The sequence below is a fragment of the Lampris incognitus genome, chromosome 20 (genome assembly GCF_029633865.1).
Source record: "Lampris incognitus isolate fLamInc1 chromosome 20, fLamInc1.hap2, whole genome shotgun sequence".
Taxonomy (NCBI): domain Eukaryota; kingdom Metazoa; phylum Chordata; class Actinopteri; order Lampriformes; family Lampridae; genus Lampris; species Lampris incognitus.
Genome location: NC_079230.1, coordinates 13940843 through 14084849, shown reverse-complemented (window position 1 = coordinate 14084849; position 144007 = coordinate 13940843). Strand labels below are relative to the sequence as shown.

General features: G+C 44.7%; 4 protein-coding genes and 1 non-coding gene across 6 annotated transcripts in view; 2 read left to right on the top strand and 3 right to left on the bottom strand.

Annotated features, from left to right (window-relative positions):
- LOC130131019 (astrocytic phosphoprotein PEA-15) overlaps positions 1 to 10510 on the bottom strand; it is a 71241-nt gene extending 60731 nt beyond the window's left edge. For both annotated transcript variants that reach the window (XM_056300879.1, XM_056300880.1), the window contains exon 1: positions 10087 to 10510. The gene's annotated coding sequence lies outside the window, so the exon portion shown is untranslated. The remainder of the gene's footprint in view (positions 1 to 10086) is intronic.
- A 1842-nt stretch (positions 10511 to 12352) lies between these two features.
- On the bottom strand, positions 12353 to 12435 carry trnal-uaa (transfer RNA leucine (anticodon UAA)). Its single transcript has one exon. It is a non-coding gene; the product is annotated as a tRNA-Leu (tRNA).
- Positions 12436 to 63279: 50844 nt separating this feature from the next.
- casq1b (calsequestrin 1b) lies at positions 63280 to 108425 on the top strand. The gene is made up of 11 exons (XM_056300876.1): positions 63280 to 63670; positions 94104 to 94197; positions 98087 to 98187; positions 99024 to 99135; positions 99633 to 99706; positions 99985 to 100115; positions 100269 to 100314; positions 100466 to 100520; positions 100661 to 100761; positions 101624 to 101698; positions 107487 to 108425. Exons 1-11 carry the CDS (start codon positions 63434 to 63436, stop codon positions 107760 to 107762), a joined length of 1302 nt encoding a protein of 433 aa, XP_056156851.1. The 5' UTR covers positions 63280 to 63433; the 3' UTR covers positions 107763 to 108425.
- A 2406-nt stretch (positions 108426 to 110831) lies between these two features.
- LOC130131018 (pyrin-like) lies at positions 110832 to 120411 on the top strand. Its single transcript, XM_056300878.1, has 5 exons — positions 110832 to 110860; positions 111988 to 112003; positions 112466 to 112504; positions 118030 to 118050; positions 119029 to 120411. The coding sequence occupies exon 5, from the start codon at positions 119073 to 119075 to the stop codon at positions 119574 to 119576; it is 504 nt and encodes a 167-aa protein (XP_056156853.1). The 5' UTR covers positions 110832 to 110860; positions 111988 to 112003; positions 112466 to 112504; positions 118030 to 118050; positions 119029 to 119072; the 3' UTR covers positions 119577 to 120411.
- A 5420-nt stretch (positions 120412 to 125831) lies between these two features.
- Positions 125832 to 130949, bottom strand: LOC130131007 (butyrophilin subfamily 1 member A1-like). Its single transcript, XM_056300867.1, has 9 exons — positions 130934 to 130949; positions 130499 to 130626; positions 130293 to 130375; positions 129526 to 129864; positions 129073 to 129360; positions 128372 to 128482; positions 127915 to 127956; positions 127566 to 127607; positions 125832 to 126621 (listed from the first exon to the last, which is right to left on the bottom strand). The coding sequence occupies exons 3-9, from the start codon at positions 130366 to 130368 to the stop codon at positions 126047 to 126049; spliced, it is 1473 nt and encodes a 490-aa protein (XP_056156842.1). The 5' UTR covers positions 130369 to 130375; positions 130499 to 130626; positions 130934 to 130949; the 3' UTR covers positions 125832 to 126046.
- Between the last annotated feature and the right edge of the window lie 13058 nt (positions 130950 to 144007).

The window sequence follows — 144007 nt, the reverse complement described above, 5'->3', positions numbered from 1 at the left end:
GGGGGCAAGGATGTGGGGTGGGGGTGGGGGGTTGCATTTCCTGATCGTGTTATGGACCAACAGGTTTGTCTTCATCTTTGAGTTTCCTGAAATGGCTGCCGTCTGCCTGACACCCATTAACCTCCTCATCCAACAAGACAGACAGACAGACAGACAGACAGACAGACAGACAGGGACATAGTCCTGTCAGCATTACTGCCAGCTGCAGGATTTTTAAATTTTTGGGGGGGGGGTGCCCAGGGGGGGGGGTGCCCATATAAATTTGTGCTATTTAAATATTTTTTTTTCTAAATGGTATGCATCAATGTTGGAACAGTGAGGGCCCCCCCCTCCTTTTCTCCCCAATTGTACTTTGCCAATTACCCCTCTCTTCCAAGCCGCCCCGGTCGCTGCTCCACCCCCTCTGCCGATCCGGGGAGGGCTGCAGACTGCCACATGCCTCCTCCGATACATGTGGAGTCGCCAGCCGCTTCTTTTCACCTGACAGTGAGGAGTTTCACCAGGGGGACGTAGCGTGTGGGAGAATCACGCTATTCCCCCCCTCCCTCACCACAAACAGGTTCCCCGACCGACCAGAGGAGGCGCTAGCACAGCGACCAGGACACATACCTACATCCGGCTTCCCACCCGCAGACACAGCCAGTTGTGTCTGTAGGGACTGTGTCTGTAGGGACACCCGACCAAGCCGGAGGGCAACACGGGGATTCGAACCGGCGATCCCCGTGTTGGCAGGCAACGGATTAGACCGCTACGCTACCCGGACACCTCTCATCTGAAGTATTTGTACAGTACAGAGACTCAATGTGAAGACTGTATCTGTGTTTAGATTAGAGTTGAAATTCGTTTCACAGCCGGGTCTGGGCTCATGCTGTGATATGTTTGGTCAGAGAAACTCTCAGCCGACCAATCAGGATCACCGCACTTCACATTTCACACGTGCGCCAGCGCAGCTACGTCGACACTCCCCGACCTCGAGCCAAGCGTGTGGCTGTACTTTTAGTCACTTTGGATGAAGGGCATCAGCAGAACGTCAGTGGAGGGAGGGGGGGGGGGGCGCACGTGGTCAGTGTTCTTTCAAGGACACGCCAACAGGACATCCCGCCGCTGTGGGGATCGAACCTGCTAACTTTTTAAAGCGATGGGACGGTCCCCGTGACCACGTGGGCAGCCTGCAGCTCTAACGTGGCGCTCAGAAGATCGTCTTTCTCTCCGTCGGAGAGAAAGGAGAAGGAAAAAGAGAGGGAAGATGTCCCCGGGGGAGAAGGGGGTTGGAGTGGGGGTGGGGCAGTCTGAGTCATCGTCAGTCACAAGTCATCGTTTGAAAGGAGGCAGAGGACACACACACAAACACACACACACACACACACACACACACAAGGAGAGGAAGCAATCGTTAATAGCAGAATCCCCTTCTCACTGACAGGGACATGGTGTCAGATATGATGTCAAGTGGTTGACACTGTGGGGTACAGCTGTCTATACTGGAGCCAGTGGCTCGTGTCTCACTCACACACACACACACACACACACACACACACACGCACACGCGCGCGCACACACACACACACACACACACTTTGCGTCTGTGCTGTATATAAAAAGGTCTGAGCTCCTGCCTTGAAAAATCCATTAGAGATTAAATAAATTATTCGCTCTCAATGCCAAGCTCAGTATGACTCAAGATTTCTCCTTATCCTACATATTTCCTCTCTCTCTCATTCTCTCTCTTTCTCTCTCATTCTCTCTCTTTCTCTCTCATTCTCCCTAGTCCGCCGTGTGTGCAGTGGATTCAGCGCGGCGGTAGCATGACGGAAGACTGGCTGTAATTTGGAGGAAATGACACTCGCTCCATCATCTGGCATACTTTCCTTGCCGGCCCCGACTGTCTCTCCATTTCACGCCTCGTATGGCTCTTCATGAAGGCTCATAGCGACAGACGGCAGCTATGCCCCGTTCCCCCGCTACACCTTGCGGAGGCAATAACTCACAGATAAAGGGTGCTCCCGCCTGCAAAACACCGGTTTACCCCAAGACATCAAAAACGTCGGGGCAGTTTTCTTCCTCGCTTGCTTGAAGTGGGGTATATTTTTTACGTTGGCTGGTTTTGAAACCCCCGTGCCCTTTTCTCAATACCCAGTGAGCAATTAAAAGAGTAGTTCTGTTTGCCTTTTCACCATTTTTCGGGAGTTTGCTCTAAGCTGTTACACATGCGTGAGAATAAAGCCAGGAAACAAGACCAAGTCTCAGTCATTAGCCCTGTTACACTGTAACCAACACAGCATGAACCAGTGCGGCACGGCGGCGCAGGTAGCGCGGTCGCCTCACAGCAAGAAGGTCCTGAGTTGGAAACCCCGGGGCTGTCCAACTTTGGACAGTCCGAAGACATGTAGGTCAGGTGAATCGGCTGTACTAAACTGTCCCTAGGTGTGAATGTGTGTGTGTCAGCCCTGTGATGGACTGGCGGCCTGTCCAGGGTGTCTCCCCGCCTGCCGCCCAATGACTGCTGGGATAGGCTCCGGCATTCCGTGACCCCAATTGGGATAAGCGGCTTGGATGGATGGACAGCATAAAGCGAGCTGGCCAGACTTTGTGGGAGTTTTTAGTACAGTTGGAAAACGGTAAGTAAACAACTCAATCTAATGTCTCCATTTGCTAGGATAAACTGTATTATAGTCCTCCTGACTGCATGTGCTGTGTGAGATCTTTCATAACAGCATTTCAAAAGGATTCTTCTAGCAAATACCTCCCATACGTCCCATCCTGAGCACTGCCTCGCCAGAAACACTGAAGGTAAATTGACTTGTCTGGTAGCTAGTCCTTCGTGTGTGCATAGTGCCTTTCACAAAAGACCCAGCAATAGCATCTCTGTGAGAATGCAGAACGGGAAGATGGCGGCGTGAGCTCACGTTTGCGGCGGCGTCACCCAGTACCGACCATGGATTGGCTTTGTCCACGTCTGTGTCTAAGTTTTCTTCGTTTGCTGCATCTGTCCTGTGGGCCCAGGGACCACGGCCCTGCCTGGAGCTGTGCCCGAAGAGGAAGAACCGAGGGCGGTATGACAGGACGCGGAAGCGGGGCAGGCTAAGCTAACTGCTAGCCCATGCAGACCGGCAGTTCCAACAGTCATCCTGGCTGGCGTCCGCTCTCTTGGACAGACTGGATATATGTGTTCTTGTAGTTTGGATATGTGTTTTTGTCTTTGTGTTGCACTGCTGTGGGCTGGCATTTCAAATGACAAATAAATGTTCCTGATTCCTGAACTGCAGTGATCCGTGAATAAACAGGCACATGGACGCTGTAACTGGGGGATGACGAGTTCATGTAAACAAATAGACCATTACTGCATCACCTCAGACCATGTTAATCACCAAATACAGCACACACACACACACACCTAACACAGGTTCTTAAAGGTGGGTGTGTGGCAGTTGTCCTCTGCTTAGGCACCGGTGTCTGTTATCATACCCACGAGGAGCAAATAACACGTGTTGCATCTCCAATTTCTATGAAAGAGACACACCATGTACATGCTTTCGCCTCTTCAACCCACATCATTCACAAGGCACACATGCAGACGACTGGACCGATTCAGCCCTCTGACAATACACGAGACGTGCAACGGGTAGCACTGTTTACTGTTTGGAGGTGGCGGATTGGGCATGTTTCACTACATTTTGGACAGTCATGGAGGGCCAGATACGCTCCAGGGCCCCTTCCAGATTGAGTTTCTGCGCACGTTCCGAGAAGAGCCATTACATAAAAGCCTCTGGCTGCCACTTGTGAAGCGGTGCAATGCATTAACGCAAGAAGAAATCCCTCAAGCTCTGGGTCGGTAGAAAACATCCCCTCCCCGCAGGGTTACGTAAACAACAGCCATGACAGCCCGCATCACGTTTGCAACCTGTGTGTGTGTGTGTGTGTGTTTTCCTTGTCATAAATGTTTTCTATAAATTTCACATCTCTGTGGCAGAGGTGTTGACCCCATGCCTGAGGCTGAATCAATACAGCTTAATCGATACCACGCCACCTAGCCAACACACACACACACACACACACACACACACACACACACACACACACACACACACACACACACTCGTTTCACTATCCTTATGAGGGCCCCTCATTGACTACATTCATTTCCTAACCCTTACCCTAACCCTAATTCTAACCGTAACCCTAAAACCGAGTCCTAACCCTAAAATATACCCTTATCCTTGTGAGGACCTCTGAAATGTCCACACAAGGTAGGTGCTCTCAGGTTTTTCTATCCTAATGAGGACATTTGGTCCACACAAGGATAGCCAAACACACACACACACACAGGAGAGGAAGTAGTCCAGGGCGTTTAGGCAGGTGGGGAGACGCCGCTTCAGAGGACACTTCCTCTTTCCAAGACACAGATGGACGCCCATCCCGGAGATGACTCCGCGGTCCCGGACAACACATTATGGGTTGGCAGCGGCCGCTACGAACAGGCTCTGGCCACAGAGAGAGCGTGTCTGAAACCGACACGTGGCTCGCTGGCCCGTTAACGCGGCTTGCTCTACTGACGGGCGGTTTGACGCGGCGGCTCGCTCTACTGACGGGCGGCTCCGTCACGTTTAACAGCGTGGCCGCTGGCCTGGTTTAAACGGCTTCTAATGAGCCGCGGGCAACATCTGGTCACTTTCTCCAATCTATTCGCGGCAGCGCGGAACAGCCTCCAAAACCAGAGTCGCTCATCACAGCAACCGTTACAGCACTACTACTTTTCGCGCACACGCACACACGCAGAGCTTCACCATCACGCAGAGAACAGATGAAGGGGCACGACGAGAGCAGGACCCCCCGATGGGCACCGCCAGATTCTCTAAGGCGCCACAGAATGAATCCCAATCTCTCATACGGCGTAAACAAGAAGTGTCCCCGAAGTCAGCGAGCTGTGCTGCAAAACCCCGCAGTGAAGAATAACAACTGAACTGGTGGGGGAAGATGGCGGCGCAAACTCACGCTGGCGGTGTGGCTCCAAGCCGGCAGCGGCAATCGGGACAACACACTAACATGCAGAAGCACATGAGAGGACGCCATAAGCCGATCCCAAAGTAGAACTGCGAGCATCCGTCCATCCATTCATCCATCCATCCATCCATCCATCCATCCTCCATCCATCATCCAAACCGCTTATCCTGCTCTCAGGGTCGCGGGGATTCTGCAGCCTATCTCAGCAGTCATTGGGTGGCAGGCGGGGAATACACCCTGGACAGGCCACCAGGCCCACACACACACACACACACACACACACACACACGAACGAGAGAGGGAGACCGACAGATGGACAGAGTTGATGTAGTGCTTTTTCACAGCGTATCTCTAGCATTAAGATTATGAAACATAAGTGTGTATACACACACACACACACAACCATGCAGATGCTCCTTCCCTCTCTGCTCCAATCAACTCTTATCAAATCCAGTCAGATCCACTGAAGCGTCTCATCTGAACCAGAGAGGAAGAGTAGACTATGCACATGGTCTAACAGGAAGAGACTGACGGACACTGTGTGTGTGTGTGTGGGTGTGTGTGTGTGTGTGTGTGTGTGTGTGTGTGTGTGTGTGTGTGTGTGTGTCAAAAAAAAAGGGGGGGGGGATGGACCGGGACACGGGGAAATGAGAGCGAGAGAGACGGCGTAAACGTGGGCTTGTGTGTGCATGCATGTGCGGGGTCAAATTGTGCGGCAAATCGGCAAAAGAGATGGACACACACACACACACACACAAGGAGAAAAGGGTTAACTGATTGTACAGCATTGATGCAAGTACAATGGGCCATCTATGTCAATGGTACACACACACACACACACACACACACACACACACACACACACACACACACACACACACACCATACAAACAGCATCAAAAGAGGAAGCGAGACATGAAGTGGTAGCAGGACACTGTAGCGTAGCAACTAACCCACCAACCAAGTAAGCAGTAGCTGCCAGGATTAAGCCGAGGTCCGTGTCCGTGTGGCTTCGGCTTGAGAGAGAAAGGCTTAACCTCCTCTGCCACTGGCTGGCTGGCTCATCTCTGGATGACTGAGCTGCCATGCAAACCCATGCAGAAATGTCATGGATCGATGCCCACACGTGCCAAACAATGGGGAATTTATAACTTAGCCTTTTGCACTGGGCATTATATAATGTTCGAGAACCTGGCAGGCTTCGTGTACGACGTACTCCACCGATACAGATGTTTCTTCACTAAATAGTGACACATGTAAATATGGTGCACAAACAATTAACATCATGAAAATGACAAGTTTGCGTTCTGCTGGCTATCGTGGGTGGATTTCAGGGGCGGCGATCACTATGTGGGGTAATCTCGACAAAAAGTACCTCATCTCCAAGAGTCGGGAGAAAAACCTTTGACCTGACTGACTGAGAACACAAGCGCCAACTTCCCCTTTAAGACGTCACTTCCTGTTGGGCTGCACGGTGCAGGGTGTCCAGTCCGCTGTACAACACAATACACAGCATTTCCCCCTCCACATGTTGGATGGCAGTGGGGGAGGTAACTTTGGCCTCGGATCGGATGCCCGGTCCACTCCTGGCCTCGGCCCTTTCGCTCCCGTTCCCAGTATTATGGGCCTCGAAAGGTTTGAAAACGGCCCCTTTACACATTTATTCTTTATTTCCTTCTCTTCGGCAAACAGTGAGGCCATCTGAGGATTTCTTTGGCATGGTTTTAGTTCATCCAAGTGTTCCCATTTTGGCAATCAATTGTTCAATCTATCAATCTGTCAGTTTATCATCTATTTATCATATTCATGATAAATATTATATTTATCACTGATCTATCCTTCCATCCATCCATCTAGCTATCTATGCAACTGTCTGTCTGTTGTGTATCTACCTACCTATCTATATCAGTTTCTCTCTTTTTTTTTACCCCTCCTTTTTCTGCCCAGTTATATCCGGCCAATTACCCCACTTTTCCAAGCCGTCCCGGTCATTGCTCCACCCCCTCTGCAGAGCTGGTGGGGAGGGGGTGGGGCTGCAGACTACCACATGCTTCCTCCGATACATGCGGAGTCGCCAGCTGCTTGTTTTCACCTGACAGTGAGGAGTTTCACCAGGGGGACGTAGCATGTGAGAGGATCACGCTATCCCCCTCCCCAGTTCCCCCTCCCTCCTGAGCAGGTGCCCCGACCGACCAGAGGAGGCGCTAGCGCAGCGACCAGGAGACACACCCACATCCAGCTTCCCACCCGCAGACACGGCCAATTGCGTCTGTAGGGACGCCTGACCAAGCTGGAGGTAACACCGGGATTCGAACCGGCGATCCGCATGCTGGTAGGCAACGGAATAGACCAGTATGCAACCCGGAGGCCTCTCTCTTTCTTAACTATCCCCTGGTGCAAAGTTGTATGTGGCGGAGACAACTTTTGGATACCTTCATCGTGTTCTGCAAAGCGAACAGAATTCGGGTAACTGAAGACACAGCTGCTGCAGGCGACAGCCGTCACAGAAGCGCGGCGCGGCGTGAGGCAGGGCTCGCTTTCCCCACCTGGGATAGCGGGGCCTTTCAAAAGCAGTATAATCTGTAAACCTAAAATAGAAATGGGGGGGGGGGGCAAAGTATGTGTGTGGCAGTGGACGACTATGTAAGCAAACAGATGTACCACAGATTACCGCCGGTGATGCAACAGAACATAATGACTCTGACCCCTTTGTAAGACTTAGCTTCCCGAAAAAAAAAGAGAAAAAAAAAGAATAAAAACTCAGCAGGGGGAGAGAGAGAGAGAGAGAGAGATAGGAAACAAAAGACAGGGATGCACTGACACGGAAATATCCCTTTCCTCTTTGTACCAGGAGAGGAGGCTAGAGGATATGCGGGGATAGGACAGGACTGCCAAGAGAGGCCTTTGCATTTGACACCTTGTCACCAGGGCACGAAACAGCGACAGAAACTGTCCGAAGCGCTCAGACGAACCGAATCAATTCCATCCTGTAGACCGACTCTTAAAAAGTTGGATTTTTGTTGCTGTTTTCTTGTGCGTTTGTGTGTGCAGACTTGCTACTGAGTCTGTTACATGACACTAGCCTGACTGAAGCACTCGGCGTGTGTCATAGCAGAAAAGACGTATCAGAAGTTGTTTTCCGGGTATCAAATTCCACTGGTTTAACACGGGGCCCTTCCCGAAAACTGTGTTTGACTCAGTGCCTGCAAACAGTCAACCACAAACATTCCCCGAGCGGTAGGGACAACTGACAACCGACACCGGCCACAGACACAGACGGGAAGTGAAGCCGTGAGGGGAAGCTGGTTTCTGCTGCGCTGACCAGTTTTGTGTCTCTCGCTAACCAGAGAGATCGATGGATATCACGCCGGCGAGGGGAACAGCTCCCGAAAAGCTGAGTCAAAGGCACGTGTACACCCTACTGTGTGTGTGTGTGCAAACTCACCCACACACCCACATTATAGAGGGGCAAAGCATCCATCAATGTTGCTGCTAACGCTTCACTGAACAATATTCAAGAACAAATCAGTGCACCTTCTTTGTACTGCAAAACAACTTCATTACCCTTAGAGTCGCATACCCGACAACACAACCAGAACGCTACAAAGACAAATATCTCCTCTTTTATAATGGGGTTGTGTAACGTCAGTGCGAGTGTAATGTTTGGAATGAAGCCCAATTCAAAATGCATTGCCGCAAGTGTGGAAAATGGGGATAACGTACTTGTGCATTTAGCTACAATAAGTACGACGGTGCAGAATCGTTACTAAGTGCAAAACAATACTCTGGTTCTGGCTGAGACCAGGGTCCATAACTCTACCCAAGCCGAGACAAGTCAATTTTATTATACCACATCCTGTACTTACACCCTCGCATCTACGCACTTACCATTACAGCATGTGGTGTACAGCATATCCATAAAGTGTACAGCATATATATATATATATAAATATATATATATAAATATATATATATATATATATATATATATATATAATTTAATCACATTGGCAGCTGATGAGTGTGTGATGCATGAAATAAGCTTGTACTGAAATGCATTTAAGTTTTTCCCCTACATCTATCTTAATATATATATATATATATATATATATATATAGAGAGAGAGAGAGAGAGAGAGAGAGAGAGAGCTATATATAGATATAAAGAAGCTGGGATTTTCCTGCAGTCATTGATTTTCAAACCATTAAAACATCTCAGTGCACAAAGTTCTCCATTCATTTATCCCTCCCTTCACCTCCCTTCATGCGCATTGACTGTAACGGTGGTGGGTGTACTCATACCCCCCCCCCCCACACACACACACACCACCACCTCGTCCATTCAAACGCACTTGCCCCTTCTGGTGACAACGTCGAATCACGGTCACAGGTGGCCGGTTTGCCCCTGACGTCGTGCTTCGTTAGTAGGAAAGAGGAACATTCGAGAAAGGCGAGCCCGTTTCTTGCGACCGCGGCGGTTTTTCCCTTTCCCTTGGGGCTGGTCGGGGTGACTGGATTGGAGAAAATGCCTCCACGAAAAGACGTGGTACACGCCGCCGAGCCAACGTTGAAATCAATGACGAAATCGATGAGATTGCCCCCTGGAGGAAATAACGCCGCCGTCAAGCTCATTGTGGCGAATCCGGTCAAGGCTGCGAGCTTATTAAAAGAAAAAAAAAAGAAAAAAAAAGAAAAAGTGGACCGGACCATGAATGTCACGATCCCTCCACTTCGTCGCAACGGCCTCTTCCCCAACCAAAAACAAACGAGCCCTTAACGAGCACCGACCGCGGCGGCGCATAAAACCAAACGGAGCTAAACAAAGTGCAGCGGGGCGACGCTGCGCAGCCGTCGTGTAACGGTATGCGGGGATGTTTGGCCGCGTCTATGAATGGAGGTTGGACTGACTCCCAAACACGGTCGACTTAGATAAACCGCTCATCTAAATCACCTGTGGCAGACATGACGGACCAGACGCATCGAGGAAACAAGATGCACCGTAACACACACACACACACACACACACACACAGCATGGGACCAGCGGCCGAGACGACATGAGTTCGCAAAAGAGGAATGTTACTTACCCCGGGTGCAGAAAAACGAGTCAGCTGTAGAGGGAGAGAGATGCGCCGAGTCGAGTATGGGTGGTATCTGTATCTTCAAAAACAGTATTTTTGAAAGTAGATTTGATCAACAAAAAAAAGGGAGGGCAGTCGTGTTGCAAAAAACAAAAAAACAAAAACAAAAACCCCACAACAACAAAAAGTGTGCTGGCTGAAGTCTTGGTGTGAGTTTCTAGAGCTCGGCGGCTGCCGGGAGTAACGCGACCGGGGATGATGGGTTTGGTGTCATCCACATCCAAAGTCAAACGCAAATGAGAAATGGATTAAACTCAGTTTTCCAGATCCTGCGCTGAAGACGCCGCTTCGCTAAACTGCTCCTCTGCGTGCCGACTGTCTCGCCGGGTCGTGGATGGAAACGCCTTTTCCTCGCTCTCTCTCTCTCTCTCGCCCCTCTCTCCCTCTCTCTCTCTCTCTCTCTCCCTCTGTTTTCGGCGGGCGGTCGCACGCGCTGTCTGCTTCCGCCGCTTCGCACACATTTTTCGAAGCTGATGTCACCGCGCTATCCGGTCCGCAAACCCCTCCCCCTTTTCTCTTTCGCTCCCTTGCCCCCCACCCCCCCAACAACCCCCCCCCACCACCACCACCACCCCAACCCCATTCTTTTAGACGTGACACTCGGCCAGCATTTCGTTGATTTCATACATGAGATATCCCTTATCTCTAGAGGAGACTCTCAAAGCTCCAGGTTGTTTTTGTTTTGTTTTGTTTTGTTTCGTTATTTTGTTTTTTACAGACGTTTCTGAAACGAGAGATTCAGCCATACTGGGATAGATATGACCGTATCTGCATATCTATGGAATAAAACAAAACACGTCCGTTTCAACTTTAGATGTTGTGTATGTATCACTACATTTACTGTGCCTCAGTTCTCTGTTCAATACCTGTCCAGGACTTTCAGCTGAAGGTAGACCAACTCATCCTACCGCTGCTGTTGTTGTTGCTGCTGTTGTTGGTGGGCCTTAATATGAGAAGCAAAGCAAAACGCACAGCTGCTCTATCTGTTACGAAACCTTTAAACCCCCGGATGTGCTGCATTCACAGGTGTCCCGAAGTAGTGTTGTGGACGGAAGGGGCCGCAACCACACAGGAAGACAGAGACAGGAATGATTTGTCTGGCGATGGCGGGTTAATGACCTCTAATGGTTTCAGAAGCCCCATGCGCGTGCGCGTGCGTGTACCAGGTTTTTCCTATCCAAATGGGGACCAATAGAATAGAAAAACCCGAAACCACCTTCCTTGTGGGGACATTTTATGGATTCCCGTGAGGAAAAGGGTCTATTTAGGGTTAGGACTTGGGTTCAGGGTTCAGGGTTAGAATTAGCATTAGGTTAAGGTGAGGGTAAGGGTTAAGGTTAGAATTAGCATTAGGTTAAGGTGAGGGTAAGGGTTAAGGTGAGGGTAAAGGTTAGCATTAGGTTAAGGTGAGGATAAGGGTTAAGGTTAAGGGGCTAGGGAATGAACGTAGTCAATGAAGGGTCCCCACAAGTATAGGGGGACATGGTGTGGTTTCCTGGTTTGTCCAATGCACACTGTCCAACTCCTGATCTATACCATACGGCAGTATAACAAAATCCAAAGGTAACATAGAAGATATTTCCAGTGTGCGTTTTATTCAGACATGCATTTGATTATGTTCCTTTGTTATTTCACGAAGTCCCGTCGATGAATCACCGCTGACGTGGGATGAGCAAGGTTAGGAAGGGGTTCAGGAGGAAACTGCGTCTTGGAAATTACTCAAGCTCTGCAGTTAGTCTCATGACTGCAGGCTTGAAATCTGTGATGGTTCTGGCCATAGAAAAACAGCGTTGTGATGTTGGCTGTTGGTCTCTAACCCATGGTTGTTCAGGCTCACCCTTGTATCTCTGGACATGAATCAGACTTTTGTTGCTTAGTTTGTTTTCCCCAAGGAAGCGAATGCCCTCGTTTTGGTTTTTTTTTTAAGTCTACACTTGTGTACACACACACACACATGCAAAAAAAAAAAAAAAAAGATAATTTCTCACAGGCAACCCACGCACAACCCCCCCCCCCCACAGCAAACTTTCTCAGGATGCTACAGCCCGTCACTTCACCACTTGTTGTTTCTCGCATTGTTTACACTTTACCCCAAGACGACTTACGTAACCGTGACCTATTTAAGCGCTACTCCGATTCCAACCTCTCCTAAGTATTAGGCAGAGCCTCAATAATTCACTCTTGCCGACGACCAAAGGTAAACAAACAGCATTACCAGGAGTGGGGTTTGAACCCACGTGGGCATACGCCCATTGGATCTTAAGTCCAACGCCTTAACCACTCGGCCATCCTGGTTCACATCAGGCGTTCACCGAGCACGATTTCGGAGCCTTGTCTACCTCCGCGTCGAAACGTCCTTTCCTCACTCGTCTGCATCCTACTAAACGCAGCCCTATCGCCAGCTGGTCTCAGTCAGACAATAGACGCGTTGTTTTCCCCCCACATGCAAATAAGCCCGCTATCATTTGCATGGCAGCAACAGAAAATGCCTTTACACTTGGACCGACACCGACTGTGCAGTCATGCGGGGAGGGAGGGGAGGGACACGCCGCCGTTGTCAAACCCAAAGGCAGGCGGGCGCGCGCCATTCACTTCCTCCTCGCGGCCGGCTCTCGCGCTTTCACGTGATATCTTTAATTCTGAATATAATTGTCCTTTTTTGTGTGACAGAAAACACCCGTTTCGCATCAGACACGGCGTTAGCTGATGGTTTAAACAGAAAGTCTGCCATTTTCAAGCTTCGGACATGATCCGCTTTAAAAAGCGGCGCGAGGGACCGTCACCTCCTAAGTCCCATAGTTTCCGTGCGAGGCTGCACGTCCATCATTTTGCAATTTTGCCAAGAGTTATGGCTCCGTTTGGCGCATGACAGACAGGCCGTGCGTTATGCCAACAGCGCCATGTGAATGTGTAAACACAGCGGAGAGCTTATTAACCTACTACATACTTACTTAATTACTTAATTACGCACACGCACTCTCTCTCTCTCTGTGTTCACGCAGAAAACAACGCAGAGATGATACAGAACAATGTTTACTTCTAAACGCGTCCAAACAAATCAGTCAAATTAACTTCCACACCTCCGTCCAGACGCCAAAGCACCGTGCCGCACGTATTGTGACTGAAGGTGTGAGTGCAGTCCTCCATAGGAGGCTGAGCTTCACAGTGATGTTAAAATGGCAAGAGACCTTGCACGGCGAGGGGCGATATCAGAATGGCAGTAACCCGCCGTTATAATCTTGCAACAACAAAAAAGCAGAAGTGCGTGTTCAATAGCACTTTTATATGTCTAATGAACAATAATTTGAGAACGAGTGAGAGGCAATTTAGGCCCTCCTACGAATCTAAGCAACTCAGGAGAGAAAAGCTGAACCCTCCAGCTTCTTGGATATGCTTTTTTTTCTTTCTTGCCAATGTTTAACTGCAGCCGAACTTTATGGGGTTTTTTTTGCTCATGCAAAAACTACATCAATCTGACAAGTATCTATCTATCTATCTATCTATCTATCTATCTATCTATCTATCTATCTATCTATCTATCTATCTATCTATCTATCTATCTATCTATCTATCTGTCTATCTGTCTATCTGTCTATCTGTCTGTCTGTCTGTCTGTCTGTCTATCTATCTATCTATCTATCTATCTATCTATCTATCTATCTATCTATCTATCGATCTATCTATCTATCTATCTGTCTATCTGTCTGTCTGTCTGTCTGTCTGTGTGTCTATCCATCTATCTATCTATCTGTCTGTCTGTTTGCTCATGCAAGACAGTGCCAAAGCAGCATGGCACTGTGGTTATTGAAGCTGTCTGTACTTTAAAATTTATGGAAATAAAATCCAAAGTGTTTCTTACCACCTCACAAACCTGCTGCCTCCACCCACTTGTTCTCCTTTTGGAAATGCTTCAAGTGTAATAGCTCCGAGAGAAGGCTTCGATAGTGGTCGCCTTGATGCTAGCAGGTTAGTTGTACACCTACAGTGCATGTAACTGCAAAATGCAAAACCGGACGTATTCCCTAGATGTAATGCATCCATAAAGGAGTTTCACGATTCCTCCATTATATACATTATATACAGCATCAAACACAAGAAACATAAGAAACAATTCACCGAAAGATGTGGTGGCTTGGTGAGCAACACTGATGCATCGACGCAAGAGGGTCCTGGGTCCATGTGGATTTTGCATGTTGTCATCTCACTTGGCCCCGAAAAGGAGATATATGATTAAGGACACTACATGGATGGATGCACTTTAGACATAACATTCATTGTTGTAAGAGTTAATGACAAGGACTCTCACACCTTATCAGAAAGAAGCGTTTTATCCACTGGGCAAAGCAAAGAAAGAAAGTGGCCTTTTGTCATCTTATTCCATCATTTATAAACGTGAAATATGAGCTGTTTCCTCAGAATAACATATCAGGACACATGCTTTTCCTTTTTATCAGAAATGTCCCTGCTGTTGATGCTCACCAGGATGTTAAGGTGTTGGGACTGATCAGCCAAAACATTAAAACCACTGACAGGTAAGTGAGTAACACTGATTATCTCATTACAGTGGCACCTGTCAAGGGGTGGGGTATATTGGGCAGCAAGTGAACCGTCCGTTCTTGAAGTTGATGTGTTGGAAGCAGGAAAAATGGGCAAGTGTAAGGATCTGAGCCACGCTGACGAGGGCCAAACGGTGGTGGCTAGACGACTGGGTCAGAACATCTCCAAAACAGCAGGTCTTGTGGGGTGTTCCCGGTATGCAGTGGTCAGTACCTACTAATAGTGGTCCAAGAAAGCATGACCGGTGAACAACAGGGTCATGGGCGCCCAAGACTCATTGATGTGCATGGGGAGTGAAAGCTAGCCCGTCTGGTCCAAACCCACAGAAGAGCTGCTGTAGCTCAAATTGCTGAAAAAGTGAACGCTGGCTATGATAGACAGGTGTCAGAGCACACAGTGCATCACAGCTTGCTGTGTATGGAGCTGCATAGCTGCAGACCAGTCAGAGTGCCCATGATGACCCCTGTCCACCACCGAAAGCACCAATAATGGGCATATGAGCATCAGAACTGGACCATGGAGCAATGGAAGAAGGTGTCCTGGTCTGATGGATCACGTTTTCTTTTACGTCATGTGGGCGGCCGGGTGCGTGTGGGTCGTTTACCCAGGGAAGAGATGGCACCAGGATGCACTGGGGCAAGAAGGCAAGCCAGCGGAGGCAGTGTGATGTTCTGGGCAATGTTCTGCTGGGGAACCTTGGGTCCTGGTGTTCATGTGGATGTTACTTTGACACGTACCACCTGCCTAAACATCACTGCAGACCAGCTACACCCCTTCATGGCAACGGTATTCCCTGGTGGCAGTGACCTCGGGTGGCTTTAATGTTTTGGCTGGTCGGTCGGTGTATCAGAAGGCACACACACACACACACACACACACACACACACACACACACACACACACACACACACACACACACACACAGATTTTCAACCATGTTAGGACCAGAAGCAGTTGATGTGCAGTGGATACTGTGCTTGTGCACAGAATTGAAACACCCTTGTGTATGGCTGTGTGTGTGTGTGTGCGTGTGTGTGCGTGTGTGTGTGTGCCTGCATGTACACGCACACGTGTTTTTGTAAGCCCTCACATTGCTGTGACGGCCTTTTTGTTTGAGCCGGATCCTGTTTGTCGGGGAGGAGTGGCACTGACACATCCCCAGGATGCAAACACACACACACACACACACACACCAACTTTTTACACCACAGTCACTTTACAACAGAGAACAGAGATTGGAAGAAAGAAACCCTGTTTGTGTTGTTTGTATGTGTGTGTGTGTGCGTGTGTGTGTTGCGTGCATGTGTGCGTGCATGTGTGCATGTCCCCAGACAGCTCTACGGTACTAAGCAGCACATTGGTTTGAAAAAAAAATGCTGAAGACTCTCCATTTGTACACCTGAAAGTAGGCCTTGTGTCGAGCTTTCTTATCTTGTCAACCTGCGCTTGTGTGTGTGTGTGTGTGTGTGTGTGTGTGTGTGTGTGTGTGTGTGTGTGTGTGTGTGTGTGTTTGCCCAGGGAGGGGTTCAGATAGGGAGGTTCTTGTTTCTCATCACAAGACCAGCTTCTTTTGTGGACGGGAGAAGAGCAAGACCCAGAGTGAGGAAGAGCTTCCACCACAACAACTGTGAGGATTCAGCCGAGGACACCGGAGGAAGCAGGGAGGGAGCGAGGGAAGGAAGAACGGAGGGGAGAGAAAATAGTTAGGATAGTAAATGACAGACTGACTGTGGGAAACAGAAAGGAAGAAAGAAAGAAAGAAAGAAAGAAAGAGAGGAAGAAAGAAGCTGACAAACTGACAGACAGACAGACAGACAGACAGACAGACAGACAGGTAGATAGATAGACAGGTAGATAGATAGATAGATAGATAGATAGATAGATAGATAGATAGATAGATAGATAGATAGATAGATAGATAGATAGATAGATAGATAGATAGATAGAACATTTCAAAAGCAAGCCCAATTTTCACAATTTTTTAGAGAAAGAAAAAGCGAGGTAGAGAGACAGAGGGGGAGAGAGAGACAGACAGACAGACAGACAGAGGGAGAGAGAGGGAGAGAGAGAGAGAGAGAGAGAGAGAGAGAGAGAGAGAGAGAGAGAGAGAGAGAGAGAGAGAGGAGAATGGGTGCTCTCAGCACTGTGTGAATGGTGTGCTTATGGAGAGATGAGTCAATGGAAAATGGAAACAATGAAATTGCAGAGTCATTGCACCCCTCTTATTCACATCTCTCAGGCTACCGCTGTACCTCTCTCCACCTCCCTCCCTCTCTCTCTATCTCCACCACTCTCTCTCTCTCTCCCTCTCCCCAATTCTTTCAGTCAGTGTTTTTATTCAGGGTAACACTGACTAGCACCTCCTCTTGGCACATCCCGAGTCTGGTGGCTCTCTCTCTCTTTCACTCCCTGAGCTTTCCACCCATTCAGCATGTCCGTGTCCCGCCGATGTCTGTCCCAAACCAAAGACTCTGCTTTTGCACACCTGAACGTGCCCATTACCATCATGCTTTATTCTGCTGTTCCACGGCCTGTCAGACTACCCTCTTCCCCACACACACGTCCTCATATCACACATCACGTATAACATCTAACCTCGTCCATTTTACAGCTTTTTTCAGCCTGACATTTAGCTGCATGCAGAGAGCACGTGTCAAGCTCTAATATGTGCCCCTCTAACGCTCCCTCTGACCGGACACAGCCCTCTATTTCTCTGGCACAGCCTGGTCCTCTCCCAGGCCGTCCTATCTCTGTCATAATTAACAACAGACTGCCAAAACATGGCAAACATGGTCAGTCTGCTCTTAATACAAACAACCTCTCTCAGCTCGCCATCAGGAGTTCACTCCCAGTAAAGCCTTTCACTCCAACAGTGTTTCTGTTGCGTAACATTAGATCTCTGTTAAAAAATACTTTTATTCTTAACAATCTCGTTTTTTTTTGGCTGTCCGGGTGGCGTAGCGGTCTATTCTGTTACCTACCAACACGGGGATCTCTGGTTCGAATCCCCGTGTAACCTCCGGCTTGGTCGAGCGTCCCTACAGACACAATTGGCCGTGTCTGCGGGTGGGAAGCCGGATGTGGGTATGTGTCCTGGTCGCTGCACTAGCGCCTCCTCTGGTCGGTTAGAGCACCTGTTAGGGAAGGAGGGAGAACTGGGGGGAATAGCGTGATCCTCCCACACGCTATGTCCCTGTGGTGAAACTCCTCACTGTCAGGTGAAAAGAAGCGGCTGGTGACTCCACATGTATCGGAGGAGACATGTGGTAGTCTGCAGCCCTTGGCAGAGGGGGTGGAGTAGTGACCAGGACAGCTTGGAGAGTGGGGTAATTGGCCGGGTACAATTGGGGAGATAAACGAGGGGAACAGTCTCATTTTATCTCACAGTTTGGATTTCGTCCTTTTAACCGAGACCTGGCTTAAAACCGAGGACTGCTGCCCTCTAATAGAGCTCTGTCCTCCTGATTACAAGACCCTCAATCTCCCTAGGCTCAATGGTCATGGTGGGGGTATTGCAGTTATTTTTCAGAATAATTTTACTTGTAATCAGATTACATGGGGTACTTTTCTTTTAAAATTGATTGTGAAATCCCAGTATGTTGCTTGGTTGTGTACCGACCACCCAAACCTAACAATTATTTTTTCAATGAACTCTCTCAGCTGTTAACTTCAGTGGTTGTCAGATATGATAGAGTTATTATGGCTGGCGATTTAAATGTGCACATTGACAAAGTCTCCACTTCTCTTGCAACCAACTTCTTAAATATTACCAACTCTTTTAACCTGCGGTCCACATACTATAGGCAGAGCATGGGTGTGTTATGGGTTCCCCAGTCTCGTATAGTTTCACCTGTAGTGGCCAACTTGTATATGGAGGAAGTGGAAAAGAGGGATCTGATGTCCTATCCAGGGACACCACCTAGATCTTGGGATGTGCCACATTTCACCGACCACATTAACTCTGTGGACAACCACATCAACTTCACCAGGGAGGATGTGAAAAATGACAGGTTAGCCTTCTTAGACTGTGAAATTGCCATTGGTGATGGGGGACATTTGATCATTGGTGTTTACTGTAAACCAACACATACTGATCAGTACTTAAGGTTTGACTCTCATCATCCACTGGAGCACAAACTAGGAGTTATCAGGGCACTGTACCACCAAGCTGACAAAATCCCCACTGACACAGCGGCCGGGGAAGGGGAGAAAATCCACATTAAACGGGTCTTGGCTAAGTGTGGTTATCCGAACTGGGCATTTGTCAAAGCCAGGAAGACGCCCAAACAATGGACCAGCCAATCGAAGACAGGAGAAGGACAACAGCTGCCTAAGCATAAACCAGTGGTGATTCCATATGTGGTGGGTGTGTTGGAAAAGCTGAGACACATATTTTCCAAACACCATATCTCAGTTGCTTTCAAACCCCAAAACCCGCTGCGCCAGAACTTGGTGCACCCAAGGATCAGGTCCCTCGACACAAACAGAGCAATACAGTGCACACTGTTAAGTGCCAGAAGGAATGACATGACTTATACATTGGAGAAACTAAACAGACACTGGCCAAGAGGATGGTACAACACAGAAGAGCTAACACAACACATCAGGCCAGGACTCCACCATCACCCATCTACAGCCCAGTGGCCACCAGTGTTAATTTTGTCAACAAAAATTTTGACGACCTTTTATTTCATGACTTAATTGTAATGACAATGAAAATAAAAAACATTTTACAATACAAATGACGACGAAATCTTAAATCATTGTGCACTGACCAAAAAAAAACCCAGATGAAATCTCATGCCCTCTTTCAGCAGACGAGAGAACCTAGATTACGCTGTACAGTTCAAAACATTGGTTGTTTTTCTTGTTAACCAATCACTTGCACGAATGAATTTGCAAGTCCAAGTGCAAATTCTCGTTGCCTTCAGGCATCCTTCTCATTAGATGGTTTGTCCCTGCTCAGTTCATGCCCGCGCAAATGCTCGGTTATGAGAGAATCTGGAGAATCTGAGCGTAAACTGTTATACTGTCTATGGCGTAAACGGCATGGTAAACTGGCTCTGGCTGCGTTATGAGTTGCTCAACACAAGCGAGTGGGACCACCAGCCAGGTTGGAAGAAAGAAGGGAGAGGACCTATGGGTACATATCACCTACTGTCATATTGAAAAAAAGACCAAGTACGCTGTTCCCAAAGAGAATGGAGAGCTGTGTGGCTATACCATGAGTGGAGAAAATACCACCGACCTCAAGCTTCATTTGAGGACACGCCACCCTGCAGTATCTGCCAGCTCTGCTTACTTCTAAAAGGAATTTCTACAGCTAGAATGTCCTTCAGCAAAATCAGTACCGTACAGTATCATGATAATTATGACTAAAACATTGACTAAAATTAGACTACAATTAAAACAGAGGTCCACTGACGAAATCTTGACTAAAACAAAGCAAAATAAAAAGACTAAAATGTGACTTTAAACCTACTACAATTTCCTGTAAGCAACTAAAACTTAATTTAAAATTTTTGTCAAAATTAACACTGGTGGCCACTCTTTCAAGGATGAGGATGTGCACTCCTTGACAGAGAGGAATGCTGGTTTGAACGGGGAGTCAAAGAGGCCATCTACGACCATCCCTGAAATGGGGGGGGGGGGGCTAAGAGTACATCTGTCGCCATCTTACAATTCTGTGATTGCAAACATTCCCAAATCCTCTGTGAATAGTACACATGGCCATCGAAACTCTAGTTAATGGTCACACCCACATATGCATATGAAACTGGTCATTGGTTTCGGTCGTTATGCAACTGTGTTGTTTATAAGGGTGGGGACACCTGCAGTCAGTTGAGACTGAAGAGGTCACTTACTTGAGTGATGAAACATAGCTGTCAATAAACGTGTCCAGATGAACCGATTCAACGTTCTTGGATCTTTTAACCTTGTTCAACATTTTTCCAGCTGTACACATGGTCATGGTCACTCTCTTGACCTTGTTTTAACCCTTACTCTGACCTTGAACTCTTTTTCCATGTTTGATTTAGTTTCTGACCACAAATGCGTTGTTTTTGACACCTAGTCTTTTGCTAAACCGCAGAAGCGCACATTACATTCTTGCTGCTTCAATGCCAACTCTGCAGCTACTTTTTCATCCCGTTTCTTTGAGTCTTATACCCCCCCCCAACCTGACTCCTCCAATATTAATGATCTTGTAACCTGGTTCAATGATCAGTGTGCTTCTGTGCTAGATGCCACAGCTCCCTACACTATCAGGTCATTTTTCGTCAGCTAACTCTTGCCCCTGGATTAATGACAACATTCGTCATCTGAAAAGGGAAGTCAGAAGAGTGGCGCATAGGTGGAAGAAATCCAAGCTCAGGGCCCATCTCCTATATCTGAAAAAAACTGCTGTTCATGCTCAACCAAAACATCAAAAAGGCCAGAGTTGTCTACTTTGCAGGCCTAATTATTGACAAAAAGCACAATCCGAGGTTCCTGTTTAAAGTCAGGGTAAACCCTGCCCATCCTGCTGCATCTGCCTTCTCCCCAGTAGACTGTGAAAACTTCTGTCTTCCTTTGTTGACAAAATCAATAACATTCGATCTAATTTTAACACTGCTAATATTTCCTGTGATTCATCAGTTTACTGTCCTACTCTCTTGTCTGATTTCTCCCCGATCTCTCTCCACAGTCTGATTGACACTGTATCCCATAAGCGCCTGTCCTCTTGTCCTTTAGATGTACCCCCCCATCCCCAATAAAGGTCCTGCCATCCTGGGTCCCAGCCTGCTCTCCATTATCAATCTTTCTCTCACCTAAGGCTGTGTTCCTGATGGTTTTAAGATGGCGAACGTCCAACCTATAAAAAAAAAAAAAGCTGCCCTTGATCCAACACCACTAAAAACTACAGACCTATTTCAAAACTACCATTCATCTCCACAATTCTTGAAAAAAATTAGTGCACAGCAGCTCCTTGAGGTCACTGAAGGACACAATATTTTCAATAAATTCCAACCCGGCTTTTTGCCACCAACATAGTACAGAAACAGTACTACTAAGAGTGACAAGGCAAGGCAGATTTATATATTTAGCACATTTCAGCAACAAGACAATTCAAAGTGCTTTAATAAAACATAAAAGGCATTAAGAGAAGCAAATTAAGGCAATAAAAAGACATTTAAAAACAAATAAATAGACAGTAAAAGTTACAGTGCAATGTAAAATGAAAATCAAAGCTTAAAGTTTATTTAATAAAAGGCAGCAACAAAGGAAAGTCTTCAGCCTAGATTTAAAAGAACTGAGAGTTGAAAAAGATCTGCAGTTTTCCGGGAGTTGGTTCCAGATATGTGGCACATGAAAACTGAAAGCTGCCCCTCCATGTTTTTTTTTTTTTTTTTTGGAGTTTCTCCCTTTTTCTCCCCAACTGTTTTTGGCCGATTACCCTATTTTCAGAGCTGCCCCGGATGCTGCTCCACCCCCTCTGCCGATCCAGGAGGGCTGCAGATGACCACATGCCTCCTCCAATACATGTGGAGTAGCCAGCTGCTTCTTTTCACCTGACAGTGAGGAGTTTCGCCAGGGGGACATGGTGCGTAGGAGATCACGCTATTCCCCCCAGTTTCCCCTCCCCCCTGAACAGGCGACCGACCGACCAGAGGAGGCGCTAGTGCAGTGACCAAGACACACCCACATCCGGCTTCCCACCTGCAGACACGACCAATTGTGTCTGTAGGGACGCCCAACCAAGCCGGAGGTAACACGGGGATTCAAACCAACGAGCCATGTGTTGGTAGGCAACGAAATTGCCTCTCCGTGTTTAATTTTGACTCTGGGGACAGAAAGCAGACCTGGCTCAGACGATCTTAACGATCTGGTACATAGTGTAGCAGTAGATCAGAAATGTATTTTGACCCTAAACCATTCAGTGCTTTATAAACCAACGGCAGAGTTTTAAAATCAATTCTTTGATGGGCAGGAAGCCAATGCAGTGACCCCAGGACTGGAGTAATGTGAGCCACTCTTTCGGTCTTAGTAAGGAATTGAGCAGCAGCGTTCTGAATCAGCTGCAGCTGTTTGATTGATTTTTTAGAAAGACCTGCAAAGACACCATTACAGTAGTTGAGCTGACTGACGATAAATGCATGGACAAGTTTTTTCAAATCCTACTGAGACATAAATCCTTTAATTCTTAATATATTCCCTAGGTGATAGTAGGCTGACTTTGCAATTGTCTTAATTTGACTATCTAAATTCTAAATTCAGGTCTGAGTCCATGACGACACCAAGATTTCTGGCTTGGTTCGTGGTTTTTAACATTACTGATTGTAGCTGAGTGCTTTTAATCATTCTTCCTTGGCTCCAAAGACAATTACCTCAGTTTTATCTTTGTTTAAATGAAAATAAAAATTCCGAGGCATCCAATCATTAATTTGTTCAGTGCACTTACTCAGTGCTTGTATGGGATTATAGTCCCCTGGTGATATGGTTATGTAAATTTGTGTGACGTCTGCATAGTTAAGGTAACATGTTTTGTTGTTTTCCATAAAATGGACTAGAGGGAGCATAAAAATGTTAAACAGAAGTGGTCGCAGAATGGAGCCTTGGGGAACTCCACAGGACATTTTTGTATGCTCAGATTTGTAATTACCTATAGACACAAAGTTGTCCCTGTACTTTAAGTAGGATTCAAACTGTTTAGTGCTGTGCCAGAAAGTCCCACCCAGTTATCCAATCGGTATTGTAATAGTAATATTTTGTAGTCAACTGTGTCAAATGCACTGAAATCCAATAATACCAGGACTGAGATTCTGCCACTGTCTGTGTTTAAGCAGATGTCATTAAAGACATTAACAAGAGCAGTCTCAGTGCTGTGGTAAATCCTGACTGGAAGACATCAAAACTGTTGCTTAGTGCCAAAAAGTTGTCGAGCTGCTGGAAAACAGCTTTTTCAAGTATCTTCCTTAAAAATATGAGGTTTGATATGGGCATATAACTGTTCCTTAGTGAAGTGTCTAGATTATTCTTTTTCAAGAGTGGCTTGAGGACTGCAGTTTTCAGGGCCTGTGGGAAGAGACCCGAGAGAAGAGAAACATTAGAAACATTTTTTAAAAAGCTTGTTGGCAGAATGAGGAGGATTTCTACTGTCCCCCAAGTTTTTATGGTTAATGGGATCAAATTGTAACATGCTATTTGCATTGATTTTAGGCGGACTGAGGAACAACACATGCCCTGTACCTAGTATAGAGACACTGGCTGCCTGTCTAATTTTCTGAATATTGTCATTAAAGAAGAAGGCAAATTCATTGCAGGCCCTAGTAGATAGACATTCAGAGGCTACAGCCACTGGGGAGATTTTAGCCTGACGACAGTAGCAAACAAGACACATACATTAGAATTAAGACAAAGTGTCATTTTTTTCAGGTACTAGTACTTTTATGGGTATATTTTTCAAGTCTGTAATTTTACTCTTACTCAAGTATACATTATGCTATTTAATTTACTTTGCTACTTTTAAAATCACAATTTGTTACTGGCCTACAATTTGAATTTTATCCAAACCTTTCATCTGCATTTTTGTAGCCAATAAGGCTATCAATCGATTGCAAACAGGCTAATGAAAACCACGAAATATGGACGAAAAAGACAACAACCATGCTGCACCAGGTACAGGTTTAGAGATGTGTCCACTGACCAGAACGGTTTAGGAGTTGGGAGTAATTTAGGAATTGAAGATTTGGAGAACCAGAAGCCAAATGGGACAGAGGCCAACAACATTGAAAACAGTGAAAACGATGAAGAAAAGACAGAAGATGAGTGCCCATGGCGGCACCTCAAAGAATTCTTCACATACAGGGGGACCAAAGGAGCCAGCGTGGAAGTGCAATGCAGACTTTGTTTGCTGCATACGGCGATATCAGTTTACAAGAATTCAGCCTTTGAGCTCAAATAAACATGTTGAGTTAAGAACATTTACGGATATGTTATTGTTTTAACCATCTTTGATATTGTAACGTGCATGGATAAGTAGACACGTTGGTCCTTGAGTAACGGGTCGGATCCTTCAGTCGACTGATTAATGTTGTCGCTTGCTGAGCAGGAGACACGGGTTCGCGCTGTGGCGACGGTTCCCGGGCTGCCCCCCGAATTCGCTATATTGGTGTCAGAAGTGGGATGATGAAACCGTGAAGTCAGCGGAAGCGCGTGCGCCCAGAGGCGTGAGGGAGCCGATATGCAGAAGCGCTTCCTGAAGAAGCGGGGTAGTGTAGCGTGCATGGATAAGTAGACACGTTGGTCCTTGACTAACGGGTCGGACCCTTTAGTCGCCTGGTTAACGTTGTCGCTTGCGGAGCGGGAAACACGGATTCGCGTCCCGACTGTGGCGGTTCCCGGGCTGCCCCCCGAATTCGCTACAATGTGTTTAACATAAAGCCAGCCAACATAACACTACACTAGTGTCATCGGTTAGCCTGGAATTTGCATAGGACAGAGCGAGCTAACAGGTGCGCGCATGCATGCTTACATGATTAAGCTACAATTCTCAAAAATGTTATCGCAAAATATTAGGACAACCACTTTCATTACAACAGGTTAAATCATCAGTTATTTAACCAAATTTACCACACATTCACATCATGCTAAACAATCAATGATTGGCTTAAATAATTACTCTGGTTGAATGATTTTACTCAGTTTTTCCTTTGGTGTTAATAGCAGTAATATGATGAGGTTATGTTTGAACATAAACTGAGATAATATTTATCTTTACAGAGGAAACATCCATCAAAAATTGATCAGTACCACGTGACAGCAGCACGTCGACTAAAGACCACAGCCACACCAAACAAGCTCTCAGCAAGTAAACAAGCCAAGTTACCAGATGTGATGTTGGCAGCTGCAAGCAAACTTGCCCCACAAGCAACAGTTGACAAGCTTGTCATCAATTTCATATGTGAAAGTCTACAGCCATTTGCAGTTGTAGAACAGCCAGCTTTTAAAGAAATAGTTGCCACATTGCAAACTCAAGCCAAAGTCATCTCCAGACCCACTCTCCGTACTAGAATCTGTGAAGCCACTGATCACATGAAGAAGACGATGATTGCAGACTTGGGTAAACAAAAAAAACACTTTATTTATCATTTTGTCATTGAATTCTTAGAACAAATTTGTTCGCTGCATCTAACCCATCCTATTGTATAGGAGCAGTGGGCAGCTGCAGTTGGAGGGACCAACTCCAGTTCTTCTTTCTATTGCCTTGGTCAGGGGCACAGGTAGGGAGTATTAACCCTAACATACATGTCTTTTTTTGATGGTGGGAGGAAACCGGAGCACCTTGAGGAAAGCCACACAGACACAGGGAAAACATGCAAACTCCACACAGAAAGGACCTGGGATGGCCTGGGGTTTGAATCCAGGACCTTCTTGCTGTGAGGCCGCAGTGCTAAACACTGGGCCACCGTGCTGCCCCAAATTTGTTGCCATCATCACTGACTGTTGGTCAGCTCATCAGAAAAGTTACCTTGGTGTTGCATGCCATTAGATAGAGGAAGAGTCCCCGGAATGAAGATCTGCAGCACGAGCTCGCAAAAGATCGAGAGGGTCTCACACATTTGACAAGCTTACTGGTGCTCTTGATGATGCCCATTGTCAATAAAAGATTAGAGAAAAAGTTTCTTTATGCAATAATCCAGGTAAGAAAATCAAAGAAAGTTGAATCAGTTTATCTGAGTACAGCATTTATTGACAGAAACATTTCATCACTCGAGTGAGTAATAAAGGCAAAGTTGTAAGAACCACAACTGATAGTGGATCAAACTTCACCAAAGCTTTCCATGTGTTTGGGGTACAGAATGATGCTGTGGTGCATGAAGATGAAGCAGACCCAAATGCTCTTGACCTGAGTGACCATATTGAATACCTTGACGCAAGTGTGATCTTTGACGAAGACTCTGGTCTGGGCAATCAACTACCCCCCATCAACGATGTGCATGTCACCTGCTAAATTTTGTGGCACAACAGATGCTGTCCTGGCAGAGGGCATGAATGACTCCTACAAGAGGCTTTCCTGTGCAACCTTTGCTAAAGTCTGATCTACAGCTCATTTGCCCCAATGCAACATGATGGAATTCAATTTATACATTGAAAGGATAATATGCATTATCATTGAGAAGGGGGAAGATGCCATCAGGAGGGTGTGTGAGGAGTTCAAGGTGAAAATGTGAGTAAAATTAGATACCTACCATGTATGCGGTCTATCACTATTGTAGTCGTGATGGTTTTAGTTCTTGTATGTCATATACAAGTTGTATCTTACAGGTTGAGTCCCGCAGGAGTTGGATTCCTCAGGGAGTATTGTACCACCATGAACCCACTGGTGAAAGCATCAGACATACTCCAGTCAGAGTCGAGCTCCTACATGGGATGGCTGCTGCCAGTAATCCACCAGCTTCTATCCAAACTTACCTGGCTGGAGACGTAAAGCAAGACTTGCATGCCACTCATCTGAGCCCTGCAAAATGGTCTGTAGCAGTGTTTTGGACAGATGATGGAGGATCCAGAGTTGGCTGCAGTTGCAGTTCTTTTACCCAAGTTCAAGATCTCCTGGACTAACAGAGCAGATGTCATAGAGGCTGTTTAGGTCACATTTTGTGAAAGATTCACATGATTCCATTTGTGTGTGTGTTGCTATGTGTACACACATGTATAAATATGTATACTTTCTAACTCCTCAGGCATGGCAAACCTATGGGTTGTTACTTATTGATGAGCTCCCCATAATACAAAAGTATCCTTTTTTGTGATTTAGCTGATTTAATTGTGTGTGTGTGTGTGTGTGTGTGTGTGTGTTCAGGAATATTCACTGAAATTGAAATAACATTTGCTAAAGCACCAAAATTGTGTTGTCTACTTGTAATTACAGGCTTGACGTATGTAAAACAACTTCTTGAAATGATGGAGCATGAGAGTGAGCAAAAGCAAAGTGAGTCATCAGATGATGACGAATTCTTCTCTAGACCAACCCTCAGAAAGTCACGAAGTCCAACTGAGTCTGACGGTGATCTTGTTTGTGCCAGAAACAGCATGGAGCTGCTTCACTCCTTTGCAGCCATTAAGAAGCTCAAGCTGAACACAGTTCTGCCTGCTTCTGCTGCATGTGAACAGCTTTTTAACTACGCTGGTCAACTCTTCACATCCAAACGAAGCTGAATAGACTAGGTTAACTTGGAACATCAGCTCCTGCTGAAACTGAACAAAAGGTTCAGAACGTGAACTGTGCAAGATATGCTAGCACACCCAGGAGTTCTGACACTCCCATTAGGCCTTGCCTGGCTGTTTGTTTGCAGTGCAGTGGCAGAAGTTTATACTAAATATATGTGTTCTACACTGGTTCAAAACCATTTTTAGCATGCTTTTAAGACAAATTTCCTGCTTTATTTGTATATTTGCTTAGAAAATTACCTTAGTTCGATCCATTCATATCTTTATCATTAATCAAAGATACGTGCTTTGTTGAAAGTAGATATTTTCTACACGGATCTCCCCTTTTGATTGAATGCCTGCTATTGATAATGCAGTAAACATCACCTTTTAAAAAGATGACAATAAACAGAGGCCAAGTGCTTTGTGATTCATTACTTTCGTTCTGCTGCCTGCCTACTGTTTTCGACTGCATATTTTACTGGGTATTTTCCTCCGGGGATATTTTACTGCATATTTTACTGCACATTTTCCTCTGGGGGCTCTGGTTTCCTCCCACAGTCCAAAGACATATAGGTCAGGTGAATTGGCCATACTAAATTGTCCCAAGGTATGAATGTGTGTGTGTGTGTCAGCCCTGTGTGATGGCCTGGAGGCCTGTCCAGTGACTGTTGGGATAGGCTCCAGCATCTCCGCGACCCTGAGAGCAGGATAAGCGATTCAGATAATGGATGGATGGATGGATGGACTTTACTGGGTGCTTCAATATGCTTTCAGTTTAAATTCTGCAGTGTAACTTTTTTGCCAACATTTTGGTTGAGACCTTGCATAGACTATCATTACTGTAGGTTAGTATTTCAGCTGACTGTAAATGTAAACTTCCTTCTTATTCAGCGGTACAGTATTTTCAATTGAGTCACAAGACTAAATAGTGCCATCTAGTAATATAATGATAATAATAATGCATTTTATTTGTGGGCGCCTTTCAGAGCACTCTGGGACACCTTCAGAACACAGTAAAAAACAAGCAGCACTGTATCAGACAGCATAAAATCAAAACAAAGCAGGGTAGACAATAAAAAGTTAATACAACAGATAAGTATGAAATCATCATCTGCACAAAACTCAGTGAAGCGTGGATCAGACTGAATATGGCAGTTTGAAAAGGTACATTTTGAGATGGGATTTGAAGGTTGAAAGGGAGTCAATGTTGGGAGTGTCTTGTGGGAGAGAGGTCCATAGGCGGGGGGCAGTATGTGAAGAATTCTTTGAGGTGCCGCCATGGGCACTCATCCTCTGTCTTTTCTTCATTGTTTTCACTGTTTTCAATGTTGTTGTCCTCTGTCCCATTTGGCTTCCGTTTCTCCAAATCTTCAATTCCTAAATTACTCCCAACTCCTAAACCGTTCTGGTCAGTATGACTGAAGGCTCTAGTCCCCATGGTAGTCAAGCGGGCCAATGGTGTAGTGACTTGGAGAGCAGAAGAGGATCTGAGAGTGTGGGAGGGTGTGTGGATATGAAGGAGTTCAGAAAGATATGAAGGAGCTAGGTTATTAAGGGCCTTAAAGGTGAGGAGCAGGATCTTGAAGTCAATATGGTATTTAACAGGGAGCCAATCTAGTGGCCTTAGTTAAAATGCAGTGTATTTGTCCAACAAAATTACATTGTATAAGTTGCTTTGGAATATAAGTCAGAACCAGCCAGACGTGTAAAAAAAAAAAAAAAAAAACTGATTTATAGTCCGGAAAATACGGTGTTTTGGTTTTTTTTTTTGGTCAAAGAATAATTCTGAATGACTATATGCATGCATTATCTTTTTAAGGGTCTAACCTGTCTTCTGTTTTCTGATCCTCCCACGCGCTACGTCCCCCTGGCGAAACTCTTCACTGGCAGGTGAAAAGAAGCGGCTGGTGACTCCACATATATTGGGGGGGGCATGTGGTAGTCTGCAGCCCTACCCGGCTCAGCAGAGGGGGAGGAGCAGCAACTGGGATGGCTCGGAAGAGTGGGGTAACTGGCCGGATGCAACTGGGGAGAAAAAGGAGGAAAAATCCCAATAAATAAATAAATAAATGACATGCACGCACATGCTCACGCTGTCACTCAAATAACTATCCAACCTCTGTAATAGTGTAAGACCTACATGAGGAGAATGCAGTACTGAAACCTCTTTTAAGTCACTTTGGATAAAAGCATCTGCTAAATGAGAAAATGTAAATGCACTATTGATATATCGATATTGTAAATGTACTTTTGATAATCAAATCAAACATATTGTTCAGTCATGCTTTCTCCAGCTCAAGCTAATCTCCAAAATTGAGTAATTTTTATCAATTGCCGATCTGCAAAAAGTTGTACATGCTTTTATCTATTGTTGGCTTGACTATTGTAATTCACTTTATTCTGGTATCAGCAAGGGCTCCCTCCACCTTCTGCAGCTGGTGCAAAACGCCGCTGCTCGGCTCATTACCGGGACAAAGACTTATGATCACTCCTGTGCTTGCCTCCCTACACTGGCTCCCTGTTATATCGTGTATTGATTTTAAATGTTATTGCTCACTTTTAAGGCTTTAAATGGTCTTGCTCCTACATACATTTCTGATTTATTGACCTGGTGTGCACCCTCTCAACCATGACGATCCACAGATGGAGCCCTGCTGGTTCCTAGGTCTCAGTTTGTTACAAAGGCTGATCAGACTTATTATTATTATCATTATTATTTTGCTGTTAGAGCCCCCACACTATGGAACTCTCTTCCTATTGAACTAAGTGAAAACCAAGTCTCTAGCTTCTTTTAAATCTTGGCTTAAAACTTTTATTTTTATGAAAGCGTTTACAAATGTTTGATATTTGTTTTTATTTTATTGGCCATGTCTGCAAATGGGAAGGCTGATGTAGGTATTTGTTCTGGTCGCTGCACTAGCACCTCCTCTGGTCGGTCGGGGTGCCCCCCGGATCGGCAGAGAAGGGGTGGAGCAGCGACCAGGATGGCTCAAAAAGAGCGGGGTAATTGGCCAGCTATAATTGTGGGGGGGGGGGGGGGATTGAAAAAAAATTGGCAGTACCAAAATGGCTTGTAAAATCAGAAAAAGAATGCAGAAATTATAGCAAAACGTGGCAGTATCAAGGTTTGACATTTTCCTGTCTCCGAGATGAAGTGCTCCTGCACTTATTTACAGGAGGGCAAGGGAAAAGCAGTTTGTTAGAATAGAACTTCTTTAAGATATTATTCATTTGTTATCTATAAATGAAATTTTGAACTACTGTCATTTTTGCAATACTTTGTTTGATAGAGAAAACAAACTTTCAAATATTTGCTGATTGAGTGATTAACTTCCTCTTCTTTCAAGGCCAGTTTTCTAATTGAACTGTTTGTTTTGGCTCAGTCATTTTTAAATTGCTGTCCTAAAAGGTTCAGCATTGATAGAAGACATTTTCTAAATGACATTCGCTCCTTGGGTTTTTGAAGACTGGATAGACCGAGAGACAAAGGTGAGCTATGTATTATTTTATGATTATAGGTTGTTATTAACACATCTTAATGTTTTGGATAAATGCAAGGGGGGATTACACAGAATCAGTTTTTGTTAATTTGGTTTTAGTAAAAGAGGAGTGTGCTTTTTAAAGGCAGCAGCTGCATATTCTGAGTAAGCAATTACACTTCAATGACAGAATTTGAAAATTGTTCGCACCGCTATGTCAACTTTCACATGAAATGGATTATTTTTCTCTTTTTTAGGCCAAGACACAGAAACTGGACTATCAAATGCTTGGGTTCAAATTAATCTTTAGCAAATTTTTGGTATACGTTTGGGTTTGGAAGTTTTTACCCATTTTGTTTTATTTTTTCTATGTTTTTGTGCTCACGGTGTGGACGGCATACATATGAGAAAGGTAAGATTATCAGTGTATCCTTGAGACATTACAAAAAACTATTTAAAATCAATGTGTCGCAGTCAATGTCCTATAGCGTTATTTGTATGAAGCAAATTTTACAGTTAACATTTTTTTTCTTGTGTCATTGGCTTCCGGACCAGACATAATTGTACTTTTTTTTCTCCTCATTTGAGACTCTCTGAAGTTGCATGTAAGACAAAAATCAAGTCTACATTCAATAAAGCATATTAGCAATTAACACATTTAAGATGTTCAAAGAAGGTTGAATCAGTTCATCTGGATACATCTTCTTCGATGGATTACTGAGCACGCATCAAGACACATTTAAGGTGTGTTTTCACAAGGAGAAATTGATTTGTTTTTTTACTTAAAGAATCTTAATGTTTGGGATTATATGAATACTATCTCTTTTGCAGTGCAAAAACACCAAGACCAGAAAACAGAAACCCTTCCAGGTACTTTCACTCATTCACACAAACCAAGATGATTTAGTCTGAAATAAATAAGTTTTTTTTTCTTATCATCATTCATTTCATTTGAACTTTATTTAAAACAGAGACACAAAGAAGAACAGAGATCCCGTTTCTTAAAAGTCATATATTTTCCAAGTTTTCCGCAATTGTATGTAACTCCTAGTGGCCTGTAGATAATGTTATTTACATTTTATCATAGCAAAGAAATCTAAATCGGATTTCGAGAATTTACTATCCTGTACCTCTTTGCCCTGTTGAATTTAACAAGCTTTTTTTTTGTTACAGTACATTCTTTCCACATTTTTTTATTCACTGCCCTGATTGGTAACCTGATCAGTGAGTGTCTTGATACATGCTCAATAATCCATGTAAGAAATTCAAAGAAGGTTGAATCAGTTCATTTGGATACAACGTTTATTGACAGATACGTTTTATCACTCGACTAAGTGACCTCTTCAGTCTAAACTGACTGCAGGTATCCTCACCCCTTATAAACAATACAGTACAACACAGTTGCCCAACGACTGCAACCAACAACCAGTTTCATATGCAAATATGGATGTGACCTTTAATTAGAACTTCAAAGGCCATGTGTACTATTCCCAGAGGATTAGGGAATGTTGCAATCACAGTATTGTCGCCATTTTACAATGATGTACAACGTCTGCATTAGTGCTGATGTTGCACCAATCTGCCTGTCAATCTCCCACTCCCCTACCCTCACTCGTGAACAAGACCCCGAGATACTTGAACTCCTTCACTTGAGGCAACAACTCATCCCCAACCCAGAGACAGCAATTCACCATTTTCTGGTAGAGAACCATGGCCTCAGATTTGGAGGTACTGACTCTCATCCCGACCCTTTCACACTCAGCTGCACACCGCCCCAGTGCGCACTGGTGGTCACGGTCTGATGAAGCCAACAAAACCACATCATCTGCGAAGAGCAGAGATGCGATTCTGGGTTCCCAAAACGGTTACACTCATCACCTTGGCTGCACCTTGAGATCCTGTCCATGAATATCACAAACAGAATCAGAGACAAGGGACAACCTTGGCGGAGTCCAACACCCACCAAAAACGTTTTTGACTTTGTGCTGAGAATGTGGACTCAGCTCTTACTTTGGTTATACAAGGACCAGATGGCTTGTAGCAACTGCCCCAGTACCTCATACTCCCACAGTACCCCCCACACAGAATGTCCCAGGGTACATGGTCAAACGCCTTCTCCAAGTCCGCAAAACACATCTAGACTGTCTGGTCAAACTCCCATGCCGCCCTCAACACTTCCGCAAGGGTAAAGAGTTGATCCGTTGTTCCACGACCAGGATGGGATTCACACTGTTCCTCCTGTATCTGAGGTTCGACAATCAGTCAGAGCCTCCTTTCCAGCGCCCTAGAATAATATGTAGTAGAGTAAGAGTAACATTTCAGTAATGTAACAGTACTTCTACTTCAGTACAGATTTTCGTACTCTTTCCACCACTGGTTATATGTTGATATACAATATACAGATTTTTTTGGATAATGGATGGATGGATGAATAGATAACGGATATATGAATAGCAGGAACAACAGGAAGTCAAAGGTCTTTTGTTATATGCCATTACTGTGCTGAGACTATAGTGTGGCCTCTGCGTGCCATGCTGTGTCGGTGTTAGATGTTAGAACGTGCTGGTGTTAGATGTTAGGTGGTAGAACGTTCCGACTTCCCCTGCAGACTGACTCCCCTTTGTGTGAGGCTAGGTTAAGTTAGGCTAACCCTAACCTCTAACCCTAAACTTCCTAACCGTAACTGTAACCCGTTCACACCAAAGGGAGTCAGATTCTGCAGAGGAGTCAGAAAATTCTGTAACATCAGCAAGGTGTCTGCGTAAGATTATCATTTGTGTTTCCATTAGCGTTGGAGCTGAAATTAGGACTTGGTAGACCCACAGAAAAACTCCAATGATGGTAACAAATGACGCCTTGCTGCATAGTCCGTCTATGTAATGCACATGCGATGCTAGTGTCACCATCTCCTCCACTGATCACGACGGGGATTCGGACATTTTTTTTTTGTCTTGTGATTGACAAAGACAAACACCTGCTCACTGAGATGTGCAAGCTGTAGCATCAGTGCAGGATGTTCAAATGAAGCAGTAGGATATCAACACTATATCAGTTGTGATGTTGCTGGATGTGACGTGAATGTAGATCAAATCATTGAATAGTGACATCATTAAGCCCTCCCACTGGCAAGAATCGATCCAGTGTAATGAGCAACGTTTGGAATCATACCATGGCAAATTGTTTGCTAATGGAAATGTCATTGAAATGTTATTTTCTGTGCTCACAACTGTTCGGCCTTGCTGTTAAAAAGCACCAAAACTAAAAATGACTTGTGGGTTATGGAGATGGGGTTACTCTGGTAATAGCAAAGGGCTGGGTGTACGTGGGTCGTCCTCTGTGTGGAGTTTGCATGTTCTCCCCATGTCGGCACAGGTTTCCTCCTGGTGCTCTGGTTTCCTCCCACAGTCCAAAGACATGTAGGTCAGGCAAATCGGCCGTACTAAATTGTCCCTAGGTGTGAATGTGTGTGTGTGTCAGCCCTGTGATGGCCTGGTGGCCTGTCCAGGGTGTCTCCCCCCCTGGCGCCCAATGACTGCTGGGATAGGCTCCAGCATCCCTGCGAACCTGACAGCAGGATAAGCGGTTTGGGTAATGGATGCTCTTTGAACACAATATTTATATTTATTCAAAAACTGTGTACAGTGTATATGTATATATGTATATATATGTATATATATATGTATATGTATATATATATATATATATATATATATATATATATATATATATATATAAGGTGCACTTTATACACAATACATCCATTTGTCAAACTCCGTTTGTCATAGTGTTCCATTCAGTTACCAGTCTGATGTTGAAACACATTTTTCTGGTTTTTACGCACATCTAAAACAGCTTAAGAGGTCAAGGAAACATAATAATGATCTAACGTATGATGCAGCACATGACAGATACTGCTAGACAATTCAAAAATCATAGCTACATGAAAGCAAAATAGCACAATTTTGTTGTTAGGGAAAGTGCAAAACAGATTGATGTAAATCTTGAGCAATACGTTGATGTGCTTTTCGTTCCTCTCCCCCGAACCCAAATCTGACCTGAGATGCCCTCTGAGGACCACACTTATAAAGTAACCATCATCTGGGACACTTACATCTGCACGTAGATAAGTTAGCAGCCAGTGGCCAGTTTAGTCTATTTACCCCGTTGATGGAACATTCAAGTCATAAAAAGCATGCTCATCTTGAAAGTTTGTTGGACATTGCAAAATTTCTCCAGATCCCACCTCCTTTAGTTACTGTTGCTAACATCTGATTTTCACATAACCTCAACCCCCTCTGGTACAGTATCCATTTTCAAACATATTCCCCCTCTTCGGAGTTAAATCCTTCCTCTATGTTTCCATCTGTGTACTGTGGATCTTCACAGAATTTGTGCTTGCCATGTTGAACTTCATGCATAACAGGAACCACAAAGTTCCCATCTGGCGGGCTTGAGTCATACAAGAGTATTACTTTTTCCTCTCCCCTGACCCAAATAATAATCCATATAATCCAGGCAACGCTAAATATAACATGATGTTGTGAAGACGGTGGTGACCTGAGGTTTGTTTAGTGATGCGGTTTCATCTTAATGATTATCTCTGGCGCTGTGGTGAGCTGTGCTGAATGCAGCATTCATTTTGGCATCATGTTACATAAATGAGATTCCAGATGATCTGACATGCTACATTGTAAACATTACAATAAGCATCCATTCCGGTTTGGCAGGAGAGGGATGACCCCGGGATGGTGAGGAGGGATCCAAATATGTCCTGATGTGTCCCAACTGCGGCCTTCTAGGGGACAGCCAGCCAACCCTCCTCTTCTGAATAGAAACCCCAAAAAGACTCAGGATATACTTCTGAATGAATTAGGTTAAGGCGATTCAATTTAAAGATTCTCAATTCACATCTTCTCTCATTTCCAACAAGAAAGATATCAGTGCAGTGAGAGCTCTCGGACAGGTTATTTTGTTTATTTATTTTATTATTATTTGTTTACTTTTTGGGGGATTTCCCCCCCTTTTTCTTCCAATTGTACTTGCCCAATTACCCCACTCTTCCGAGCCATCTCGGTCGCTGCTCCACTCCTTCTGCTGTTATTCCCAATTACAGAGTAAACACTTGCTCTGTGTACTGAATGATTTTAGCTGCTGTCCCACAGGCCTTTCATTTGACTGTTTGCAGGCTATGACGGGGCCAATATTCTGATCATCTCTCTGAGCTTGACAGATAGCTGCTCTTGAAAAGGATTTAGATGTGCCGAGGATCCCTGAAAGTTGTCTCTACCCAACCTGCATATGGCATGTTCTCCCCATTTGCTGCCACTATGTCCAGAGTCTTTGTTATGTCCAGAATTTCTGAAATGTCTCTTAGCCTTGTGTCTGGTAAGTGCACTTCTTCCCATAGCGCATCAATTATTGTCACTTGGGAACCTGAGTCTCACAACCCCTGGACACTTTGACCCAGGATGAAACAATCAATTGGGTACCTTTCCCCTACTAATGCAGCCATTTTAGCTTGTTTTTGTCTTTTCGGGGTAGTGTTCGTAGTCATACATATGGGTGGTACTGGAGCACATTCTTTTTGGTGCACAGTCCAATGATCAGTTTGAAATGGCCTACAGTAGAGCACTTTCTTATATGATGCACATCGTTTCAGTCTAACCCCTTTGCCCTGTTGTCCACAGTGAGCACAGTGCTGGGACCTTGCTGTATAACTGGTCACTCCCTGTCCCGTGCAAGTGACCCTTCGTCGTTTAAAGGCTCACCTCCAAACTGTCTCTGTCCTCTCGCTCGACACCCAGCCAGGAAGTGCTCGCTGCTGCCACACCTGTAACAGTGTGTGCAGTAATCTTCAGCTCCACTCTGTTGACAGCTGAAACATTTCCTCATGCGCCGACGGTTTGATGGAAGAAAGCTGCGCTGAGGGGCAAACCTTTGCTGATATTGGGCGGTCCCTCCTCAGTGTCTGGGGCCAGGAATGAACCAGTATCCCTGTGGCAGCTCCTGCATCTGCTGACTTGGAAACCGTGGGACTGATGTGCCATCTGGTCCCCCTGCTGGTGGGTGCTGTCTGGGTGTGTACTGGGGCTGTTGCATGGCCCCCCTAATTTGAGACACTTCAGCTTATGATCGTTTAGCAGAGCCATTTCAGACCTCAATTCTTCAAGCTGAGAGAGTAAAATAGGAGGGATTTTACCAGGGTTTGTTGAGCAGGGGTTTTTTCTTTCTTTTCCACAGGTGCGTCACTCGACTAGGCTGAGTGGATAGTGACAAGCCATTGTCCTACCATTTTTTCTCTTTTATTTTGCCTTTTTGCCTTACAGGCACATACTATGATCATTCACTCAAGTAACAGTTCATCAAAGATGTCAGTTTGCTCCAAATAAGGCTGGAGGTGGTCATGTTTGATGTTGTCACGCTGCAGGCCAGTTAACACAGTGTAAAGGAACATTTTCTGCAACAACCCGGGGTCATATTGGAGACCGACTCTGACCGGACTCTGATTCCTGCGAAGCGAATAAGATCTTTTGTCTCAGGTCGAAAGCACGAATAAGGAAGTTTGGGGGGTTTCTTTTAGGCCCTGCACCTCTGAGGCCAGCTGCTTATATAGATCGGTAGCACTTTTCTCCTAGTAATGAGAACGGAGTTTTCGTCTTAATGTGGGTAAGGTCAAGTTGGCTTTCCCCTCAAGATAGCTACGAAGTTGCACGGCAGGGGATATTGCTCTTATCACTGCATCTGCGAGCTCAAGTTCAGGGAACGCCTTGCTTAGGCCATGTTTGATTTGACGAGCTAAGCTTGAGAAGGTTATTTGGTCTTTCTGACCGGGCTCATCGATTTGGCTGGATATCTTAAGGCCTTTATGCCATAGAGGAGGTGGAAAACTGGAAGCTGTGCTCTGTACTAGCATCCTGCTAGGAACCATGTTTTTAATTTCTCTGTTCTCTTGCTTGCCTTTCCCATTCTGTTTCTGTGTGGCTGTCAACTGAAGTTGCAAGGCCTCAATTTCCTTGATTATTTTTTCTTCATGTTCATCCTGTTTTTTCTGTTCCTCATCTGCCTATTTTAGTATACCAGTTTTACGAGCTGCCTGGAGCTCAGAAATTTTGTCTTGAAGTAGGGCTGCAACTAACGACTATTTTGATAGTCGAATAATCTATCGATTATTGAAACGAATAATCGACTATTCGGATTATGAATCGCGCAATTACTCAATGGCTCTTATTTAGCTATCAGCTTTTAAATTTAGCTTGAGGTTGTTTTAGGCATGTGATAACTAACAATAAAGACAATAAAGATGAATACTTCATTCAAAAATACATCTTTTAATGAACTTTCCTGCTGATACAAAAGATAAATAAAAATTCATTTCCAATATCCATTTTTTCTGTCAAAATTTAAAACCAAAGTAGCAGCAATAAAATATAACAAAACTACAGCAGTTTTCCCTTAATCAAATAAATCAAACAATCCATCTAAATCTAAAAGAAATAAACAAGAGGGCGTAAATGTCTACCTGGGCCATGCTTCATCACGGATATGATAAAGCTACTATAATCCCGATTTTGTGATAAACGGCAGAATTTTCAATTTCAAGAAACGAATTAATAGTCTTTAGGTTTATGATTTAATTCGCCTCTCATCCAAGAGGCTTCCTCAGTTCGTGCCTTTCTGACTAGACCAAGCTAGTCTGACTGGCTGGTGATGAGACTCAGAATTTATCCTCTAGGAGTCGTTGTCAGAGCTACTGATATGCGTGGCTCTTTGTGATCAGATGTTTACCAACGCCCGTCGCTACCAGAGCCATAGATATGCGTGGCTCTTTTGTGTACCAATGTTATGGCTGCGCCCGTTGTTATCGGAGCTATTGATATGTGTGGCTCTCCTGTGCTCCGATGTCCAGCCGCGCCAGTCGCCATCGGAGCTGTTGATTTGCATTTGTTTAGCAGCGACGGTCGTTAGGGGTGTTAGTTTCGACTTCATTGTTCCTGGATAACATACAACACGCGGTGAAATCACACACAGAATTTAACAAAACGAACCATTGTAAGACTGGCATTTAGGAAGGAACACGTTTTTAGCATTTAAGAGACCGACAAGACCCATTAAGTCAGTGGATCTCAGACTCGGACCTGGGGGCTCCCTGCGTATGTTGGCTTTGGTTCCAACCACAATTGGCTATCCGATCTTTTTAACAATCAATATGTGTGGTCGAAACGTTAACTGAGCTTATGACTGAATAGCTTGCCGTTATATTTTTGGAGCATTGTTAAGCGAGTGCGCGAGTCTTTACCCTTTAATATGGTTAGGGCACATTTGGAATGTGAACAGGATCGTTTTGAATAATATGTTATTATATGCTAGCTACTATGTATGTTCAATGCCATTAGCAATTCATTGATCAAGAGAAAATGTATTTTAAAATAGAAAACGTTACAGCTCATAACGTGAAGTAACATGGCTTTTAACATTAACATTAGCTAGCTAGTTAACTAGCTAACTAACTTACCGAGACGAGTCTTCATCGCACAGAGAGCAAACGTGCCTCCTCTTCAGATGCTCCAGCATAATGGATGTGCTCCCATGCCAGGCAAGGTCAACTTTGCAAATGTTGCAGTTTACAACCTTTTTAGCTGAGTTGAGAGTGAAATGCTCCCACACTTTGGATGTTTTTGGTCGCGAAGGTGTTGCCATTGCTCCATTGTTCAATTAAGTCCAGTAAGCGGTAATGCCTGCATCATGTCAGAGCATTCTGAGTCAGTGCAAAAAAACACGCGCGATGACGTCACCCAACTAACCGACAATTAAATTCGTTGGCAACTAATTTGGTCATCGATTTTTGTCGACTACGTCGATTATTCGTTGCACCCCTATCTTGAAGATACCTTTTAATCTTTGGGGAGTGGTAGCAGCTCTTCTAGTATGTACACATACCTCAGATAACATGAACTCAGCTCTCAGACTGTTGGGAACCCACTGTAGCCGATTCACCACTTGCTCTCGATGTCTGGGTTGTTTAAAAGGACTGCGTGACGGCTTGGGACATCTCTTGTAGACGCTGACCTACGCTGCACACAATCCCAGTGGTGCCTCCAAATGTTACGCCCCTGTAAAGGGGAATATGAAAGGAATAAATACAGAGATGATGTTGCTGCTTCAAGTCCATGAGTTGTAATGAAAAAAAAAATCCAAATATGTACACTTTACATGTTCACCAAATTCCTCAATAAACATTGTATTGTCCCTTTCAGAAACTATACATTTGGAAAAGAAGAGTATTGTCTCTTTAAGAAACTTCACAATAAGAAAAATCCCGATATGAATCAATATTAATGCCTTTCGTCACATTAAATTACACAAAGAAAACACATTGGAACTACTACTACTAATTTCGGCTGCTCCCGTTAGGGGTCGCCACAGCGGATCATCCGTTTCACCACATCCATAAACCTTCTCTTTAGCCTTCCTCTTTTCCTCTTCCCTGGCAGCTCCATATTCAGCATCCTTCTACCAATATACCCAGCATCTCTCCTCCACACATGTCCAAGCCATCTCAATCTTGCCTCTCTTGCTTTGTCTCCAAACTGTCCAACTTGAGCAGTCCCTCTAATATAATCATTCCCAATCCTGTCCTTCGTCACGCCCAATAAAAATCTTAGCATCTTCAAACTCTGCCACCTCCAGCTCCGCCTCCTGGCTTTTCATCAGTGCCACTGTCTCCAAAGAATATAACATAGCTGGTCTCACAACCATCTTGTAAACCTTCCCTTTAACTCTTGTTGGTACCCTTCTGTCGCAAATCACTCCTGACCCTCTTTTCCACCCACTCCACCCTGCCTGCACTCACTTCTTCACCTCTCTTCTGCACTTCCCATTACTTTGGACAGTTGACCCCAACTATTTAAACCCATATGCCTTTGTCACCTCTACTCCTTGCATCCTCACCATTTCGCTGTCCTCACTCTCATTCACACATAGGTATTCCATTTTGCTCCTACTGACTTTCATTCCTCTTCTCTCCAGTGCATACCTCCATCTCTCCAGGCTCTCCTCAACCTGCACTCTACTCTTGCTATAGATCACAATGTCATACACAAACATCCTCATCCACAGAGACTCCTGCCTGATCTCGCTGTCAACCTGTGCATCACCATCGCAAACAAGAAAGGGCTCAGAGCCGACCCTTGATGTAATCCCACCTTCATCTTGAACCCATCTGTCATTCCAACCGCACACCTCACAATTGTCCCACTTCCCCTCAAACATATCCTGCACCACTCCTACATACTTCTCTACAACTCCCGACTTCCTCATACAATACCACACCTCCTCTCTCGGCACCCTGTCATATGCTTTCTCTAAATCTACAAAGACACAATGTAACTAGACACAATACTTCTCAATCAACATTCTCAAAGCAAACATCGCATCTGTGGGACTCTTTTGTGGCATGAAACCATACTGCTGCTCGCTAATTGTCACCTCTCCTCTTAACCTAGCTTCTATTACTCTTTCCCATATCTTCATGCTGTGGCTGATCAACTTTATACCTCTGTAGTTGCTACAGTTCTGCACATCGCCCTTGTTCTTGAAAATTGGTACCAGTATGCTTCTTCTCCACTCCTCAGGTATCCTCTCACTTTCCAAGTTTGTGTTAAACAATCTAGTTAAAAACCCCACCGCCATCTCTCCTAAACATCTCCATGCCTCCACAGGTATGTCATCAGGACCGACTGCCTTTCCACACTTCATCCGCTTCATAGCTTCCCTCACTTCCTCCTTGCTAATCCACTGCACTTCCGGATTCACTATCCCCACATCATCCAACCTTCTCTCTCTCTAATTTTCTTCATTCATCAGTCCCTCAAAGCACTCCTTCCACCTTCTCAGCACACTCTCCTCGCTTCTCAGCACATTTCCATCTCTATCCTTGATCACCCTATCTTGCTGCACATCCTTCCCAGCTCAGTCCCTCTGTTTAGCCAGTCGGTACAAGTCCTTTCCTCCTTCCTTAGTGTCTAATCTGTCATACAACTCACCATAAGCCTTTTCCTTTGCCACCTCTCTCTTCGCTTTACGCTACATCTCCTTGTACTCCTGTCTACTTTCTTCATCTCTCTGGCTACCCCACTTCTTCGTTGCCAACCTCTTCCTCTGTATAATTTGCTGTACTTCCTCGTTCCACCACCACATCTCCTTGTCTTCCTGCCTCTGTCCTGATGACACACCAAGTACCTTCCTAGCTGTCTCCCTCACTATTTCTGCAGTGCCTGCCCAGCCATACAGCAACTCTTCACTACCACCCAGCACCTGTCTTAACTCCTCCCTGAACTACACACAACAGTCTCCCTTCTTTAACTTCCACCGTTTGATCTTCGGCTCTGCCTTCACTCGCTTCCTCTTCTTGGTCTCCAAAGTCATCCTACAGACCACCATCCGATACTGCCTAGCTACTTTCTCCCCCGTCACCACCTTGCAGTCTCCAATCCCTTTTAGATTGTGCCTTCTACATAAGATATAATCAACCTGTGTGCACTTTCCTCCACTCTTGTACGTCACCCTGTGTTCCTCCCTCTTCTTGAAATATGTATTCACCACAGCCATTTCCATCTTTTTCGCAAAGTTCACCACCATCTGTCCTTCCGCATTTCTCTCCTTGACACCACACCTACCCACACCTTCTCATCACCTCTGTTCCCTTCACCAACATGTCCACTGAAGTCCGCTCCAATCACCACTCTCTCCTCCTTGGATACACTCTCCACCACATCATCCAACTCACGCCAGAATTCTTCTTTCTCTTCCATCTCACACCCAACTTGCGGGGCATATGCGCTCATAACATTCAGCAATACACCGTCGATTTCCAGCTTCATACTCATCACTCTGTCTGACACTCTCTTCACCTCCAACACACTCTTGACATACTCTTCCTTCAGAATCACCCCTACCCCATTTCTCCTCCCATTCACACCATGGTAGAAGAGTTTGCACCCACTTCTGATACTCCTGGCCTTACTCCCCTTCCACCTGGTCTCTTGCACACACAGTATGCCTACCTTTCTTCTTTCCATCACATCAGCCAGCTCTCTCCCTCTACCAGTCATAGTGCCAACATTCAAAGTTCCGACTCTCACCACCACACTCCTACCCTTCCTACTCTCTCACTGCCTCTGGACATGCCTTCCCCCTCTCCTTCTCCTTGGCCCAAAAGTAGCATAGTTTCCATCGGCACCCTGCTGGTTAACAGTACCGGTGGCAGTCGTTGGTAACCCTGGCCTCGACCGATCCGGTATGTAAATCTTATTTATGATCCGCATATTTGATTTGGCAAAGATTTTACGCCGGATGCCCTTACTGACACAACCCTCCCCATTTGTCCGGGTTTGGGACTGGCACTAAGAATGCACTGGCTTGTGCATCCTCAGTGGCAAACGTCAGAAAATATCTGTATTGTACCTTTAACTGAATTACGAAATTGTCAGGAAAATACCGGCATTGCACCTTTAAATAGACTAAACAAGACATCAGGAAAATGCCTGCATTGCACGTTTAAACAAAATTAGCAAAATACTTTTACAGTTCCTTTAAACAGAATTACAAAATACCTTTACAGCACCTTTAACCAGACTGCATAGTCTAACCAGACTGCATTCAACTAACAGTGATATACTTCTTAAACTGGAACACACTGGCATCCCTTTTTCAACCGTACAATATAAAATGAATACACACCAAACATGCTGTCTCACGAAATGGCGGCCATGACGTTTCTACCGCTCTCTCGCCTACGTAACGCCGGCTAGCAAGCATGCTACAGTCGAGCAACATTTTCATGGTTAGCCGAACTAGAATCACTTGCTAAAACTACTCTAGAAACAGATATTTTACCCTCCACGTGTTCCACATAGCATAGAAAACATATATACATGGTTCGTTCTTACCTGAAAGGGGGAATATGAAAGGAATGAATACAGAGACGACGCTGCTGCTTCAAGTCCGTGAATTGTGATGAAGGAGCCGCAAGCAACACGTTTCCCTCGCAGGCAGAGCTAGGCAGGAGCAATCGAACACACATCAGTAGATTACGGGCTGATAGATGAATCTGAGGAAATAAAGAAACACTGTAAAACGTTACTTCAACTACATTTCCCCAAAACATTAGAGAAAGCAAATTAGACAACATTTTAAACACATTATCTCTTTTTAACCTCTTTTACCTGGACAGAAAGAACAATGGATTACACATCTCTATACCAAAGCAATGGATTGCAAATCATCCGATTAGCAGATCAGAGTGCTATTTTTTTATAAAGCAATTAATTTCAGCCATTTTAACTTGTTCAGTGCACAGCTAGTGGATATTTCTAACACTATCTTTTCCCATTCAGTGCATTTAGTAGACATTTTCATATCCATTACACAGCGACCAGGACACATACCCAACGCAGACACGGACAACCTCTGAAACCGCTTCACCCTTTCACCCTCCATCATCATCATCGGCGGTCACTCGGGGTCGGGTATGACTGTCCTCCTTCTTGGTCCTTGTGGGTCTTCAGGTGGGCGAAGAGGCCAATCCTGGAGCCGCATATTTTGGTGCAGTGTGGGCAGGGGTGGGTGGTGGTAATTGTGGGATTGGATTGGGCCTTTTTGGTGGAAACTCCCTCCTTTCTGAGTCTGCGCTTGTCTTCTGCAGCACGGCGGAGATCATTACTATATAGTGCAGCTCCTTCCCGGACAAGTTTTCTCCAGGTCGCCCTGTTGGTTGCTGTGTCCTCCCAGGTCAAGTGGCATTTTTTGATGTTCGCTTGGATGTTATCTTTATACCTTTTCTTTTGACCTCCTGGGGCACGTTGTCCTGTGAGAAGCTGGAAGTATAGGACTTGTTTTTAGAAGGCGAGAGCCAGGCATACGGACGACATGGCCAGTCCATCTGAGCTGGTGTTGGGCGATGGTGGCAGTGATAGCGGGACTGTTAGCCTCCTCCAGGACACTGGTGTTGGTGCGTCTATCTTCCCAGGTGATCTTGAGGATTTTTTGAAGGCACCTCTGATGATGTGCCTCTAGTGCCTTCAGGTGCCTGCTGTATGTGGTCCAGGATTCTGATCCATACAGTAGGGTGGGTAACACTACCGCTTTGTAGACCAGAATTTTCGTTCTGGCCTGGAGGTCGAGGTTTTCAAAGACCCTTTTCCTCAGTCTTGAGAAAACCCCACTGGCACAAGTGAGGCAGTGGTGTATTTCCTCATCAACAATAGCTTTGGAGGATAGGAGGCTTCCGAGGTATGTAAAGTGGTCCACATTTTCCAGTCTGGTTTTGTCAACATAGATAGTTGGGGGTGGAGCAGGGTTATTTGTGTTGGGTGGTGGCTGGTAGAGGATCGGGGTCTTTCAGCCTACACACACACACACACGCGCGCACACGCACGCACGCGCACGCACACACACACACACACACACACACACACACACACACATACACATTTTGTAAAACCATCCTACACACACCAACTGTTCGGTTTGAGGCTTGACCAGTCAAGTCTGTCAGTTTTGCGGTTACTAAGCTACATCCCATCATCAGATCATCTGTCATCGAGCATCTTCGCATCAACAGATTCAGACAGAGACTAAAGGACTAAATAGCCTCATTTCACACTTACTTGTATGGTATGAGAGTACAACTGGCCTATGAGCAGGGCAGTTCAAGTAAGTCTCACATCGCAAACGTTTGTCATCGTGATGATCAGCCATACTGTAAATCAGGGGTGGGCAGAAAGGGCCAGTGTGGTTGAAGGTTTTTGTTCCACCCAAGCAGTTACACACCTATGTCTCCTATTCAAGTTCCTCAGCAAAGACTCTGCTGGTTGATGAGTGGGATCAGGTTGGTTGGAACAAAAACCTTCACCCATGCTGGCCTTTTCTGGATCAGCTTGCCCACCCCTGCTGTAAATGGTTTGCTCTGACCATGTCTGCTGGGTCGGCCTCCAGCTCTGTCACTACTGAAATAAGGTGATTTTTTTTTTTTGGTGGGTTTTTTCCCCCTTTTTCTTCCAGTTGTACTTAGCCAATTACCCACACTTCCGAGCCGTCCCGGTCGCTGCTCCACCCCCTCTGCCAATCTGGAGAGGGCTGCAGACTACCACGCGCCTCCTCCGATACACGTGGAGTCACCAGCCGCTTCTTTTCACCTGACAGTGAGGAGTTTCGCCAGGGGGACGTAGCGCGTGAGAGGATCACGCTATTCTCCCCAGTTCCCCCTCCCCCCCCCCGAACAGGCGCCCCGACCGACCAGAGGAGGCGCTAGTGCAGCGATCAGGACACATACCCAAGTCCGGCTTCCCACCCACAGACGCGTCCAATTGTGTCTGTAGGGACGCCCGTCCAAGCCAGAGGTAACACGGGGATTCGAACCAGCCATCCCCGTGTTGGTAAGCAACGGTATAGACCGCCATGTGAAATTTTAATGAAATTTGAATCAAGTCAGGTTACATCTGCATTCTGCTTTCACAACTGCTAGATTTCGGGGAAATTCACTTCCAGCTTGAGGACATGCCAGCTTGCACAGCTCCGCAGGGCGTCTCACGAGAGAGACCGCGAGCTATGAACCATAACAGTCCGGCTCACTGGGAGCTGAGCAACTGCGCCTCCTTTTTTTTTTGGTAGTCTTCAAGAAATGTCAATGCCTTAAATGTTAGTAACGGGAAACTGCTGGTCAAATAAATGTTTTATAAATGTGCACTTCTGTGTCTTCCTTCTGTGTGTGCGTGCGCGCTTATGTGAGTGTCAGAGAGTGTGAGAGAGAGAGTGAGCGAGAGAGAGAGAGAGAGAGAGAGTGAGAGAGCGAGAGAGCGAGAGCGAGAGAGAGAGAGAGAGAGAGCGAGAGCGAGCGAGAGAGAGAGAAAGAAACTGCGCCTTACTCATGCCCTTTTCTATGCCCTCTCTGGTTGCTTGGACACGAGCGCTAAGAGGCTGGCCCGTGTTTCAGCTGGTGCACAGAGTGCCAGCCCGTCACTTTACAAAGACTGTGCGCGTGCGCGCCCGCGCACAATTGTTTTGTGAGCTCGTGGGATTGTGTGTGTTTTTTTGTTGTTGCGTGTTTGTGCATACATCGTGTATCAACTCATGGTTATTCAACAGCGTGCGCGCTGTTGCGCAATGTGGCTCATATGAGTGTGTGTGTGTGTTGTGTGTGTGCGTGTGTGTGTGTGTGTGTGTGTGTGTGTGCGTGTGTGTGTGTGTGTGTGTGTGTGTGTGTGTGTGTGTGTGTGTGTGTGCATATATTTCATCATTTACCTCTTGCATTTGCTTTCTGCTGTTGCCCATGTTTTGAATTTCTTCGCCCTGGGCAGCAACGTCGTGCTTATTACTTGGAAAGTGCTCTATAAATAAAACTGGGAACTGGGAACAATGCAAGTAGTACATGATAAATTAATAAGTCTAGCATTGTAGGGCCCAGGAAAGGTCAGAGGTCTTTAAAAAGTTTTGCTGGTGCAGGGTCAAGTAGGCAAGTGGTGGGTTTAGAAGCTGACGCGGGTCAAAGTGCAGAGAGACGGTCTCACACGCTGTGATAACGGGGACTATCTGATATGACTTTGGTGAGACGGGCTCTGCAGGAGTAGCCGGAGTTGAAAGCGCAGATCCCCGCCAGGTGGATCTCCTCTTCTCCGGCGCTCGGACTGAGGCGAGAAACCGGCTGAGGTGTCAGCACTCAGCTGGGGTGCAGAACAGGTTTTTAAAGGTTTTGAATCACCGGAACCACCGGCGGTCCCTGATCAGCCAGTCATACCTGTGCACCGAGTTATTCGGCTGACAGGCCCAGGAGTATGCGAGATTAGCAGCGGTCACACACACACACACACACACACACACACACACACACACACACACACACACACACACACACACACACGATAAAAACTCACTAAAAGAGATAGTTGTAACCAACAGCTCCTGAACCAAGGGAAACAGTCTATCAGCTGTTGGGACAAGCCCTTGTGTAACAGCGAGCTTTAAGACGGGATTGGAAAGCAGCAACAGGGTCAGCTGACCGGACGCTCAGCGGAAGGCTGTTCCAGAGACTTGGACCCAGTACCGCAAAGGCTTGGTCACCCTTTGTTGTCAACGTGGACTGTGGAATAGCTATCAGACCCAGACTGGCGGCAGACCCGAGGGGCCTGCTCAGACAGTAAGGGGGTACGGAGCTCAGTTATATATTCCGGTGTCAGATCGTCCAGATCCTCACGTGTGATTTAAAGAAATTTAAAATGGGTTGTAAAAGAGGCTGGAAGCAAGCGCAGTGAGGCCAGGGTTGGTGTGACCTGTGGAAATGGCTTTCTTCTGGTCAGCAGTCCAGCTGCTGCTGCAGCAGCTGGAACGACTGGATGCTGCCCCACAGCTGCATGGTTCAGGCAGGTAAACGAGGCGTTGCAGCAATGGAGGTGGGAGGATATGAGAGCATGCATAACTCTCTGTGTTGCTGAAGCACAGAACTGAACTAATTCTGGAAATATTCCTCCGCTGATAAAAACACAGCTGGACTACTTTCTTTTTTTTTACATGTTGCTTCAGGCTCAAGTTACAAGCCAGCATGAAACTCACATTTTTTCTTTTCTTTCTTTTTTTTTTTTGTAGCTGACTTTATGTTGGTAGTGAGTGGGCCAAGGAGTGGCATTCGTTTTGAGACATGTTCAGGGCCAATGATGAGAACTTCTGTCTCGTTCGAGTTAAATTTTAAGAAGTTTTAGGACATCCAGCTATTTATGTTGAATAGGCAGCTATGCAGCGAAGCTAATTTACTGGTGCCCAAAGCTTTAAAGGATGCGTACAGCTGTTTATCATTTGTGTAGCTCTGGAAAGAGATGTGGTGACGGATGATCTGTCCTATTGTATAACATCCATCCATCCAGCCATTATCCAAACCGCTTACCCTGCTCTCAGGGTTGCGGGGATGCTGGAGCCTATCCCAGCAGTCACTGGGCGGCAGGCGGGGAGACACCCTGGACAGGCCGCCAGGCCATCACAGCACATGTACAGGGTACACAGAACAGGCCCCAAAATTGATCATTGTCATATTCTATGTTTGGACTGAACAGTTCAGAAGGCAAAATTCACCAACAGAAAAAAAAAAATCAAAAATCCATGTTGGCTAAATATGCGGCGCGGTGGCCCAGTGGTTAGCACTGTTGCCTCACAGCAAGAAGGTCGTGGGTTCGAACCCCAGGCCATCCCAGGTCCTTTCTGTGTGGAGTTTGCATGTTCTCCCCGAGTCTGCGTGGGTTTCCTCTGGGTAATCCGGTTTCCTCCCACCATCAAAAAGACATGCATGTTAGGGTTGATACTCCTGTCTGTGCCCTTGAGCAAGGCATGGAAAGAAATAACTGGAGTTGGTCCCCGGGCGCTACACGGCAGCTGCCCACTGCTGCTAGCTACACAGCTAGGGTGGGTTAGATGCAGAGTAAATTCAATTTGTATGTATGTACGAAATGGCTAATAAAGAATATTCTATTCTACTCTACTCTATTCTATTCTATTCTGTGAGGGAAACCAGTCCAGAGCAGTTCCAGTAATACTCGCTCACTGTTTTGGTCTGTCAGTAAGGATGTAATGGTCGATCTTATCAAAAGCTGCACTGAGGTCAAGCAACAATAACACGGAACATGCGCCAGAGTCCGCAGCCATCAGTAAATCATTAGTGACTCTTTCTGGGCTGCGCGTGCTGCAGAACCCAGAATGAAACGTCTGAAAAACATTGTTGCTATTAAGTGCCTGTAGTAGTTGGTCCAGCACAATCTTTTCTAGAATTTTTTGAAATGAAAGGCAGTTTCATGCATTTGTTTCATCCAGACGTGATTACTGTGATGTTCTGTTCTCAGGTCTGCCACATGCTAGTACTAAAAGTCTTCAGATGGTCCAGAATGCTGCAGCTAGAGTCCTAACTAAAACTAGGAAATGTGACCATATTACACCAACTCTCGCCTCCCTTCATTGGCTTCCTATCCATGTTAGATCAGACTTCAAGGTGCGTCTGCTGACTTATAAAATCCTAAATGGGCTAGCCCCATCTTAACTGTCTGATCCCCTTAAACCGTACACTCCATCTCGAGCTCTTCGCTCTCAAAATACGGGGCTCCTGTGTGTCCCCAAAGTTAAAATGAAGTCAGCTGGTGGCAGCAGGGCCTTTTCCTATCGGGCCCCGTTGTTGTGGAACAACTTGCCTGCTGCCGTCAGACAATCGGAGTCTGTTGAGTCCTTTAAATCCAAACTTAAAATCCATCTTTTTGCCTTAACCTACAATTAGTTGTCTTTAAGTGGAGTGGTTCACAACCTGTACTGCATGGCGGGCCGGTTTCTGTCTCAATTAATTTACCAAGCACTGTTCTGCCGACGAGATTACAGCATATAGATTATTGACCATTGCAAACTGTTCTTTTCTCTCACGTCTTTTCTCTCTCCCTGAATGATGTCTTCTCCTTTCTCTTCTTCTCTGTGTGTGAATGGTGTGATGTGAGTCTCCACTGTGTGCACATGTAGTCTGTCCTCCTCCCAGGTCTCCATGGTAACGGCGGTCGCCACCTGGATGCCGCTTTGCATCCTCCTCATCACACTTTTTACATGTCTTATCTGTCTTATACACTTATACACTTATACAGGGACCAAGCTGCAAAGGATGTGCAGCAAGTTAGGGCGATCAAGGATAGAGATGGAAATGTGCTGACAAGCGAGGAGAGTGTGCTAAGAAGGTGGAAGGAGTACTTTGAGGGGCTGATGAATGAAGAAAATGAGAGAGAGAGAAGGTTGGATGATGTAGGGATAGTGAATCAGGAAGTTCAGCGGATTAGCAAGGAGGAAGTGAGGGAAGCTATGAAGACGATGAAGAATGGAAAGGCAGTTGGTCCTGATGACATACCTGTGGAGGCATGGAGATGTTTAGGAGAGATGGCAGTGGAGTTTCTAACTAGATTGTTTAACACAATCCTGGAAAAAGAGAGGATGCCTGAGGAGTGGAGAAGAAGCATACTGGTACCGATTTTCAAGAACAAGGGCGATGTGCAGAACTGTAACAACTACAGAGGTATAAAGTTGATCAGCCACAGCATGAAGATTTGGGAAAGAGTAATAGAAGCTAGGTTAAGAGGAGAGGTGACGATCAGCGAGCAGCAGTATGGTTTCATGCCACGAAAGAGCACCACAGATGCGATGTTTGCTTTGAGAATGTTGATTGAGAAGTATAGAGAAGGCCAGAAAGAGTTGCATTGTGTCTTTGTAGATTTAGAGAAAGCTTATGACAGGGTGCCGAGAGAGGAGGTGTGGTATTGTATGAGGAAGTCAGCAGTTGCAGAGAAGTATGTAGGAGTGGTGCAGGATACGTATGAGGGAAGTGTGACAATGGTGAGGTGTGCGGTTGGAATGACGGATGGGTTCAAGGTGGAGGTGGGATTACATCAAGGATCGGCTCTGAGCCCTTTCTTGTTTGCAATGGTGATGGACAGGTTGACGGACAAGATCAGGCAGGAGTCTCCATGGACGATGATGTTCGCGGATGACATTGTGATCTGTAGCGAGAGTAGGGTGCAGGTTGAGGAGAGCCTGGAGAGGTGGAGGTATGCACTGGAGAGAAGAGGAATGAAAGTCAGTAGGAGCAAGACGGAATACCTATGCGTGAATGAGAGAGAGGACAGTGGAATGGTCAGGATGCAAGGAGTGGAGGTGACAAAGGCATCTGAGTTTAAATACTTGGGGTCAAACGTCCAAAGTAACGGGGAGTGCAGTAGAGAGGTGAAAAAGAGAGTGCAGGCAGGTTGGAGTGGGTGGAGAAGTGTGTCAGGAGTGATTTGCGACAGAAGGGTACTAGCAAGAGTTAAAGGGAAAGTTTACAAGATGGTTGTGAGACCAGCTATGTTATATGGTTTGGAGACAGTGGCACTGACGAAAAGACAGGAGGTGGAGCTGGAGGTGGCAGAGTTGAAGATACTAAGATTTTCACTGGGAGTAACGAAGAAGGACAGGATTAGGAACGATTATATTAGAGGGACCGCTCAGGTTGGACGGTTTGGAGACAAAGCAAGAGAGGCAAGATTGAGATGGCTTGGACATGTGTGGAGGAGAGATGCTGGGTATATTGGGAGAAGGATGCTGAATATGGAGCTGCCAGGGAAGAGGAGAAGAGGAAGGCCAAAGAGGAGGTTTATGGATGTGGTGAGGGAGGACATGCAGGTGGCTGGTGTGACAGAGGAAGACGCAGAAGACAGGAAGAAATGGAAACGGATGATCCGCTGTGGCGACCCCTAACGGGAGCAGCCGAAAGTAGTAGTAGTAGTAGATACACCCATATAATTTTATTATCCTGTTTCAATCTTACATCCTTCTTTCTCTCCGATGCGTGATTGCCTTTTCTTGTCTCTTCGCCAGTGTGTGTGAATGGTGTGATGTGAGTCTCCCCTGTGTGCATGTGTAGTCTGTCCTCCTGTCAGGTCTACATGGTGATGGAGGTCACGTGGCTCAGGTGCTGGGGCTGTTCCGGTGGCATCTGGACACTGCTTGGCCTCCTCCTCCTCATCCTATTCTTCATGTAATGCCATTATAATTCTGTTATCCTCTTTCAGTGTTGTATTGTGTAAATTGTGTAAACACAACATCTATCACACGTTGTCCGTCTCAGGAGGGAGACCCCCCCCACCCCCTGTTGCTCTCTGTGAGGTTTCTTCCTATTTTCTCTTGCTGTTAAAAGGGTTTTTTTTTTGTTTAGGGAGTTGTTCCTTATCCGATGCGAGGGTCTAAAGACAGGATGTTGTGTTGTTGTAAAGCCCCCTGAGGCAAATTTGTAATTTGTGATATTGGGCTACACAAATAAAATGGACTCGCCTTGACTGGGAGAGCTCTCTGTGCTGGCCAGCTCTGTAGCCGGCTCCGTCTACTCTGGCTCTTTATGAACGTGTACCAGATCTGTGACTCGTGATATTTGCCTCCATCCCTCTGTCCAAGCCCCCTGGTGGCAACAGACTTGCCACAGTTGCCTACAAGCGGACGTATCAGACTACGCCGTCAACCAACCCACGTTTTCTCTGGGAGTCTGGCTCGGACGTTACGGCTTTTCCAAATAAACGTCACCCATTTCTCTCGGTGTTTGGGTCCTTTGATAATAAACGAGGGCTCACTGCTTTTCCTTTTATAAACCTGCAGCCGAAAACAAAACCTACTGCTGGCAAACTTAACGATAAGCAGCTACACCGCTTCACTTCTGGGTCGCGTCGCAGAAGCGGGTGCATATAATGATATGCGAGGCGCCACCCCCGTCCTTCAACGGGATTGGTCTCCTAGGTTTGTGACGTAGGAAACCCTCCCTGTCTATAGCTGTGTTTTGAGACTTGGCACGTACAGCAGATCTGCTCAGCCTTGGCGCCGGTGACTGCCCATTATGTCCTGTAACATCGCCCCAACACCACATGGACATGCTAACAAGGTTTTAAACGGGATTGTCATCATAGCGGGTCTTTAAGTGTGCACCAAAAATTGTCCTGATTTTGTGTCTGTCTTGTGAGGGGCACTTGTTGTTATATGGTGAATATGTCATTCTGGAAGTAAACCTTTCGTGAGCTGTCTTACAAGCTGTGAGTCTGATAAAGACGACAATGTTTCCCCTTTGTTCGACAAGTGTAGCTTACAGAGATTGAGAAATTGGGGCGTCAGCGTAGCGTGTGTGTGTGGGGGGGTCTATTCTGTTGCCTACCAACATGGGGATCTCCGGTTCGAATCCCAGCGTTACCTCCGGCTTGGTCGGGCGTCCATAAAAACACAATTGGCTGTGTCTGCGGGTGGGAAACCGAATGTGGGTTTGTGTCCTGGTCGCTGCACTAGCGCCTCCTCAGGTCGGTCAGGGCGCCTGTTTGGGGGGGGGGGTAGCGTGATCCTCCTACGCGCTACGTCCCCCTGGCGAAACTCCTCACTGTCAGGTGAAAAGAAGCGGCTGGCGACTCCACATGTATCGGAGGAGGCATGTGGTAGTCTGCAGCCCTCCCCGGATCGGCAGAGGGGGCGGAGCAGAAACCGGGACGGCTCGGAAGCGTGGGGCAATCGGCCGGATACAATTGGGGAGAAAAAGGGGGAATTTATTTATTTATTTGTTGAGAAATTGCAGTGGTGCACAAGTGCTCACTCCGTTCTCTTTAACTGAGCGTTTTGGAGCGTGTGTGTGTGTGTGTGTGTGTGTGTGTGTGTGTGTGTGTGTGGGGGGGGGGGTTGTCTGTACTGCAACCCGGGGCCTGTAACAGGGGGGTGCGTGCATGCGTGCGTTTGCACGTGCATGTTCCTGTGCTCGTGTCCGGATGTACGCTACAAATTACATCCTGCCGAGTTTCAGCGCATGACTCAGCCATTTACAAAGAGAATAATTACTGCACTCCACTTATAAATCACTGCCTGTTTATTAGACTTACAGGGGACCCCCCCCCCCGCCTGGTTATCAGACTTACAGGGACCCCCCCCCGCCTGGTTATTAGACTTACAGGGGAACCCCCCCTGCCTGGTTATTAGACTTACAGGGGACCCCCCCCCCCCCGCCTGGTTATTAGACTTACAGGGGAACCCCCCCCCTGCCTGGTTATTAGACTTACAGGGGACCCCCCCTGCCTGGTTATTAGACTTACAGGGGACCCCCCCCTGCCTGGTTATTAGACTTACAGGGGAACCCCCCCCCCTATGTTTCATCCCTGCCCCGTGTCTCTACATCGTCCTCCTCTCTATTTCGAATTCTCTTTCGAGAGTCTCCGTCTCCTCGCCAGCCTCTCTCACACCCAATTTCCAACCCCCCCCCACCGTCTCTTTTCTCGCCCTCCTCCCTTCCTTCGTGACGGATCCGTGTTAGATCTCATTAGCGCCCTAAGTTAGATGTGTCCCATTCTCACCCTGTGCTCTGGCGGAGGAGGTGGCGCACAGCGCGCAGGCCTTTCATCACACTGTGTAGCTCACACCGGTCCAGGGCAAAGATGGCCGAGCACATCATCACACCGACTTCTTTTGAAGATTTGTTCTCTCTCTCTCTCTCTCTCTCTCTCTCTCTCTCTCTCTCTCTCTCTCTCTCTCTCTCTCTCTCTCTCTCTCTCTCTCTCTCTCTCTCTCTCTCTCTGTCTCTCTCTGTCTGTCCGTCTCTGCCTGTCTCTCTCTGTCTCTCTCTCTCTGTCTGTCTCTCGTCAGCTAACACCGTGAACACTACAAGAAAATAAAATACACAACATTTTTAAACTGTACATTTCTCAGTCATTTTAATGTCTCTCAAGCTAGCATCCGTTGATAAACGGGCCCAAACATGGCAGCACAACAGAAACGTGATGAAATCAAATAAAATGGCTGAAAACGTATCATCACTTTGTCCATAAAGGCACATCAGCAAACATTAAACTCAAATACAGAACAAGTGAAACACAATTACCACGTGCAACTCTTGGACCATGAGCAGAATAGGGTTATCCTGGGTTATTCCATGTTGTTTCTTTCTTTTTTAATTGTATTTGGCCAATTACGCCACTCTTCGGAGCCGTCTCGGTCGCTGCTCCACCTCCTCTGCCGTTCCGGGGAGGGCTGCAGACTACCCCATGCCTCCTCCGATACACGTGCAGTCGCCAGCCGCTTCTTTGCACCTGGCAGTGAGGAGTTTCGCCAGGGGGACGTAGCGCAAGCGCGCGGGCCCCGCTATTCCCCCCAGTTCCCCCTCCCCGCTCAACAGTTGCCCCGGCCGACCGGAGGAGGCGCTAAGTGCCGTGACCAGGACACATACCCACATCCGGCTTCCCACCCGCAGACACGGCCAATTGTGTCTGTAGGGAGTCAAGACAAGCAGGAGGTAACACGGGGATTCGAACCGGCGATTCCCTGTGTTGATAGTCAACGGAATAGACCGCTACGCTATCTAGACGCCAGCCAGCCAGCCAGCCAGCCAGCCAGCCAGCCATCCATCCATCCATCCATCCATCCATCCATCCATCCATCCATCCATCCATCCATCCATCCATGTTGGTTCTGACCCATAATGCAACGGATGTGCCCGTAATAAACTCTGGTCATGTGACCCGTTACGCTCCTAATTATAATAAAACCTTGCATAAAGGGCACTGATTTTTTGTTAACTAAACATTATTTTACCGTGGTATATATTAGATATTTTATTTGTTAGATGTTTTAGCAATGTGACACCTCTTATTTACATAACATTTCTAATCATTTTTAATAGCTGGATGAACTCAAATAACCATGAATTTATGACACAAACATGTCAATGAGACATGTCTCTGAGACAGTTACCGTGACATCTGTACATGTCCCCGTCTGCACCCGCCTTTGTCGTTTGAGGATGTGATCCCTCGGTTGTTGGAGTTCTCCTTCCTGTCTCCGTGGCAACGGCGCTCCAACCCTCCTTGGTTTGAGTTGGAAGGATGCTCAAAGGGTAATAAGAGAAAGACGACGCATGTGGCAGAGTGTTCGTACGATAAATAGGTTGATAAACTGTGACTTCCGGTGCTTGATCTTCCCAAGGTTAACCGCCATCATTAAAAGCATAATCAGTAATACTTTCAGGAAAAATAACATGAGTAGGCCGATTTATTCTGTAAAAAACAACAACAACAACAACAACAACAACTAATCTCCTATAGTTGACATTAATTGAATACTAAGCCTAATTATTGTGACGTGTACTTTAATGGCATGAAGATTTATGTCAGCCTACTTGACGTCTTAAAATGCGGGTAGATCGAGTAGTTTCCTGAGATTTACCACTTGTTGAAACCATAGGGTGCCATAATCACAATCGCCAGTAGAGGCTGCTGTTTACCTCACGGTACAACAGAGTGGTTACTTAGGATGTGGTCATTCGGTCACCCCACCCACCCTCTCTCTGTCTCTCTCTCTGTCTCTCTCTCTGTCTCTCTCTCTGTCTCTCTCTCTGTCTCTCTCTCTGTCTCTCTCTCTCTCTCTCTCTCTCTCTCTCTCTCTCTCTCTCTCTCTCTCTCTCTCTCTCTCTCTCTCTCTCTCTCTCTCACACACACACACACAAGCTAAAACTTAATGTACTGCCTGGTGAGGAGTTGAAATCCTGAATTTTAGGCCCCCGTATCATTTTACTGCTGAAAGCTATTACAACAAACTTCGACCTTTTGTTATGAGAGTGCTCCTCGCCAGTGGCCAACCACACGCCACAGTGCCCTGGCATCTAGATGGGCACACGCTGTCTGAGGAGGGCGCTCATATTACACAGCGTTATTAATAACCATCGGCTCCTTTTTTTCTCTCCTGTAAACTAATAGCTGACATGCTCTCACACTCTCTATGCCCCCTTTCCTTAAGCATTCTCTCTCTCTCTCCCCCTCCATGTTTTTTTCCACCACTTTCCTGATTGTACACTGATCCCGAGCCAATTTACACAGTAAATACAACAGCACAGAGTCTCACATTCTCTCTTCCTCTCTTCTAGTCTCGTCCTCTACACACATACACACAATCCCAGTGCGTCTCGCTCTTTGTATCTCTCCCTCCGTTTCCCCTTAATACCCTGCGATGTCTTTCCCTGTCTCCTTCGTTCTCTCATACCCACCTCATTTTCTACCCAGAAGAGGTACTATATATATATACTATGTGTGTGTGTGTGTGTGTGTGTGTGTGTATACTCACACATACATGCGTATCAGTAGAACACGTACAAGCAGTGCAACATGACATGCATGACACTGTGGTGTCAGCCATTTCATAGAATAGTCATCCAGACACACACGTGCTCTGTCTTTATATCCATCTTTCTCCCTGAGACACACACACACACACACACACACACACACACGCATGCACACGCATGCACGTGCACACACACACAAACGTATGCACACGCACACATACACGCATGCACATGCACACACGCACACGGACGCCCACACACACAAACACTCCCTTCATTCAAGCACTGACACACGACTCGTGTGAGGCCAGTAAAGTGTCAATCAAGTGTTCAATGGCAGAACTCCATCTTGGGTCATTTCCATTTAACAATTTACTGACAGTAAGATGGTGGCGATCCGAACCATCCTGCACCCATCCCGCAGTGATGCTGCAGCCCATTCTTGAATGTTCTACACCAGAATCGAGTAGATTCCTCTTGAACGGATAGTAAATGTTATTTTAATTACATGCACGGGCTGGTAGCTTGCAGCACCGAGACTCTGTAAGAAGAGTTTCATGCATGTTTGACCAATAATGAGAAAGTTGTAAGCGTTTTTGCATTGCTGTTCTATTGCCACTCAGAGGCGCAACACAGTCTTCTGTGTGCCATCACGTGGGCTCAACGCTGACGTTCTACCGGCGCGAGTACGAATGAGACTGTCTTTTATCGCAAGAAAATGGTTTTATAATGCCCTACGACCCCACTGTATGCCCTACGACCCCACACTGGGTTGCTGAAGCGTCATGTGATGTAGGCTGAAAGGTTCAGGCTACCGATTCCTGCATGCATGACAAACTCTGGATAGGCCCCTCCTGGCGGTATTGACTGGACTTCACTTGTGGAGTTGGCGTAACCTGGGCAGCACTCAGCTGGCTAAAGCCTAACGGGACCGTGGACTGGCGTTTATAAAAATCCCACACATCCCTGGCTCGTACCCAGCAAATATGCCTGTGTGGGCCCACTGTGGGTAGGTGTGGGTTTACTGTGGGGCAATGTGGGCAGGGGCAAACCCCCACTAATCCCACATGGGCCCCATGTGGTTAGCCCATGCGGGGCCAACAGTAGTTTTGCCCTTTGAGGCACCTATGTGGGTTTACTGTGGGCAAGCCCAACTGTGGTCTTGCCCACGGTAAGCCCACATGGGTCCTCTGTGGGTTAGCCCATGCGGGGCCCACAGCAGTTTTGACCTTTGAGGTCAACCCCCTGTTGACAGTACAGTTAAAACGTTTTAAGGTTACAACTGCTTTAGGGTAAGCGACACTCGAACTTTTTATTTACCGCCCATGGCCAATGCTGCATATAGTCAGACCTCTGCAAAAATGACAGTAAAATGTAAACAAGTTCTCCAAGGTATAACCGGTCCATCCCATACTTAACTAAAACTGCCCATCCAACAGTGTCAGCTGTTTCATATTATAGTTAAGAGAAAGAACACTAGTTTTTTTGTTAATGTTTTGTCCCTTAAATGTTCCCATAGAGCAGTTCATGCTGTTTTTTTAACCAACTTAATCACAGATTAACTATTTGTTACAGATTAACTATTTAACAACTGTTGTTTTCTTCAGATGCTGTGACAAAAAGCAGCTGAGCCACAGCATCCGAGGTGGAAGCTGCCATCAAAATGTGGCTCAGAAATGCCAGGGATAGAGACAAAGGAAGGAGCAGAAGGGGCAAAAAATAAATAGATTTAATATTTGTTTTTTTTTTAGATTTAATGTTCTTATGTGTTCAAATGTGGTTCTATGTTTGTTGTTCTGTTTTATAAAAGCATTTAATTTGGTATATAATTTTGTTTTTCAATTCCAATTGTTTCCAATTTTCAATAAATTCTTTCTTCATATAATTTATATTTTCTTCATTTTTTTGTTTGAGCTGGCTGCCAATAAATATCACTAGCATACCAGGTACACATGGGGCACTATGGGCCCATGTGGGACCACTGCTCCCAGCCCAAAGTGTGGGCATACTATGGGCACGCTGCGGGCCCACAATGGGTCCCACTGAGGGCCCACTCTGCTTAGTGTGGGCAGCCCACTGGGGCCCCACTACGGGCCTTTAGTACGGGGCCCACACGTGCCCCGCATTTCATGCCGGTAACGGGGCCCACAGTGGGCTGCCCACAGTGGGCCCTCTGTTCCTGCCCGCAGTGGCCCTACATGGGCCCCAATGAGGCATGTTTGCTGGGTAAGTGCCTAACAAGTGGGCAACCTGTGGCGGATCCCATCGTCTTCACTCTTGTGTTGCCATGGAACTAGATCCACCCAGGCCAAGCAGTGTGGACCAGCGTCGTGACCTGATCACCACTTTAATCAAGGCTTTAGCGAATGACTCCAAGAGTTTTTTTTTCTATCTCTTGGAATGGATCCTTGGACACAAGAGACGCCAATGACGACGACGACGACCCCACAGCATCTTGTCTTAAGAGCTATGACAGCTGAGCATTGATGCACACCATCCAGGGGATTTCTCTGATCGGTTTGAATAGTTTCAATGGCAACACCAATGAAATCACGAATTCTGCTTGAAAACGGACTTCCAGAAACAGATACCTTGGTTGCATGAGCTCTTTGTTTTAAATCATTAACACGAATCACCAATTCACATCGCAATATATCGTCCCAACTGTATTTTTATTTTGTGTTTCCTTTCCCCATAAAAAACAATATTCCAATTGCTTACAAACAACAAATTGACAGGCAGTAAAACAAATGTCTAGATTGTTCCATTAATTTCCACTTGACAATGCCGTGAAAGTGCAGTGGTAGACAAAATTATGCAGAAAATACATCTGTGAATGTAACAACTACCTCCAGTGGGGCTGCATCAAAACAGGCTACGCTGCACAAGAAAATGCAAATAGCAACGCTACATGCAACTGTTGTAGCAAATGCCACTAAATGCCATATGAAGACAGTGATTCACACATTGTTAATTCTTCTGCACAATTTCAGTGATGTTTCAGGGACAAAGAGAGGACTGCTCAGTAATATAGCTGGTAATGGAGTGTTATCCCTAAAGTGTGTATATATATGTGTGTGTGTGTGTGTACAAAAGTTTTGGGCCACCTGGCCATTACACCTACAGGAGCTTTTATGATATCCCATTCTCAATCCATTGGCATTAATATGGAGTTGGTCCCCCCTTTGCAGCTATAACAGCTTCGACTCTTCTGGGAAGGCTTTCTACAAGATTTTGGAGTTTGTCTGTGGGAATTTTTGTCCATTCATCCCGAAGAGCATTTGTGAGGTCAGGCACTGATGTTGGATGAGAAGACCTGGCTCCCAATCTCTGTTCTAGTTCATCCCAAAGGTGTTCGATGGGGTTGAGGTCAGGGCTCTGTGCAGGCCAGTCAAGTTCTTCCACACCAAACTCACCCAACCATGTCTTAATGGACCTTGCTTTGTGCACTGAGGTACAGTCATGCTGGAACAGAAAAGGGCCCTCCCCAAACTGTTCCCACAAAGTTGGAAACATAGAATTGTCCAAAATGTCTTGGTATGCTGAAGCATTAAGATTTCCCTTCACTGGAATTAAGGGGCCTAGTCCACCCCCCCCCCTAAACAACTCCATACCATTATCCCTCCTCCCCCAAATTTACAGTTGGCACAATGCAGTCAGGCAGGTAATGTTCTCTTGGCATCCGCCAAACCCAGACTCATCCATCAGACTGCTAGACAGAAAAGCATGATTCGTCACTCCACAGAACACGTTTCCACTGCTCCAGAGTCCAGTGGCAGAGTGCTTTACACCACTCCATCTGATGCTTGGCATTGTGCTTGGTGATGTAAGGCTCGCATGCTGCTGCTCAGTCATGGAAACCCATTCCATGAAGCTCCCGGCGCACAGTTTTTGTGCTGATGTTAATGCCAGAGGAAGTTGGGAACTCTGCAGTTATTGAGTCAACAGAGCGTTGGCGACTTTTACGCACTATGTGCCTCAGCACTCGTTGACCCCGCTGTGTGACTTTACGTGGTCTGCCACTTCATGGCTGAGCTGCTGTTGTTCCTAAATGCTTTCACTTTTCAATAATACCCCTTACAGTTGATCGTGGAATATCTAGCAGGGAAGACATTTCACAAACTGACTTATTGCAAAGGTGGCATCCTATGACAGTACCACGCTTGAATTCACTGAGTTCTTCAGAACGACCCATTCTTTCACAAATGTTTGTAAATGCAGACTGCATGGCTAGCTGCTGGATTTTATGCACCTGTGACAATGGGTCTGAATGAAACACCTGAATTCAATGATTAAGAGGTGTGTCCCAATACTTTTGTACATATAGTTTATATGTATGTATAGGTATGTATGCATATATGCATATATGTATATGTGTGTTTGTGTGTGTATACACACACACACACACACACACACACACACATATATATATATATCCATCCATCCATCCATCCATCCATTTGCTGAATCACTTATCCTGCTCTCAGGGTCACGGGGATGCTGGAACCAATTCCAGCTATATATATATATATATATATATATATATATATATATATATATATATATATTATACACACACACACACACACACACACACACGGACACAAATATATTATATGTGTATATAGAATGATAATGTTGATTGTTTCCCTTTAAACTTCTCGTTACGATGTCTGCATGTGTGGGCTGTCCACACTGTTGTCTGATAGAGGCCTTATTTTTAGCGAGAGCTTGGGAACTTAATATGGGAAAGGAATCTTGGAGCCCCCCTTTACTTACAATCTCGCCGTTCCTCCATCCATCCATATTGCCAATCCTACATGTCACTTGTTGGTATCTGAAAAGCTTCAGACCCCCCACCACCACCATCATGCTTCAAATCCTTTCTTCGTGGCTCTTCTTGCTCTTTTGCCTGCTTCCTTGATCTCAATTTGCTCCCACTCTCTCTCAGCTATGGCTCCAAACAGGTGGCCATATGACCTAAAGATAGCTCCTCCCATGTCACCGTCCATTTGCTATTTTTCAGACGCTCAGCACCTCCCCTCCCCTCCTCTCCCTCTCTCCTGTCACTCCTACTTTTGCAGTACCCCTGACGGCATGGGCAAAGATCTGGGGGCCAGGTTCTTGTTCTCAAAGTGCCCCACCCCCCCTTCGCTCGGCCAGTGGCGTCAGGGGTGTCTAGTGGCACCTTTTTCTTAAAAGGGAGGGCTTCACTGTCTGTCCTGCTCTTCTCTAGCCGGTGGGGATAGAAAGTGGACTTTGTTCCTAATTCTCCCCATTCCAAAGCAGCTCACATTAGGACCAAACCTTAACACTTGTGACCCCACCGACCAACAGTTCATCTGTTGAGGTTCTGAGCTGAGAAGAGGCAGCGCTGCGACCACTGACCCTGACAACAACCATGAAGTGGGTCTGGGTGTTCCTGGGGGTCCTCCTCTCTTTGGGGACCCTGTCCTGGGGGGAGAAGGGCTTGGAGATCCCAGAGTATGATGGTAAAGACCGCGTCCATGACCTCAACGCCAAGAACTACAAGTCCATCATGAAGAAGTATGATGTGATGGTCATCTACTACCACAAAAACGTGGACGGCAACCGCAACGCCTTGAAGCAGTTTCAAGTTGAGGAGCTGGCCTTGGAGGTGGGTCTCTGCCAAGCATGACACCAGATGAATCTGCAGTCTGTATGGTGGGGGGTAGATATCATGGGGGTAGGGATGAAGGGAAGGCGTTACAGATGGAGCACCACTTGGCCCTGGGGGTGGATTCCTGGTGGCGGTAATGACTTTCGCAGTTAAGGTTTCCTCTGAGCAGGGTTACAGTAGCACATTAGGCGAAGCCAAGTGACAAAGTAAGGAAAAACAGGTGCATATTATTGGGCATGATTGAACAGATGAAATCGCTGATGCACCCAGTGTGGCCCCCAGCCAAGTATGACTACGCAGAAACGGACCTAAGAATGAGGTGGGATTGAAGGAGATGGAGGAACAGGAGGGAGAGGAGGGAGGGAGTACTGATAAACCCCATCACACCATGAGGTGATCATAGTCAGGCCTGTTTAGAGATTCGGTTACGACTTATTTGTAGTCGACTGAGTTTGTGTTGGCACGACGGAGCCAGACGTGTTGCCCCTTAGAGACAGAAGAGTACAGACAGAAATGTTTTCCAGCTTACTGATGAAAGGTGGCGGAAAGCAGGTGCATTAAATGGGAACACCAAATAAGCTCATAGATTCTCACTGTCTAATTCTATATGCCTTGGGACAGTCCATTAAACACTTGACAATCTTAACATTTATCTCCCACAGATAGATGTAAAGGTGCTGCTGTCTTAGTCTGTGTGGATAAAGGTACATGTAGAGTGGAAATGCTCCACTGACTATGACAGTTCCTTTCAACATATTTTTTCAAATCAATTTTCACAAGCTACAATTACAACGACAACAGAGATTCGATAGCTGATTATTATTTCATCATTGCTTCTGGCCGAGGCAGCCTCGAGAATTTCAACCTATACACATTTGGGTTGTGTGTGTGTGTGTGTGTGTGTGTGTGTGTGTGTGTGTGTGTGTGTGTGTGTGTGTGTGTGTGTGTGTGTGTGTGTGTGTGTGTGTGTGTGTGTGAGAGAGAGAGAGAGAGAGACAGAGAGAGGGAAAGCTATACCGGCAGCCATACCAAAAAGTCCCCATGCTCTGCCGAATGACAGAAGCTAAGCAGGTGTGAGCTTGACTAGTACTTGGATGGGAGACCTCCCGGGATAGCTGAGTTGCTGCCGGAAGTGGTGTCGGTGGGCCAGTAGGGGGCAGTCTTTCTGGTCCTAATAAACAAATCCCAGTGCAGTGGCGGGGACACTGTGCTGTAGGCTGTAGGAGATGCCGTCCTTCGGATGAGACGTTAAAGCGAGGTCCTGACTCACTATGGTCATTAAAGATCCCGTGGCACTTATCGCACAAAGTACGGGGCCCCCTGGTGTCCTGGCAAAATTCCTAACCTGGCTCTCTCCATCTGGCCACCTAATCATCCTCCCATGTAATTGGCTCAGTGATAAATCCCTCTCCACCTCAAGCTTATGTGTGGTGAGTGTTCTGGCACAAAATGGCTGCCGTGCATCACCCAGGTGGGTGCTTACATGTCGGTGGTGGTTGAGGTGAGTTTCCTCCCTTCACTGTGAAGCTCTTAGGGTGTCTAGATAAAGCGCTATATAAACATAGTCCATATTTATTAGAAGAGAGCCATGCCCCAAGCTGCTTGCCACTGCACGGCCAGAGAAAGTTGTAGATTATCATGAGATTATTACCATCATCAGATTTCTTTCCTATATGATGATAAAAGGTTAAAAGAAATGTCCTTAAATGACTTCACTTGTGAGCCCCTGACAGAGATTAGGAGTAAATAGAAATCTTCTAGTTGCTGTCGCACTTAACGTGACATCCTTCCTCCACTTATGCTAACAAACGTGACATTTAACTGCACGCACCCAGGGAACGATCAAGACAGGGATCACGACTATTTGCAAATGCTTTTCACCATTTTTTTTATTATTAATTTGCTAAAGAGTCACAACTCTCTTTTATGATTATGTGCTTGAAAATTTCATGTGATTGACTCTATACATGTGTTTTTGCATCGTGGTATCAACCCATTTCACAAGCCACCTTGCCAACTGGTCAACACGCAGCAGTAAACCGGGACTGGAAGATTGGCAGTTTGACTACCTGGGCTGACTGGGACCACAGCAGTGGGGAGAGTGAATAAGTGACGTTGCTCCCCCTGCCCCAGCAAATACTGTTCAGACACCCTTTGAGCAAGGCACCAGCCCTCCCTCAGTCGTTTTGGTGCGCGTGCTCAGGCGCCAACGGTTCAAGGCTGTGGTCATGCTGGGTAACTCCCAGGTAGAAAAAAGAGGGCACAGCACCAAATGAACAAGTGCTGGGTAAATTGAGTTTAAAATATAAATATAGTGGAATATTTCATCCCGGCCATTCGGGTTTCTATGAACCACAACAGGCCCACACAGTTGGCCCTTGCATTTACAAGGTGGTCGGTAGCATGTCTCCATCGCTCAGAGCAGGGGTGTCCTCTTACAGGGGCAGAGTGTGCCTTACACAAGCCAGCATAATAAGTCACCCTCTGTAAATAGCCCGGGACAGTGTGGCATGCTTAGCAAGGGGCTGAATGGGGCCAGAGAACTGAGGGCCATATCTCACTACCACAACTCTCTCACTTCTACTGTAGTTCTACCACATCACTCTCAGACCTGCTCAGCACACACACACACACACACACACACACACACACACACACACACACACACACAAAGACACACACACACACACACACAAAGACACCAGGTTCCTTTAATCACTGTATACATGTAATGGGATGTGACACCTGACTGGCTGAATCTTTGTGTAGTCAAGGTGAACAGGCTGACTAAATAGGGTAGCCCGCCCCCTTCCCAGCAGCCCATCCGTGACAATTGACACAACTGACCCCCTGCCAGTCTGAACCCATCAGCCAATCAGGGCTGAGATCTCTGGGTGGTCACAGTGGGCACTGGAAATAGCCGGTCATTATTAGCCATGTCTCAGGAAGTATGAATTATTTAATAGTCGGGTGGTGGGAATCCAGAGTTAATTGCTTTTGTCGTATTCAGCAGCTGTGTGTGTGTGTGTGTGTGTGTGTGTGTGTGTGTGTGTGTGTGTGTGTGTGTGTGTGTGTGTGTGTGTGTGTGTGCGTGCCCATGCTGGTAATGGTATTTCATGTAAAAGGTGGGGATTTTTTTCTCCTTCCAGCAGAAAACCACTTTATCTATTAAGATAATGGACTCTTTATTTTGTTTGAGCACAGTTCCCCTGCTCATTTCTCCCGCTCATGGATTTCCATCACGGCAAGATGTCGTCTTTTTACATGACGAGTTCTCGGCTTGACAATTCTAGGACATTTCCTCCGCATAAAATGGCTTCAAATGAGAGCAGATCCACTGATACCGTCAGACGCACAGGAACTGATATCTCAAGTAATGGGCCTCTGTCGCTGCCACATCTGGGGACTTCTATCTATACACCCCCCCCACCCCCCGCCGCCTACACTTACGTCTATACTGCCCAGATGGATTCACTGAATGTCTACCCACAACCTAATGTTTGTTTCTTATCGCCCTTTCCCATCCCAGTGTAGATTTGTGAGTTCCTTCTTCTGTGTCTGTGAAGGTTTGTTTGACCTGTTTTTGTCTCTGACTTTTCTGCTTTGCACTATAAAGTATTTGCAAAAGAAAAAAAGTAATTAGGAAATATCATCTATTCTTGCTGTTAAACCTCACGACGCCAAAGCTTCCTCATTGGATCCCAGGCTATTAAAGGGGAACGATTTGGTGTGTGTTATGCTGGGTCCGGAAGGACGTCCGGGTGGCGTAGCGGTCAATTCCATTGCCTTCCAACATGGGGATCGCCGGTTCGAATCCCCGTGTTACGTCCGGCTTGGTTGGGCGTCCCTACACACACAACTGGCCGTGTCTGCGGGTAGGAAGCCGGATGTGGGTATGTGTCCTGGTCGCTGCACTAGCGCCTCCTCTGGTTGGTCGGGGCACCTGCTGGGGGGGGGAATAGCGTGAACCTCCCAGGTGCTACGTCCCCCTGGTGAAACTCCTCACTGTCAGTGTCAGGTGAAAAGAAGCGGCTGGCGACTCCACATGTATCGGAGGAGGCATGTGGTAGTGTGCAGCCCTCCCCGGATCGCCAGAGGGGGGTGGAGCAGCAACCGGGACGGCTCGGAAGAGTGGGATAATTGGCCAAGTATAATTGGGGAGGAAAATGGGGAACCCCCCCCCCCAAAAAAAAGCAGCGTTGCCCAAAATTACTAATGCACAGTTAGGATGGAACAATATCTTGTGCCATAGTCCCGAGTGAGCTCAGGGAGAAAGTCCAGTTCAGAAAAGAAGATAAGGCACCATACACAACCTATCAATGGTTACCATAGGGGGCATCAGGATAAGCCAGCCTATTTCTAATGGTCCGTTTCAACAGCAACATCATTCACTGATGTCATGAGGTTATCAAGTGGTGCAGCCTTCTTCATCGATATTATACCGACTTACAAACCTATTGAAATGTATATCTTAGCTTATAGTATCTAAGCCATGACGTGAGTCTGGTGACTCCGGCGATGCCTCCAAAGCGGGTGCAGCTACGTGACCATATGTGGTGACTGTAAAGCGCCATCGCCTGTCAGCCTTGACCTGTAACATGCCCATCACCAAGCACAGCTAAACGCACTGAGGGGATGGACAAATTTTTCCAAGTGGTGACTGGTCGTTCACACAGACCGAGGAAGCGATTGAGAGAGAGAGAGAGAGAGAGAGAGAGAGAGAGAGAGAGAGAGAGAGAGAGAGAGAGAGAGAGAGAGAGAGAGAGAGAGATGAGATGAGGTGAGGCGATGAAAATGCAGACACACCAGAAATCCTGAAAACCAAGACAGGTAGCATGACCTCCTGTGTTCACCCCCTGAAAATATGAACCCTGGTCATCACATGTGAGCACACATGCACACATGCACGCACGCACGCACGCACACACACACACACACACACACACACACCGGACTGAACACACTAACACGCAAACACACGAGTGCCTCTGTGATACCGATCACCCACTAACTCGGTATCTTCTCCCAAAAGGGGTTGTATGCTGGGGAGGGTCAGCCTGTCATACCTCAAATATGTCTAATATTTGACCCCCTGACCCCAAGCGGAGTCATCTTCGCTCTGTCTTTGAAAAGTAAGAGCACTGAAAATGTCCTCGCAGCAGTGATAGTTTAGAAGGTCCATCTGTGACACTCCTATATACGGGTGTGTGGTGTGGCCAGGAGTTGGTTTGTCGCTATGTGACAAGTCTGAATGGGAGGTGTGCCGTCGGTTTGGCGTATGGGTTTGCCTGCGTTTACCACTGATGTCAGCGTCGCCTCGCAGATCACCTTTGGTTTGGCCCTCCAGGCCAAACTTCGCTAGCAGGCTATAAACATGTAGCGGATACGGTCTATTAGCGAAATAGGTACTCTAACAGTGACAGAGGAAGTGAATTGTGGGGGGGGGGGCACTTGCTTGAGTGATTCATTAGTGACTGTAATGTAGAGTGCTGGCTGGAGCTTGAAGCTATCTTTTTTGTGTGCAAAATAATGAACACTAGAGGTGCATCTTTAATGATTGGTGGTGATATGTTGTGAGATTCTGATAATCCAGCCTCATGTTTAGCAGGGACAAGGATGAAAGCTGGCAGACCGACTGCTGTGGTGGTCTCACCCGCTGCCAAAACCTCACTGCCAGCATCATATGATGGAAAAGGCATACTTTGGATAAACCCGGAGTGAGGCTCAATATGATGTGGAAAAGCATTATTCAGAGAGATCGCTGCACTAGCGCCTCCTCTGGTCGGTCGCGTGCCTGTTCAGGGGGCAGGGGGAACCGGGGGGGGGGATAGCATGATCCTCCCACGCGCTACATCCCCCTGACGAAACTCCTGTCAGGTGAAAAGAAGCGGCTGGCGACTCCACATGTAACGGAGGAGGCATGTGGTAGTCTGCAGCCCTCCCCGGATCGGCAGACGGAGTGGAGCAGTGACCGGGATGGCTCGGAAGAGTGGGATAATTGGCCAAGTACAATTGGAGAGGAAAAGGGGGAACCCCCCCCCCAAAATGATATAATTTTTTGCTCCATAACTACTGTTTTAGTTACTGCTTTCATAAGCCCCATCGGGCCAAATTTATCCTCGTCCCCCCTGATGAAGCTGCTGTGGTAGACTGCGCCTGCTGAGATAGCCAGTGGGGTGTTCGTGTCAAAGTTCATTCTAATATTTTTCTACCGTTTTCTATCCTTGCGTCATAAAAATAAAACCCTCTGAAAGCTAAATCATCAAATTCAAGCTGGCGTCTGAGTAATTCTGTGTGACAAACCTACAGTTTTTACTAAACTTAATCTGTCTTGGCTGCCATTTCCTTTCCTGGACTTCTCGTCTTGACTTCACTATTCGTGAAGCACTTTAAAGCTCCATTCTGGGAAGCGTGATATGAATCTATTTATTTATTCTGATAAGGATCCCATCGAAACGGAGACATTTGTTAAAGTCGACACCGGGAGATTGTTGCCATGTTACTGAAACAACTCATGATAACTGGCTCTACGACCCCACGCTATGGCTGACAATGACACACGGCTTCGGTCATAGTCATAACAGCCTTAAAATATCAACCCCCCCCCCCCTCCAGTTGGTCCACTCTGCTTACTCTCTATTCCTCCATCCACGTTGCCCAGTAGCCCCCCAGCGATGTCCCATTCGGTCAACAGGGAGGATGAACTCTGGCCTTTTGTCATACTGTAAATGCCCCATTCACATAAATCACTGCACTCCACACAGATCAGGTTACAGAGTCCTTTCACTCCTCTCCCTCTTTAACCTCCTACCAGCCCCCTCCTCCCGTGTTCACATAACCTGCCACACTATCCGCTAAACTGTTTTGGTAGTCAAATAAATAAAAAAAAGATTGCAGTGGGTGCACTTCATTCAACCTCCCCCCACCCCCCCATTAATTTCATTCTTTCCTATCCTCAAGGCCACATAGACACACGATATGTCATTTACATGAACATAATACATGGCGGCAGCTGCTGTGTGTGGTGCAGTACACACTATACAACGCAATGCACAGTGTAACGTACACGGATAAGTAGACACGTTAGCCCTTTTGGCTAACGGATCGGACCATTTAGTCGACCGGTTAACGTTGTCGCCCGTGTAACAATAGGAACTATTGTTAGGAACCATTGTTTAGTTCCTTGTTTACACAGGGGTCGTTTAGGTTGTTGCACCTGGAATAACGGACCGAGCATGATGCATAACCTTACGTGCCGAAGTTATTATTAAAGTTTATAGCCCCGTGGGGTTGAAACGAGTTGTAACGTCTCATTAGTAGAAGGAAACAACACACTTTAACAGCCCGCGGTGCGGGAGATCCGAGTTCGCGTCCCGGCTATGACGATTCTTGACTGCCCCCGCATTCGCTACAACAACATTATGTTGAAGTGTACCGTCTACCATGAGCACATTCTTGCCGAATGGTGACATACCACTGTTAAACCAGGGACGTCTTTTTTTTCCTCCCCCTTTTTCTCCCAATTATACTTGGCCAATTACCCCACTCTTCCGAGCCGTCCCGGTCGCTGCTCCACCCCCCTCTGGCGATCCGGTGAGGGCTGCAGACTATGCCTCCTCCGATACATGTGGAGTCGCCAGCCGCTTCTTTTCACCTGACAGTGAGGAGTTTCACCAGGGGGACGTAGCGTGTTGGGGGATCACACTATTCCCCCTCCCCCTCCCCCTTGAGTAGGCGCCCCGACCGACCAGAGGAGGCGCTAGTGCAGCGACCAGGACACATACCCACATCCGGCTTCCCACCCGCAGACACGGCAAATAGTGTCTGTAGGGACGCCCGACCAAGCCGGAGGTAACACGGCGATTCGAACTGGCGATCCCCGTGTTGATAGGCAACGGAATAGACCGCCACACCACCCGTACACCCTACAGGGACGTCTTTCTAATTTGATCAGTCATTTTTAACCACTGACACATTTTACATGCACTCCCCTGTTTAATGTTTTTGCATGGTTTCCTTTTTGGCCAACACCACAGTGGAGGAAACAATTTTTTAGACTCAGCAACAAGACTTTTCATGTGCCACTGCAAACATCAGTTAAATATTTTGCATTTGCACTCCCACTCTAGGCATTTAGTGACTGCTCCTGCACTGAATAGCAAAAAGTGCAAAGGGCAGAGCGGGATTCACCATCGCTATAAGAAGAAACACAGCTGGAATACCCTGACAGTGGTCCTGTTAAACAAGTACAAGAAGAAAAATGAATTAAGGGGCAAAAGTCATTTCTAGATGCAACTTCAGGCTCATGATAATGAACCGGTAATGGAAGTAATCACTGACGCTAGAGGTCACCAAGGTGCACACACGCACACACGTCAAGGCAGCACATGACATCGCAGACTTATTCATAATGCACCGAGACCCTTGTGGGTTCAAAAGGAGGTGCCGACATGATCTCGCCTCATCTCCCTCCAGCTCCGCGGAGGCCTGGGAAAAGGTCAGGCTGTTGCTGTGGTAACCGCAAATCGAAGCCAACTCCTCAAGTCTCCGTCTGTAGCCTCCGTCGTTTGGCTTCTCAGAGACATATGCAATGGAGAGAGCCAGGAAAGACTGGAGAGAAGGGGGGGGGATACTTCAGTATATGATATAGTACATTAAAGTCATATCAGGTTAAAAGCAAGCCCTGCGCCTGCTGCAGGGTTTCTTTAATCCTTGTTGCTCCGTTGCCATGAAAAAATATAATTGGATCTTGGCCGATAAAGATCCTGTCACGACTCCCACCACAGAGGTCAAATATCACATTCACACAGAGACACAGGAAGAGGCTCATATCGAAATGAGATACCCATAGTTTGACAGCCACCTACTCTTAAAATCACAGCTTACATTTTGGCATCTTAATGACCTTTGCACCACATAAATGTGACAGAATACCGACTAGCAATTCGCAGAAATGAAACTGATATTTATTTCAAATCGAAAACGACCAATGGAGCAATTCCTTTTGTCTTGATCGTGCATTATTGCAGGACGTGCAAAACGTGCACAGTTTTTGTGAATCCTGAAGTCAAGTGGATCTGGTCTCTTCAAACATGTCCCTGAAACTGAATGATGGAACCGGCCCATAAATTCAGAGAGGTCTTGTCCTCGCATGTCGTTGTCATCTCTATTTTGTGACACACTCACTTTAACAGAAAGTGAGATAGATGAATGTGCCTATTGCTCGTACCTGGAGCCTCTTAAAAATTGTTAAGTCAAAATATTCAGGAGGTGCTTTAGTTGCCCAAAAGTATGCCCAAAATCGTTTCTCCAATCAACACATGGGGGAAAAAAAAGAAGAATTAGAGCTCCTACTGGAAGTTTCTTAAAAACTGGAGGGTTTGTAAATGGTATTCATTATGGGAAAGGTAATCTTACTTGATATTCATCAATCTCAGGGAGCCATGTATTAAAATGTAGCAATCAAAATTTATCTGAAATATCACTATTATATAAATAAAGAGAGTCCAGAATAGCTGATACCTTCAAACCATATCTCATGATTAGCCTTTCAGGCCACAAATATACTAATTAGAGTTGGTGTCACATTTTGCAAGAGGTGCACATCTCATTTTAGACTGAAACTCTTCCTGACCTCATTGTATATCCCAGGGCGCTGTTAAAGTACTCCGTGTCTAAGGTCCATCAACACCTTTCTCTTTGATAAACCGCTTGTCCCATTAAAAGGCCAAAAGAGAGCGATGGCTCCAGCTAAGCCCAAAAGCTTTGGCAGTCACCGGAGCTTATGGTAGTCAAGTCAATTTATTTGTACAGCTCAAATTCACAAGGAAGCCCTGAAGGGCTTTACAATCAGTACAATATACAACAGTATACGACATATGATACCCTCCATCCTCGAATCCTAAACCCAAATGAGGAAAAACTCCACAAGAAAAACCTTATCAGGGAAACAAATATGGGAGAGACCTCAGGAAAAGCAACAGAGGAAGGACCCCTCTTCCAGAATGGACAGGCATGCAATAGGTGTCAAATGCACAAAATACAAAAAATGACAGAATCATAATGTAACATCTTAGATTACATAGAGCAAGGTAATGAGCCAATTTAATAAATTTAAATGTGCTGGGTAATGAACTTGTAAAGAGAGTGCAAGGCAAATTTAGTGAATTTATGTCCATCCAAGAAAACGCCAGGAACCCCACAGATGCACTCAAGAACCAGCGGGACCCCACGCCACAAAACCAGCTCTGCTCAGTGGGGCCCTGCAGAGAGTGTAGACTTCACATGCACACAAGTGGTGAGGCAGACTTCGACACAGCATTCACACACAGAGAGAGAAAGAAGTCGAGAGAAGTGATGAGAGTGATGCCGAAGTCGTCATGGCTAAAACAAATAGTGTAAAAACATTTTTAAACGAGAACAGCGCAAACAATAGCATAAATCTTCAGGAGGGTGGGACTGTGACCAAAGGAAAACAGGATGCATCACAAACAGGCTCCGAAATCCTCAGGTGGTCGAAAGATCTAGCATGAACGGGGAGCCAGTGAAGGGAGGCTAGAATCGGCATGGTATGGTCAAACATTTTTGTTTTGTTTAACATTCTAACAGCAGCTTTTTGAACCAGCTCAAGGTGTTTATGCTAGCGCATGGCAGGCTGGAAAAAAAGGACATTGCAGTAATCTAATCTGGATGAAAAAAAAAGCATGGATCAGGATCTCAGCATTGGCCATGGACAGAAAAGACTGGAGTTTGGCAATGTTTCGTAGATGGAAAAAGGAGGTCTTGGTGATTTTTCTAATGTGAAATTCAAAAGATAGGGATTGATCAAAAATCACACAGCTGTCAATAGATACCATTTCTCGGTCATCATAAAGATGACTTTGTCTTGCAGGGCCAATAACCAGCATCTCAGTTTTTTTTTTAGTTTTTTTTTTTTTGAATTAAGTAGTTGGAAGTTAGATGACATCAAAATGTTCACTGCAGACAAGCATGCCGCTAGATTTCTGGTATGAAAATGATCGTCTGACTTGACAGGTACATACAGCTAAGTAGCATCAGTGTAGCAGTAGAAATTTATTCCATAGCTCCGTATAATATGGCCAAGAGGAGAGATGTAAAGAAAGAATAACAAAGGACCAAGAACTGAGCCCTGGGGAGATGGCCCTGGGATTTCACTGCAGAGAAATGAGATGTAACGTTACCATGGAAGACACACGGTGTGCTATCAGATGAGTAAGACTTAAGCTGAGACAGAGCCAGAACTGAAACACCTAGGTCATTCTCAAGGCGGTTCAAAAGTATACCATGATCAATGGTGTCAAAAGCTGCGCTAAGCTCAGGCAACAGTAGCACTGACGTGGAAGTGGAATCCGCAGCAAGCAAAAGGTCATTCACCACTTTTATGAGTGTAGTTTCAGTGGAATGACAGGCTCTACATGCTGATGGAAATGGTTCAGAGGTTGTTGCTGGAAATATGGGCCACAAGTTGATCACGGCTGTTTTAAATGGCTGTTTTAAAACTAGTAGGAACACTGCCAGAAGTAAGAGATGAAGTTATAATATTAGGTATCAGGAGATCCAGGAACTGCCAAAGTTCTTTGAAAAGATTAGCAGAGAGGGGGTCAAGAAGGCAAGTTGTAGGTTTGGCTGCCAAGGCCAGCTTGGACAGTGTCTCCAGTGTGACAGTCTCAAAATGTGAAAGTACAGGGACAATCTGAGAGTCCTTACAAGAAAGTGGAATCGCGGGGCCTTTAGGTAGATTACTTGTATTGTTTCTAATATCATCAATTTTACTGCCAAAAAGTCCAGGAAATCATGGGCAGTAAATAGTAGAAGGTTGCTTTTGAGTAAGTTTCGCTAAAGTGTCAGAGAAATCTAGGCTTGTGTTTATTTACACTAATTAGGTGAGAAAAATGTGCTGCTTCAGCTGCTGACAGTGCTTGCTTATACTTTAACAGTCATACCATGCAAGATGAAAAATTTCAAGTATGGATTTACATCATTTCCACTCAAGTTTCCTGCAGGCCAGTTTAAGAGCATGTGCCTCATTAGTGAACCAGGGTGGTGATTTTCTTTAGTGTCTAATTTTGGTAGTCAACGGTGCCGTCATCTCTACACACACAATTGGCTGTGTCTGCGGGAGGGAAGCTGGATGTTGGTATGTGCCCTGATCGCTGCACTAGCGTCTCCTCTAGTATCGGGGTGCCTGTTCAGGGAGGAGGGGGAACTGGGGGGGAATAGCGTGATCTTCCCACGTGCTACATCCCCCTGGTGAAACTCCTCACTGTCAGGTGAAAAGAAGTGGCTGGTGACTCCACGTGTATTGCAGGAGACATGTGGTAGTCTGTAGCCCTCCCTGGATCAGCAGAGGTGGTGGAGCAGTGACCGGCACGGCTCGAAAGAGTGGGGTAATTGACCAGGTACAATTGGGGAGAAAAAAAAGGGGGGGTGCCATTGGCTTGAGAAGATTAGAAAGAGTTGCAATTAGGTCACTAGTAAAGCTATCGACAGAGCCAGTCAATACAGTGAAATGAGCCAGGGCCTCTGGCATTCTATCACCAAGCGCTATCAGGGTTGATGGGCTGACATGATGGATGCTGACCATGTTGGGGCCACAGCTGCGAGGACAAGAAAGTGCCGCCTCAAATTTGATAAGAAAATGGTCTGACACAGCACATGTAAGAGGAGAGATGGTCAGATCAGAAACAACTACACCATGTGCTCGGATCAGTTCAAGAGTGTTTCCATTGTGATGGGTGGCGTCATGCACATACTGAACAAAAACAAAGGTATCGAGAACTGCTGAAAAAGCCTTACCAAGAGGATGTGATGCTTCACTTAGATAAATATTGAAATGACCAAGGATTAACATGTTGTCAGCTCGAGTAGCAAGGTCTGACAAAACTCCATGAAATCATCTGAGAATATGGAGTATGGCCCAGGTGGCCTGTAGAGGACAACAAGGTAAAATGGCCGGAGTCCATTAACCTGGAGAGAGCGGTTCACGGCTGCTGCAGAGGGAGACATTACTAACGCCTCAATAGATTCAAACTTAGTATCAGATTTTGAGCCAAGATTAAAAACAGAGTTATAAATTAAGGCAACACCCCCACTTTGTTCGGTAGTTTAAGCAGCATGAGCACTAGTGTAGTCAGGTGATGAGGCATCATCTACTAAATGTATTTACAGTAGAGGGACACATTGGGTCAAAAATCCAAACAAGTCCTGGAGGGTCATGCTCATAAGGACGGCAGCTGGACACTACCGAATTGAAAAAAAGGGGTTTCTTTTTAGACTACAGTTAAGGTTATTAAAGCCAGATGAACTACGCTACTACTTTTTCTTTCTTTGTAAAGCACTTTGTAACATGGTTTTAGAAAAGTGTTATATACATAAAGTTATTACACTGCTGGGAGATACAGTTTCCAAACAGATTTTTTTTCCAATGCTATAAATGCAGATTCCTCATCCCCTCTTGAGTGCACCCAAGTATTTTGCCTTAATGCCTTTTCAGAATTGCAAGGACATGTTGACAGCAACAGACCACGACCAAAACCAGTGACCAGATTTAACTGACCACAGCACAGTGAGACAATTAGCAACAATTTTTTCATTTATAAATGACTAATATTGTGCTTGTTATATCTTTATCCATAACTGCCCAGTCTCCGTTTTCTCAAGAACTGTGAGGGAGTGCTCTAGTCCTCATTAATATTCATAAGCTGACCTTTGAGGGGAAAGTACAAGCAAGGGTGGGCGGAGTTTAATATTTTGATGAACTTATCTGATTGGCTGTATGTAAATGAGCTTGTCTGACATCATCGTGAGTATCAAGGAATAAAGATTGGCTGAGAGAAGCTGAACTAGGAGGAGCTCTTAAAAAGAGAAAACTGTACATACTGAATTCTGTTATACTTGATATATACTTATATAACATTATGCTTGTATTTTTTTTCAGTAGAAAGAGACTGTAAAAAATTCAAGTAGTAGCTATGTGATGTTAGTAATATTAGTGTTTCAATATCTGTCCAACTTTAAGCAAATTTTCAGAACATTTCCAAGCAAAAAGCAAAAACAATTCCTGGCTTTGCCTGATCGAGAGAACAACAGAACTACCAAACGCTTGTTTATAAAGTACGTCTCCCTTAGTGAGTATCGGAGTTACTTTCTTGACTGCTGTGTTGGGTGACTGTTGAAAACCCTATGGTAGCATGGTACGTACTCCTCTGGTTACAAATAAGCTGAGCTTGATACCGATAGAAAACATGTATGGAACTGTGCATCTTTCTGTCGCTGATGAAAAATAAGGCAGGCAAGCTCTTCACAGGCAGATCAGTGAAGTGACTTTACAGTACAGTGAAACATAATTCTGCTAAACCCGGATCAGAAGAAGCGTGCATCTGGTGACTCCACATGTATCGGAGGAGGCATGCAGTAGTCCGCAGCCCTCCCCGGATCGGCAGAGGGGGTGGAGCAGCGACCGGGAAGGCTCAGAAGAGCGGGGTAATTGGCCGGATACAATTGGGGAGAAAAAGGAGGGGGGGGTTGAAGAATAAGCGTGCATGTGCTTCCATGTCCATCCCATTCTGTGATCAGTGAGCCTGACAGGCAGCCAGATCCTATTACTGATGCGGAATCTATGGGAAAGACACAGACACCCCGCAGCCAGAATGAAACTCGAATCTTATTACCTCACATTATCTTGGACTAGGAAAATGTCAAACGTCCAAATCCCAAAGGCCCTCTTACCCGATGAGCTCCAGAATAGGCTTTGTTATTATGCTCGCATAGCTTTTCTACCTCCAGAGCAAACACTAACCCTTTCCTAATATTCCTGAAGTGCTCCCCCACCCACAGCAGCACGTTTCAACGCCCAAGAGGGAGCGTCTCTCTAGACGTGTGTTAAAGCCATTGTTCCATTCTCGTTATGCAAATGAGTTCTGACATGAAAAAAAACCAAACAAACAAACAAAAGAGCCAAACTTGTGGTGGACTATGACGGGGCTCTACACAAGCGCAGTTAAATGAGATGCTCAGTGTTTTTACTAACCTGGCCGTCTCACAGCCATTTTTTTCAGACGTGGTTTGAGTCTAGTTCAGGATGTTTTTTAGCTCTTTAAATTACAGGTCATTCATCACACAATAAAGTCACCGGTAATCATGAAGGAAAAAGGGGATTTTCTGTCATTCTGCCATTACGATGCTCACGTTAGTCAGCATGACAGTCGATATGCACTTTATATACAAGTTTAACAGCTAATTACATTGTATCCTTGTGACACAAATGATTCAAAGCACTTGTTACGCTTAATGTGATTTGTAAATTCATCCCATACTAAGTTTGATGCAGTTTATATTTAACACTACATGATGATGACGATGAAGCAGAATAGCGATGTAGGAAAACCACGATTTATTCATTTATTACTAAATAAACACAGGTCACATCTTTACGTCTATTTTGTTTGTATATCCATCCATTATCCAAACCGCTTATCCTGCTGTCAGGGTGGCGGGGATGCTGGAGCCTATCCCAGCAGTCACTGGGCGGCAGGCGGGGAGACACCCTGGACAGGCCGCCAGATTAATTTGGAAATGATCATTTTTCTCAAATGGAAAGGCGGTGACTTCAGATCTTTCCACACCGGGTGACAGCGGTATTACCTAACGCGTACTTAATGCTAAATCAAATGGCATCAAGTTAATTGAGAGGTTAAATTCCTATGTCTTGGTGGATCGCCTGCGCCCACATGGCTATGTCTTTTAGCTGTCAGTTGCATGCTCTAAAAGAGGGACTAAAACGGGAACTAATTTGTCAGTTACTATGTGGTTAAATATAACTCTGCTGACGTCTCATCAGTGTAATGGCAGGGGATATTTATGTGTGGCGAGCCAAAATGGCATCCGAGACGATTCATTCTTTTCCATGTGAGGCCGCCTCACAAAAAAAAAGAAAAAGAAAGAAAAAGAAAGAAAGAAAAAACACACCGGCTTTTTGTAAAGTGTTAACAGAATGCCGTGCCTGCTCATTTCCTCATCAGAAGTTATGGGAAGTGTGTACTTTGCCACCTTAGGAAAAGAGTCAGAAGGCAGGTCGTTGGAAAGCTTTGCTCAACCACGCACACGTGGGTTTTCACAGTAAAGGTACAATTCCTGCAACGACTATACCGCTTCATAGTCATTCTGACCAACACTGACCACTTAAAATGGCCATAAGTGACATGTGTATTGTTATTATTAGTTATTGGCCCGGTGGTTGGCGCGGTTGCCTCACAGTGAGAAGGTGCTGGGTTCGAGCCCCAGGCCGTCCCAGGTCCTTTCTGTGTGGCGTTTGCGTGTTCTTCCCGTGTCTGCGTGGGTTTCCTCCGGGTGCTCCGGTTTCCTCTCACTATCAAAACACATGCGTGTTAGGGTTAATACTCCTGCCTGTGCCCCTGAGCAAGGCAACGGAAAGAAGAACTGGAGCTGGTCGCCGGGCGCTGCAGCTGCCCGCTGCTCCTGTACAATAGGATGGGTTAAATGCAGAGAACACATTCATTCCTCGAATACAACGACAAAATAAAGTGGCTTTTCTCATTAAGCACACGTGACTGACTTCTACATGTCTACCCAGCCGTTTTTACTGACATGAGAGTATGAGGATTTTTGATGATACGGCAATACAACTACACCACGTGTACAACGTGTAAGAGCTATAACCGGCCTCATCCCTTTATTAGTGTGTGAAACATCCATCCATCCATCCATCCATCCATCCATCCATCCATTATCTGCACCGCTTATCCTGCTCTCAGGGTCACAGGGATGCTGGAGCTTATCCCAGCAGTCATTGGGCGGCAGGCAGGGAGACACCCTGGGCAGGCCATCACAGCCCTCCCCTCCCACCACCACACACACACACACACACACACACACACACACATTCATACCTAGGGACAATTTAGTATGGCCCATTCACCTGACCTACATGTCTTTGGACTGTGGGAGGAAACCGGAGCCCCCGGAGGAAACCCACACAGACACGGGGAGAACATGCAAACTTTGCCGTTTTGAAACGTTAATTCAACCCTGTTATTACACCAGAAGTAACAAATGCTTTACATTCACTTTATATATATATATATATATATATATATATATATATATATATTTAACCTCTACACTTGGGGTTCGGGTGTGTTTTTACAGTATTAGTTTGGTAAGGTTGCTGCTGTTCGGCTCAGTTATTGTAACGTTTCCCTACAGGTGTCCTCATCTTGCATATGTGTTTAAAATCTAGACGATAACACAAGCTTGTGTTTTAAACCTATCTCATGCCTATGTGCATGTTTATTCAGTTTTTATCTTCTAATGTAATATAATGTAATGTAATCTCATTTCGTCTCATCTCATTTTGTCTCATTACGTATCTTGAAAATTCTCATCGCAAATCTCTCTGTAACACGTGGAAAGTTGAATCAGTTCATCAGGACACAACGCTTACTGGGAGAAACGCTCCATCACTCGTCTCAGTGCCCCAATCAGTTCAGAGATGGTCATTCTCTCTTCACATAGACGGCCTCTTTGACTCCCCCTTCAGACCAGTGTTCCTCCCTATCAAGGAAGTGCACATCCTCATCCTTGAAAGAGTGGCCACTGACCTGTAGATGGGTGTAGACTGGAGTCCTGGCCTGACGCGTCAGCTCTCTTGTGTCGTGCCATCCCCTTGGCCAGCGTCTGTTTGGTTTCCCCGATGTAAAAGTCACGGCAATCCTCCCGGCACTCGACAGTTACGCAACCGTGCTGTTTATAAGGGGGTGGGGGGATGCCTGCAGTCAGCTGAGCCTAAAGAGGTCACTTAGATCAGTGATGACATGTTTCGCTCAATAAACGGGGTGTCCAAATGAACTGATTTGACTTTCTGTGATTTCCTTACCTGGATTACTGAGCATGTATAAAGACAAGACTCACTCTAACTCTTTCTCCCTTTTCTGCTTTGTCTTTCCCGCTCCTTCTCAGTCTCCTTCTCTGCACTGTCTGCCTCTCAAAGTAGAAATGTGTGTCACAATTATGGATGTACATTTGACAGGTGGGTAATGCACAGGATGTTAGGAGATTAAATGGGACACTTGAATACAACATATATATATATATATATATATATATATATATATATATATATATATATATATATATATATATATATTTTTTTTTGCCTGTCAGGGAGAGGAAATGAAAAATGATGAGCGCAAATCTCATCCAGTAATGGTCCTTCATGGGAACTCTAGGATGGCAGATAATGCCATGATTTTCAATGCAAATAAACAAAACAAAAGACTTTTTGAATATGAGGAAAAATACACCCCCGGCATTTTTCAAACTCACTTCGAGATCTGTTTTCACTATAATTACACAGCAGGTCACTCTGAAGGGGACATAATTAGTCAACTGCAACCCAACTTCTACAGGAGCACCATTGAAAGCATGTTCAATGGTGCCCCTGTTCAATGGTCACTTTGCAGTTACCGAACCAGGAAGTGACTGAACAACACCAGCTGAACAGGATAGTGAAGACAGGTAGCAAGCTCGATTGTGCCCCTCTCCCCTTCCTGTTGGAGATTTACCATCAACGCTGTGCTCACAGAGCCTCCAGCATCATTAAAGATCTCCCCATCTTTCTCACAACCTGTTTTCCCCCCTGCCGTCTGGGAAGAGGTACAGCAGCATCTGTGCTAAATCCAGCAGAATGCTAAATAGCTTCTACCCACAAGCAGTCAGGATTATTCACAAACTGTGCCCCCCCCCCGGTCATGCCCATCCACCTACCCTCCAACCCCCCCCCACCCCACCCCACCCCAGACACTGGCTGTCAACATTTAAACCGCACTTGAATGGATGAATGGACTGTGTTGTTAATTATTTGTGCTTTTTTTGTGTTCTGTTTTTACGTTTTAGTGGTATCATTTTTAGGGAATTTTTGGATGTGTATTTTTATCTTTGTTCCACTGCTGTGGGCAGGGAGAAACGGCATTTCGTTTTTATTTATGTGCGCAGGTACATAATGAAAATGACAATAAACTAAATCTTGAGTCTTGATGTACTGTAGTACAGCCTGGCACACCTTTGCTTTCTATTTTGGTAACACACCTGACAATGCTTTGTTGACCTGCCTTAACCAGAGATGTAGAAAGGCCCCAGCTTGTGTTCATTTCCACAACGAGTCCCCCCCCTTTTTTTTTTCTCCCCAATTATATCTGGCCAATTACCCTGCTCTTCCGAGCAGTGCTGGTCACTGCTCCACCCCCTCTGCCGATCCGGGGAGGGCTACAGACTACCACATGCCTCCTCCTCCGATACATGTGGAGTCACCAGCCGCTTCTTTTCGCCTGACAGTGAGGAGTTTCGTCAGGGGGACGTAGTGCGTGGGAGGATCACGCTATTCCCCCCAGTTCCCCCTTCCCCCCAAACAGGCGCCCCGACCAACCAGAGCAGGCGCTAGTGCAGCGACCAGGACACATACCTACATCCGGCTTCCCACCCGCAGACACGGCCAATTGTGTCTGTAGGGACGCTCGATCAAGCCGGAGGTAACACGGGGATTCGAACCTACGATCCCCGTTATAACAGTCAAAGTTGGGAAATGTACCTTTAAGATATACTTGGCTAGATACAAGAGAAGCAACGTCATCCGACAGGCCTTGTATTCTTTGAGTTTGTTTCTCTTTTTGCCTCTCAACTCAAGGGTACCGTTTTGGTTCCGTGTGGCCTCTGCTGTCCATGTAGTATGTTGCAATAGTCGCCGTACAACCGGGCTTGATAAGGTTGATGTGAGTAATAGCCATAAACGACGAGCACCGTGAAAATCCCGGTATCCGCGTGGTTGTGAGTTTTTGACTCGTCTTCCTTGTAAACCAAGAAACACGGACCAAGCTGTTACACCGTGTTGGTAGGTAACGGACTAGACCGCTACACTACCCGGACACCCCCTACTCTGGCATTTTTGGTATGAAAACTGAAGCTGTTCTTCAGAGTGACTCAAGGTGATTTGAGCACAACTGTGTCACCCCGCCTGCCGCCCAATGACTGCTGGGATAGGCTCCAGCATCCCTCCGACCCTGAGGGCAGGATAAGCGGTTTGGATAATGGATGGATGGGTGGATGGATGGATGGATGGATGGATGGATGGATGGATGGATGTGGTTAAAGTTTAAATTCCAAAATTGCTAAAATTACAAATAATGTAAGGGACATAAAGGTAAGGGCCACAGTGCCTTGGAAATATTCCCATCATAACAAGGAAAGGATTTGAAAAGAAACAATTTAAGAGGTAAGGAAAACGACAGGGGCAGTTTTCAAAGGTTCCTGATGTTGTGTGGATAGAGACCACAGTTTGAAGTGCTAGGCTAAAGTCAAGTCAAGCCAAGTCAGTTTTGTTTGTCGAGCCCAATATCACAGAACAACATGTTGAATCCAGCCTCATGACTTTGGATATTCAATTTATCAAGCCATTCTATATCTCACACCTTCATTGTTGTTTGTGATAGTTTACCCATCACCTGCATATAGACAGGTTTATTTCCAGATTGTGCATCTTTCTACTCAGCTATCTATCATTGTGGCTTCCCGATGCATTTCCACATGAACCTGTGGTTCCTCTTCTCTGAAGGCAGACTCCGCCTTCGACCACAACAAGTACACTTTTGTATTTTTTGAAAATACTGCAGGAACATTGAGCCAAGACATGCATACCTGAGTACGCATGGACCTCAACACAGTTTTACTATCTGTTCGGTGCTTAGTAAGATTCTCACGGGCCAAAATAACAGTCAGGGGAAACAGCATGTGGGACTGATGTCCATGCAGTTCATTGTGTTTGCACTCAGCGCCAAGATGACATGCGTTGTATCATGTTATATTATAGAGTGTATTTTCATGCTCCACATAATAATTCATGAGTGTCCTCTCGCTTTCTCGCCCTCTCTCTCCACACAGCATACATGCTATATTTTGCTCCTCGGTCTTCTGTGCTTATTTACCGCCCCTCCATTGCCTACATGGAGGGGCGTTTTCGTATCATTTATTCATGGGTGAAAAATGGCAGAAGACGGGTGGCAGTGCAAGGGATCAAAGTGCCTCGTGAAATTTTAAAGTGTGGGTTTTTTGATGCATTCTACATCTGGAGATGGGCCTTGAGTGGGAGCTGGACTGTACTGTAGTGTCAGAAAAAGGCCCGGAGAACTTATGGGCAAGGTTCTTCAAAAGTGCTTTAAACACAGCCCCCCTCCCCCCAAAACAATTCAGTTTCTGGTTCAATTGTTTCTCATTTTACTTTATGTGCTATTTTTTCCCACATTTTCTTCAGAGGTGAATTTTTATTACCATGCAGAATATGCAAATCTATTGAATGATTATTTGAAATTCTTCATCCCAAAACACTAGATATCTTATTTAGCAGCAAAATCAGCATCTGATATAAATGGACTGCATTTATATGGTGCTTTTCTAGTCTACCGACCACTCAAAGCACTTGACAGTGTATGTCTCACACTCACACACAAATTCATACACGCTGATGGTGGAGGCTGCCATGCAAGGTACCAACCTGCTCATCAGGAGCAGTTAGGAGTTCAGTGTCTTGCTCAAGACCACTTTGACAGACTCTCCACAGGAGCTGGGGGTCGAACCAGTGACCTTCCGATTACTAGATGACCCGCTCTACCTTCTGAGCCATGCCACCCAATTATATATATATATATATATATATATATATATATATATATATATATATATATATATATATATATATATATATATATATATATGTATATATATATGTATATATATATATTATCTGATGGTTACTACTCAATATTTCAAAAATGCTGGTTTTGAAATAATTTCATTCCCAACATCAAGCTTAGCAGCTTGTAGTCATCAAGCTAGCCTTGGTTTCAACCCCCACTCCCTATGTTTACATTTTATGTGTTCAACAGATCAGGTGAAATGGCAAACCTAAATGTTTCGTACGTAGGTGTGACTGTGTCCTTTGATGAATGGTTACTCCATCCAAGATGTCTTTTCACAGATGTGCGGGTAGTGCAGCGGTATTCCGTTGCCTACCAACATGGGGATCACCGGCTCAAATCGCCCTGTTACCTGCGGCTTGGTAGGGCGTCCCTACAGACACAATTGGCCGTGTCTGTGGGTAGGAAGCCAGATGTGGGTATGTGTCCTGGTCGCTTCACTAGCGCCTCCTCTGGTCGGTCGGGGCATCTGTTCGGGGGGAGGGGGAACTGGGGGGGGGGGGTAGCGTGATCTTCCCATGCACTGCGTCCCCCTGGCAAAACTCCTCACTGTCAGGTGAAAAGAAGCGGCTGGCGAATCCACATGTCTCAGAGGAGGCATGTGGTAGTCTGCAGCCCTCCCTGGCTCAGCAGAGGAGGTGGTGTAATGACTGGGACAGCCCAGAAGAGTGGGGTAATTGGCCGGGTACAACTGGGGAGAAAAAAAGGGGGGGTGTCTTTTCACCTTGAGGCCAGTGTCTGTTGGGACAGAATCCATCTCCAGTAATCCAAAGGAGTTGAATCAAGTGCAACTGGACTTGATATATATCCGTGAAGACGTTTCGCCTCTCATCCAAGAGGCTTCCTCATGTTCGTGCCTTTCTGACTAGACCAAGCTAGTCTGACTGGCTGGTGATGAGACTCAGAATTTATCCTCTTGGAGTTGTTGTCAGAGCTATAGATGTGCATGGCTCTTTGTGTCCCGATGTTTACCAACGCCTGTCGCTAACAAAGCCATAGATATGAGTGGCTCTTTTGTGTACCGATGTTGAAACATCGGTACACAAAAGAGCCACTCATATCACAAAAGAGCCACTCATATCTATGGCTCTGTTAGCGACAGGCGTTGGTAAACATCGGGACACAAAGAGCCATGCACATCTATAGCTCTGACAACAACTCCAAGAGGATAAATTCTGAGTCTCATCACCAGCCAGTCAGACTAGCTTGGTCTAGTCAGAAAGGCACGGACTGATGAAGCCTCTTGGATGAGAGGCGAAACGTCTTCACGGATATATACCAAGTCCAGTTGCACTTGATTCAACTCCTTTGGATAACCATGACCTGGATGAATGAGAACATTCACAGACATCTCCAGTAATCTGAAGATGACCTCGGCACGTATAGAGAATGACTGACTGAGAAACCATGCTGGTTTGTCTTGAAAAAAAGACGAAGGCTCAGATTTTCCTTAACTTGGATTGGCACAAGATCAGCCATTTTGGGAGTTTAGGTGTCACAGTGTTCACTGTGGAGGTGTTTCAAACGGAACCTCTCTGTAAAAGTAGAGAAGTTTCAGTCCATTTCATGGCATGTCAATCTTCACATGGGAAATGTCCAGACTGAAAGTCGAGTTGGTTGTGTTTTGAAAAGTTTGCTTTATTGCTTAAGCAGTCCCATATTGCCCTTTAATAACTGGCTGAAACAAGCTCGGCAAACGAAGGAGGGATAAAAGATTGTTTGTCGAGCATCTATGTGACATGTTTTGAATGGCTTGTTATTGTGCAAAATGAGTCATTCACAGATGGCTGCCCAAACTTCTGTCCGCAGTCTGTCCCAGTGAACCAGCTGGTGAGCTTGTGGGGTATCTGGTATCAGATGGCACAAACATTTTTAATACATTTTCAACAGCATTCTCAAAACATGTATTTCATCTTGTTTCCCTCGATGCGGTGCTGTGATGATGGGGAACGGGTGCATTTGTAATCCAGTAAACAAGGGACGGCTCGTCCTTTCCAGACTGATAGACAGTGAAAACGTGCTTTCTGAACTGGGGTGGTGACATCTTTATGTCTTTGCAGAAACAGGGATGTCTCCCTCGCTTCCATCCCTGTCCTAATTCTTCTCTTTCTCCGCCCTCCAGACAATGCTGCTGCACTAGCCGGCGGTGGCTGGCAGCCAGTATTTTCCCATGCTGTCTTGTCTGAATCTTTCATGGCCACCCCAGCGCGGCGTTACATAACATCTCACTGTAGAAGGTCCTGATGTGTTACAGCAGCCATTACTAATTTACTGTCTAGCTGGAGGGAGGGGGTGAGGGGCTGGCGGGTGGGGGTGGGGTTGCAGAAACCCGGGGCCTCTCATTTTGCATGAATCCCAGGACACTAGCACATCCGGGAGGATGGGATACCCGACTCCTCTGAAAACACTAAATGTTCCTCCACCAACGTGGTGCGATGGATTTTGCAGCAAATTTGTTAGACAGAAGTGAATAAATGTTTTAGAAGCGGTTTCGAACACTTGTTAATCCTCGTGCCGATGTGAATCCACTCCTCGCCGATTGTAAATTGACGTTAAGTCAATTTTCTGCTTAGTCTTCTTTTTGCTGCTGTTTTATTGTGCTGCAATCATCAAAATGTGACTCTGACCTGTTATTTTGGAAAAAAGCCACTTTTTGTCTCTTTGAATGGTTGGTGACGTATATTCTCATATGTGCATGTGCACAAGCACACATTAACAAATGCATTGCTTCTTTGTTCTGCATGACTACATTTTGGAAAAAAAGACCCTTAATCTCCTGTTATGGAAGAAAAACAAAAACAGAAGCAACGACATGCTAGTGAGGCTGGTGAACTGAGATTAATGCCTTTGTGTGTGTCTGAGTAGGTATGTGAGTATGTCATATAAGCTTTCTGCGAGTGTGACTTGCATCGGAGGGTGACGCGCACACACGTCTAGAGGTGCGATTCATCTGCTGATGCTCAGTCTTCCACTTATGAGGTAAAAGTAGGGGTGACATGAGGGCCACTTCTTCCAGAACGGTCACAGAGAGCTGTAGACATTTATACCTGTGTCAGTTCACAGCTGTTCCTTTTGTTTTGTTTTTTACAAACAGTGTTGACTTGATATCTATGAAAAGCCCACAATTAGCTGAAGGAAAGTGTTTTTTTTTTTAAAGAGTAAGAGACGGAATAATGAAAAAAGAGGCTGGGGTGGATGGTTGGCTCAAGATTAGGCCAAATTCTTGTGGGTTCTGGTCTCAAATTTCGATGCTGTTGCGAAAGGTACTCTAAGAAGGATATGATGAGAGCTGGAAGACCCCCCTCTCTAACAGTGGGGACACATATTCAGAAGAATTTAGTGTCAGACTTAATGATTCTTCCACATAATTTACATATAGACCAACGTAAACATCTTTCTAGAGTGGCAATACCATTGATCATTATCGGAATCTTAGTGGTTCATTGTTTCCCGAAAACTTGAAGGAATCAATACCAGGAGTGGGGTGACATATATTTATATGGCAAACTAGCCAGGCAATGTTGGCCTTGTTTGTATGCGGGCTATATAGCAGGTTTTGCATGTAATAATCTTAGGTAGCTGGGGACAATGTTTTAGGTTATAGTCTCGTCTTACTTGATTCTGTTGTGGCTAAAAAGAAACGTTAAACCACACTTCCATTTGCTGGAATACGTTTGTGTTTAGTCGGAGCCGTTATTTTAAGACCAAAAATTTAATCAGATAGCACAGAGAAACAATATTGATTGATTGATTGATTGGTCAAGCCTGCATTCACACAATATTTTTCCATTGTTGCGAAATAATCAAAGCACCATTGTTAGCATACTGCTAGGGTGCAATTCCATTCCATGATGTGTCAAAGTATGTTTGCTGGTTGGTCTAAGTGACTCAGATTCATTTAACTAGGATACCTATGACTAAGTGTTGGGAAAGACGTGGAAGCAGAGTCCACTTTACAAGGTAACACTCCACTTCCAGTATGGTATCACTCGTCCTGTCCTACCGCATGTCTACTTGTGCCAAAGCCGAGTTGAGTGCAGGACAGGGGCATGTTTTTGACATCTCATTGTGGCACTTTGCCATCGTCTCATGTCACCTGACGAGCCAATGGTGACTGGGCACATGGAGAGGGAGCCAACACATTACTCTGTTGGCCTCTCACTTGGCTAACGCCTCCTGATGGTGCATACTGGACAACCACTGAATCCCAGCAGGGCTGGGGGAGGGGGGGTGTTGAGGGGTTTTGTGGCTTGCAATATTTGGGGAGACTCCCAATGGTAGAACTGAATGAGGGATCATTGAGCCAGTTGCAGCCTATGGCGCTGCTGGTCCCAGCATGCTCTGCATTGTCATTAGCTTCTGTATCAACTTAGGAATGACATACGATGCCATGGCAAATTGCTGAGAGTCACACAAAGCTGGTCTGTTAATGATGGTCTGCGTGACCACATTATGCAAGTAAAGCATCGGTGTTTGGTTCAATGAATTTGAATTGACCGTCGTGACTGACCGACTGCTGGAGAATCTCCAAAAAACAAAACAAAAACCGAGTGACCCTGAGTGGTGTTGGAGGTCGAAAGAGAGGAAAGGAGTCTCAGCAGAGCAAGTGGCAGACAAAGTTACCTACTTAGGAGACTGGGGTGGGGGGCGGGTTAGATGATCCTAAGATAAAGAGAAAGAACCAGCAAGTAAGAGAGGAATAGCAACAATCAAGAGAGACGTTGAAAATGAGTTGAAACGGAAAGCGAGAACGATTTGACGGGTATCTGGCATACGTAGGTGTTAACTCAAATATCATGTGTTTTCCTCCATTCGGCAGCCCCGCCTGTACACCCCCCAGCCCCTTTCTCCCCACACCCATTTCTATATGTAACAAACTTCTCCCCAGCGCTGCCATATCCTTTCACGCAAGCCCTTATATAGCCATGAGACTCCCTGTTTCTCCTCCCATTTCACCAGGAACTCCCGCAGCACCACCTCTCTTATAAATACCCCAGCATCACTAATACAGGGCCGTGCCCTTTGGCCGTGAGGCAAGGGTATCTGTGTTTTTGGGGAGACTTGGAAGAATATCATGTGTCAGTCAACTTGGAAGCCTCTGGTGTGTCCTGCTGCTATATTACTGAGCTAAGCGCTTCCTTTTCCTCAGCTCCGTTGTCAGTGTCCCTAACCCCTCTACATTATGCTGCTTTTTATGATGGCTCGTTACAAGGTTGTTCTGAATTATTTGCATGTTTTTATATTCATGGCTACTGCAATCTTGGAACCCATCGGCTATCCTCGGATGACGACGTAGCCTCTGGGGACGGCGGCCAACATTTCGGGGCTTCCAGTCTAGCTGCTGGCTGCTGTTTCCTGTGAAGACTTCCTCTTCCCCGCGCCTGTCACGGTTTACAGTCAGGTTAGCGACTCGAGACGCGAGAATGAGGGTTGAGTGATGACGTCTACGACCGGATTGTTGCACAAGTAGTCGACACGACTCGAACGTTTCTCCACAAAATACACAAACATCGATACTATCTGTAGGTGCTTTATGTCCAGACGGCATTTCGTTTCGTTTCACCTCTTTCGCTCCCCACATGGACTCTTTACTTGCACGCAACCGAAGCATGTTGCTGTAGAAACTGCCGCCCACTCAAAGGTGATTAGTCAACACTACTCGCACTACAAAACAAACAGAAACCACAACACTTCCGATACCAAACTCTTGTCCCCCTTGCTTACACACACACACACACACACACACACACACACACACACACACACACACACACACACACACACAATAAGAAGGCCATAGAAACTCTCCTTTATGGAAAACAAAACCCGCCTGTTGGTGACACAGAAGTGTGTCTGGTTCTCCATAACTGCATATACTCCTTCAAATTCCCTGCTGTGTACAACCGCGGGCACTTTCCTCCAAATGATGGCAAAGTTGTGCGATGCAGTTCTGCTTGCAGGGGCACTCCTTGTTACGTTAATGAAATTGGCCGTGAAACTGTTATAGCCTTGAAGATACATCAAGATACAACCCCGGGGTTGTCCAACCTCGGGGGGGGATCATCCCAGGTCATCCTCTGTGTGAAGTTTGCATGTTCTCCCCGTGTCCGTGGTGGCTTTTCTCCGGTGCTCCGGTTTCCCCCACCATCAAAAAACACATGCATGTTAGGGTTTATACTCTTGTCTGTGCCCCTGACTGAGGCATGGCAAGGCGAACTGGAGTTGGTCCCCGGGGTGCTGCACAGCGGCTGCCCACTGCTCCTAGCTACACAGCTAGGATGGGTTAAAAGCAGAGTGTAATTTCCCTACGGGGATCATTAAAGTATCTCCATCCATCCATCCATCCATTATCTGCACCGCTTATGCTGCTCTCAAGGTTGCGGGGATGCTGGAGCCTATCCCAGCAGCCACTGGCGGCAGATGGGGAGACACCCTGGACAGGCCGCCAGGCCATCACAGGGTGTCCCACCACACACACACACACACACACACACACACACACACACACACACACACACACACTCATACCTAGGGACAATTTTGGTACGGCCAGTTCACCTGACCTACATGTCTTTGGACTGTGGGAGGAAACCGGAGCCCCCGGAGGAACCCCACGCAGACACAGGGAGAACATGCAAACTCCACACGGAGGACGATCTGGGATGACCCACCATGGTTGGACTACCCCGGGGCTCGAACCCAGGACCTTCTTGCTGTGAGGTGACCGCGCTAACCACTGCACCACTGTGCCGCCTTAAAGTATCTCAAAGTTTAAAAAAATAAATAAATAAAAAGATAGATACATCCTCTCTAAATCTGTGCTCCTCTGCCTGCGTTGAATCATTCAGTAATGTCCAATTACTCAGTTTCTGCATGACATGAAGTAGGCTAATTTTCATACACCTCACAGACACTTCACATTCTGCTCTCAGGCTGGTATCAGATCAAACAATTGTGGTCGCAGCAGCCATTTTGTGGTTAAACCTATGTGGTACCCCGTCCTGTGCAGTTAATGCCACTGCTCTGAGTCTGTGACTATGTTGTGCTATGCCCTAAAGCCTGACCTCTCCTTGCAGTTGCTCACCACTCCAGAAGCAATAATCTATCAGGTATCTTCAGGTCTGCCTTGTTTCTATTCAAGCTGGGCTGCAAAACCCCCTTTCTTCGGGTTCTGCAGTATCTGCTGGTTCTTCTCTCCCTCTCCCGAATGATTTTTGGAATGGGTAATCAATCAACTTTGGTTTAAAACAAATCACAAAATTACACAAAGAACCAACAGACATCGCAGTTTGATGGAAGCTGTGCTGCCGTTGAGACTGCGGCAGCAGCTTGAGCTGTTTCTACATGATGATCAGTTTATTCTGCACCGTTGACTTTGTAGCATAACGAAGCTATCTCACTCACCACAGCAGCGAAATGATGAAGGACAAAAATAATAATAAATAAATAATTTGAATGATGCTTACTGGCTACCTAATCAATTAATCAAACTTTAACATGTCTGTTGATGTATGCTGTCCATTTATTCTCAGGTCCATCCATCCATCCATCCATCCATCCAATGGAAGCTTTCCCGTTAGTTGATAAAAGATACTTTGTCTTGATACAGTGGAAATCTGCAAAATGCTAACTTTCCAAAACAACAAAGGAGCAAAAACCGAGCCTGGCCTTTCCATAAAATAACAGCTCCTGAGTGCATAAGAATGGATGGCGTCGAAGCGGTTTCTCTTCATGCGTTGCTGCTGAATAGCACAACACAAATCATATTGGGCTATTTGTGCTAGTGCATTAGCACACTCGGCAGCTGATGAATGATATCTATTTCGTAGCTAACATTGGCAGTGCTGCTTTTTACTGCTGTTTGTGACTTGATGATTCTTTGGCCTCTCAATACAGCATCAAGGTTTACTGTGCCAATAAAAGTGGCAATGATATTTCACTCTTCTGCCAGTGCCGAATGGAGGGATATGCAATATGGATTACATATTAATAGGAAATATGAGTAACACGAGAACATTTGCTGCAGTTTCTTGTAAACGACTGTGAGTAATATGCCGATATGTGTCCAGATAAAAAAAAAAAGAAGAAAGGGTGCGCAAACAAGAACTGTATGCGCCCATCTCTGTGTCTGTGTATGTCACATGTAAATATGTACATGTGCACCCCGCACAAATTTACTTTCGCTAAGTGTGAGCCCCGTCTCCTTTCCGCCACACCTGTTGCAGCGTCTCTTTCCTCTGACATAGCTGGCTCAAGTTCCACCCCTCTTGTTCTCCTCCAGGAGTCCTGCTGTCCATGCTCCTCTCTCATTGGCTTTGAGGGCTGTCGATCGATGGCTCCAGTTTCACTCAGATTTAGAAAGTGCAAGGCAGCAATCCTCAGCTTTTGCTTTTAAGGCCTTGAAACGGAGAGGAAATGTCAGGGGTTTGCTTATGTAAAATGCACCAGAATTTTTTTTTTCATGCACTTCAGAGATATTGAAATGTTTGCCATGGAAGTACTGCAAAGTACATGACTTTTGATTATATACAAAATGGTGGCTCCAGTACAGTTGTTATGGCACAATTAAGGCAAGTTTTAATCGATCAACATACAGCATACTGCTACACACAACTCTCCGTCCCAACCCTTTGCCCTTCTCCTTCCAGCTTGCGGCTCAGGTCCTGGATGATCTTGACGATGAGGACATCGGATTCGGACTGGTGGATGCGAAAAAAGACATGGCTGTTGCTAAGAAGCTGGGTAAGCCTGCTGTACCCAAACCGATACCTCTGACTGTCCTCAACCTCTTTGTCTGTTCCACAGTCTCAGCTCACATCTGCACATGAGGCACATCCAAATCCATAAAAACCAGACTTATTTAGTTAATTTCGAATATGCACTCAAAACCAAAGTTATCAGCGTATTTGCTTTGTCTTTCATCTACTCTTTGTCGACGTCCCACACAGGGGACTGGGTATGCACAATTTCCCCTGAATAAAATTGATAACTTTGATTCTGTTTTTGATATAGAAATGACATATTCTTATATAAAAAAAGTTTTTATTGTTCCTTCATCATGTTCAGCAGTACTATGAGTTCCAAACTGCCATGAGAGACAAACGGTGCCCGAGGCCTTCCAGAAGCACACAGAGAACAAATGGAGGAATTCTGCCCTCAAGTGTTGAACAGACATATAACTGCTGATGTTTGGAGCAACAAAAAAAAAAAAAGGTTTCTAGAAGTATGTATACAAGTGATGAAACCAAAACCCTGAAGATCACAGCGAGGAGAATTACACCATTTTAACTGAGTTTCCGTTTACGTGTCATATTTTAGATGAGTTTAACAGTCGAAATACCGTCGATTCAGCAAAATCACACGCAACCAGACACGGGCCCTGTAAAGTCAGGGTCTAAATGCATCAACAAAACCTCTGTGCACATTCAGCCATGTTTACGAGGAAAACAGTAGAATGATAGTTAAGGAAAGACACGGAAGCAACAAACTGATTGGTGACATCTTTTCCCAAAGGGCACGAATCCTGATTAACGCCGAGGAAAAGTGTGGCGTGATTATTTCTAAAGCTAACCTGACTGGTTAAAGTTAGGTTTAAAACGAGGTTCAGGTTCAATGGGGCCTGCAGAAAATATTTAGTGGGGCGGCCAGATGAGGCCAGTGAAAATCTTGGGGCGGCACTCAAAAAGGCTGTAATGCATGGAGGAATCTCCGGGTACACAAGGTAATACGAAGGTAAAGACGCTGTACTATAGTGTGTAGTAAACTGTTTGACTTTGAATGAATTGAATGCATCATCCCCAATAAATCAAGGGTGTGGCTTAGCTGTCAACAAAGGTTTCATTTATGTCCAGTACATCACATTTTATATTATTTACACGTATCTTCCATTCTTTGAATCATAGCTTCAAACAGACATTGCATTTCAAATGTCAAGATTCCAGGTGAATCGGCCGTACTAAACTGCCCCTAGATATGAATGTGTGTGTGTGTGTGTGTGTGTGTGTGTGTGTGTGTGTGTGTGTGTGTGTGTGTGTGTGTGTGTGTGTGTGTGTGTGTACATCGGCCCTGTGTGATGGCCTGGTGACCTGTCCAGGATGTCCCCCCGCCTGCCGCCCAATGACTGCTGGGATAGGCTCCAGCATCCCCGCGACCCTGAAAGCTGGATAAGCGGTTCAGATAATGGATGGATGGATGGATGGATGGATGTCAAGATTCTAGCTGGCCAAAAATTCTCCAAGTGGCTATAATTCTAGGTGCATCTGTATTCTATAGAATGAAATAATGAATTATAGATGCAAAAATGCCTGACCTAAAGTTGTGATGCAATTACAAAACACCAAATCAGTCAAAGAAAGGTGAATCAGTTCATCTGGATACAACGTCTGTTGTCAGAAACGTTTCATCGCTCATCTAAGTGACCTCTTCAGCCATTTTCTTACCTGGATTATTGAGCGTGCATAAATACACCATAGATCAGATTTCATACTCAATTTCTTTATTCCTTTTATCACTATATGCGATTTGCACTAGGGATGCACGATGATATTGGCACGTCATCGGTATCACGCAATCTACTACTACTACTACTACTTTTGGCTGCTCCCGTTAGGGGGCGCCACCTTGGATCATCCATTTCCATCTCTTCCTGTCCTCTGCATCCTCCTCTGCCACACCAGCCACCTGCATGTCCTCCCTCACCACATCCACAAACCTCCTCTTTGGCCTTCCTCTTTTCCTCTTCCCTGGCAGCTCCATATTCAGCATCCTTCTCCCAGTATACCCAGCATCTCTCCTCCACACATGTCCAAGCCATCTCAATCTCGCCTCTCTTACTTTGTCTCCAAACCGTCCAACCTGAGCGGTCCCTCTAATATACTCGTCGGTATCATCCTGAAATGCCGATATGACAGACCGATAAGATGACGCTTTAGTTATGCGCACGCAACCTGAACCATTGACCAGGCAAGGACGTGGCGCATCACGTAGGCGGAGCGGAGCGGGTGTTTTTTACCTGCTACACAAACAGTGTCTGTGTTGTGTGTGGTTGCGTGCCAGGTGAGTTTTCTGAGGCGTTTCCAGAGGAGATTTCAAGTATTACACAAAGTTGAACCAGTTCATCAGGACACAACGTTTATTGAGAAAAACGTTTCATCACTCATATAAGTGACCTATTCAGTCTCAACTGACTGCAGGTATCCCCACCCCTATAAACAATACAGTGGCATAACGACCGGAACCAACAGTAAGGTTCATATGCAAATTGCCGTGACCGTTAACTAGAATTTCAATGGCCGTGTGTACTATTCAGGGCCGACGAACTGCCTAAAACGCGCAGTGTTTTGAGCGCCACGCAAAGTAGTCCACCCGTTCGTTAGTACGAACCATTGTGTGTAACTAAAAAAAAATCCAAAGTAACGGGTCGGTTTTTAAGTACGGGCGTTCCTAAATTGGCTAAGTTTGTAACCCGTTCCTAAGTTTGCAACCCGAGGACTACCTGCATATCGGTGAGGGTGAAGGTTTTAGGGTTAGTATAAGGCGTAAGGGATCGAATCCCGGACAATGCAATTTCCCTCTGGATGTATTTTGGGTCATTAAATGTTATAACTGCAACTCTGGCTTTTTAATTCACAGTGACGCTATACTTTTCACAATGTAATCTCTTCAGCATCTTTTTTGTGGATAACCTACCAACCATGTGATTACACAATTGATTCACATTGGCAACCTTAAGTTGTAAGCTATTTGAGAAAACCTTGGTGATACTGTGACAACCTTGAGTGTGAGAGGCGTGTTTTGTCTTGTTCCAATGACACTATTTGCCAGTTAAACTACAGAATACAGCTGGGCGTCTGGGTAGCGTAGCGGTCTATTACGTTGCCTACCAACACGGGGATCGCCGGTTTGAATCCCCGTGCTAAAACCCCCGTGCTACCTCCGGCTTGGTCGGGCGTCCCTACCACATCCATGGTCCCTACAGACACAATTGGCCATGTCTGCGGGTGGGAAGCCGGATGTCGGTGTGTCCTGGTTGCTGCACTAGCGCCTCATCTTCAGGGGGGAGGGGAACTGGGGGGAATAGCGTGATCCTCCCACGTGCTACGTCCCCCTGGTGAAACTCTTCACTGTCAGGTGAAAGGATCGGCTGGCGACTCCATATGTATCGGAGGAGGCATGTGACAGTCTGCAGCCCTCCCTGGATCGGCAGAGGGGGTGGAGAAGTGACCGGGATGGCTCAGAAGGGTGGGGTAATTGGCCGGATACAATTGGGGAGAAAAAAGGCGGGAGGGAGGGGAGAATACATACAATTCAACAAAATTATGAGTGGGAGAAACTGGAGTAAGGGACAAATCGTGAACAGGTTCCACCTGGACGCGAGTATCATTCTGGGAAAACATATAGGAGAAAGGAGAGAGACAGGTTCAGGGAGGTCAAGGGGAGCAACTCATCCAGAAATGACTCATAAGCATCCCTTACCCCAACTCCCATAGATACTGCAAAACCTTAACTAATCCACTGTGACCTGTTATCTCTCAAATCTTGTAGGCAGAATAAACACTGCGGGCGTATTGTAACACACAACTAAAATTGTTTAAACTACTCCAACTACTTCAAACTCCTTTTTCCCCACTAGGTCTGGATGAGGTGGAGAGTATCTACATCTTTGCCGATAATGAAATCATTGAGTATGATGGAGAACTGGCCGCTGACACCCTGGTTGAGTTCCTTTATGATGTAAGTAATTTATTATCATCCGCTCATAGGGGATTTTTTTGTCAAAGCCTTCCACCAGCTAGCAACTACACTTGCAAATTGTTACAGCATACAGCCAATAGCCCTACAGCAGCAGGCAGGGCATATGGTAAACCAAATAACTAGCTACTAATGGGCAATATGACCCAACAATTTAAGATGCAGCCAACATTTTAATAGAGATGAGCGGTTTTGGCTGGTGTCTGGAGTGTTTTTTTCCAGTTTGAGTCAACTCAAACTGAGACATAAGAAAGAATAAATTATCAAAATTTTTCACTAAAACTTATGAATACCCCCCCCCCCAAAAAAATGTCAGGATCAATTGCAGTGTTAAAAAATACATCTTTCTACATAAATATGATATGTTTTTTATAATATAAGATTATATATTTCTAAAATGAACTTTTGTGTCTTTTGGTTGTTTCAAATGCAAATCTGTACCAAGTTCATGGTAGCAGCGTTACTGACCTTATTCTGTCATATTAAAGATATTGACAAACATTTCTGGAATCATCTCTCACTATAAACAATGTCTTTCATTAGGACTATGAAACTGACTATAGGATTAAATGACCTTCTTAGATCAGCCCTTTTTGTAGAAAAGAATTGTCAGCAGAGATCAGTGCTCTCTCTCTCTCTCTCTCTCTCTCTCTCTCTCTCTCTCTCTCTCTCTCTCTCTCTCTCTCTCTCTCTCTCTCTCTCTCTCTCTCTCTCTCTCTCTCCCCCTCTCTCTCTGGTAATTGCTTTTAGATCAGTTTAGCATAACCAATAATCTATAAAAATATTCAATAGTCCTTTCACCTCTTTTTTCAACCCAGGTGATTGAGGAGCCCGTTGAAATCATTGACAATGAGCGTGAGCTGAAGGGTTTCCATAACATCGATGAAGTTATCAAGCTGGTCGGCTACTTCAAGAGCGAGAAATCCCCTCGTAGGTGGAACTCTAAAAACCACCATAAAACGTTTTATTCTAATGTATAGGATGTTATTCTCAATCCCTAAATGGAGTCAATAAATTATAGCAAGCAAGGGTGGCATGGTGGTTAGTACTGTTGCCTGGCAGGATTATAGCAGCCTTGGTTCAAGTCCAGCCTGTTGTGAAGTTTATATGCTCTGTGTGGGCTTCCTCCCACAGTCCAGACATGCTTTTCTAAATTGTCCAACGCTGTGAGTAATTTGCAGGGATAGGCTCCAGCCCCCTTGACCTGATTCATAACAAGCAGCTGTTAAAAATGATTGAACATAAAGCAAAAGTATATAAAGATAGATAATACGTAAAAAAAACAATACTACACTGCATGGGGGACACTGAGAGCACAACTTGTTTGGTTGATAAGGTATATTAATTAATCTGTACTGTATAGTAGACAGTTATCAAGAAACATCGCTTTCTAGTGATTACTTAATTCCCATTTTCCTTCCATCCAGACTACATTGAGTATGATGACGCAGCTGAGGAGTTCCACCCCTTCATCAAATTCTATGCCACATTTGATCCCAAGGTACAAATTAAGTAAATTTGGTGTGTGTGTGCGTGTGTGCGTGTGTGTGTGTGCGCGCGCGTGTGTGCATGTGTGTGTGTGGGTACGTATTTATCTGTGTATATTTTGACAAATCCAAAAGTTCATATCAATCAAAATGCAATAATGGAATATTTTCTTCACAACAGCTCTTATTCTCTACAAAGTCTATCAAAATACCACATAGCAAAAACTTATGGACAATTCATTGCATTTCTTTCATGGACATCTCATTGTCATTTGACTTGATCCCACTTCAGATTGCCAAGAAGCTGAAGCTGAAGGTGAATGAAGTGGACTTCTATGAGCCTTTCATGGAGGAACCTGTCACCATCCCAGGAAAACCTTACACCGAGGCTGAGCTCGTCGACTACATTGAGGAGCACGACAGGTTAGACCATGCAATAGGCCAAAATTACATGGAATGAAATATATCCAAGAGCAGCAGATCACATTTTTATGCAATGATTTTAAAAAAATCAACAACGTTGATAAGGATATACATTTTTTATATATATATTTTTTATGGTTTCTTCATGTTCAGGCCTACCTTGAGGAAGCTTCAGCCTCATAGCATGTATGAGATCTGGGTAAGAAATGTTAAATTCCTCTGTCACTTTAAAGAGGTGGCTATAAACAGCGTCAATCATTGCACTTGAAAAAAGGTGGTGGCATTTGCTAGTCAAAGCAGTGAGGGGAGCAATAGGTACACTTATCTCAACCCTCCCCTTATGTTTGCAGGAGGATGACATTGATGGAGAACACATTGTTGCCTTTGCTGAGGAGGATGACCCTGGTAAGATTTTTTGTGAAATTACCAATACTAATGATAAAAATAAATGAAAAAAAAGTGACGGAGAATTTGTCTAGCCGTCACCCTTTTTACATGAGCCACCTGGCTGGCAACCCGCCCGTTCCTTTGATCTTAACATCTAGATGGTTTTGAGTTCCTGGAGATCTTGAAGGAAGTGGCCCGTGAAAACACAGAGGACCCTAATCTCAGCATCATCTGGATCGACCCTGACAATTTCCCTCTGGTATGACACAGTAAACCAGCTAGTCAACTATTCAACAAATTAAAACTATTTCAGCTTTTTAAATGTAATTCCTTCATTCATCTGGTTTTAGACTTCTGTAGAGAGTTTAACACATTTGATCATTTTGTTATTAATGTTGATGGTATGTTGTAAGGGGTTGCCCTTTTTGCTATGCAATTTTTGTATCCTCTTATAAAAAAATGTAAACATTTGTCATTGATAAACCATATTTTTCGGACTAGAAGCAAAAAAGACGTTGTTGCGAGGAAAAACCGTATATAGTAAGTTGCTTCGGTGTATAAGTCACATTTATATTTCGTTTTTAAAATTTCTTTCACAATAATCAGAGGCCAAGTGCTTTGAGATTAATTACTTTCGTTATGCTGCCCGCTTTCGGCTGCATATTTTACTGTGTGCTTTAATATGCTTTAAGTTTAAATTCTACAGTATACCTCTTTTTGTCAGCATTTTGGCTGAGACCTTGCATAGACTGTCGTTAGCGTAGGTTAGTATTTCAGTTGACTGTAACAGCAAGCTTTTATTTTTCAGCGATACGGTATTTTCAATTGAGTCACAAGACTAAGTAGTGCCATCTAGTGGTCTTAGTTAAACTGCAGCGTATTTGTCCGACAAAATTACATTGTATAAATCACTTTGGAATATAATACACAGGACCAGCCAGACGAGCACAAAAACAAAAAACAACCAAAAACAAAAAACTGTGACTTATGGTCCGGAAAATACGGTTATTATTATTTTTTTTTGTCAAAAAATAATTTTGAGTGACTATGTGCATGTATTATCTTTTTAAGGGTCTAACCTGTCTTCTGTCTTCCCTCCCTCTTTATAAAATAACTTTTAGCTGGTGCCCTACTGGGAGAAGACCTTCCACATTGATCTCTCCTCTCCTCAGATTGGTGTCGTTGATGTAGAAGATGTAAGCCCTGTTTCTCAAGATTTAGCATTACCGGCAATTTGCTAATATACATACATACATACATACATACATACATACATACATACATACATACATACATACATACATACATATATGGCATAGGCTCATGTGCCTCCTTTGGCATCAATCAAATGATCAGTTTGATTAATGCAATTAATGCAAATGAATAACATCCACGCACATGCTCACGCTGTCACTCAAATAACTATTCAACCTATTTAATAGTGAAAGACCTACATGAGGAGAATGCAGTATTGAAACCTCTTTTAAGTCACTTATATTTTGTATTGATTTTAACTGTTATTGCTCACTTTTAAGGCTTTAAATGGTCTTGCTCCTACACACATTTCTGATTTATTGACCTGGTGTGCACCCTCTCAACCTAGGTCAGTTTGTTACAAAGGGTGATCGGACTTATTATTATTATTGTTATTATTATTATTTTGCTGATAGAGCCCCCACACTATGGAACTCTCTCCCGTTTGAACTAAGTGAAAACCAAGTATTAAGTTTAGAAATCACGTCAGGACACAGCGCTGTCGCTCGACACAACCTCTCCGTGGCATTCTTTATTTAGACTGACACAGCATCAAAGGCAGACCCGATCAAACAACCCAGAGCCCGCAGGCATCACCAGTCGATCCCAGCACAATAGAACAGCACCAAATCAAATGCAGCACTGTCGATGTGTGCATACATAACATTTCCCCCCCCCCCCGGCAGGATTTCAAACATGAAAGGTTGACACAAAGTCCTCTAGGTGGCCAGGGCGTAAACGTGTGCGAACAGGTCGCGGGGCGGCCTGAGGCTGGGCAGGCCGAGGTGGGGAGAGAGATGGCAGGGGAAGCTGAGGCCCAGGAATGTCTGGGGCCCGTGTAGGAACTGCATGAAGCCCCGGGGCGTCTCGCCATGCTGAGGGAATGGCTATGGTTGTGTCACCAGCTGTGTGTGGCGGAGCTGACACCTTCCGTAGACGACTGGAGTGCCACCGAGTGCCATCGCTGAGGAGGTAAGTGGCTGGGCCCAGCTGACGGGTGACTTGGAGAGGAGAGGACCAGTATGAAGCCATTTTATTGTCCCTGTGGGGCCTGCGGACCCTGACCCAGTCTGACACATTGATGTCTGGCACCCTGGTTCGTTTTGACTGGTCAAACCGTTGCTTCATCCGCGTCTGCTGACGAGTGACTGAGGCTCTGACCCCAGAGGGAGGTGCCTGAGGTGTGGAGGGGCGGAGCCTGTCAAGGGGCATGCACAGTTCCCGGCCTAGCATGAGAGAGGCTGGGGAGACGCCTGTGGTCGAGTGCTGTGTGGCCCGATAGTGTAGCAGAGTGTGACGGATGGCCTGCGTGAAAGAGCACCCTTGGGCCATGTGTGCTCTGAGGCCGTTCTTCAGTGACTGGTGAAAACGTTCAACGCCGCCATTGGCCTGGGGGTGGTAGTACGCAGTGCGTATATGACGGATGCCCTTGCTTTCGAGATAAGCAGTGAACTCAGCAGAGACCAGCTGAGGGCCGTTGTCAGTGGTGATGGCCTTTGGGAGGCCCCAGCGAGAGAAAAGAGAGTCCAGGAAGTCGATGATGATCTGTGAGGTCACAGTGCCGGAAGTGGTGAGTTCAGGCCATTTTGAGTGTAGATCGTAGGCGACCACCATGAAGCGTTGGTGGTGGGGAACTCCATGGATCTCACCACAAATGTCCAACTGCAGGTGTTCCCAGGGCTGAGAGGGCCAGGCGAGAGGTTGCAGGGGTGGGGGAGCCTGGTGGCTGGTCTTGCCACTCACAAGGCAGGCAGAACAGTCCTTCACCAGAGCCTCAATATCTCTGTCTATCCCCGGCCACCACACCAGGTCTCGGCAGCGCTGTTTCAGTTTCACAATGCCCAGGTGGCCTTCATGCGCCGTATTCAAAACACGTGCACGGAGAGCAGCTGGGACCACTGTGCAAAACCCACGTGCCACGCAGGTGTCGTTCCAGCAGGAGAGCTCCTGTCTGACTCGGGCGAACGCAGCCAGCTCCTCTGGGACCTTGTGAGGCCAGCCGTTCTGGATGTAGGTGCGGAGCTGGGAGAGGACAGGGTCCTGTTCGGAGGCTGCCCTCAGCTCCTGCAGAGAGACAGTGGCCTGGAGGGGTGTGTGTAGCATTTGGACAATGTCCTTTTCCACACAGTCAGTGTCCGTCTGTGGAGCTGGGGTGGAGACAGAGCGAGAGAGCAGGTCGGCGACAACATTGTCTCTGCCTGGGGTGAACTGCAGGCTGAAGTTGTACTGGCGGAGGCGGTCAGACCAGCGGTGCAGCCTCAGGGGTTTGTGGCCTGTCCCAGATGTGGACAGCAGCGCTGTCAGGGCCTGGTGATCTGTCCTGAGGGTGAAGGAGCGGCCATAGAGGTAGAGGTGCCACCTTTCACAAGCCCAGATACAGGCTAACGCCTCACGCTCACCCACGGAGTACCGCTGCTCGGTCAGGTTGAGGGCACGGGAGGCGAAGGCAATGGGCTTCTCCACACCGTTCTGGGTTTGAGACAGCACGGCCCCTATCGCCGTGGCTGATGCGTCACAGGTCACAAAGGTGGAGCTGGAGATGTTGAAGTGAGCCAACACTGGTGGTGAAGTCAGTTGAGTCTTGAGATCACGCACAGCGTCACTGCATGCCTTTGACCACACCCATGGCTCGTCCTTACGCAGCAGCTGGCGCAGGGGGGCTGTGGTGGCAGAGTACTGGGGAAGAAACCTCAGGTAGTAACTTGTCATACCCAGGAAGGAGGCGACCTGGGCGGCCGAGCTGGGCTCAGGGATGGCCTGAATGGCGTCCACGTTGGATTGTAGTGGAGTTACACCGCTCGCTGACAGCCGGAACCCCACGAAGTCGATGGCTGGCACAGAGAGGACACATTTCTCAGCATTCAGAGTTAGCTTGTGCTTGGACAGGGCTGCGAAGACCATGTTAAGGCGCTTGTCGTGGATTTCACTGGTGGGCCCGTGTACCACTATATCGTCCAGATAAATGGCCACGCCCAGTATGCCAGCCAGCACGGAGACCATGATTTTCTGGAAGCAGCTAGGGGCGGAGCTGAGACCGAAAGGCATCCTGGTGTAGCGAAACACTCCTGCATGTGTCACAAAGGCTGTGAGGTTTCGGCTGCTGGGGTGGAGGGGCACCTGTAAGTACCCCTGTCTGAGGTCGAGCTTGGAGAACACCTCAGAGCCATAGAACTGAGCAGTGAGTTCTTCTGAGGTGGGCAGTGGATACTTATCCGGGACCACTGCCTTATTTACTGCACGTAGATCGACGCAGACACGCAGGCCCCCCGACTTCTTCTTAGCCACCACGAGGTTTGAGACCCAAGGTGACGCGTCCACCGGTTCAATGATGCCAGCTTCCAGCAGTTGTTGCAGCTCGGCGGAGACCCCATCACGGAGAGCCAACGGGATGCGGCGCAGTGGTTGGATGACAGATTTCACAGCAGGGTTGAGGAGAGGTTGATGGGTGAAGGCGGAGAGGCAGCCCAGCCCCATAAACAGCGATGGCCACTTCTGCTGCCAAGGTGTGGCGACAGTCAGGATTGCTGCCCCCCTTGTGTCTAAGAGGGAGAACCCCAGAGCGGAGAACAGGTCCAGGCCCATCAGGTTGGCCCCACGGCGTGCCACATGAAAAACTGCATTAGGCACCAGCTTGGTTCCATAGCGGACAGTCAGTTGGAGAGAGCCAACCAGATCGATTTTGGAGTCACCATACCCACAGAGGACAGCTGAGGGTGCGGACAGTGGCAGTGAACCGAAAAATTGACTGTAGGTATCAACATTCAGGAGAGACACACTTGCACCGGTGTCCAACAGCAGGGGAATGCACACATCATTAATGTTGACTGTGCATGATTTGAATGACACTGGCGCAGAGCTCACCTTGTGAATGACGGCGGTTGAAGACTGGGGGGTGTGGCCCTCTGACCCAGCCGTGTTGGCAAAGTGATTGTGCTTACCGCAGCTACGGCATGTCTGGCCACGGGCAGGGCAGTTCTGAGCCCTTGAAACATGAGACCGAGATCCACAGTTACCACAGGACTGTTGAGGGCGGGGCCGAGAACGCCGTCGTTGCAGTTGCAAGACGTCCCCAGTGGAGTCGGCGCCCGCCTCGCTCTGGCTGGGTTGCGTCCCGAGGGGCAGCCGTGAGTAGAGGGAGGAGTCGTTGGCAGCTTGACTGGAGGTGGCCACTTGCTGTGTATTTAGCATAGCAGCACACTCAGCTGCTACCTCAACCTGTAGTGCGATGGTAATTGCTGTGGACAGCAGCAGATCGTCTTTTTCCAGCAGGAGAGTCTCACGCACCTTTGCGTTGTTGGTGTGTTCGATTAGCTGGTCGCGAACCATCTCGTCCTGAAGCGCGCCAAACTTGCATGAGCTAGCTAGCCCTCGCAAATTAGCTACGTACTGCTGCACAGACTCACCAGGCAGTTGGTGTCGCTGACGGAATATAAATCGCCGAAGGAGGGCACTCTGTGGAGCAGCGAAATGGGTGCTCATAAGTCCCACAGCTTCATCAAAGTTTGTGACGTTTCCCAGAGTCCCGAGCACACGATGACCCTCTGCTCCCAAGCAGTGTATCAACAGAGCCGTCTTCCTAGCCTGGCTCACGTCGTCGAGCCCTGAGGCGATGATGTAATTTTCAAAACTATGTAGCCAGCGAGTCCATGGTACCGGAGGCTCGCCAGGTAATGCCAGGAAGGGGGCAGGTGGTGGGAGGGAGATATCAGCCATCCTCGTCGCCAATATTAAGTTTAGAAATCACGTCAGGACACAGCGCTGTCGCTCGACACAACCTCTCCGTGGCATTCTTTATTTAGACTGACACAGCATCAAAGGCAGACCCGATCAAACAACCCAGAGCCCGCAGGCATCACCAGTCGATCCCAGCACAATAGAACAGCACCAAATCAAATGCAGCACTGTCGATGTGTGCATACATAACACCAAGTCTCTAGCTTCTTTTAAATCTCGTCTTAAGGGTCCGCGGTGGCGTAGCGGTCTAAGCATCGGCTTGGTGTCGATGCAGTTGCCCACTGGGGACTGGGGTTCGCGCCCCGGTCTCGTCAGATTCGACTATGGCCGGACTCATGAAGCAGCAATCATTGGCAACGCTGTCTTCGGGAGGGGGGCGGAGTCGGCTTGTGTTCGTCATGTGAATGCGTCTCTGTGTGTGTCGGAAAAACAGTGGTTCGGCTTGGATTCGCCTTGTCACGAAAGTGGGGAGGCGCTTTCCTTCGAGACTGCCGGCCAGAGAGATGCAGTTGGCGAACGCATGCAATACGAGGGTGGGTGTTTGAATTAAAATAGGGATAAATTGGCCACTAAATTGGGAGAAAAAAGGGAAAAATCAGAAATAAATTTATAAAAAAAAAAAAATCTCGTCTTAAAACTTTTCTTTTTATGAAAGCGTTTACAAATGTTTGATATTTGTTTTTGTTTATTTATACCGTTTTTATTTGTACTCTTACTTTACTTTACTCTTACTACTGTTACCACTACCACTACTGTAACCATGTACAACCGCTACTGTTAATAGCCATAATAACAACAATATTACCGGTGTATTTTATTTGTGTAGCACATTTCTTATGTATGTGCCCAATGGGAATGTATATAAGAAACTTGCACATTGTGATACTTGAGCAATTTAGCACTTTAGCAATGATTTATTCAAGCGCCAGTATTTCGGGGATCCATTATGAATTCACACCAGATGTTTCGGGTGATTGTCTGTTTCCTCGCTTGCAGGCCGACAGCGTGTGGATGGAAATGGATGACCAAGATGACATGCCCACAGCTGATGAGTTAGAGCAATGGATCGAAGACGTCCTTTCTGGAAAGATTGATCCAGATGACGATGATGAAGAGGAGGAGGATGGTGACGACGATGATGAGGATGACGACGATGATGACGATGATGACGATGACGATGATGATGACGACGACGACGATGATGACGACGATGATGAAGACGATGATGATGATGATGATGATGACGACGAGGATGATGATGACGATGAATAAATGTTCACTTCCACCTTTGGGTTTTACTTTGCTTTAGCCATTGATGGCACAAAGTAACTGTAGCACCAATTTTCTTATTGATAACATCTTGTAGCAAACACACTTGGTGTCACTTCCTGTTTGCATCCTGTAGGGTTTCCTTCGATGGGCAAATAACAAGGTCAAATGGGAAGCTTTTATTTTCAGTCAGGGTTGGAGATTTTCAGAGAAACAAAGTGGATTTGTGTCTCGGGATAAAATGAGCTGTAGTTCAAACTGTAAATGTGTCATGAGTCTTTTGTTACTATAAAGATGCGTATCTTACACCTCTTGGGTCAACTGTGAATATGAGCAAAGAGGATGACGGCGTGAAGTGTTCCTCATTTTGTTTACCTACAGCAGCATAACACAGACCGGGTCAACCGACTCTACCCTTTAATACAGTGTATTTCTGTTTCAACTATGTGTTTTCTACTGGGTGAAAAGAAGAAACAAACCCTTTATTGTACGATTTTCAAAGAGAATAACACTCTCCTCACTTGATAGTCTTAAGATGGTTAAAATCTTAAAAAGTGATTAAAATCCTCCACACAAATCTTTGAATAATTTGACTGCTTCTGGTCTGTATTCTTTGGCTATGAATAAGACAAGAAATATTTTAAAATAAATGATGTTTTCATTGTCATTTCCATAAAAAAAAACAGATCTCAGTTTTCTGTACATGTGTGTTCTGTGTGTCATTGTTTTCATTCGTAATTTTATATAAAATGCAACACTTGATAAAGTTGGCTATTTAGACGTGATCAACTATTCAATACAAATGCTGTATCAACTTGTGAACAGTTCATTTCCAAAATTACTTTTATCTTATTTTTAAGAGAAAATAAACAAGCAACTTAAGTTCAGTTAAAAAAAAATTTCAGAAACACACTTGCGTTACCTATTGTTTTCTCTGCTTACTGCAGACATTGTAGATTTCACTGTGAAATAAAACTCTTCAGACACACTTTAAAGTTTTAGCTTTGTAGTGGATTATATATATATAACTAGAAGAACCCCGCTACAATGTAGCGGTTTGGTTATCAACCCGTCTAAATCTCCCTCCTCTCCATCCTGCCAGCTAACCGCCTTCCCCCTGCCCCTAAACCCCCCCCCACTCCAACTCCCTCCCCCACTCCAACTCCCTCCCCCCAAATGCTCAGAATCATCCGAAATGCCGAGAAAAGTGGTTGTTAGCCATTTTTAGAAAATGCATATTTTGCATAATTATGCATAATTATTATAATTATTTTAATTTTCTGCTATTTTTCTGGTCCTCTCTGGAACAATACCTACCACCTCCAAAAAAAATGAGGCTCATAAGTGCATTTTTGCAAAAATGCATATTTTGCATAATGCCAAAACATTTCTAAGTCCCAGAAAAAAATGTTTATAGAGGTGAAAAAATCAAAGATGCTCGGAATCATCTGAAATGCAGAGAAAAGTGGTTTTTAGCCATTTTTAGAAAAATGCATATTTTGCATATTTATGCATAATTATGCATAATTTTAATTAATGTTCTGCTATTTTTTTATAGGTGCCCCCAATAACCTCCAAAAAGAATCAAGGCCCCGAGTGCTTTAGTTTGGCCGTTTATAGTATCTCACACAGACACACACCACACACCAGACACACATTGTGAAAATACAGGAGTAGATTTCCGATCTTAGTTTTAAATGATATGAAAAAGGTGATGGAGTTAAAAAATACACATAATTGAGACTATCAATGATATTTGATTAATCTAGAGTTAAACATTCAATGAAAACAAAATGTACTGGAGTCAATTTATCAATTTCTGGGAATTTTACCTCATTTCTTGATGTCCATGAAGCATGTTAATAAAGCTTCTTCTAAAGACAAAATTCAAAATCCCCCCCCCCCATCTCACACCGTTTTAGGTGGGTGTAGGACTGTTTTTACCTACACTGCTCTGATTGGCTGCAAGACTGTAACTGACAGGTGAGCTGTCCAATGGTTGGGCTTATGCGAACAGGTTGAAGACTGCAGGAGCAGTCAAGTGTTTCCAGTTTTGAGATCACGAACTTGGCAATGCCAAAATGCCTTGTAAGATCAGAAGAAAAGAATACAGAAATTATAGCAAAACGTGGCAGTATCAAGGTTTGATATTCTCCCGTCTCCGAGATGAAGTGCTCCTGCAATTATTTACAGGAGGGTAAGGGAAAGCAGTTTGTTAGACTAGAACTTCTTTAAGATATTATTCATTTGTTCTCTATAAATGAAATTAGAAATTACTCTTATGGTAGTATGCAAGGGCACATGTGGGTATCCGTTATTTCATGTGACTAGAGTGACAAACAAGTGTGGCAAGAAGCACAAGGCCATATAACCAGGACATAACATCAGTAGAAGATAAACTTGTTTATGCCCAAAAGTATGATGAGTGGCATTCCATCATGTAAGTGTGACCCTTATTACACAGAAAACAGTAGCAGCAGCAGTAGTAGCATATCAAGACAACCATTAGACTGTCAAAGGGGGAGGACTGAAGACATCCTAACGTCATCCTTACATCGATGCAGAGGCCAACATGTCCTGATCAACAAGGTCCCTGACTAACAGCAGGACAATTGACTGACGCAAGTAGATTGTTCACTAGATTTGTAAATGGTATAAAGACAGGCAGGCTTCTGTCTGATTTTAAGTCACTCTGCAGACCTGACTCAGACTTTGTTGATTCGTCAATAAAAGTCTTATTTTGAAGGATCCTCGTCTCATTGAGTTTTTTTTTGCAAGTTCCCTGTATCACTGGCCACCACACTCTCTATCATTTTTGCACTTCTTATTTTTGTAGCAAAACCGTTGACACTCAGAGTAAAGTTTCTCTTCTGAAATCAGCCCTGAACAACTGGACTTTACCTTTGTTTCACAGAGAAAACAAACTGTCAAATATTTGCTGATTGAGTAATTAACTTCCTCTTCTTTCAGAGCCAGTTTTATCATTTTATGGCCCGATAATGTTTCATATTGCTGCGCTAAAAGGTTAATCGTTGATAGAAGGCATTTTCTAAATGACATTATCTCCTTGGGTTGAGGACTGGACAGACTGTGAGACAAAGGTGAGCCATGTATTATTTTATGATTATGTTTTCATGAACATATCTTAATGTTTTGGACAAATGTAAGGGGATTTACACAAAATTAGTTGTTTTCTTAATTTGGTTTTAGTAAATGAGGAGTTTGTTTTTGAAATGCAGCAGCTGCGTATTATGAGTAAGCAATTACACTTCAATGACATAATGTGAACATGTGAATTATCTTTATTTCGAACGTTAAATTTTTTTAAAAATGTATAATAAAAGAAAACAAAAGAGGAAAAAAATCAAAACAAGCAAGCAATATCATCATCAAACATTTGTTTTAAATCTCGGCAGTTGGAAAAGGAGTAGGCAGAAGTTAAAAAAACTTTTCTAGTCCTACCCGCTTTTTCTATTTTAGTATTTCAACAGTGAACTGTGTGATTTAAAAGAAAACTCAATCATCTCCCACCAGTGACCATGACGTCTATCTAGTAAACCATGCAAAGATCATTCATTCAACACAACAAGAACAAAGCAAGTGCAGAGCAACATCAAAACAACTCAAGAACAACTCACACAAGATGTCCCAGCTCCATCCCACATCTGTTCAAAACATTATCCTTAAAGAGTCTTTTAAGTTTGATTATTGATTCACATGTTTTCATTTCATCGCTGCAATTGTTCCATATCTTGACACCTTTGGTTGTGACACAATTATATTTTGCATTTGTCCTACTGGGTTTTGTTTAAACGTACATGTTCCTCTCAGGTCATAATTACCCTCCCTCAACTGGAACAACCCCTGGATACTGCTGGGTACTTTATGATTTAACACTTTGTACATGATTTGAGCAGTTTTAAAGTCCACCAGATCTTTGAATTTTAGTGTTTTTACTTGGATAAAGAGTCGGTTTGTTGATTCTCTGCAGTTGGCTCTGTTTACTATCCTTATATATTTTTTTATAATCAAAAAATTTCCCCACTGCTATGTCAACTTTCACATGACATCTATTATTTTTTCTCTTTTTTTAGACAAAAAAATGGACTATCAAATTGTTTGTGTTGAAGTTAATCCTTTGCTAATTACTGGCACAGTTTTGGGTGTGGAACTTTTCAACCTTGTTGTTTTCATTTCCATATGGTTTTTGTGCTCACGGTGTCGAAAGCCTACATGTGAGAAAGGTAAGATTATCAGTGAATCCTTGAGACATTACAAAAAATCTAAAATCAATGTGTCGCAGTCAATGTCCTATACTGTTATTTGTATAAAGCAAATTTTACAGTTAAATTTCCCCCCCCTTAGTCAATGACTTCCTTACCAGATGTAATAGTACTTTTTTTCTCTCTCATCTGAGACTCTCTGAAGTTGCATGTAAGACCAAAAATAAAGTCTATATTCAATAAAGTAAATTAGCAGTTAACACATTTAAGGTGTCCAAAGAAGGTTGAATCAGTTCATCTGGGTACATCTTCAGACTGGAGATGTATCCAGATGAACTGATTCAGCCTCCTTTAATTTTCTTAGCTGGATTATTGAGCATGCATCAAGACACATTTAAGGTGTGTAATTGCAAGGAGAAATTTTTTTTTTTACTTAATGATTCTTAATGTTTGGATTTATATGAATAATATCTCTTTTTGCAGTGCAAAAACACCAAGACCAGACAACACAAACCCGTCCAGGTATAGACCAAACTATTTAAAATCAATGTGTTGTAGTCAAGGTCCTATATTGTTATTGGTATGAAGTAAATTTTACGTTTTTTGTTTTGTTTTGTTTTTTACAATATATTTGTTGGTTTTCAGTCTGCAAATCACATCAAATTGTACATCAACAGTACAGAACACAGCAAACATTTTTCAGCCTGTTTCCTCCTCCCATAACCCAGTCCCTAACAACTTAAGTACAAAAAATACAGTTATATAAAATAAACAAAAGTAACGAGAAGAAGAAAAAAAATGAAAAAGAAAAGAAAAACATTAAAAAGAAAGAAGATTTAAAGGGTGTTTTCTGGTCAATGTACACTATCATATAAAGCTATCCTACTCCCCCAGAGCTTGTTCTTGCTGAATCAAGTTGCCAACACTAGCGTTATGCCTTAGGACGTGCATAAAGGGTCTCCAGATATCATCGAAAACATTCTGTTTACGTCGAACAATATATGTTGTCCTTTCCATTGACATGTTTGACGCCATTTCTCTGATCTACATTCCAATTTTTGGTCCATCAACACTTTTCCAATTAAGAGCAATTATACGTTTAGCTTGTAGTATACACATATCTATGAACCAGAACGCTCCGCTTTGTAAATGTGGGTTGGTAGGATATATACCAAGAATAAAAAGCTTGGGATCCAATGGCACTTTCTTTGATAGAATTTGATAAATCATATTAATAACATCTTGCCAAAAGGTTTTCACTTTCACACATTGCCATATACAATGATATAGTGTTCCTCTTGTCGCCCTACTCTTGATACAAGTATCAGGAATGTTATCATTAAAATTGTGTAATTTAACAGGAGTTATGTATGTCCGCATCAGCCATTTATACTGGATGAGTTTCAAGCTACTGCTGATTGTCTGCCTCTGTGCCTCCTTACATACCTCACTCCAGTCTTCTAAAGATATTTCCTCCCCTTTATCTCCCTCTCATAATCTCAGTTTTGATTCAGATGAATCATCAGACCCGGACACAAACAAATCATAGAGTTGAAATTAAACCTTTATCATAACAATGTCTTGCGACTGCTACCTCTACTGTAGAAATGCCAGGTTTATCTAATGAATGATTTTGAGATGAGAATATAAAGCTACTAAGTTGAAGATATTTGAAAAAATTATTCTTTGGAATGTCATATTTGGTTGATATTTCTGCAAAGGACATAAATACTTCCTCTTCACTGTACATGTCTTGCACTTTCCTTAACCGCTTTTCAGCCCACATTTGAAATCCTGTATCGCTTTTCGCTGGTTTAAAATTGGCATGACCCCAAATAGGACTGAAGCGTGACCAGGAAGAGTTTATATTCAAATATTTACAACTGTCAAACCAAACATTAATCATATTCAATATAATAGGGTTCTCTGTATTTTTCCTTAGGTATTTACGATATGCTGAATACAAATATAAGTTGCAATGGTAATCTTGGTGTAACCGAAGAGGATTCCAAATCCAACCAAGCGGGGGGGGAGGGTGTGGGGGTGTGGGGGTGTGGCGGTCCGGATGAAAAATAAAACATAATGGACTGCAATTGAGCTGCCCAGTAATACCACTGGATGTTTGGGCATTTAAGGCCTCTTCGGTCAATTGGTAGATAGAGTAAAGATAGACGTAATCTGGGACGCTTATTTTGCCAAATAAAGTTGGTAAACAATTTCTTGATTCTAGTAAACAAAGATGAGGGAGGGGACACGAGGATATTCTGGAACAAATAAAGAAATTTAGGGAGCATGTTCATTTTTAGAATATTTATCCTGCCAATCATTGAGATAGGTAAAGATGTCCAACGTTCTATTGATGAGATACTAGCTTTCAGGATTGGGTCATAATTTATCTGAGAAATCTTATTCACCTCAGGGACAATTTTTATTCCCAAATATGTGAAATTATCCATTGAACTGAAAGTAGAAGCATAAACATGGCTATTTTGCCTCTCTGATTCATTAAGTAGCATTATAGATGATTTTAAATGATTAACTTTATGTCCAGATAATTTTCCAAATGTTTCAATAACACCTGGGAGTGCAGGGATAGAGCTATGTAGATTTTTTTAGGATCAAAATTACATCATCGGCAAAGAGCGCCATTTTATGTTCTAAATGGCCTTCTCGAATTCAATAAATGTCACTGTGCACCCTCACCGCTATAGCAAATGGCTCTATCGCAAGGATAAAAAGCAATGGTGATAACATTTTACAGTTAACATTTTTTTCTTGTGTCATTGGCTTCCTGACCAGACGTAATAGTACTTTTTTATCATTTGACACTCTGAAGTTGCATGTAAGCCAAAAATCAAGTCTACATGCAATAACGCAAATTAGCAATTAACACATTTAAGGTGTTCAAAGAAGGTTGAATCAGATGACCTGATTCAGCCTCCTTTGATTTTCGTAGCTGGATTATTGAGCATGCATCAAGACACATTTAAGGTGTGTAATTGCAAGGATAATTTTTTTTTTACTTAATGATTCTTAATGTTTGGATTTATGTGAATAATATGTCTTTTTGCAGTGCAAAAACACCAAAACCAGACAACACAAACCCGTCCAGGTATACAACAAAACTATTTAAAATCAACGTGTCATAGTCAAGGTCCTATACTGTTATTGGTATGAAGCAAATTTTATGGTTAACATTTTTTTCTTGTGTCATTGGCTTCCTGACCAGACTTAATGGTACTTTTTTTTATCATTTGACACTCTGAAATTGCATGTAAGCCAAAAATCAAGTCTACATTCAATAACGCAAATTAGCAATTAACACATTTAAGGTGTTCAAAGAAGGTTGAATCAGATGACCTGATTCAGCCTCCTTTGATTTTCTTAGCTGGATTATTGAGCATGCATCAAGACACATTTAAGGTGTGTAATTGCAAGGATAATTTTTTTTTACTTAATGATTCTTAATGTTTGGATTTATGTGAATAATATGTCTTTTTGCAGTGCAAAAACACCAAAACCAGACAACACAAACCCGTCCAGGTATACAACAAAACTATTTAAAATCAACGTGTCATAGTCAAGGTCCTATACTGTTATTGGTATGAAGCAAATTTTATGGTTAACATTTTTTTCTTGTGTCATTGGCTTCCTGACCAGACTTAATGGTACTTTTTTTTTATCATTTGACACTCTGAAATTGCATGTAAGCCAAAAATCAAGTCTACATTCAATAACGCAAATTAGCAATTAACACATTTAAGGTGTTCAAAGAAGGTTGAATCAGGTCATCTGGATACACCTTCAGACTGGAGATGTACCCAGTTGTTCCTTCCATTATGAAGGAAAAACTATTTTGTGTTAGTCACTGAGGTGAAAAGGGATCTACTGTACTGAACATTTCTGCAAATTATACTGAGTCATTCCTTGAAGCTCAGCAACACATGGCAGACAGTACGTGACAGCGACTCTGTGACCCTGTCTCCGGTTGATGCTGCTAGTCTAGCTAGTTACGTACCTTGGTGCTTAATATACACGTTGGTTCACACAAACACTCGAATGGAAACGAATGAAAATGTCCTGCAGTTTAAAGAAAATCTTGGAGTTAATTACGTATTGATGCGATATCGACTACAGGCATATTTGGAAGTATCCCACAGGCGTCTACTCTTGCTGAGTCTGCTTGTCAGGCGGCTTCTCTTAGTTCGCAAATAAAAGTTATTTTTTTAAGTTTGTTTGCCATACAGAATGTCACGCGCCACTTTGTTGGCATCATGTATTTTCGACCTTAATTTAAGGTATTGAATGGCTTTATCCAATTTTAAAGATGTGTGAATGCCTAATACTTCCCTGCTGTCTCATTTAAACACAATGGGCTTTAAACGAGGAGCGGGGTATGATATCTGAGTGGACACCCCCCCCCTTTCTTCCCCAGTTGTACTTGGCCAATTACCCCCACTCTTCCGAGCCGTCCCGGTCGCTGCTTCACCCCCTCTGCTGATCCGGGGAGGTCTGCGGACTACCACATGCCTCCTCTGATACATGTGGAGTCACCAGCCGCTTCTTTTCACCTGACAGTCACCCCGTTTACACTTGGTTTTAAAATGCGTTTTTTTGTTGTTGTTGTTTTACGATCGGATCACATGTGCACAGCGCTAAATACACGTGTAAACGACCACCAAAACGTTTTGTGAACCGCTTACTCAAACCACTTGCCGAGGTGGTCTGGTACGTATTTGACCACATATCTTTTGTACTGTAAACCGTAATGCGTCCTGATGCGTCCCCGGTAAGGACATTACCGGAAAATACGTCATCAATGTTTGTTTTGGTAACAGCGTGCCAACTTTCGAAAAAATGGAGGGTGTACGTGGTTGGAGTACAAGTGAGACGAGATGCCTAATCTGCATTTGGGCAGAAGAATCAGTCCTGTCATCTCAACAGTTGGAACAGTCCATGTTTGAAACATCTTCAAACATTAGCTATTGTTTTCACAGCTAGTCGGCAAATCTGGCACTTGACTGAGGCCCTTTGACCTTGTATTGGAAGCGACATGCACAGTAATGAAATCTTCTTCTTCTTCTTCAGAGTAACACAATCTGATCACAAGTGGTCAGCAGGATGCATTTGGAGATGCATGATAGACAGGTATAAACGGCGATGTGTCTCACTGTCCATTTGTGAGCCGATTGTCTAAAACGCATCTTAAAACCAAGTATTAACAGGGTGAGTAAGGAGTTTCACTAGCGCAGAAGGATCACGCTATTCCCTCCAGTTCCCCCTCCCCACTGAACAGTCGCCTCGACCGACCAGAGGAGGCGCTAGTGCAGCGACCAGGACACATACCCACATCCGGCTTCCCACCCGCAGACATGGACAACTGTGTCTGTAGGGACGCCCGACCAAGCCGGAGGTAACGCGGGGATTCGAACCGGCGACCCCCGTGTTGGTAGGCAACGGAATATGAGTGGCCATTCTGTCCCTTGCTGAATATATCTATTGAACTGTACCTCCTTCGGGAGGCAGTCAGCACAGAAGTGAGTCGGGCTAACTTCTGCTTGGTGTTCATTGTAATTGAGTTTTAATCACTTCCTCCAGCTCCATTTATCTTTTGGAAGAGCGTGCAAAATCTCGTTGCAGACAGACAGATACAGCACATTTGACATGTTCAGCTTTACATGTCATTTGAAATTCACTGTACCATATTTACACAAATCAGACCAGAATTAAACCATATACAAAGTGAGTGCAAATTTAAAATTGGCAGCTCATTCAGTTATGGCATTGCTAACAAAAGAAGTGTGTTCAAGCAGATTTACATTTTGCTTTCCCGATCACTATTTTCTTGGCGTTAATTTCCATAATGTTGTCAGCTCATTTTCCCTGAAGAAAATGCATAGCATCATGTACGCACATTTACTGATAAAGAATTACTGTTATTAATAACAGTAATTATACCAAGTGCATGTGTTGTACCAAATCGGCATTGTTGTATCAAACTGTTTACATCAATAATTAGTAATTTCTTCTTTATTTTTCCCCCCCAGATAATGAACACTTTCATGAAGGTAGAGTAAAACCTCTCCCCTATTTAAGTCTTCAACACAAATGAAACCTTCACATTTCTCTGACCTTAATGTTTGTGAAAATGACCTCTTTCAAGGCAAGAAGGCCGAGAACCCTGTTTTTAAACAGCGATGTCAATGGGATATAAATAAACTAGCTTGTCGCAACCATAAAATCAGAGATTTAAACAGAAAATTTACCCATGTCTACTCATAGTCACTGTTTCAGTTCAATCCAATTGACCATCGTAACATACAGTGAATGGAAACCTCTGAGTGGTTGGTCGTAGAATAAACTACAGGCCGTACATTTTTTTTCAAACACATGAAAAAGAACATTTGCCCACCCATGCTACACCATTATGTAATGCACAGTGATAACTGGGGGCTGATATTAGATTAAACAAATAAATAAACAAATTAATAAATATAAATAATAATATTCAAAGAACCACAATAAACCTCTAAATTGTGATGCAATTTCATGTCCAAATGAGGGATTCTGGATCCAACCTTGTTTCAGTCCAATGTAAAAATGCATACAGGTGTAAAACAATTGCCTTTGTCTATGTCCAACGTGAATATTGACTCTTGGCATTTTGCAAAAGTGCCAAGAGTCAGTATCTTTTATGCATTTCTACGTTGACTTAGATGGATTTTGATAACTCCATTAAGAAACTGCTACTAGCAATTGTTAGCTAAGTTGTATTTGCCCCTGACGTCTATTGGGACGGTCCCTCTTGTCGCCTGATGACACAACATCCACATCATGGTGGTTTGCAAAATAATTCTCAAAATTCACTAACCTGTTCAAATGAGTAATATATCAATATCAATATATTTCAAAAGGAGGATGAGTGGCAAACAGGATCCAAAAACGTAACATTTTAGCCATAGGCAAAATTAATAAATAGACAGCCCTGATATGACGACAACACTTTCGAGGTCCATTGATGTACACCTGCTTCCCTCTGTCTTCAGTGGACGTCATTCTGGATACAGAAACAGCTCACCCCAACCTTGAAATGGATGAAAAAACGGTGAGGTGGAGAAACCAGCGCCCAACGACAACCACCAACAAAGGTGACCAGAGGTTTAACGACGAGCCCTATGTGTTGGGCGGTATCCAGCGATGTTGCCAGGCCTACTGGAAGGTGTCGGTGGAGGGCAAAGATGACTGGCTCCTGGGGGCTGCCCTTCCAGATGTGGATAGAAAGGGACAGTTGCTTCTCAGTCCTGAAAAAGGATTCTGGGTAATCATCCTGGCCAACGGCACAAACCTCACAGCAATGAATGATTGTGAAGAGGTGCTAGATAAATCCATGCCAAAGATAGTTGGTATCCACGTTGACTATGTGAAAAAAAGTGTGACTTTCTATGATGAAGGGGAAGATGACAGGTCACAGATATACAAATTCCACAACGGGCCCAAAATAGACGAATGGGTTTCACCAATATTTTCACCATGGAACAATGATGAAAAACCGATCGCTATTTTGCCCATCTTGAATAGGAATGAAAATAGTTAATGATAAGAAGAGAGCCCTCCAAATCGTTTTTTGTTTTTTTTAAAAAAATGTAAATTTCAATGGAAAAAAATCAAACGGGAATTTGTTGAAAAAAAATATGTGAATTTCCAAGTATAGGAATGGTTGGCTACATGCAAAGTACTGGGAACATGATTAACAGTTTTAATCAGTTGCTTAAATGCAGTCCTCGCTACATCTCAGAACAAACCCCCACACCCTGAACCCCCCTTTCTCCCCAGTTGTACTTGGCCAATTACCCCACTCTTCCGAGCTGTCCCGGTCGCTGCTCCACCCCCTCTGCCGATCCGGGGAGGGCTGCAGACTACCACATGCCTCCTCTGATACATGTGGAGTCGCCAGCCGCTTCTTTTGACCTGACAGTGAGGAGTTCCCCCCCGAACAGGCGCCCCGATCGACCAGAGGAGGCGCTAGTGCAGCGACCAGGACACAAACCCACATCCGGCTTTACACCCGCAGACACGGCCAGTTGTGTCTGTAGGGACGCCCGACCAAGCCAGAGGTATCACTGGGATCCGAACCGGCGATCCCCATATTGGTAGGCAACGGAATTGACCGCCACGCCACCCAGATGCCCCAACAATCAGTTCTCTTAACCACAATTAAAGTGTACACTGCAAGATTACCAGCGAATAGTGTTGCTGAAAATGGAGCAAACACAAGCAGTTTTCCTTCATGGGCAAGATCTCGCGAGAGGAAAATGTGTTTGAATGCGTGATGACATGACAGGTTGCAAGATGTGTTGTGTAATGTAATGTGCAAGTGTTGCACCCCTGTAAAGGGGAATAATAAAGGAAAAACACGAGACACGATGTCGCTTCAGTCACGTCCAGTGTTGTAATGTATTTTTTTTTTAAAACACAATTTTCCCAACATTACATTGCTATAAAATCCGCAACTGTTATAGCAACTGTTATATCAGAATATTACTCAGAAAAATAAACATAGTACTGGCAACACCATATATCTTTACAATGTCTTAAATCAGGATTGACAAACTGTACATTCAAATGGGCAGCAAACTGTATCATCCCAATGCTCTCACATCTTACATCTGCTTCAGTTCAAATATAAATGAAAATAACTTCACATCGGACGTGTATAGTTGTCATAACCAAACTGATATCTTAAAAAAAAGAAAGCTATTTAACGTCACTATTTTACCCATCCAAATATAACAATAGGGCAACACGTTTCATCACGAAACATATTGCAGCGAATTCAGGGGCCACGCAACCACAGGAACTGCCGCGGCCGGGAAGCGAACCCGTCTCGCCCGCACCGCAGCAGACATCGCTAACCGCTCGACTAAAGTGTCTGACCCGCCACTCAGCGGCCAACGTGTCTTCTTATCCATGCACGTTACACTACCCTTATTCAATGCCAAACATTGCACACAACCATCACAAATACACCTCTAAAACAATGGTGCTCGCGCCACACGGCGCAGGTGGCTAGCAAGAAAGCTACGGTGAGTGTAACATTCAGATATAAGTAAGGTTATTAGCTCTCAAAGTTACTGCAGACACCAACAATTTACTTCCTACTTATCTCCTAAAATACCAAAAACATAAATGTGTCACGAAACGTAATACGATCACTTTTCTTACCTGTAAAGGGGAATAATAAAGGAAAAACACGAGACACGATGTCGCTTCAGTTACGTCCAGTGTTACAATGGACGAATGAAGGCCACGTGATCCCCTCTAACGATAGCTCAGACACAAGCAATCAAGAACCGATCAGTGATTAGCGGAACTCTTTCAAAGAAATACACTTTGAAGAAAAGAATACTGTAGAAAACAATATAAAACAGTAATCAGGGAGATTTACTCAAAATAACATCAGAAATGACTTATGTTTTAGACCCAGATTATCCTTTTTTGTTTATCACTCTATGCTTATTTGCCTGGGACACCAGAGTAGTGTAACCGGTTATTTTCTTGCCCGGTGCGGGATTCGATACGAGGTGTACTGCGCCACAAGGCGACGTCACTAACCGCGCGACCCGTTAGCTAGGGACTAACGTGTCTTATTAGTAGTTTACACAAGTATAGATTTATAAGAGTAAGACGAATGAATGAATGATGATTTATTTCAAACAGGTAAATAGGTAGGCTATAACATACTGTAGCGAATTCGCGGGACAACGCAACCACAGGCACTGCCGGGAAGCGAACCTGCATCGCCCGCACCGCAGGAGACACCGCTAACCGCTCGACTAAAGAGTTAGGCCCGCCAGCCGGCGGCGAGCGTGTCTTCTTATCCATGCACATTACACTACAGATAAACCATTGCCAATAATCTGAGGCGATCAACAAATCCACACATTAGACTCTGTTTCCTTTGTCTGAACTTGCTACCATCTTGTTAGCTACAACGAGTGGGATATTATCAGTGAACAATATGAGGTGTTAAGATCGCGTACAATTACAAAACCAATCGGAGTGATGTGAGAGTATTGTGAAATGTTTACATATTGCATTTGGCTCATTCTGTGTCATTTGTGTTTGGCTAAACGGAGCATTTAGCTAAGTTATTGTGTTTTGAGTGTGTTTTACTGACATGCTAAAAAATAATGCACTCATTTCATGTTGTTAAAAAGGAATAACCTACAGTTCATCATATGTTTAAGATAAAAATTCATTAACCCTTTTGAGGAACATCATTGTAAACTACTGATAAGACACGTTAGTCCCTAGCTAATGGGTCTGACCCTTTAGCCGAACGGTTAGTGATGTCGCCTTGTGGTGCAGTACACCCCGTATCGAATCCCGCACCGGGCAAAAAAATAACCGGTTACATCATTCACTTTTTATTTTAAAAAAGGAAGTGTGGAAATGGTATTGGTTACGTTTTACCATTATTTTGACTTTGTCAATGCAAACTGTTGCCTATAGTCAAACAGACTTGTATGGAGCACAGTTAGTCATAGTGTGATGTGAACGGTTATTTCATAGCCATGGTTAATGGTTTTGAATGTGTAACTGGTTTATTGAGAAAAGAAAAGTGAATAAGGCACCATATACAGAAAATAAATAGAAATAATTATAACTGATTATATTTATTCTGCACTGTTACGTGCAGATTGTTTTTTTCTTTATCCTGGATTTGGTTTGGATCCATACCATATCGACTTCGATAGCGAGCCTGTCCCAGCTGTGTCGGTTCCATCCTGCGGAGTGACTGAACTGATCTGCTGCATCAGGATATCGGATACTGGATTCCAGATAAGGAACACTTAAAAGTGTTTTGTGTTACTACCCGGGTAGATTGACTCTCTCCACTTTATTTTCAAAGACAAACCAAAAGAAAATTTATTTTCATTGTTATTTTTCCTAAAACACAGAGCTCTATTTGTTGTAGGGTAATGTTATGCAGCCAACAGCTCCCCCTGGGGGCACTGATTGATGTATACTTGGCCCTGTGTAACATGCTGTGGTGGACACGTATTGGGGACAGAATTCAACCCAGGAACTAAGGGTTAAGTCATGGTTGCCCTGGCAGGTTAACGCAGGGTTAAGTTATGGTTGTCCAGCCAGTTTTCTGGTTATTCTTGCCACCTCCGCTCAGTCGAGCTGGGGTTTTGTTGCTCTCTGATTTACCGTGGATTAAAGAAAGTTGCCTACACGGCTAAAGTGTGAACCTACGGTCTTCTCCGTTCCTTCGGCTCTACAATGCCTCAGTTGCGTTATGGGCACAGCCGGTGAATACATGTTACTAAGCGACACAACCCGACTCTGTCTGTTATTTATATGCACCTACACCTGCAACACTATTTTATTTTGGGGTACTTTCAATTACAAAAGAAAACATTATTGTGAATGGTGTGGAACAGAGATTGTGCAATAAACCTGCCAGCTGTTCTGTTATAAAAGCGACGTCTCCTTGTGAGTCTTGTCAACCACACTACTCAGAGCCTAGGAAATTGATGTATAGCTATCCTTTCTAATTCCGAATAGAGGTGCTACATCTCACATATATGTTATGTGAGGTTTCCGGCAGGTTTTGTGGTCTACTATCACGCCTAGAAATGTATTGTCATATTGTGGGAGTGCAGGAACGAGGAGACGGAGAGATCGAGTCGAGTCACTTCCGTTTACTCGCCACACAAAACAACACCGTTACAGCGCAATCTGTCGTGGCAACCAGCTAACCGCTAGGCTGCTGCCGACATGACTCCGCCCCGGAAACTCTAAGCAGTGCTACGTCAGCACGCTGAACGTCCGCCTTAAAGGAGCAGCAGCCCCTGGTGAATCCACCCTCCACTAACCTTTCGCAAAGTACCGCCCCAGAACGGTGCTTGTCCAATCCTACCTTAGCAACGGTCCGTCAATCTTTCAAACACACAGCAAAATGCTGAAACGGTGTGCCGATGGGATCTGCAAATCGGATACTAGATATCTGAAACGTTTGGAGGGGTGTAATTTTATTTCCCTTCCCGAAACTCAGAACGCAAGAAGCACAATGTCGGCAATAGATTTGGCACTATAGCAGACCCCATGGCCAGCTTAATCCACCCAAAATCAACAAAAATACCTGTCTGCTCCAAGCTAAGCTTGCTACTAGCTATTATTGATAGCTAATACACATAACGTATTTTTACTGTTACTTTTACCCACACGATGCCCTGATTTCTTCCTTCATGTTTTGGTGTTTTCCAGCTACTTCCTGGATAGTTCTGAAATGCTTGACGGGCACAGCAACAGTAACTAAGGGGGGCGGGACTTTGCGAAAGGTCAATTGTGTATCACCACAATATACTCATTCTAGCTGGACATTGTCAATCAATACTTTTACTTTTGTGTTTATTTTATAATTTCCATCCATATAAGGTAAGAAAATTGCTTTTGTGTCAATATATGCACCTACAGTCTAGCCCCCCCCGAATTCAGGGAAAAAGATAAACTTTTTCAATTTCTTTCCTTAGATATTCAGAATCTTAGATTAGAATCATTTATCATCAGAATCATTTCAAATTCCGAATTTCAAATTCCATCAGAATTAAACAAATTAAACATTAAAAAAGCCTACTTAATAGCAATGTCTCCTCTTTTCAAACAACAGCTCCCTTTAAAAGTCTGTGTGTCTGTGCTGGGTGTGAAAGTATCACAGCATCAGTTTCCGTTAAACATTTATTATCTTTTCTAAGGTGGTTAAATTGAGATTTGTTATGTTGGGGGGGGCGGGGGGGCTTTGTGGTTTGCATGTTCTTGCCGTGTCTGCGTGGGTTTCCTCTGATTTCTCCGGCTTTCTCCCACAGTCTGAAGACATGTAGGTCAGGGGAGGTGGCCATACTAAATTGTCCCTAGATGTATGTGTGTGTGTGTGTGTGTGTGTGTGTGTGTGTGTGTGTGTGTGTGTGTGTGTGTGTGTGTGTGTACATATTTTGCTGTCCTTGTGGGGACCAAATGTCCCCACAAGGACAGCAAAACCTGACAGCACATACCTTGTGTGGACATTTCAGAGGTCCTCACAAGGAAAAGGGTGTATTTTAGGGTCAGGAGTTGGTTTTAGGGTTACGGTTAGAATTAGGGTTAGGGTAAGGGTTAGGGTTAGGAATGTAGTTTACGTGGTTAAGGTTAGGAAATGAGGGGTCCACACAAGGATAGTGAAATACGACTGTGTGTGTGTGTGTGTGTGTGTGTGTGTGTGTGTGTGTGTGTGTGTGTGTGTGTGTGTGTGTGTGTGTATGTGTTTTGTCCCTTTGATGGACTGGTGGCCTGTCCAGGGTGTCTCCCCGCCTGCTGCCCAGTGACTGCTGGGATAGGCTCCAGCGCCCCCCGCGACCCCAATTGGGATAAGCGGCTTGGATCATGGATGGATAAATTTTGTTTTGTCCAGATTTAAGGATAATTTGTTTCTGTCAAACCACTGTTTTATTTTTTTTTTCATTTCTATCGTGGTCACCTTCAAAAGCTGCTGTAAATTCTCACCAGAACAAAATATATTCATGTCATCTGCAAATACAACAAATTTCAATACTTGCATATATCATTTAAGTACAGAATGAACAGTTTTGGACGTAAAACCGACCCCTGGGGTACACCACAAATGATATCCATGCATGGCGATTTATGTTCGCCCATCTTTACAAACTGCTGCCTGTTTATCATTATTATGACTGTACAAAATGAAGTCAAATACAATACCAAATTTTTTATATTTTTCGAACACAAAACAAGACAAAATGGCATACATAGGAACAAAAAAGATATATTCAACAGTGTCCAGAAACGTAAGAAACTCAAATACAAGTTAAGTAAAAGCACAGCATGCATATAATGTAAAGAATTATTAGTAAAAAAAAAAAAACAACACATACATGGATGGGAAAATCCTGACTGTTCATTAATCTTAACACACCCGCATGTAAACAAAATTGTCTTTCTTCCTTTTAAACATGTAATTTTATCAAATAACATGATTAAATACCACTAGCCAGGAATATTTCAATCAGCTGTTGAAGACACTGTGTCATTTTCTGTTTTGTGTGGACCTCTTTTTACAGATGAGATTTTCAGACTCTTCTCGCATCCTTTCAAAGGGCCTATTAAAGGAAACAATTTCCCCTTAAAATTTGCTGTGACGCAATGGATATAGTATTTTTTCTCTACATTGAAAAATGCTATTGTCCTTTTATCATAGTCCAGAAACACGCCAAGTTTATCAGGTTTCAGCACAGAGGGGAAAATTTTGGGATTTTTCTCAACAGTTTTCAGTTCTTTATCGAAACATATGCTCCAGCAGCCGTTCTCAGGATAGGTTTGTTCATTTTTTGCCTTTCTCTGCTCCTTTGTTGGCTCCTGGATGATCCCAATACTCCACTGGGTCTTATTGCTCAGGTTAAACTCCCAGTAATGTCTACCGCTGTCATATCCAGCCTCTCCCAGGACACAAGTCTTATGTATAAACCTCTTGTCGGTTTGGGTTTTCTGTCTATCTAGTTCTCCAAATGACACGGACTTTTTGTCTTCCGACAGCTTGAGTCTGCCGTGTGCAGTATCAGCATCAAGCATTACATCGTCTGTAAAACAGATTAACGACACCTTTCTGTCAGTTGAAATACAAACATGACTACTCTAGAGTATTCGTTCGTTCATCAAATCATCTATTTATTTATTTATTCTTACTTTCACTCATTTGTTCAAAGATTGTGTTCATTCTAGCGAGCAAAACTGTATTCTTCAGTGAATGGGGGGCAATGTTACCTGCATGATCATACATTGACATCCAAACTGAAAACAAAAAATAGAAAGCATTGATTATTATCTATTGCTTTTTATGCAGAAAACAAATCACGTTGGCAACAACACTGAAATCATTTCATTTTTACCTGTGTCTGGGACTTCTCCAGTCATTTCTGTTTTATGGACAAGCGGGAAAGAAATGAATAGGGAGTCAAAAAAGAAAAGAGCACCCATTCATGCAAATGACAGTACTGTGATAATAGTCTCGCATTTTGATGACTGTGTCAAAGTTGAGATCCAGAGAAAGTGCGGTTGATCCACTGTTTATGCTGATACACTCTAAAAACAGACTCAGTCTAAAGAAACAATCGCGAAAACACTTAAGATATGTCATTTTCTAGATATAATATGGATCATTCGATTTCTGAAGGAAGTTACTCCAGAACTTCACCTCAATGTATGCTTACAATCTTGGAGCAGGCCACGTGGCTCCAGCTAAATGCTGTAGAGTTGTTGTTTTTTTTTAATGGTATTGTAAAAGTCATCCAGTATCTATAAAATGGCCTTGACAAACCGTTCTTCCTGTTTCCGATAAACTGTGTTGTGCACAGTTACCCTCACTTTGGTATTTACAAAAGCTCATATTTGTATTTATGTATGATACCGCCGCTACATACCTATCAAGTGTTCCTGAATCTCTGTGAAATAAACAAAATACAAAATTATCTACAGTAGGTTAAAGGCTTTATTTTTCCAAATTTATTTCAACTCACTTCCGTACCTCTTTTTTGTTTTTCCAAGTCCTCCTCCTTCTCCGTTTGAGCTGTAAATCGAATAAAAAGGGTATTCATATTAGATAATCATAGACCCAGAAGGTATCTGACAACTGAATGAATTTTAGAAAATTGTTGAAATTGAGTAAACATCTTTTGTAGCATTTAATTTTACATAATTTCTGCTGTTTCCTGTCTGCTTCTAAAAAAAAACAACAACCCAAAAACAAACCACAAAAACACTGTAATTCGTGTAAAAGCTTCCTCTGTGCTGAAATCAAATTGGCTCATTGATGACTTCTGAATAGTAGGTTAAAGGCTTTGTTTTTCCAAATTTATTTCAACCCACTTCCGTACCTCTTTTTTGTTTTTCCAAGTCCTCCTCCTTCTCCGTTTTAGCTGTAAATCGAATAAAAAGGGTATTCATATTAGATAATCATAGACCCAGAAGGTATCTGACAACTCAATGAATTTTAGAAAATTGTTGAAATTGAGTAAACATCTTTTGTAGCATTTAATTTTACACAATTTCTGCTGTTTCCTCTCTGCATCTAAACACACACACACACATGCACACGCACGCACGCAATCACGCACACACACACACACACACACACACACACACACACACACACACACACACACACACATACAAACAAACAAACAAACAAACAAACACTAATTCATGTAAAAGCTTCCCCTTGAGGCAAATTTGTAATATGTGATATTGGGCTTTACAAATAAAATTGACTTGACTTGACTCTGTGCTGAAATCAAATTGACTTCTGGATTCATAGACTTATTTTAAACCAACCTCTCCTCACGTGGAGCAAAGATGCAGCTATGGAAGTCAACCCAAGGAAAATAGAGATTGCAAAAACAGAAACGTAGGCCCGCTCAAAAGCACTTTCTTTGTAGTACTCCTCTGTTATGAGAGAGAATCAGTAGAGGTCAAAGGTCAGAACACAACAATTGCAATCAAAACCTACTTTCAATAGCATCTGTGGTGGAAGGTGCATCAACCCAAAACCTTTTTTTTCTATAGGTGGTAAACATAGATTAGATTATGATTTATGTATCTAGATTGCGTACATTGGATTTAGTGAGATGACAGTTACAAAAACCAAGTGAATACTTTTGATCCGAAATCAGACACTTAACTGTGACACCTACTGTCACCACATACTTGCTAAAATTGAATCAGGACTGATGGAAGATGTTTTTTAGGAGGATGCAATAATTGACATATTTTAAGACAAGCCAGTTATATGATTTAGGAAAGAGTAAAAAAAAGTATAATTATAGTTTTATAAATGCTCAATAATTCAGGTAAGGAAATCACAGAACGTTTAATCGGTTCATCTGGACACAACGTTTATTGAGAGAAATGTTTCATCACTCATGTAAGTGACCTCTTCAATGGAGAAGTCACTTAGATGAGTGAATGTGATCATGAATGAGAATCTATAAGTATATTTGGTCTGAAAACCAATGTTTTAAAGCATACGGCTTCACCAGCAATTTGTATCGTGGACTCCAACTTGTACTCCCTGTCCTGTGATGTCACCACGCAAAAGATTTCCTCCCACTGGCCGCCTTCTACATTCACTGTGCTGGTAACGGAGTGCAATAGCTCGGGTTTTGAAGAGCTGGTTCGTTCGATTGTTGCTGACATCAACTCCTGTCCTCTGTGGTCTATCCAAATCATATGGGGTTGTGGATACCAGGAATGGGACCTGCAGCTAAATTGAACGGATGATTTGTGGTGCCTGACCAGAGAGATCCTGGGAACACTGCCATGCTCTGTTTTCGATCAACACAGAATAAGAAAAAAATTAGCCAATGAAAAGATAAATAACTCATCCTGTTTAAAGTTAGTTTTCATGATCTACCTTCGTTCATAATGCTCCCTCTAGAGACTTCATAGTACACACCTAGACACAGTGGGTAGGTTCAAAGGCCACTTACGTATGATTTCGAGATCAATGGGCTCCTCCCGAGCCTCCTCCTGCTCAGAGACATGGCAGAGGTAACGTCCCGCATCGGCCATCCTTAAGTCCTTCAGCAGCAAAGACACATTGCCTCTTTCCAGCTGCTGGGTAAGCAAACTCACCCGGTGTTCGCTGCCTTTTCTCGCTGAAATCTTTTTGGATTCATACAGATAAAGGTAGTCAAGAAACTCGCCATGCCTGAACCACCTGACGCTCATAGAAACAGCACTTGCGTGAGAAGAGAGGACGCACGGCAGAATGACGTCATGGCCCGCCAAGCCAATTACAGTATGAGACGGGACGATAAGGTTGAACTCTGTGGGATTTTGCGTAAGAGAGACAAAAGAAATACAGGTGAAAATCTCAGAGATACACTCGTAAGAGCAAATGATGTGTATTTTTATTTATCATTTCAAATTTGCTGATAATGTTTGTTTTCAGGCACAAAACAAGAAAAAAGTATGATCAAACCGTCGATGCATAATCAATAATCCGGGTAAGAAAGTCAAAGAAGGTTGAACCAGTTCACCAGACTGACGATGCCACTTAGTGGAGTGATGAAACGTATCTGTCAATAAACGCTGTATCCAGATGAACTGATTCAACCTTCTTTGATGTGATAAAACTGTCTACTGGTCATGAATAATAGACGACGTATACACTCCAACTCAATACATTGAAGAGGGGGCGTCGTTACTATTCATTTCTCATCAAAGTCAGTCAGCAAGGTAAATGTGTGTTTACCTGTGTTAATAGGACTGGCATCAAGGATGACCCAGACTATGATCTTAACGCAGATGTTCCGGATCAAAGGCAACATTTTATCCCTGACAAAGGGTACAGAGCAAATTAATCAATAATGAGCGTGCTAGTTTCTACTAAAATGCCCCCCGCCAGCAATGCCCCCATATTGCTAGATAGCAAGACGACAAATGAGTCTTGACACTTACGTCTTAAAAACAACCAGAACGAAACTAGGGTCGGTAGTCTGGGGGACGGGAGTTTCGAGATGTGATGATTCAAATAAAAAGGACGAGCCGACATTTCCCGAGAGAGAACCTAGCTGTAGCAAGGTCGTCTGTGATCAGCAGAGGAAAGGCGTAATAATAAAAAGTAAAAACACTAGTGTGCTCAGGTGAACTTCATTGCAAGATGTGTTTCCTCACTTGACATAACTTCAGGAGATAACCTGAAGGCTAATGTTAACATTTACAAGAAAACTAGGCAGGCTGATGTTAATGTAAACTACTAATAAGAGCCGTTAGCCCCCTAGCTAACGGGTCTGACCCTTTAGCCGAGCGGTTAGTGATGTCGCCTTGGGGTGCAGTACATCTCGTATCGAATCCCGCACCGGTCAAGAAAATAACCGGTTACATTAATCTTACCTATGGCTGTTTCTTCCCAGCAGAAACCTGAGGTCTGATAACTGTGGGAACTGACAGACAGTCGAGGTATTGTCATATTAAACCACACCCACACTGTGAGCGGTAGGACCGCCGGTAGCGAAGTTCAAGGCTGACACCGTTTGATCGTAAATAATTGTCCTTTTGTACCGTATGATTTGGGCAAGGGGCTTATATTACTTGGTCTCATTCTCCACTCAAACTAACGAGTAATCTAAGAAAGACAGAACATTTGGTTCTGTTTTTATTTTTATTTTCTTGGCAAATTGCAAAAAAATAAATGAAATAAAAATGCACCTTTTGGTTGGAGGCGCCATCTTGAGGACAAGTAAACGTATTGCAGAACTAGAAACATGAGGTACAAAGTTTGTCACTTTTTAATACTTTATTTTATGGAAATAACGGATCTAGAAATAACAGAATAATTAGACAACGTCTGATACCTTGGTTCTGAGGAACAAATCCCGTGGCAAATTCTAATTCTGTTTTTATTGTTTCAGGGAATATCCTAACTTGAGCGTTTCAACATACTTTTTATTGTCATGGACACTGCATTTGTGATCACCGTATTCAGATACACATACGGGATCTAGAATAACTAGGGGAGGTCACCCATAATCTTCATCTACTTTCCGTTTCACCTTTATAATCTTTATTAGCAACAGAACCCGGAAGGGCAGATAAGTCTATGTTAAGGGGAGAGGTAAAAAAGAGGCCTCGAGCTCAATGATCAACTACTGAACTGATAGGAATAGGGAAGCTACAGTTGAAAAGTACGTGCACATATCTAAGCCTGAGAAATATGTCTCTGTATCTGGTTGTTTTATGGATGTGCAATTCATACCATCATCACAAGGACCCAAATGTTGTGGTCCAGACGCAAGGCGCGTCTCCGCCTGAGTCTACCGGCTGGGTTCTATCAGCGCGCCCGTTGAGAGCGCAGCTACGCGCCAGAGGCTCATCGGTGACCAGCGCACCTGAGGCCAATCTGCAGCCAGCTACAAGAGAGGACGCTGACGTGCAGTCGGTGCCATCCAGTACGGTAGTTACCCAGTAGATCGCTAGACTCTTTGGCTGTGTTTCCTCCTGCAATTCCTATGTCGTGATTCCTGAGTCTAATTCTGTGTCTCTCTTCCCCCCGTCCTCCCAGAACCCCCCGGTGCCGGTGCTTCTCGGGCTCCGTCTTCCTCGCGTCCCTTGTATTCCTCGGCCCCCTCCCTTGTGCTCCCACGCTGCCTCCCGCAGAGCCCCTACTCCCGGACTTGCGCATCACCAGCACGCACAAACACCCTCCCGTCATTTACATTCCTGCACACACGCACCACACTCGCCCTGCACACAAACGCACAGTCTTTTACACACCCCACACCCAGGACTCTAGTTGCACCATACACATCCCGCATTTCCCTTCCCTGAATAAGAATAAACGTGCCTACGGGCTTGACCCTGCCGGACCCCTGCACTGGTTTCTTTCCGACGTACAACACCAAATCTCTTGAATTCTGTTTTCGTAAAATACGATTTGTTAAAATCATTCATTTAAAGTAGAGTGACTTTTAAAATCAAATTCATCAATAGCCATTTCTAGCCTTTAGATCAAACATGCCATTGTGGTGGACACATTGGGGACAGAATTCAACCCAGGAACTAAGGGTTAAGTCATGGTTGCCCTGGCAGGTTAACGCAGGGTTAAGTTCTGGTTGTCCAGCCAGTTTTCTGGTTATTCTTGCCGCCTCCGCTCAGTCGAGCTGTGGTTTTGTTGTCTCTCTGATTTACCGTGGATTAAAGAAAGTTGCCTACACGGCTGGAGTGGGAACCTACGGTCTTCTCCGTTCCTTCGGCTCTACACCATGTTAAATTATTTTGAGGACCATAAACTATTGGATTAAACTGTATTGAATAGTTAGCCATCAACTAATTTTTACCCCTTTTTTATTCCGACATGCATTTGACATGCTGGCACAAGGTTGCAGTAAAATTATGTTCAACGAAATAAGAAATGTCACTTAAAATCCTCACTTGAATTTCGTCTGGCCCACAGTATGTTATGTCTGAAAATTACATTCTTTTGATGACAAAGTGTTTTCTGTTGGACTTTAACGTGAAACAATATTTAGGTTTGTGGAGAAAGTTCAAATAATCTTTGTTCTTTTAATAACCTTTATTTCAGGCCATTATTTTAACATAAAGAATAAAGTCCTTAAGCCATGTTATAAAACAAGCAGCTAGCCAAAATAGCTACTTGAAATGTTTATTAGCGTTGTTCTCCTGTGGGGTCAATTTAGACACAAAACAGCTTCTGATGGTCTTCAGCATTCAATTGCAGATGGATCTTACTCTCTTCCTCCTATTCTCCAGGTACTTCCCCTCATTGTCTGACACAATTAAGAAACTGGCAAGGATTCTTTTTTCCTCACCCATCTAATTACATTCATATCATGTCTTTCAAATGAATTTAAATCTAAGCAACTTAAATAAATCCGTAAAGCACAGATAAATATGAATCATGTCTAAAACACACCTGAATCAAATATGCTTATGACCTTGCAGTTGATGGTTCATGCCCTTTCGCCTGGCACCTCAATGGGGGGGGACCATGTTGTCCATCACTGCCGTTTGACTGCACCGTAGTGGGGTGCGACCTGGGGCAGGGTGCACATAGCAGGGTGCACATAGCAGGGCGCATGACCATTGGACCCTCGGAGTTGCTACAGTGGACCAGCTCAATCCTTGATTGATCAGTTCAATCAGATCATACCCACCGATCAGGTGACAAGAGCAATCCCTCTCAGTGCATACCATCATATTGAATTGGTGGGTAGTGCACTTTAAAATGCTGTGCCCGAAGAACTCTGACAACAGCAGGTTTGAACATTTTTGAACCTAACCTTTTGCGACCTAGTCTTCTATTTACTGGAACTGTTGGACCTAATCCTGAAACTGACTCTAATGTTTTTATATTGACTTGCTGGGACTGTATGCTCATCAGGCAAATTACAACAGACTCTTTGTACACACATTTACCAAATGTAATACAACCACAGCTTATGTTCTCAGTCATGACTCCTATCCTTTTTTCCTGTCCTAAAAATCCAATAAATCCAACTACCCCCCCCCCCCGCGCTATATCTGCGCTGTGTCCTGAAGCTAACGTGGTTAAACCACAAGGAAGTTTGAACAGCTTCAGAAAAAAATCCATCTAGCCTGTCACACCTTGGTAGGATTCAAGGTTTTATAATTTGCCATACAAACTGTAAGTGGCTTTCCAATAAGTCACTGGTGCGCGCCAGTGAAAGTAATTAACGCGCGCCGGCATCAGCTGTTGCATACACAAACAATGTCCAGACGTTACCGTTGATTTGCTTCCTTCGTGTATTACTCACACACTTCTTTTACAGCGTTTCTTTGCATTCAAGTACATCAAACTTCATCATTCTCACAGTTAGGTAGCCTATAGTAACTAGACACTGCTACTCTATCCTCGACGCCTCGGACGCTGTCAAAAAACTGTACGCCACCTAGCATCCACCCCTGACCCTCATGAACCCACTTGTATAAATGCACTTCCCACAACAAGAAACTGCCACCTACTGACCAAAATGTGAATTGACTCAAAATAAACACATCAATAAATGGCTGTTACACAAACACTTGAAGCCTTGCCCCCAGAGTGGATGAAATTAAGATTATGCTTGTGTAGTCAAAAGCACATATAATGGCTACTTCTGAATCATGGTTAACTCCCACTATTCAGGATTCTTTTCTCTTAATAGAAAATTACCATCTATGTCGTAGAGGTCACGCTGATAAAATTGGCGGTGGAGTTGCCATTTATGTTAGTCAGAAACATACACATTCAATAACACAAATTGAAATTGAGATGTTGCAACTGGTTGTAGATTTTACATGCAATTACAATTGACCTTTCGTGAAGCCCCCCCCCCCCCCTTAGTTGCTGTTGCTATGCCCATCAAACTTTTCAGAACCATCAAGGAAGTAACCGGAAAACCCCAAAACATGAAGGAAGAAATCAGTGCATTCCCAGCAGTGGCGGAACTAGCTTTTTTTTTTATATGGGGTGGCCAAGGCTAATCGGGGGGGGGGTCAATGATATCATGACAGAAAATTAATGTGTAGGCTAACCCTAGCCTGGCATCTTAGAAGCCTTAATGCCATTATTGCTGATTAGAGGTGTATGAATGACGAAACATGCTATCGTTTACCTTTATTTAACCAGGCTAGTCCCATTGAGATTAAAATCTCTTTTTCAAGAGAGACCTGGCCAAGAAAGGCAGCAGTACATCAGTTTCAGCACATACTCACATGAAGACAACTATCGATAGCCAGCGTCTCCACCTTGGAACTGCAGCTCAATTTCTTTCTTTCTCTCTCTCTCTCTCTCTCTCTCTCTCTCTCACACACACACACACACACACACACACACACACACACACGCACAGAGTACTGTACTCGCATACTGTACTGGAGAGTGTAGGGTCACAGTTTTCATGGAGACACAATCTGGGTCTATGTCTTGAACATCCAAAATATTTTCAGAAAATAAAGCTCAGGCATCAATGTCATAAGATAACAATTGATTTGTGTGTGACACTTTACAGTTTATTTATGAAAGTGCTTTGACACACCAGGTATGACCAACTTGTTAAGTCAACAATGTTTTTGTCCGTCTGTCTGAAAACACAAGATATGCATGGACAAAATATTTAAACAGAAATGGACTGGAAATAAACTTTTCTTTGCCATTAGTTATACAAAAGTACAAGTTATAAAGCTTCTGCAGGAGGCGAAAAAGATTTTATAGCATTGACAAGAAAATAAATTCAAACAATGTCCATAACAGTGCACATAAAACACAAAACTTGCCTTATATCAGTGCACACATCATAGCCTTAAGATTATTTCTGAGTCCAGACCATGTTTTACAAGGCAATTGATGGTCATTTTGAGAGACCTGTTTTTTGAGCTTTACAATGATGTCCGACTTGTAAGGATCATGCATACGTGGAATGAGCCATGTATCTGCCTGCCCACCTAACATCAGTTCATCTTTGGGCTGCTGCTGAGGATAGAGCTCTTGCCCCACAAGATTATTTTTGTAGTCTAGACTATGTTTTTCAAGGCAATCAATTATCATTTTTGAGTGGAAGAGCCATACACAGCCACAACAGCCTGGCACCTCCTCCTCATGCTGGTCACCAACCTGCCCACAAGAGTCGTGACCTTAACCCAATTAAACACACTGGGATCAACTTGGACATGCTGTCCATGTTAAAGTGACCAACACAACCACGCTTGCTGACCTGCAAAGAATCCTGGTTGAGGAATGGAATGCCATCCCACAGCAATGTGTGATCAGGTTGGTAACCAGCATGAGGAGGAGGTGCAAGGCTGTTGTGGCAGCGTATGGATCTTCCACCTGCTGTTGAGGCTCCTGATGGTGTATTAAATGAATAAAGTGTAAGATTGGAAATATGTCTTGTTTGACCCTCGTTACTGATTAAAACCAATCCAAAAAAAAGAAGAAGATACCAACAGTAGAATACACCGCTAAGGATTGGCAGGGTGCTACCCACATGAACAGCTGTGCTGCTCATTCCACATATGCATGCTCCTTACAAGCTGGACATCGCTGTAAAGGTTGACAAACAGGCTTTCCAATAATATGAAATACAAAGCCAATTAACACTGTAACATAGGCATAATGGACCAAACACAAATTTATATTATTTTGAGATTATCAACTTTTCTTTGCTGGTATCATGTTTATGCTCATACATATTATATATTGACTTTTCTAGGCCATCATTTTATAGTGTACTAGCTAGTAGGACTACACGGCGCAGGTTTTATGACCAGAGGGGACCGCCAAAGTGCCAAATTTTCATAGGTATTTAAAACAGCATAATTCTGCAGTTCTTGTGAGAACTGGCAAAATGTTTCACAAACTCATCCATGTTAAGGGAGCATGCCCTCCTTGACTCAACACTGAGAATTCCGAGGTGACTTAACCTGTCATCAGCCATTGTTGTCCTAAGGTGGGTTTTAATCAGTTTCAAAGCTGAGAAGCTTCTCTCGCAGGAAGCACTGCCGACTGGTGTAACAACAGAAATCTTACAAAGTCAAAACAGCTCTTTACAAACCTGCTCTGTATGGTTCTAGAAACACAACAAAGTCAAGGAGTATAGACAGTCTGTCCATTCCACTTTTCTCTCTCCTTTCAAGAAGCCGCTTGGTTTGATGAACCTCGTGTTTGAGGTCCTCTAAATCTGACTCAAAAGTCTGAGCAAAGGAAAACAGAGGCTCCTCACTCCAGAATGTTGTACTCTTTGGGTTGAATGGACCCCTTGCATTATCTCACAATTCTTCTTTGTAAAACGCCTCTGCAGCTCAGCTGTGACACAGTCAAGCACCTGATAAAAGAGAGTCCTTTGGAAGCTCTCATCAACCCTTTGGTCACTATTTTTCTGTCCTACGGTGCTCATCATAAATGAGTCGTGGAATCTTGAGCTTGTAGTAGGCTGTCTCTTACACCCTGTTTGAACCCTTATTTTGCAGTGATCTGCAATCTCTTTGACCTCTTTCCACAAGTCCCCAAAGTAACCCTCACTTCTGCAGTCCTGTAATGTGTCTTTCAGGGCATCTACTAGACCCATAGCCCTTGCTAGTTCAAGAGAGCTGGATTTGAGTATGTCAGAAAGACAATTGGCATCACCTAGTACTTTACAAAAGGTAACTAAAAGCTCTATGAAGTGTAAATCTATCTGACAAAGAAGGCCCTTTGCCTCCATTACATTACAGTCATTTAGACGACGCTTTTATCCAAAGCGACTTACAATAAGTGCATTTAACGTAGGAAATCAGGAGACCTACTAGTCATCAGAGGTCATAAGTGGATCTAAACAAGCATCTAAGAGCAAAACCAGTGCTAAAGTAAAAGCGCAAGACAGAGATTTTTTTTGTTTTTTAAATGATTGAATACAATAAGTGCTAAGAACAAGTAACAGGGTCGTAGCTTTCACTGATCTATCACCACTATTTTCAAGTGCAATATCCTGTAGCAGTCTCAGAACTGCTGGAAGCCTGTCCCGCAGATTGCGGCATGCCATGTATCTGCATGCCCACCTAGTATCAGTTAGTCTTTGTAGTTCTCTGGGCTGCTGCTTGTTCGCATTAATACAGTGGCCTATAAATGCTACGTTGCCGCTAGAGGGCATTCAGTGTAGTGACAGCGCATCTGTTTGTAGTGTACCCATGTACCAGTCGTTCTCTATTAAACCAGTAAACTTATATCTTGCCTCCTCGTGATACTGCAACCTACTATACATGGTGTCAGAAGTCTACGTACACATAGCCGCAGAAGACAATCGGACGAAATGGCGAAATTCTCACCGCCAGAAAACTTTGATTTCACTCACCCAGAACAATGGCCGGAGTGGCGCCAACGCTTCCAACGTTACAGGACGGCAACGGAGCTCCATAAGAAAGACGGAGAAGTACAAGCCAGTACGTTGCTATATTCGTTGGGCAAAGAGGCTGAAGAAGTCTATAAGAGCTCAAACGGTGAGCGCTTCAAACTAACGTCCCAATCAGTGGGCCCAGTTACGGTTGACTATGAATGGCCTAATATAAAATACATCCAGACTATGAGAAATGAAAACAGTTATGGCTAACCAACTTCACTTAGAGGGCTTAACCCTAGTTGTTAATGTAACTGGTTGGCAAAAAATAAAGTGACTTGAGTAAGGATATCAAACAAAACCACCACCAGCAGCAATAACAAGGCAGATAAAAATGATAAAAGTAAAAAAAAATAGAAGAACAGCGGCTGACAGCAATATGCAAAAGCTGTAAAAAAAAAGCATACATTTAGTCTACTTATTAACCACATCATCCTTAATGAAATGTTTGGTTATGGTTCAATCACCTACCCTATTGTTAGGCAGAAGTCACTGGGTAGGCTAACAATTCAACGCTGTAGCCCCTGGTGCCTGTATTTGTCACACTTCCTTGTGTACCGTACACTGGCCGTTTGGAATCAACTTGCACTTTCTGCTTCTACAAGCAGTGACCAAATGCCTTCAAGTAGCAACCAAACATTCCGCCATGTATCAAACCAGCTAATCGTGGGGGAGGGGACCCAGACCATCGTTGTCCGATGCTATGCCTGAACTTTATACAAACTTAAAGGGGCGGTGTTACTACAATTAACCCTGACTGGTCCCACTGCCCACACTTGTGTGATATTTATGGTTTAAATATGCAGTTTTTTAAAGACTCATGCTGATAGCTTTATTCCTCTCCTCCATTGTCTGATCAATCTCTATGTCAGGCTTTCTATCTTTGGGAAGCTGCTCAAATCACCCCCATTTTTAAATCTGTGGATCCATCCATTGTTTCAAATTACAGGACAATATCCATTCTCCCCATAATATCCAAATTATTTAAAAAAAATATTTCTAACCAATTAAGCACCATCTTGAAAGCGATGACTTCCAATATGATTTACGCTCTACCCGATCAACCATGTATGCATTACTATTATTTACTGAACAAATACATATTTCACTCAACAAGGTCATGTCACTGGAGACATTTTTTATTCATTTTTACAAAGCCTTTGATACAGTGAATCATGAGATACTGCTGGACAAACTCAGCTCATTTAAACTTTCCTCCGCAGGGGTAATGATGCTCTCCTCATACTTATCTAACAGGTCTGAAGTGGTTAAAATTGGTCATGTAACATGTCCCCCTATAACTTGTAATATGGGAGTTCCACAAGGCAGCATTCTGGGTCCTTAACTCTTTCTTCTGTTTATCAATGACCTTCACAATATAGAGCATCCATTTATGTTCAAAGCTCTTGATTTTTTTGGATTTGGAGTCAGTCAAGCACGCAGCAATACTTGTCTCTACTTGTGTGTCAGAGGGAGGGAAGGACAAGCTCAACTGGGTGTCATCGGCATAACAATGGTAAGAGAAGTCATGCGAGCGAATGACAGAACCCAGGGATGTCGTGTACAAGGAGAACAGGGGAGGACCCAGAACCGAACCTTGTGGAACGCCTGTAGTCAGTCTGCTAGGCTTACACAGATCCCCCCATGTCACCTGGTAGGAGCGACCCGTCAGGTAGTGTGCACACATTGAGAGTGCAGAGCCTGTGACACCCAGCCCCTCGAGGGTAGAGAGGAGGATCTGGTTTTTCACTGTGCCGAGCGCAGCTGACAGGTCCAGGAGTATCAGGACAGAGGGGAGAGAGTTTGCTCTCACAGAGTGCAGCGATTCTCTCACTGCAAACCCACAGCAAAACGGGAGAAACACATTCGAGTTCTGGTATTGGGCTGTTTTTGGGCTAGTTTTATTCGCCATTGGGCTAGCTTTGGGCTGGTTTTGATTGGCCATTGGGCTGGCTTTATTACAAAGACCTGGCAACCCTGGTACGCGGAGAAGAAGAACATGGTGGCTAGCTAGGGAAGACGGTGAACGTTTGAGCGTGGAGAAGTTGATGTTTGCTTGTAATAACATAACCAAAAGGTTAGGAGCTGCAAAACGTAGTTGTGTGAGTTTGGGTAGGCTGCCGAGACACAAGGAAATGGACGATGGTTGCTGTGTGTGAGGTGAACGGACCGTGCTGCAGTAGGACCGGCATCATCAGCGAACCTGTTCAGCAAGTTTGGCTGTTCCTCCCTCCCTTTTCTCCCACCTGTGAGTATTCCCTGCCGCCTGACTTCGTCCACTTTAGCACTGGGCTTAAGGAGGAACTCGTCTTTAAAACAAGGTTTTCGGCCATTGTTCGGCGTGCGGCGAGGCGCTGCGCTGTCGTTCTTCATCCAGCGGAGCGGACACTGTTGACGGTTTAAACGAGTGGAAATTTACGAACTTTATTCTAACTGTGCAACGGAATGTGTGACGACTGCAATACCATGGTGAAGTGTATTGTTGCGAAATGTTTGTTTTATTGCTGGGAGAGCAGATAGATGGAGGTTGCAGTCCGGGTTTGATGTAACATTCAAAATCTGGTTTTCAGGGGTAATCAGGGCATGAGGGTTACATTCCGGAAGCGCCGTCACCTTTTTCCTCAGTAGCAGAGTAAAGCACGTTAGGAAGGAACACACGCCACGCCTTCACACGCGACGAGTAACTCAAGTTAATACAAAGATCATGTAACGTGCATGGTTAAGAAGACACGCTGGCCGCTGACTGGCGGATCTGATCCTTTAGTCGAGCGGTCAGCGATGTCTCCTGCGGTGCGGGCGATACGGGTTCGCTTCCCGGCCGCGGCAATTCCTGTGGTTGCGCTGTCCCACGAATTCGCTACAATAGGTATATACATAAGATGATAATTATGATTGACTATCAGTGACGACACTGTTTGGTGCTCTATAGTGACCCTTAGCAAGATTTTCTGTTGTTCGGTGGCACAGTGTAGATGAGACGGCCGCAGAAGAATCCTGTTGTCTTTTGCCAGAACTGCTGCCGAGTTAACAAACAGAGCTGCCGGTTGCCGGATCCGCTGCCGAGCAGACTGAGCGGAGCCGCCGTGGTTTACCCTTTCCGGGTGCTGACAGCTGGATAGACTGTGCCCGGGGATTTGAATTCAGAGTTACCTTCTCCTAGCCTTTGCCTAAAGAGGCATTAACCTACAAGGCAGCAGGTGGTTTTGTTGTCAGTGTTTCCTTCTCCTAGCCTTTGCGTAAAGAGGCATCAACCCACAGTTGGCTGGACTGGGCACCATGGGAAGTACCATACAGGCATGCAGGAGGACCAGATCTATCAGTAGGGACGTCGTCCTTAGCCACAGGGCCCTTGCAGCACACAAAATGCAACACCCCCAATACATGAGCGCAGCTTACCCGTTACATAGAGCGGCTGCTCTGTTTTCCCGTGACCTTTGTAGCTTGCATTTCCTTGATAGGGTGCCAGTCTAGTCGCACTTCTCATAGCCACTCACGTCCAAAACGGGGCACACCTCCTCTTTTGACGACATACAGGGACAACACACACTTTTGATCACCATGCTGGACTTTCACTGTGACCACTCCCATTGGTGTTATCCTCTCCCCAGTGTAAGTTTTTAGCATCACAGCCATAGACTGCAATTCTAGGCGTGAGAAATGTGCCTGGTAATCTTTTTTGGAGATCACAGCTAAGGCTGACCCAGTGTTCAGCTCCATCTCCAGTGTCCCTCCCTCCACTTTGGGTGAAACCCACGTGATTCCCCTGTTGTGACCTTTGACTGAGCAGATGTTAAAGCAAGCTAGATCATTAAAGTCTGAATCAGAAGCATCAGTTTCATCAATGTCGTGCACTTTTTTTCTTTTTGCATTTGTGAAAACTTTTATTTTATTTTCACATTGCACATTTTCTGAATGTGACCTGGTTTCTGAGATTGTCTGCACTCTGTCTTTAAACCAACAGTCAGCTGGAGAGTGTGATTTCTTTCCACACCAAAGCATGTGGGATTTTTTTGTTGTCTCCTTTCTATTTTGTATACAGTGTACTCTTGTGCCAACTGCTGTTGCAATTCCACTGTGTCTCTGGATTGACAGCCGTTTCCATTGAAGTGGCTATTTCAATTCCACGCGTTAATGTCAGCACCCTCTCCATTAAGAGTCTTTTCTGTATGTTCACTCTGTGAACCCACATACAAATCTATCTCTCAGTGCTGTCAGATTCAGTCCAAAGTCACAGTGCTCAGCCAGTCTCCTAAGCTCAGCCATTAAATCTGCAATTGACTAAGTTTTCAGCTGGTTTCGTTTGTGGAACCTGAAGCGTTCAGCAATAATGAGTGGCTTTGGTTTCAGGTGATTCTGCAGCACATCCACGATATCTTTAAAAGACTTGTTGGCTGGTTTTGTGGGAACCAATAAGCTACGGAGCAAGTTATAGGTTTTAGCTTCCATTACACTAAGTAGGACTGCTACTCTCTTTCCTTCAGTATGTCGTTAGCCAGACAGTACTGCTCCAATCTTTCAACATATTGTAGCGAATATGGGGGCAGCCCAGGAACTGCCGCAGCCAGGATGTGAACCTGGGTCTCCTGCACCACGGGCGACAATGTTAACCAGTCAACTAAAGGATCCTACCCATTACCCAAGGGGTAGCGAGTCTATTTATCCATGCATGTTACACTACCCCCCTCCTTCGGTAAGCGTGTCCCAGCGCTTCAGCATATCAGCTCCCTCACTCTTCTGGGCGCACACGCTTCCGATGGTCTCACCACCCCACTTCTGACACCAAAGTAGCATATTCGGGGGGCAGCCTGGGAACCGCCGCAGCCAGGACGCAAACCCAGGTCTCCTGCACTATGGGCGACAACGTTAACCAATCAACTAAAGGGTCCAACCCATTACCCAAGGGCTCGTTGCCCAATCTTCTATGGAGCAATCCAAACTCAAATTTTCCAATACCTCCCGCCATTATGTATGTGTTTTGTGTCCGTTTGGTCTTTTATCCAAGTTAGCAGCAGTCAGCTTATCACTACAACAGCTGACTTACGGACAGCCTACTTATGGCTCCCTCTGTGCAGATGCTTCCTCCGATAAGGCACCCCCTCCTCGTTTTACTCCCTCATCAAGTTTTCCTCGCCCTTCACTCACGTGCAACGGCGCACTGTGCCGATTGTAACTTGCAAATCCTCATCGCCAGTTGTTGTGTATATTCTTATTATACACACATATTCAACCTTAGCCAACTGTTGTTTTAATTGAGACGTGTGTGTGTGTGTGTGTGGGCCCTGTGGTGGCCTGGCTGCCTGTCGAGGGTGTCTCCCTGTCTGCCACCCTATGACTGCTGGGATAGGCTCCAGCATCCCAGTGACCCTGAGAGCAGGATAAGGGGGTTGGCTAATGGATGGATGGATGGATGGATGGATGGACAGACGCATTGTTATGAGGAACTTGAGATTAGCGCCGTTTTCTCTTACTAGTTAACTCAGGTCACGTAGCCCACATCACAACAGATATCAATGCGCACTACATAGACTGTAGGCTAATGAGAAAAAAAATATAGTGCAACAAAATGACATACATGACA

Bases quoted from the DNA above. Each gene is read 5' to 3' on its own strand.
- casq1b (XM_056300876.1), top strand. From the start codon at position 63,434: ATGAAGTGGGTCTGGGTGTTCCTGGGGGTCCTCCTCTCTTTGGGGACC. The intron at 63,671-94,103 runs GTGGGTCTCTGC...TTCTCCTTCCAG, and splicing joins TTGAGGAGCTGGCCTTGGAG to CTTGCGGCTCAGGTCCTGGA. The intron at 94,198-98,086 runs GTAAGCCTGCTG...TTTCCCCACTAG, and splicing joins GGCTGTTGCTAAGAAGCTGG to GTCTGGATGAGGTGGAGAGT.
- LOC130131018 (XM_056300878.1), top strand. From the start codon at position 119,073: ATGGATGAAAAAACGGTGAGGTGGAGAAACCAGCGCCCAACGACAACC.
- LOC130131007 (XM_056300867.1), bottom strand. From the start codon at position 130,368: ATGTTGCCTTTGATCCGGAACATCTGCGTTAAGATCATAGTCTGGGTC. The intron at 129,361-129,525 runs GTAAGTGGCCTT...GATCGAAAACAG, and splicing joins CATTGATCTCGAAATCATAC to AGCATGGCAGTGTTCCCAGG. The intron at 127,957-128,371 runs GTTGGTTTAAAA...TTCGATTTACAG, and splicing joins TTTGCTCCACGTGAGGAGAG to CTAAAACGGAGAAGGAGGAG.